Source organism: Hydra vulgaris, chromosome 03 (assembly GCF_038396675.1).
Source record: "Hydra vulgaris chromosome 03, alternate assembly HydraT2T_AEP".
NCBI lineage: Eukaryota > Metazoa > Cnidaria > Hydrozoa > Anthoathecata > Hydridae > Hydra > Hydra vulgaris.
In genome coordinates, this window is record NC_088922.1 from 4060162 (window position 1) to 4204340 (window position 144179).

Below are 144179 nucleotides of genomic sequence, written 5' to 3' on the forward strand. Positions count from 1 at the left end.
TGATTTTTCTTTGGACGTTTTCTTGCTGTTGTTCGTTTTACTGTATCACCTATTGCATCACAAGAAGATTTGCCATGACTGGTTGCAAAAAATATCCATTCAGCTTTCAATAATAAATCTTCTGAGTGATGGCATAGATTTTGAAAATTTTTATACTGTCCTCCACATCCATCAGAAAAGTAATACAAGTTGAAAATTAAAGAAGGGTTTCTTTGATATAATTACATAAAATATATTTGAAATCAAATTACCTTTCTTTTTTTTTTTATGCACTTTATAAACATTACAACAATTGCCATTTTTCTTTTCAAAAGTAGTGAAAATGGTGATTACAAATGCTGAATAGTTCTTCACAAACACGCAACTCAGATCTCCATAAAATGTTTTGACGAGTATCAGTGTCTAGGTCATGTAGTAAAAAAATCTCTTTATTTCTAGAATATGAGGTTTTACGGCATTCTGACTTCAAAACTTTACCAATATCACATGAAATTATTTTGATAATGAATTTAAAAATGTTATACTTGCAAATTTAAGAAATGCATAAGTATTAATTACATTATTTATGTAGAACTAATCGCAACATTTAAATTAGATGAATATGTCTGAATTCAGCAATTAAACTTTGATAATTGGAAAAGACAAGGAACCAAGGAACAAAAAGGAAACAAAAAATACATTGAAAAAACTTTCATAACTTGAGAACCACTTAGATTTAGATTTAGGTAGGAATTATCATTTTTTCCCAAAGTACTTTGGCGAAAATTGAAAAAAAATCAGAGAATTTAGGGTTGTATGGCCTGGTTGTTTTGAAATGGAATTACTCTTAGGAAAAGAAATGAAAATTGCACGTTTAATTCAGGAGCGGATCCACGATTTTTTGGTGTTTGAGTTAAATAACTTCCAGGTAAGTTCTATATTTGAATGTTCATACTTATGTCATTTAAAGATGTTTTGCAAAAATTTGCGCTGCAAAGAACTTGGGAACAAAAATACCCTAAAAATTAGAAATTGAAAACGTGGGGAAATTAATTTTTTGAAATATGAATTCTAATATCCTAAACTAGGTAGAAATTTCTTTAAGGTAATAAAATTTCATTGAAAAATAATGATTTGTTTAGAAATCATACCTAATTAAACAACCCCCCTCGTTTTTAGGGGGTTGTAGACTTTACATGGTTATACCTTCTGAATGCCAAATGATTTTTTGACAAAATTTTAAAAATATGTACAATTTTTAGTCTTATTTAAGTAAGTAATTTTTCTGTTTGGAAAAATCAATCCCCTTCACGTTTGGGCGGATGATTTCTACTTTTTAGGGTATTTTTGTTCCCAGGCTCTTCGCAGCGCAATTTTTTTGCAAACATCCTTAAATGTCATAAGTATGAACATTCAAAGGTTTGGAGTATAGAACTTAGCTGGAAGTTATTTAACTCAAACACCAAAAAATCGTGGTCCGCCCGTGCAATTATATATATATTTTTAGTACAAAAGTAAAATATTTACAAAACTATGTATTTGGCATAAATGATTTTTTCACACAATGTTCTTCAAACATACAATGACCTAATTTGAAATTTTAGGCTTAAAAAATTTGCCGCACACCTAAAAATTTTACAGTGGCAGGTGTCCATTATTTTAACATTTATATTTGATATTTAGGTACTTTTTAATTATAAAATGAGTTTTTTATTTATATATTTAAATTCCTCACCTTGAGATTATCTACGTCACTTATTTTTAGAATTCACACGTTTAAAGGCTTGGTTTTATAAAAAGAAATGTAAAATTAAAAATGGCGGAAAATGACCAAATCAATAATAGTAGCTAAAATTAAAACAACCATTACTCACGAACCGTTGGGAGTTAGACCTTGAAATTTTGGGATTTATCTTATTTTATAATGTACTAACTATGGTAAAATTATAAAAAAAATCCAAAGACATAGGGTTGCATGGCCTGGTTGTTTTGACATGGAATTACTCAGTGGGGATTTAGAAAAAAAATATTTGTGCGCTATACTTGTTTATGTTTCGATGTTTAGAAAAATTAAATGATCAAGCGTTTTGCAGTAGAAATTTTATAATAACAATTTGTATCAAATATTTTTAAAATTTAATCTCATTAGAAAAAAATAAAAGTTTTCATTAAGATTAAGTCAAAGATTACTAACAAAATTAATAAACTCATAAACAAATATTTTGGATCACTGTTTTCTCTGGTTTATGCATTATCAAAAATCTTCCTAAAATACCGTCTACCGCTTGTTCATCATGAACCTGTTTGTGTAACACCATCTTCTACATTCGAATCCTAATCGTCTGATTTCGATTGATTCGTATCCTGATCGTCTGATCTCGTAACCTGATTTATAACCGCAAAAAACGAAGGTAAATTATTTAGCATTTTAAATGTACATTCATAAATCAAAATTGGAATTACACAGAACAACTTTACATATAGATTTTCTGAATGGAAGTTTCTGAAATATCATGCACCATCCATGTTTATCTTTGACATTAAAAAATTAACGTTGCGACATAACATATGCAGTGGTTTTTACCAGCTCTGATTCACCAATATTCTTTAGCAAATGTAACTAAATTAAGTTAAAATGCATCTAAAATAAAAAAATAAATATTTAGTTATTAAACCTCTTGATTATTGCTAAGATGAATAACTACTGTTACACAATCATAGTAGCGTTTACAAAATGAGTTTAAACTGTTTATAAAACTTACGAAAAAAGATCTTGCAGTAGGACTTTCATAACGAGAGACCAGCAACTCATATTTTTTAACCTTGTCAATGTCGTCATCAATAATTTCTAAAACATCGAAGTCTATTGATTTGTTGGCATTTAAGAAGGTAGATTGTCGTTCAAAGAACTTTTTAACTTTTATGAATTAAAATGGCGCACCTGACATTCGTTTATTATTTATTTATCAGTCGTTTTGCTTTCTGTTGCTATAAGGAAGCGTAACTTGAAAATACATTTAAGTCTAATTTATTTATTTAGCCAATAAAAAATAATTTTTTAATAAGTTTTTTATTTCATTATAATTATGTCTATGTAAACCACGTGACTTAAGCTGTTATGTGAGTCTTCTGACCAATGGCTATATTCCTACATTATAGTACAATAAACGGTTATTAAACGTCGGTCAAACGTTTAGAATAACGACTTATATTAGTCAATATTGTAAACGTTTGATCGACGTTTAATAAACGTATATATTAAAAAACCTAAAGCGTCGGTTTTAAATCTATAAATGTTTACGTTTAATTAAGGTTGAATAAGGGTTTACAATATTGACTAATGTAGGTCAATATTCTAAACGTTAGATCGACGTTTAGTAAACATATACAGGTTGGGGCAAAAGTCCCGCTATCATTTTGATTGCCCATAACTTTGTTCAAAGAAAAGAAAAGTAAGTTTGGTCTTCATAAAAAGTTTATTTAGTCTTTACATTTTTTTTCGTTATGATTGGAAAATTATATCAGTTAAATGGTAACCGTTATTCGCTATGCAACTCTCGGCTCTTTTAAAGGCATTTTTCATGACATCCTGTAACATTTCAGGGTGAATTTTTTCAATTTCATGACGAATATTGTCTTTAAGATGTTGAATCGTTTGGGTCTTATTCACATAAACTTTTGATTTTAAAAAACCCCATAAGAAAAAGTCTGGTACTGTTAAATCCGGAGAACTAGCTGGCCACGCTAAATCGCCATTTCGCGAAATTAGTCTTCGTGGAAAAACGTCATTCGATAATTGAATTGTTGAACGGGCTGTGTGTGCTGTGGCCCCATCTTGCTGAAACCACATGTCCTCGAGTCCTTGCTCTTCCATTTCAGGCACAAGAAAATTTCGAATCATGTCTTGGTACCGTTCAGCAATAACAGTCACTTTAGCACCTTGTTCATTTTCAAAAAAATTGGGACCAATGATGTTTCCAGCATGAATACCACACCATACAGTTGTTTTTTGTGAATGCAACGATGTATCATGAATTAATTGAGATCTCAATTGGGGAACAACGAACTCGAGTTCGTTGTTCCCCAAAACCGACTGTTCTGTTTATTGACATGGACATCGAGAAGAAAATGGGCTTCATCGCTCATTATCAATTTGGACGAAAAATTGATCAAGATCTCTCAGTAGCAATTTATGGACTAATTAAATTTTGTACGGGAGCATTTTCAAATCAGTTTTCAAGTTGCAGAAATGTGTAACTGGGAACCACGTCTCCAAATTGATGTTTCTGGAGACTCTGCAACACTTTTGCGCACCAGAGCCACATTTTCAGCGTTACAAGACGTCCGTTACCTTCCAGAATGATGTCTGTCTGCTGTCGTACCGTACCGTCGAAAATTGGCATGTAATCGATAAATTATAGTTTTGTTGGGCACTGGACGATTAGGATATTTTTTATGCCATTTCATCTGACTAGCAATAATGGAACGATCACTTTCGACAAATATTGTCACTATTTCTGCTCGTTCTTGTGACGTATATTTATCCATTATAAAACTAGAGCGTCTACACAACACAATGCTTAAAACGAAACTGATCTAAACGTCACATAAACAAGATGGCGCGCTATCAAAATGGTAGCGGGACTTTTGCCCCACCCTGTTTAAAAAAGTTTAAAATATACATTTCAAATCAAGCGTCGATTTTTAGTCAATAATAGGTTGCTAAACATTTTATCCCTTTTCGATCGATTTTGACTAAATATTGACCTATTTTGAACCAATCTGTGTTTACTGGGATTAATCAATATTAATGATTTAGGCCTTTATTGTTATGATGGTTTAATAGCAATCCATTAAATATCTGGTCCACAGCTTGATAAAATTATAAAAAAAAAATTATAAATATTTTTTTAAAGTATCGGTTTTAAATAAAAATAAGTATAGATCCAGTAAACACACAAACGTCTATTAAACGTCAAAACAACGTTTCGACAAAACGTTCAGACTTGGTCAGTTATCCGTTTAGAATGAAATCCAGATTAACGTTTAGAACAAACGTCCATAAAACGTCTATATTCAAACGTATTTTAGACGTCTTTATTATAGGATTATTATACATGTATAAAGCGTTTAGATTTTGTCTAATTTACGTTTAAATCTTGTCTAATTAACGCATATAAAGCGTTTAGATTTAGCCAAAGTTAGCGTATATTAAATTTTTAGATCTTGTCTAATAGTTTCTGTGATTTAGTTAACGTAATTTCAATTTATAATTATATTTAACTAATATGAATTAAAATTACGTTCTCACCTTTTAACTTGATATAAGTAATAAGAGCTATATAGGTCTTGAAATTTATAAATAAGATATAGTTATAAAAGACTATTATTTTTTGGTTTTATTTTTTATATTTTTTATAACTATTATAATATGTTTAAAAACTTTTACACTATACTACTATATGGTGGGGATTTAGAGATAAAATGTTTATGCACTATACTTGTTTATGTTTCGATAATTTAAAAAAATCAAATGATCAAGCTTTTTGCAGTGGAAATTTAATAGTAACAATTTCCATCAAATATTTTTTAAATTTAATCTCATCAGCAGAAAACAAAAGTTTTCATTATGATTAAGTCAAAGTTTACTAACAAAATTAATAAACTCATGCACAAATATTTTGGATTACTGTTTTCTCTGGTTTATGCATTGTCAAAAATCTTCCTAGAATATCGTCTACTGCTTGTTCATCTTGCACTTGTTTGTGCAACATCATCTTCTACATTCGTATCCTGTCTGATTTCATAAAATGATTTGTAACCGCAAAAACTAGGGTAAAAGAGTTAGCATTTTAAATGTAAATTCATAAATCAAAATTAGAATTACACAGAACAACTTTACATGTAAAGGATTTTCTGAATGAAAGTTTCCGAAATTTTCTGTGCCAACCATGTTTATTTTTGACATTAAAAAATTAGTAACGTCGCGACATAACATATGCAGTCGTTTTTACCATCTCTGTTAAACTGTTTATAAAACTTACGAAAAAAGTTCTTGCAGCAAAACTTTCATAACGAGAGACCAGCAACTCATATTTTTTAACTGTGTCAATGTTGCCATCAAAAATTTCTAAAACATCGGAGTCCATTGATTTGTTGGGATTTAGCATTTGTTCTTTATTATATACTTTTGTTCATATTCTTTTTTTGACCTTATCCTTGTATATTTCTTCAGATTTGTGTTATTACGTGTGAATGAGACCGAATATTTGTGAGAAGCATAACAGCGCGAAAATTTTTCACAAAATTACGTATTAGCGTATTTTTATAACAAATGTATTCTTGGTTTGTATGTACTGAACTATACCACTAGATAAGTTTAGACATATCACGATCTCATGAGGTTTTTTGTTTCTTTTTTGTTTCTATCTAGTTTTCTTGATCTGATGTTGCTAAGTTAGTTTGTTGTGGTTTGCACTATACAGTGTTCAGTAACGTTCGTTAGGTCATTTTGTCATTAATACTGTTTTTAAACGTTACGTTTTTCAGTAGTTATAAGCTATCAGTAAAAAATCGCATTTATTGTCTCATCTGTTTATTTTTTCCCTATTCTCTGCCTACTGATTATATGTCTGTATTTTTTTATCTCTGGCTAATCATTTTTAATTTATCTGAGTCTGTTTTGTTTGATAGCTTTTGTCTCTACTTATCAGGCGAGATTTATATTTCTCATACTATTGGAGTCACCACATTTTCTACCATACCTTTTACTAACTACTTTTATACTAACGACAAACATTCTTAGTTTCGATGTTTATGAGTGATATTTACTTATTATATTTATAAGACACATTTCAGCCATAAAAGAAACGGTTAGTTACTCATAATTATTAATTTCTATTTTCTATTTGCTTTGTGTTATTTCTATACATTAAAATTGTTTATTTTTATACATACGCATACATGCATGTGTACACGTTTGTCTTTTCTAATGTAAGTGTACATGATATTTAAATGTATTAACATATTTGCGTATATTCACACCACGCGCATCCCTTACCACCCTCATGAGATCTCTAAGAATGTTGGAGCTGTATTAAAAACTGGGATAGAGATTGGGATTTTTGGCTTTTGTAGTGTAGTCCTGTTATATTGCAATATTGACTAGCATGACGTAGAGTGCAGGCGGTGAGATCTGTTGCAAGGACACGCCACTGACCAGTGGCGTTAGTGCAGGTCTCGGGCTCTCCGAAACGTCATTGGTGATCGCAGTGCATTTCTGAGGAGGGGGATCACCATTATCCACTACTTAATTCTGATTGGTTACCATGGCACCAACATTTTTTTACCTCTTACACCCACGTATTATAGCGCTTTGTGAGCTTTATATTATGAATTTGTTACATTAACGACGTTTATATACTTTTATCTCACACAGGTGATTATCAGTTTTCAGTTTGTTATTTAGAGTTTAGACCATATATAGTAGCACATTTACTAGCCTATTTTTTCTTTTTATATTGCTCGTACTTATATTTTTTATCATTTTACTTTATATTTTGTTATCTACTTATTTTATTGTTTTTGTATGGTGCAATAATTTTAGCCATGGTTGTCTTTAATGAACCAGCGGATCTATACTGACTTGTTTAGTCATAGACTAAACATTGTTTCATCATTTGTTTAGGATGACTAGAGCGAGAGTTATTGTTCACCTAATCCCTGAGACCTAAAATTTTATTCCTCCTGCAGAATAGTCTTTACATTCATTTATGATTCTCACTCAATGACATCATCTACAATCTACTTCTATTTTCACATCTCCCAGGTCTACGTGACTGGACGGCTCCGTTGGTCACTTTTTGCGACCATTGTGTCGCATTAACAAATAAATCAAAATTGGAATTACACAGAACAACTTTACATGTAAAGGATTTTCTAAAACATCGCCATCAAAAATTTCGCCATCAAAAATTTCTAAAACATCGGAGTCCATTGATTTGTTGGCATTTAGCAAAGTAGATTGTCGCGATAAGAGCTTTTTAACTTCCATGAATTAAAATGGCGCACCCGAAACTCGTTTATTATTTATTTATCAGTCGTCTTGTTTTTAGTTGTTGTAAGGAAGTGAATCTTGAAAACGCATTTAAGTCTAACTTAATTATTTAGCCAATAAAAAATAATTCTTTATAAGTTTTTTTTTTCGTTTTAATTATGCCTATTTAAACCGCGTGACTTATGGCTGTTATGTGAGTCTTCTGACCAATGTATAGTATAATAATATATAATTATAGTATAATAAACGTTTATTAAACACCGATCAAACATTTAGAATAACGACTTATATTAGTCAATATTGTAAAAGTTTGATCGACGTTTAATAAACATATATATTAAAAGATTTAAAGCGTATACGCTTTAAATCTTTTAATATATATGTTTAATTAAGGTCGAATGAAGGTTTATATTGACTAACGTAAGTCGATATTCTAAACGTTAGATCGACGTTTGGTAAACGTATATATAAAAATATTTAAAACATACATTTTAAATCAAGCGTCGATTTTTAGTCAATAATAAGTCGCTAAACGTTTTATCCTTTTTTCGACCGATTTCGACTAAATATTGACTAATTCTAAACCAATCTGTGTTTACTGGGGATATAAAAATTGTGAATTTTTTTGACGTCACATTTAACCTCTCTGAAAATGCTTATAAGCTTTTCAAAAAACCAAATGATGAATTATTGTATATTAATATTAAATCAAATCATCCACCCCAAATTCTAAAAAAAAACCCCAATTTCAATTAATACCAGGCTGAACCAAAACTCCTCTGATGAAAATGTATTCAATCCCTCTAAACGAATTTTCAAAGATGTCCTTAAAAAAATGGATTTTAAAATTTTGAACATAATTTGACCCTGAAAAAAAGAATACAAAAAAGCGAAATAGAACTAGAAATATAATATAGCAAATACGTTTTCACTAACATGGGAAAAGTGTATTCAAAATTTATCGATAAACACTTCCAACCCTCTAATATATTAAATAATATATTTAATCGAGATACAATTAAAGTTAGCTAAAGTTGCAATTAAAGTAGCCCCCCTTTAGTTTCCGTTTCAACCCCCTAACTATCTTGACCTTCCTACACCACTGTATATAACATATTAACGGGTACGAACTTTATCGACAAAAACTTCCATAAAAGGTATGAAAATGTTGCTTGAAATATCTAGCAGTATTTAACTTTTATGTTTTATGTATGATACAAGAAAAAATTTCTCTCCTACAAACTATAACAACAATTTTGTAATAAATATCAATGATAACTTATTTAAAAGCAAGTATGAACGCTTAGATACAAATATATCAATTATAACTTATTTAAAAGCAAGTATGAACGCTTAGATACAAATATATCAATTATAACTTATTTAAAAGCAAGTATGAACGCTTAGATACAAATATATCAATTATAACTTATTTAAAAGCAAGTATGAACGCTTAGATACAAATATATCAATTATAACTTATTTAAAAGCAAGTATGAACGCTTAGATACAAATATATCAATTATAACTTATTTAAAAGCAAGTATGAACGCTTAGATACAAATATATCAATTATAACTTATTTAAAAGCAAGTATGAACGCTTAGATACAAATATATCAATTATAACTTATTTAAAAGCAAGTATGAACGCTTAGATACAAATATATCAATTATAACTTATTTAAAAGCAAGTATGAACGCTTAGATACAAATATATCAATTATAACTTATTTAAAAGCAAGTATGAACGCTTAGATACAAATATATCAATTATAACTTATTTAAAAGCAAGTATGAACGCTTAGATACAAATATATCAATTATAACTTATTTAAAAGCAAGTATGAACGCTTAGATACAAATATATCAATTATAACTTATTTAAAAGCAAGTATGAACGCTTAGATACAAATATATCAATTATAACTTATTTAAAAGCAAGTATGAACGCTTAGATACAAATATATCAATTATAACTTATTTAAAAGCAAGTATGAACGCTTAGATACAAATATATCAATTATAACTTATTTAAAAGCAAGTATGAACGCTTAGATACAAATATAGTTTAGCGTATAAAAGACTAAAAAAATAAAACACATATCAATAAGGATTCAAATGTAAATTTGTTAAGTTCGTTAAAATTTTAAATAAATAAAAATTTTAAAGTTGAGAATCGTTTGTATTCTAAATTATTGCGCTCAGTCAAAGTCATCATTTTAAACTTCAGTTTTTTGTTTTGCTAATTAACGTCATAAATTTTTTTTATTATTATTTCCTTAAATATTACTATAGTATTTAAAACACTTTCATTATTTTATTAAGATTTCCATAAAAATATTTCAATCAAGTATTATAATAATATGATCCATTTTTAAACAACGTTTAATTTTTCACATCAGTTGTGCCAAGAGAGCTTTTCGATTTTGTAAAGCTGAGAGTTCTTTTAAATTTTCTTTCGCCAAAAGAACTTTGTGTATTTCTTACTTCCATTTTTTTCTTTCTATAATCTTCTGAACTTCTAACAACACCTGTTGTTTTTGGTAGGCTAGGTAATAAAGAATCATTTTTAAAGTTTAAATTCGAAAAAGATTTTGGAGTTGATTTTGCTCTTTTGTTTAAAAGAGTGACGCGTTCATATATATTTTTTTCTTTTTTCGATTTTCCTTCAGGTTCATCAATAGAAAATCGTTTAATCAGTTGCGGTCTTTTAAACTATTTTTAAGGTTTATTTCTAACTTTAAGAACAACTTGCGATTTGCATCCAATGTTTCTTTTACATGATCTAAAAATACTTGACACTCCAGATCGATTCGAACTTGCAGAGTTTAAACGTCCTGGAACATAAGGTTTTTGATTTAGAGTTTGATTAACTGGAGCAATCTCAAAAATATTACTTTCACTTTCGGCTGATACCGGTCGTTTACGGCAAATTTTTCGAATAGGTTTATTTATTTTAGTTGATGCTGAAGTTAAGTTAGTAAGATTTACACCGTGAACAATCCACTGGTTCAAATAATAATCGCGATCGAATACAGGAATCTGTTTAACAATGTCCTGTAAAATATTTTCGTTCTCAACAGCACAAAGTTCTAAAAAACTATTGTATTCATTGCTGCTATGGTTTTCTTCATTGTACGATAAAAAGCCAGATTCAATACTTACTTTTCTATTTTTCGCTACAGACTTTACTTGCGTATCAAGTTTCATATCGTTTGTATCGTTTTTATCGTTATTGCAGTTTTTTTCTTTTCGTAGTTTTAAATCTTGATGATTTTCTATAACGCACTTCAAATGTTGTTTCACTGGATTTATAACTGTAGGTAACAAACTTGTTTTTAAAGCCAATTTTACTTCTTCTTCAATAGGTGGGAGCTTTAGTTTAGTTTCTATTAAATCTAATTCATCAACAATACCTGGGTCAAGTAATTCAACTGTTTTCTCGTTTTCTGCATTTTCGTATTGTAAATTAATATCTACTTTATCGTTATCAAACAGTAATTCTTCTTCCTTGTTGACTTTATTAAACAACCAACTTTTTTTTTGTTCGCTTGTCATTAACTTTGCATTTTCTTTTTGCCATACGTCTAGAACATTTTGTCTGACACTTACCCGTTTAATTCTTTTCTCAGCTTCAGTTATTTTCAACGTAACTGGTTTTGATTTTTCTTGATCATCATGGTTCTCATATTCATCTACAATACAAACTTCACTTCCAACTAGACTTTGATTAAAATTGTATTTTGACGGTGATGCTTTGTTCACTTCGTTGACTGAAAATATAATTCTATTGTTGTGACATTGTAAAATTTTATCTGTAAAATCTTCTCCATTAATTATATCATCAACAATATTTTTCATAAACATAAGTTGACTTGATGTTGCTCTTAATTTTTTAGATTTGTGTCTATTATTTGCTATATTAACGAGAGTTTTTTTTTCGCGTTGTAGTCGTTTTTTCGTCTGTGTGCATTTGTAGACCCATTTTTTTCAAAAATATATTTGGAAAAATAATATTTTGGCAACTGATATTGAAAAAATATACTGTTTAATTTTTGTTTGATTTTTTCCGTCGAGACTTTTAAGAAATAAAGTGATTCTGCAAAAGCATCTCGCACAAGGCATGCGCAAACATAATCCTCATAATGTAAAAATGATACGGCGTTATTGATTTCGCTGGTGACAATAAACTCTGAAATTTTATTTAAACGCTCGTTAATTATGCTTTTTTTTCTTGTATATATTTCATATTACCAACAATCCAATAAAATCTCAAGGTTAAACTTAACAGCTTCTGTTTTTTGTTTATTTTCTACATCGATAACTAATTTATAACACATCTCTTGTATTAAACACTTAGCAAAGTAAGGCACACGTCTTTGTTCCTTTGCTAATTCAACTTTGTCGATCGCTCCTAACGTTTTATTAAATATGATATCTATAATAGTGTCATTTGTTTTATTTCTTGCTTGGATGTATGCCATTTTAGCTTTATAAGATGGGATATCGTTATCAGGCCCTGAATCTGTTTCTTCGGCATTGTTTTCGTTGTGCAAACGATTGTAGATTAAATTTTTTTTCCTATGAGGATAATAAAAATGTAACTTTATTTTTTTTTTTTCTGTTTGAATAATGGTTTTGGATATTTTTTCTTGTTGAGTTTTTTCTATAATTAAAGTGTTTTCTTTTTTTTTCACAGTGAAAATTGCACATTTTCATACTTTTGCAGATTTATTTCGTAAACAAGAGGCGTCTGCGTACACGGGAATAAATTTTACAACTGAATATTTTTATTAATAAAAACTTCTAAATTTGTTTCTGCAGTTTCTGCAAATCTTAAGTCATCTTTATTTTTTCGAATTGATTTTTTTCTCTTTTCTAATCTTGGCTTAACTGGTATTAGAAACTTTGGATTTTTGTCTTCACAGGAATCGCTACCAATATCACTCTCACGAGTAGAGGAAGAACCTGATGATAAATATCTCGTATAAAAATCTACTTCCTAAACAAGACAAAGTTCAAAACTATGATTCGAAAATGAAAATAACTCATGGTGTCTAAAACTAAAGATATACTGATGAAAATACAAGAAAAAAAAAGTAAAACTTAATAAAGATTAAAACTTAATAAAACAATAAGAATGTATTGTGCTAGAACAAATTTAATTTTTTTGACATTTTGAGCTGTCTAAATTAAGCTAAAAAAACTTATAAATATTTTTCTTTATTTAATTTTTGCAGTTAACAACTTTGTTTTTTAATAAAGCATAACGGTATCATCAACAAGTTACCAAAACATTATTCTTTAGACATCGATATGTAATTTAAAGAAATTTGTATTAAATTACAATGATAAGTAGTTTAATAAGAACTGTAATAAAATAAAAAAGAAGTACAACCAGCTTAAACAACCAGCTACTTGGATTAAACAACCAGCTACTTGGCTTAAACAACCAGCTACTTGGTTTAAACAACCAGCTACTTGGCTTAAACAACCAGCTACTTGGTTTAAACAACTAGCTACTTGGCTTAAACAACCAGCTACTTGGCTTAAACAACCAGCTACTTGGTTTAAACAACCAGCTACTTGGATTAAACAACCAGCTACTTGGCTTAAACAACCAGCTACTTGGCTTAAACAACCAGCTACTTGGCTTAAACAACCAGCTACTTGGCTTAAACAACCAGCTACTTGGCTTAAACAACCAGCTACTTGGCTTAAACAACCAGCTACTTGGCTTAAACAACCAGCTACTTGGATTAAACAACCAGCTACTTGGCTTAAACAACCAGCTACTTGGATTAAACAACCAGCTACTTGGATTAAACAACCAGCTACTTGGATTAAACAACCAGCTACTTGGCTTAAACAACCAGCTACTTGGATTAAACAACCAACTACTTGGATTAAAAATATGGCTTTTACTATTCCAAAAAAGCGACTATATTTTTATACAAAAGAAAAGTTAACTGTAAAGTGTTTTTCTTATGTTAGACAAAACTTTATAAAAGAGAATATTTAATACAAAGTAACATAATAATTTTTACTTAAAACATTCTTTTTTAATAATTGTATGCGACCCATGAAGCTAAAACAGGTCTTTTCAATGTAGTCTGTTGAAATTCTGTTCTATGCTTTACCCAGGGATGTCCTCGATGTCTCAATATTGGGATGAGGTTTGCTGCAGGCATCAGTTTGAAGTTTTACCCATATTAGTCTAGTGGCAATATTCTATTTATCAATAGCATTTATGCATATTTTTTTGAATATGCATTTTTTGTTTAAACTGTGAGAAAACCTTTTTAAACTGGCTCTAAGAAGCCATTGCTCTAAACTACTTTTATATGGCTTTTTTTTTTAAATGTATTTTTTTAAAAGTTTTATAATTGTATATTGTAATACCCCTAGCATTACACTACTCAGATACTGTTTTAATGCAAATATGTTTTCTATAAGTTCTGCGAAGATTTACATGATAATTCAACGAAAAATTTCTGTATATTTTCTTGTTGATAATTTATCAAAACGAACAAACATACTGATTAAACATAAAAATTAATATAACATTTAAAAAGTTTTAAGCTTTAAAGCTTTTGTCTGAAATATTAAATTAAAATAAAAATTACATATAATACTTTTATTTCTTTTACAGTGGGTTAATCTTAAACTTAATATAATTTCAACTATTTTTAACTACTTACAAAGTTGTTGTCATACTTATCAATGTAATCCTCGAATACTTCAAATGTATCCTGATTTGCTAATTTAAATACTAAAGGTTTATAAACTTTTTTGCAAACCGAATTATGTTTTAGATGGTCTTCATCTTCAGATTTTATAGATTCATACTCTGTGCTTTCTGAGTCTTCACTATCTTTTGAAAGCTTTTTTCTAATTTTTTTTTTTTTCAAAAAATCTTGCAGTTTATACGTCCAATTTTCAGAATGGGAGAAGTCTTTTTCTAAATATATAATGAAGAAAAAATTAATTAAAAAGTGTCTAAAAATTAAGTTTATAATTAAATTTTGTTATGTTTTACAGAATAGTGCAATCAATGAAAATCTTGATCTAGTTGACGATCTTAGTTAAGGTTAACCGATAATTTTTGATGTCGATAGCCATTATGATGTCAGCCCCGGTGTTAATACTACTAGTACCCTAGGCAAGATTTCTACGCCCACTAGCAACCATTTAAATCCATAAGAAATTAACACAAAGTTTATAATGAAACGACTATTTTTTAAAAGAAATAAAAAAAAAAATTAAGTAAGCATTGGTTAAATAGTTTAGAGGGAAAAAAAATTCTGAGTTTTGTATGACTGCTATAAAAATATCGTTCAGACCATAAGCTGTCGAAGAGTTTAAGCAAGAAAAACCAGTTGCAAAAGTTTTGATGAAAAAAAAATCTTTTTCTATTTAAAGTTTTTCATACACTCAGCTATAGATCTTAGTTTAGAAAACTGATATATAAAGGTGTTATAAAAGATTATTAAAAGTGTGGAGACTTCATTCTAAATATAAATCTACATGGATTAGATTTGTAGGCATGTAGACGAGTATAAACAGCATCGAGAACGACTCTCTAGCTACTTTTAATGGAAAAAGAGTTAAATTTAACTTTTTATATGCTTCTATAAAAAAGATAAAAAAAATAATAATAAAGATAATAAAAAGTGATAATCTTTTTAATTTTTATAAAACAAACTTTCTTGAATAAAAATTTTTTTATGTAACGTGCATCTAAAATTTTTAAAAAGACCACCTAAAGTTTAACCATTTAAATGGGCAAAGACCAAGTTTAACCATTTACCCCATTTATTATGACTCATAGCACTATGTTCGGATTTTAAAAAACTCTTTTATGGCATCATGGCATTTTTAGCAAAGTTAAAAAAAGTTTTGCCCAAAATTTGCAAAGTACAGGGATTGAAAACGTGATTTAGAGTCTTGAGACAAAGTTATAAAAAAAGCTACAAAGAGAGAAAACTTAAAAATGGTTTGCTAACTAATAAATTGGGTACTTTTATATAAATACAATCTTTAAACAAATACAAAAAATGGCGGGAATATAGTGGCCAATCCAATATTTGATAGTTAAAAAAAAATATTGAAAAAACTTACCATTTTTTAAAGCTTCGTCTGCAGAATCGATGTTTTCCATTTCTTCGTCAGTTTTTATATCATCAAGAGAGGAGAGCAGTTCTAGACCAAAATTTTCTTCATCTGATTCTCTTTCTTTTCTTCTTAAACAATTTGTCGAAAGAATTTCTCTTAAGCCTTCTGAATCTATTTCTTCTTCGGTATCTACATATGTTTATTTAAAGTTTTATGCAATGTTTCATGTCTCACAACAATGTTGCATTTCATATGTTGTACGAAAATTTTACTACACAATTGTTGTTTTTGCTTATTTAAATTTTGAAACAATTAAAAAAAAAATTTGTTTATAAAATAAATATAGCCAACTCTGCATTAATTTAGACGTTATAAGTTGAATGTAAAAACTGCAACTTTTTGGCAAAGTTTGAGGATTTTTTAATAAAACACACTGAAAAAGACTGTTTATAATGGAGCAAAGACTTAATTTATACATTGTTAATGCAATCATTCTATTGTTAATGCAACCATTGTAAACGCAGTGTGTATACAAACACGTGACATTGGTATTAGTTATCTTATAGCTCTATATGCATGTATAGAATTTTAAAAATAAATTTTGGAATGAATAAAAATAAGTAAAATTCAAAGTTGAGTAAAAGATCATACCCTTGTAATCAATTTTAATGTAAACCATTTGAATTTTTATTTTAAATTTAAGTTAAAACTTGGGATATATATTTTTACAAAGATTGTTTTATTTAAGTATTGGAAAACTAAAAGGCTTAATTAAAATGAATTTGGCTAAGGCTAGATTAAACTTAGAGCATAGACAAGTGACATACTTCTGTCTAAATAAAAATGTACTCTACTTGAGGAAAAACCAGAATTGCTTTTTCCTCAAGTAGAGTACATTTTTGTGGGTCATAGATTTAATATATAACAAACTCTCGTCAATCTGCACTGCTTCAATTTGGAGGTTTTAAATTGATCTAAAAGGTGCTCAAGATGTTTCAAAAGATAACAATACTTTACATGCGCATGAGATGTATTCCATTAAAAACAAAATAAAAAGCGTTACTTTTTGGAACTTATACACTTTTTAAAATAATCACTTTGCAGAAGAAATCTTAACTCAGTGGTAGGTCCTGTTTTTTTTGGTGTTTTAGATACTAACTTTAAAACATAGAGTAAACTCCAAACATTTGTATTTTTATACTTGTGTCAAAATAAGGAAGTACTGTAAAAATAACTGATTGGAGTCTTGGAACAAAAATAAATTTTTCCTCCTGCTCTGAAGGTGAGAGAAACAAGTTAATAAATTTTTTTTCACTAATCTCAACTAAAATCATATTAATTTAAAAATTTCAAATTTTATTTAAAAATCTTTAAGCATTCAAGAATTATGGCATTATTAAATTTGTGACCCCCTCAAATTGAGGGGTGTTGAAACTTTGAATGGTCGTTATTTTTGATTGCTAAGAAATATTTGCTAGAAATTTGAAATTTCTTATTGAAAATGAGTTTAGTTGAGAATAGTAAAAAAAATTTGTTAACTTGTTGCTCTCACGTTTGGGGCAGAGGGGTAAAATCTTTGGGTTTCTTTGTTCCCAGGTTCCAATCGTCCCAATATTTTGCAAAACAGCTTTGTTTGACATGATATATTTTTGATATAATTGATATAAATAATTGATATAAATGTTTGGAGTTTACCTTATTCTAGAAGTTAACTTTCTCAAAAGTCTCTGCATAAAGGTGTCTGCATAAAGGTTATTCGAAAATTTACTTTACATTTAGGTATTAAAACTTAAAAAATTTGCTAAAGATTCATCAAAGAACCCCCAGTACTGGGTCAAAATAAGCTTAACAAGATATAGGTTTCATAAAGAAAACCGGAATATAGTTTGTTTTTTCTAAATAAAGACGTAAGATATAATAAGTTAGAGAAGCTCTAAAAGATTTCTATATGTGGGCAGGATTGGAAAGTCTTTTTTTTCAAAAATGACCTTTATTGACTAATATGAAATACAAAAAAAAAAAAAAAAAAATTTAGAAGAGGGCAATAATACCTAACTTGCTACCTATAAAGACCTTTAGTTTTAGGTAAAGATATTGCATATGGAATATTAAATTTTTTGTTATAGCCATTAAAACTTGTGTCACAAAAGTAACCTATCGTTCCTTCCGTGACACAAGTTTTAAATACCTGTAACTAAAAATTTAGAATTCTACAAACAATGTCTTTTCTCAAAACTAAATAGATAATTGTAGGTAGTTTGTTAGGTATTTTCGCCCTCTTCTAAACTTTTTTTTTTTTTTTTTGACTTTCCAAATTAGATTACAAAAGTTATTTCTTTTAAAAAACAAGACTTTTTAATCCTAGTTTAGTTTGGAAATCAATTCTTTACCATCTGGAGTTTGTTCAACGTGTAAAATTCATTAAAAAAAGGTTAAACAAAAGTTTGTCAATTAATGCTGGTTTATTGATAACACATGAAAATATAAATATATATAAACGTATATAAACTAACTTAATTATTATTATTATTATTATTATTATTATTATGTATTTCGCCGATAAGAAAATTTTACAAGTTTATGCAATACAAATATATAAATACATGGCTGGGGCAAAAAGAAGACAAGTTCTGTCTTATCACCAAGCCCCTTTAAATAAAAATGTCAATAATAAAAATACAAAACAAAGTAACTCGTAAAATAAACGTTAAACAAAACGTTGCGTTAAAATAAAATAACGATAAATAAAAACTAAAAAACATTTTACGCTATATTACAGTGTAATATATCCAAAAGTATACGAAGATTTGTTAATTAATTACTTTAATTAAGTTATTTTTTTCCTAACTGGTTTTAGATTTTTAAACCTTTTGAATTTAAATCATAAAATAACAGATAATACACGAATAACAAACAAGCAAACAAAAAAAAAACAACATTTTTTAAAAACATTTTTAGTATCATAATGTGTCTTTTATATATGTAAAGTTTTTTATATCAGATAAAAAACAACGTCATAATATACAAATTGAACTGTATATAGAATATATATTTAAACCATATTTATAAAGAAATAGACAAACGTGATTACTCCTAATCAAAGGCTTCAGAAAAATTTCAATTCGTTGTCATTTATTAAAAGCTTTTGCTTAAGTTTATTTTTAAATTGTTTAATAGAAGATATAGTTTTTTACTCATTATTTAATAGCATGTTCCATAGTTTAGGACCTCTGTTAGCAATTGAGAACTTAGTAACAGAGTAATAGGTTTTAGGTTGAACATAATTGTTTTCTGAAAATCGTGTTGGGTATAGATGATATATTTTTTCCTAAAAAGAGTTAAATAAAATAGGTGCTATTTTTTTATTAACTTTGAACATAAAAATAAGAATTTGGTAAAGATTTAGTTGAAATACGTTGAGAATATTAAATTTAATGAATAGAGGTTTAGTGTGTGAGAAACGATCTACATTTCCAATAATTCTTAAAGCATGCTTTTGTTTAATTAATAGTTTATTTATTTTAGTTACGTTAGTGCCACACCAGGCAACGTTTGCACAACTTAGGTAGCTATGAATAAATGAAAAATAAATGTATTTTAAACAGGTTTGATTTAATAACTGCTTAGCTTTGTAAAGTAGACCAATATTTTTCGAAATTTTATTTTGAATTATATTTATGTGCTCCTTCCAACTCACATTTTCATCAATAACAACACCAAGAAATAACAATGAACGCTCTCTTATTATACAAGAGTTATTTACAACTAAAATTGGAAGATTTAATGCGATGAGTCTCTTTTCATGAAGACGATGGAAGAAAGTATATTTTGTTTTTTTTATGTTTATGGATAAATTATTTGCTTTAATCCATTCACTTAGTTTTGCAAGCTCTTTGTTTACTGTTTCAAATAAAGAATTAATATCCTTATCAGAATAAAATAAGTTGGTGTCGTCTACAAATAGGATTGAATTTAAGATACTAGAAAATTTATTTAAGTCATTTATATAAATGAGGAATAAAAGGGGCCCTAAAATTGATCCTTGTGGGACGCCGCAGGAAATTGTCGCTAAATCCGTTTTACTATCATTAAACGAGATGTACTGTTTCCTGTTTGCTAGATAACTTTTAAACCATGCTAAGTTAAAACTTATGATACCATAATTTTTAAGTTTGTGCAGGAGAATATTATGATCCACCGTATCAAAAGCTTTACTTAGATCAATAAAGACGCCTAAAGTAAATTTGTTTTCATCAAAAGCTTTAAATATTTCGTGTACTAGATGAATGATTGCATGATCGGTTGAATGGCCAGATTTGAACCCAAATTGTTTATCGTAAAGAATTTTATTATTAGTTAAAATAGAAAACAGTCTGTTATACATAACACGTTCTAAAATCTTGGAAAAGCAGGTAAGAATTGAGATTGGTCTGTAGTTTGAGACATCAGAAAGATCACCTGTTTTATAGATTGGTGTAACCTTTGCACATTTTAAGTTTTCAGGAAAAACTCCGTGTTTTAAAGATAAATTAAAAATATGTAAAAGTGGTATTTTTATAAAACTTATTGATTTAATAATAACAATACTACTGACATCATCAGCACCCGAACTTTTATTAGGTTTTAGTAAAGAAACTGAGTTTAATAATTCATCTTCTTTAAGTTTATGATTAGACATGACAGATTTATTTAAAATATCAGATAATACGAATTCTCTCAATACTAAACAATTTATTTAAAATTTTTTCTCAAATGATAGGCACCAGCATCATCAGCATATAGTATAATATAATTACAAAAATTGTTATAGTTACAATTTTTGTAGTTATATTATGTTATATGCTGATGATGCCAGTGCCTATAATCCGGCGAAAATTTCAAATAAACTATTTCGTATTGAGAGAATTCGTATCATCTGATGTTTTAAATTAGTTTATGTATATATACTCTCGTACAAGATGTCAACATTTAAATCATATAAACGTATATAAAATACTATATTAAACAATTTTAGAATGAAGGGTATATTTCTCAAAACATAGAAAATTTGTGGAAGATTTGAAGAAGATTACTACCGAAACTAGGTAGATTAAAGGATACTGGTCTATGCGTATGTCTTATTGAAGAGTAGCCATCGAAAAATTCTTTCTGAATTTATTGAGGATTTTAGTAATAATCCTGGGTCCTCAGACGTTAATAATGCATTTTTTTGCCGAGATTGCTGCCAAAGGGTAGGTAAGGGTATCAAAACCCTTGCATAAGTTCTGCAATAGTTCAAAATCTACATGAGCTCGTTCTTTCTCAAGACTCAAAAATCTTCAAGTTATTTCCTCTGTACTAAAAGATATGTATAAAACATTTTAGTACAGTAAAAGATATGTATAAAACATCTGGGAATAAATAATTAACTGTAGCAACAGGTAAATGTGTATTTATATTTTTCTATCTATATTTATTACTAATTTTATAAAATACGTTTATATTGAAGTCAAATATTAGTGAATAGAACATTTGTCATAGGAAATATATTTTTTGTAGGTGGTAAAGTTTTTCATGTTATTCTCTACTCTGAAGATGTGCATAAACCTATTTTAGAAATATCTTCAGATACATTATTTATTATAAAAAAAAAAAAATGAACCTTACCATGTCAGAAATGAATTATATAATAACTACATGATACGTAAAGATTTGGATCGTGGAGGTAACAGTAATGTACATAAACTTAATTTTGCATATATTTATATTACTTATATATTTATAAATTATTCTCGTATTTTTTGCTAGGTATCAAACTTAATGCCTCAAAAAGTATTAAGGACAAATCTTTCCAATTAAGTCAAGATTATGAAGTAGTTTCATACAGTTTTTAACAAACATACAACAATGGAAACTGCAAGGTTTTAGATACAATTCAGAAAGATGTTGTATTTGTTCCCGAACCGTGGGAACTAATAAATAAAATTTGTGAACACAGAAAACTTAATCCCTACAATTGCTTTATAAGAGTTCGTATCAGTATTGATGGGGGTCAAGGTACACTGAAAGTCATAATGAACATCTTTAACCCAGAAGACCTACAATCAGAGAAAAGAAATATGATAAATATAGGGGTTAATACAGTTCTTATTTTGGGTTTCGTACGTGGAGTACATGAAAGTTATTATAATTTGGAGAGGCTTATTAAATTACTTAAGCTGAATGAGCTAAAATGCACAGTAGCAGCTGACCTAAAGCTCATTAATTGTTTACTGGGCATATCTGTAAGTTAAACATTAATTACTTTGTGTAAATGAACAATAATTTATAAAAAGTGATTTAATTTTTAATTTAATATTTATAGTCTTTTTTAAAATTAACACTTGAAAGCACACGAGGGAAAGTATGCTTGCTGTTACTATGAAGTAGAAGAAGACGACAAAAATGGAAAGTTGAAGACTTTTCAAAGTTTGACTAATTGGTATCAGAAATTTATTGAAGATGGTGAAATTTATACCATGCCTACCATGCCTAATTAAGGAGTCTGGAGAAATTTTTGTAATCGATGTAGTTCTGCCTTCTGAACTACATTTGTTTGAACATATTGTTACACAAATAACAGATGTTCTAATGGCTGAAGACTCAACTAAAAAGTTCTTAACTAGTAAAACTGTAATGAGACACGTTTACAATGGAGGAGGATTTGATGGACCTAACTGTCAAAAAGTTCTTTCTTATTTGGATGAACTTATAACTATAACTCTTCTCCTGATGATACCTTGAACCAGGGCTTTAAGGAAATTGAAAAAGGGTATGTAATTAGTTAAATCTTTTTCACCTATAGTTTATTTTACATTTATCAGTTTTTAAAAACATAATTTCTTTAAGCTTGTTCATCTTAGTGACAGAAGGATGTTTTGGAATGTAGCTTTCTCTTGACTTCAGCAGAGATACTCAGGAATTTGTCGCAGAAATGTGCAACTTGCATCAGTATCTAATAGAATACACAACACACAAGGTTTGCCTAGGTTGGAAATTTCACATCATACAGTCACACCTCATCGTGTTTCTTAAAAGAAAAAACAAACCCTTGGGAATTTTCACTGAGCAAAGATGTGAAACTTTTCACAAAAATATTAACAAGACAATGAAAAGGTTCGCAGCTTCGGAGCTGATAAAAAGGCCATGGAGAAAAGCTTCGTAAAATGGCCGTAATCTACTATAGTATGAGGATGTGAATAATTTAATATATAGTAAAAAAACTTTGTACTGTTGAAAATATAAGAAGTACTCATGAAAAAAAATGTTAGCAAAAATTAATGCTTTGTATTTGTCTCTTCCTAGAGATATTCTAAGTGTTTAGATAGTTGAGACAGGTGCGGATTCAGCATTTTTTAGTGTTTGAGAAAGCTAACTTCTAGAAATATAGTAAACTCCAAACATTTATATGTTTATGTCAAATAAAGATGTTTTAAAAATAAAAAAAAAGTTAACAAATTTATTTTTTTAAGTATTCTTAACTAAAATCATTTTCAATAAAAAATTTCAAATTTCGTGCAATGATTTTTTAGCGTTCAAAAATGACGACCATTCAAAGTTTTAACACCCCTCTATTTGAGGGGGTTAAAAATTTAATATTGCCATAATTCTTGAACGCCTAAAGATTTACATAAAATTTAAAATTTTTAAATCAATATAATTTTAGTTGAGATTAGTGAAAAAATAATAATTTATTAACTTGTTGCTCTCAAATTCAGAGCAGGAGGAAAGATTTAAAGGGCTTTTTTGTTCCAATCATTTCAGGCTCCAATCATTCAGATATTTTTACAAAAGGTCCTTATTTTGACACAAGTATAAACATATAAATTTTTGGAGTTTACTCTATGTTTTAAAGTTAGTATCTAAAACACAAAAAAAAGGCAGGATCTGCCACTGAGTTAACATTACTTCTACAAAGTGATTAATTAAAAAAACGTATTCCAAAAAGTAACGCTTTTTATTTTGTTTTCAATGGAATACATCTCATGCACATGTAAAGTATTGTTATCTTTCGAAACATTTTGAGTACCTTTTAGGTCAACTTAAAACGAAGCAGTGTCTGGCATTGGTGGCACTTGTGTTAAAAGTTTGTGTTTAAAGAAAGTATAATTAATAAATTTGCTATTTGTATTTTGAGTGTATCTTTAAGTTTGATATAAAATCACTTAGTTAGTTTGTAATGTTAAACATTTTATTAAATGATTTGAGTAATAGTAAAATTAGATAAAGAATGGGAAAAAGTTTGTTTTAAAAAAAATGGGAGGAATAAATACTGTAGATCGATCATTGCTTTAGTATCCATTTTGCAGGCTTAAACTATATACACGGAGCCATAAAAATCTAGATCTGTCAAAATTTGTTGCATCATTATGTTGCGTCATTATGTTGCGTCATTAGAGTTGCGTCATTAGGGTGGAAATCAATGGTAGTCATAGGCCTTAATAAATATTGATAAACATTTTTAACTTTGAGTATTCAGGAGACTATAAAAGCTTCAAGCACAGTGGCGTCAAAAAAGTAAAAACTTTGGCCACGTGGCACGCAGAGTTAATAGCAACTACAATTGAATATTTCAGATTTTTTTTTTTTTAATTATATATTTCGTCGTTAATAGTATTTACAATAACAATGCTCATGAATAAAAAACAATATATGACAGGGGCAAAAAGAAGACTATAGTTGCCTTATTACTAAGCCCCGTAATAAATATACCGTAAATTACAATGCCAATAAAAACCGTAAAAGTTACATATGCTATAAATTATTTTTTATTATTAACGCTTAAGTTTACTTTACTTACTAAAAAGACCAACAATAAAGAAGAAAAAACAAACAAACAAAAAAAAAAAAAAAAAAAAAAAAAAAGACAAAACAAAAAAAAAATAAAATAAACAGAAACAAGACTAGAGACAAGATTATTTATCATATTTATGTATTAGAATAGACAATCTAAGTAATAAACAATTATTAATACTAAATCATTAATAATAGTACTCTCATTCTAAACGCTTCAGAAGAAATTTAGTTCATTGTCGTTTAGTAAAAGATTTTGCTTAAGTTTAGTTTTAAATTGATTAAGCGAAGAAAGTGGTTTAAGATCATTATTTAAAAGTGTATTCCAGAGTTTAGGTCCTCGGTTTGTGATTAAGTATTTAGTGGCAGAATAGTAGGTTTTGGATTGAGTATAGTTATTATTTGAAAATCTTGTGCTGTATATGTGATTTATTTTTTTAAATAAAGAGTTGAATAAATATGGTGCCATTTTTTTATCAAGTTTGAACATAAATATAAGAACATGATAGAGATTTAAATTATAAACATTTAGAATATTAAGTTTACTAAAAAGTATTTTTGAATGAGAGAAGCGATTTTCATTTGTAATAATACTAATGGCGTGTTTTTGTTTACATAGAAGTTTACTTAGCTTTGTAACATTGGTGCTGCACCAAGCAATGTTAGCATAGTTTAGGTAACAGTGTATAAATGAAAAGTATATGTATTTAAGACAAGATTGGTTTAAGACCTGTTTAGCTTTATACAGTATGCCAATATTTTTAGAAACCTTATTCTCAACAACACTTATATGTTCTCTCCATGTAACATTTTCATCGAGTATTACGCCCAAAAACTTTGACGATATTTCCTTTTTTATTATATTTTTATCAATAAAAAGATTTGGAAGTTTAAGTGAAATATTTTCTTTTTTATGAACACGATGGAATAATGTGTATTTAGTTTTAGTAATGTTTAAAGATAATTTATTGGCTTTAAACTATTAGGTTAGGTTATCAAGTTCTTTGTTAACTGTTAAAAATAAAATATTAATGTCTTCATGAGAATAAAACAAATTCGTATCATCGGCGAATAAAGTTGTGTTTAAAATATTAGAAAATTTATATAAGTCATTGACATAAATTAGAAACAAAAGGGGCCCTAGAACTGATCCCTGGGGAACACCGCATGTAATAATCATATTATCCGTTTTACCACCATCGTAAGAAATATATTGCTTCCTATTAGACAAGTAACTTTTAAACCACGCCAAGTTAGAATTTTTGATGCCATAGAACTCGAGTTTGGACAAAAGAATTAAATGATCGACAGTATCAAAGGCTTTACTTAGATCTATGAAAACACCTAAAGTATATTTTTTTTCATTGAAACCTTTAAATATATCGTGGACAAGATGTAAGATTGCGTGATCAGTAGAATGACCAGATTTAAAACCAAATTGTTTATTGTACAAAATATTATTTTGGATTAAGAAAGAATAGAGTCTATTATACATAATTCGTTCAAGAACTTTTGAAATACATGTAAGAACAGAGATCGGCCTATAATTAGTAACGTCACTAGGATCGCCTGATTTGAAAATAGGGACCACCCTAGCAATTTTTATTTTTTCTGGAAAAACTCCCTCTTTTAAAGATAAGTTGAAGATACACAAAAGCGGGATTGTAATCAGTTTTATTGAATTTATAATGATGATAAAATTAAACTAAGATTTTATATGGCAGCAGAATTTACTAAAATATATCATTTAACTTTACGTATAAGTATATTATATACAAATAAAATTCATTTGAATTATTTTTAGGTGGAAATTTTTCCTGCCGCTATTGTAAAGAAACGAAAGAGGAACCTACAGGTCAGTTAAAAACATTTCAAACTCAGTTAATTTCCCTAAGATCTAATGTTAGATCATTATACACTCGAGCACCAGTTTAAGAATCGGCACATTTTATGATATAAAAAGTTTACTAAAAATTACTTGTTGAGTAAAGTAGTAACTTGATATATAGGAAATAACATTGAGTAAAATAGTAATGGGTATGATGGACCTAATTGTCTTAAAGTTCTGTCTTGTTTGAATAAACTTAAACATGTCACATTATACACATATTAAAACTTGCATTAAAACATTGATAAATTTAGAGTAGGTAGTAATGGCTCCGCAGATTATACCTTAAGGATTGAAATATAAACTATCGGTTTACTACTCTTTATTACTGGTAAAATAAATTAATCTGTTACAAAAAAAAATCTGGTATAAAAAAAAATTTTAAATATTTTTATTTTTTTTAATATAATATGCACAAAATTGAATATGATGTCTTGTACAAAAAAAAAAAACTAAAATTGAGTGAGATTAAAATATAGCTATAATTCTTAAAGCATTGTTTTATTATTATCTATTTCTAAATATTCAATGGTTCTCGGACCAATTTCCTATTTTAGTAGGAGTGTGACGTTTAGTGCGGTCGTCAATATAAGAAACTTAACTTGTGGATGCCTATGCTATATTGGGATGAAAGTCTATTAAGGATGAAATTTAGTATAGAAAGCAACTACTTATTAATTTTAGATAATAATTACAACATATGTTGAAAAACATATTGATAATAATTTGTTTAATTTTTGCTTTTAAACCTCTAAGGGCTGTTTTGGAATGAAGCTATCGCCTAATATTAGAAAATACACCAAAGAGTTTGTGGAAGAAAATTTGCTCAAAACTTAAAAAACTGTTTAATAAATCATACATATTTTTTTTTTTTTTTCGTAAGTTTTTGTTTACATTTGACGTAATATATATAAATTACATATTTTTTTCAAATACAAACAAGGCTTCTAAAAGAAGATCAAATGATCTTATCGTCAGAAGCCTTTTACAAAACAGAGTACATAAAGTATTATAAAAACGCCTTTTTACAATAAGAGAACGTAAAAAATTAACATAAAAATATTAAAATAGTACTTAGATAAATAGAAACAAATTGTCAACAAGTATAAAACAAAGATTGAACATACATTTCAAAATTATTATATATCATAAGACAAATTAAAAATATTCTAAGATATTTTCAATTTAGAGAATGAGATCTTTTAATTTAATTTTAAAAACAGAATAAGTTAGGGGTAAGCCGAAGTTAGGCAAAATAATTTTTTTCCAGAGATGAGCTGCACGATAAGTGATACAGAATTGATTGAACTTTGTTCGACAGAGTGGTTTATTTAAATAGTTATTATTCCTCATGTTAAACTTGCTTAGAGGTTTCAAAATAAAAAGGTCTTTAAAAATTAAAGGAGATAAATCATACTTCCACATATAAACAAAAGATAAACTTTTATATACGTTTAGTTTATAAACATTGAGGATTTTCATTTGATTGAAAAATATTGAGGAATTTGAGAACCGATCCGCAAAATTAATTACACGGATCGCATGTTTCTGACGGCGATGGAGACATTGTAACTTGCTTTGATCAGTACTACCCCAGGCAATAATTCCATAACTTATATAACTATGAATAAAAGAATAATAAAGTTTAGTTAAATTATTTTTATCTAAATGAGTACGCGCCTTATATAGAATTCCAATACTTTTTGAAACTTTCGAGCAGACATAGTTAATATGATGTTTCCATGTGATGTTCTCGTCAATGAAAACCCCCAGGTATTTAGTTACAGAACCTCTTTTTATTTCATTATGGTCAATAAAAATTTTTGGTAAATTTTGGGGTAGAGAACGTTTTTTGGAGAGCGGGTGGAAAAAAATCCATTTTGTTTTGTTTACATTTAATGTTAATTTGTTACTTTTAAACCATTTAGATATGTTTTGAAGTTCTTTGTTCATAACGGAGAATAGTAGGTAGATGTCACTGTTAGATAGAAATAAGTTTATGTCATCAGCAAACATAATACTTAGAAGATTTGATGCTTTATGCAAGTCGTTGATATATATTAAGAACAAAAGAGGGCCTAAGATGGAACCTTGCAGAATACCACAGGAAACATTTAAAAACTGTGTATGATTAAGATCATTACAAGAAACAAATTGTTTTCTGTTGGATAAATAACTTTGAAACCATTTACTAACTCTTTCATTTATTCCGTAATAATTAAGTTTATAAAGTAAAATATCATGATCCACAGTATCAAATGCTTTTGAAAGATCGATAAAAATTCCTAATGTAAATTGAGATTTTTCAAAAGAATTGGAAATCTCACGTACCAACTGAATAATTGCATGCTCGGTTGAGTTATTCTTCTTAAAGCCAAACTGATTGTTGTATAATAAATTATTTAAACTAAAATAATTAAATACTCTATTGAACATGATTCTTTCTAGTATTTTTGAAAATATAGATAAGATAGAAATAGGCCGGTAATTACTAATGTCAGATTTGTCACCACCTTTAAATAGTGGAATAACTTTAGCAATTTTCAATTGATCAGGAAAGACTCCTTGTTCGATTGATGATTTAAAGACTTTAAAAAGAATATATTTTAATTGTTCATAGCAATCTATAATTATGTTACCATTGATTTCGTCCGGTCCAACTGCTTTATTTTTTTTTAGTGTTTTGAAGGCTTTTTCGAACTCATCAAATAGTAACTCTTTAGATAACTCATCCGAGTGAATGCAATTATCCATCGGTACTAGAAAATCTTTAAATGATGTTTCAGTGTTAGGAATTAATTTAGATAGTTTAGGGCCAATTTCAACAAAGAATTTGTTAAATTCGTGAGCTATTGTTTGAGAATTAATTATATTATTGTTATCTACTTTGATCATGTGTGGCAGGGAACCTGAGCACGGTTTTGATTTACCGATACTTTTTTTTATTATTTCCCAGGAGCGTTTACAAGTATTTTTGGCTTTATTGAGAATTTTAGAATAGTAATGTTTTTTTAAGTTTTTTCGAACTTTTTCAAAAAGTTTTTTGTAGTCTTTGTATATTTTCTCATTGGCGAATGATTTGTTTTTTAGATATTTTATGTATAATTTCTGCTTAACTTTTGATGATTTTTTTAAACCTTTGGTAATCCAGGGAGAATTAATGTTTTTTTGATTTAATGTTTTTTCATGTAAAGGAAAATTGGCATCATAAACTGAGTAAAATGTATTAAAAAAATCATCGTAAATTTTGTTTGCGTTATCACTAAAGTCGATGTTCTTCCAATGAAGTAATGATAATTGTGTTTTAAATTGCTCAACATTTTTTTGGTTAAAGTTGCGTAATTTAACTTTTATGTTAGTTTTGGTCATAATTTTAGAGTTGTTTATGATAAAAAAGATAGGGAAATGGTCAGATATGTCTGTTTTTAAAATACCTTTATTTAAGTCACTGTTAAAAATATCAGTTGTTAGAATGTTATCAATTAGAGTAGCCGATTTAGGAGTTACTCTGGTAGGGCGATTTATTAAAGGAATGGCTCCCATTTCGTACACAAAAACATAAACAAAAAAATCAACAACGTCAGAACTTAATAAAACACACGGAAAAAAAATTGACGAAAATGGTTGTCACATGTTCAAGTATGAGGGTCTAAATAGTTAACAGTGGAAAAATTCACCATTAAAATAAGAACATGATTTAGTTACATTATTATTAATCAATAACAGTTTTAAATCTTTGATCTGTTTGCCAATTTTACTTTTATGTAAAGATGTCAATTAAGACTAACTATTTTATGTTGACAAATCAAAAATTTTTTTATGAAACATAAACATTTATCAAAGTTACATTTAGTATTGTATAAATTAATGCGTTTGCAATAAATATTCATATACTACACATGCCATCGTGTACACCCTGTATATGCACCATTATAAATATCCTTATGCAGGGTGTTTCATTAAAACGTCGCAAAATCTTCCTAGATGATGCGGTTTTTATTTTGTTTTAAGAAGGATCCTTATCAACCTGACATACTAATTAGCTAAATATTTTTTCATTAACATGAAATTCAACTTATAATGCCTAAATTGATGCAGCGCCAAGTAATTCTATAACCATAAAATAAAAATGTTTAATAGGTAATAATATTACCTGAAAATGCATCATCCTCTATAGGAGACTCGGTTTCTTCTGATTTTTGTTCGTTTTCACCATTTTCATTTACTGAAAATGATTAATAGAGGAAACATTAAATGAATATTTTTTGAATTAAAAATGCCCGCATAACAGTCAATTATCTTAACAATAGTTAATTGATATACAAGTATAAATGTAATTTACAGATGAACATTTCCATTTCTGCGAGTGATTTTTTTTATTTTCTTTGTTTTTACAATTAGAAATGGGACTTAAAATAAAATGCAATTATAATATATACTATTATAACTACTTTAGAGAACAATTATAAGAAAAATATTTTATCATATTTTAGGCCGCTTGGTTAAATAATTTAAATATTTATACTTTCATCATTATATATTTTTTGTGATTTAATGTCGCAAAGGTTTAAAAAATGGTTTTCTAAACGCTATAATCCAGCTAGAAATATTTGATGACTACTATTTCTTATTGAAAATATATTAAATATGATTTGTAGAGACACGATATTTAACTTGAAATTTTCACAAGCAAATTATTTTTATAAAACTAAAGGCCGTTTTCCACAAGAGAAAATATTCGCGCGAAGTGAACTTTTTTGTCGATATGCATGCGCAGATAAAACATTTCTGGTAATTATGCTGATGCAGCGAAAAAAAGACACGTTGTTTTTAAAGTGGCAAAGAAACAAAATTTTTAACCTGGCGTTCTTATTGATTTTCTATGAACTCACTCTGAATATTGGCAAGCATTAGTAAATTCATCAAATTAAGAGCAAGACTTAAATCGAGAATTTGCAAATGTAAATTTGCACACTGTCAGTTCGAAAGTTAAACTTCATAAAAAGGTTTATCTTCAAGTGGCCACACGAAGATAAACATTTTTGTGAATAATCCTTAATGGAGTTAAACCTGCTGTTCGTTCTTGCAGTAACAGTTTTTTAACAGAATTGTTCATATCAGAGTTTAGCATTTATTTTCATAAGCATTTATTAACAAAATGATATCACATCTTACATACAAAGACAGAAATGTGAAAATTAATGCACGAAAGAAATTTTCCCATGCTTTAAAGTAGAAAGTATGCTAAAAAAGTAATAATTGCTTTTAGTTAAGCATACAGCGTAAACTTATTGCTGCCATTTTTATTGTTGACAACGAAAAAGAAGTGGCGCAGAAGAAAGTAAATGGAAATCGAAACAGATCACAGTGGGCCAGAATTGTCTAAAAATGGCAAAATTATTTATGGGTTAAATATAAACATATGATACATGTTTATAAAGGTTTTTGGGGCTAAGGATTTAATTTTTGAGTACTATTTTCAAATCTGGCCATTTTTGGTCTCCAGGAGATTTAACAATTGTACAGGTAGGTGTGGTCATGGGTTATCAAGATTTGTTTTAGTGATTTTTATTTATTTTATATATTTAATTTCTTTGATATTGTGAACATAAACAAATAATGTTCAATAAAGTTGAACTTTATTATAATAATCAAGGTGATGACATACATCATACATTTGTACATCAAGACCCCATAGCCTCCTCAGATTGATTGGATTCTTTGACTTTTTCCTGACTCCTTCTTATTCTGTACACCTTAGTAACGTAGCTGCAAAACATTTTTATCAAAAGATCATAATTTGTTTGAGGCCTAGAGAATTTCATTGTGTAGTGCTCTCTGTTGTTTTAGCTTAAAACATTAACTCCAAACATTTAGATGTTTATACTTATGTCAAATAATGATACTTTGAAAAAATTTCGATTATTGGAGGCTGGGAACTAATAAGCTCCTAAATTTCGTTAACCTTCTCTCCCCCCTCCTCCCCCACACAACCCACCCCAAACGCGAGGGCAACTAGTTGATAAAATATTTTTATACTATTCTCAACTAGACTTATATTCATTGATAAATTTTAAGTTTCATAGTATTATCGCTCAGCGTTCAAAAATTATGACCTCATAAAATTAAAATCACCCTCAATATGAGGGGGTTGCAAATTTTATATGGTCATTGTTTTTGAACGCTGAGAGATAATACTATGAAACTTAAAATTTATCGATGAATATAGTCTAGTTAAGAATAGTACAAAAAATATTTTATCAACTTGTTGCCCTCACGTTTGGGGTGAGAAAGGGATGAAATTTTTGAGTTTATTTATTCCCAGCCTCTAAACCCATATTTTTTCCTTCTCTTTCACAAAATGTTCCATAACTTTTCAAAATCAAAATTAAAAGTACTATTTAAAAAAGGTTTTAACAGATTTGAATGATTAAAATTGTTCTTTTTGCGTCTTCTTCAGTTTTTAAAGCAAAACCTACAATTGGATATCATTTATAATAAAAAGCCTAGCATCTATTGCGCTCAGCTGAGCTCAGAAAATTTGGTTGTAAATTTTTATCCATATATGAGAGGGTAATTTAAAGTAGATGACATGTGCGGCCTTCTGCAGTGTTTTTCGGCTTGTGTAAAAATAAGTGTTGAAAAAATGTTGCATATTTTAAGAGGTTTTATTGAAAAACACTTTGAAAAAAATCAAGCATAAAAAATAAATTTTTATATTTCTTCTTCTTATTTTAATATATGATGTCCATGGGCATAAACATGGGCATAAACACTTCTTCTTATTTTAATATATGATGTCCATGGGCATTAAGAAATTGTAAAATTGTCTTGGTTTCCTCATACTTCATTTTTTTATGATTTTTCCCACTTTCACCAATATTTGAAAAACAAAATATTGCTATTTTTGTAGTAAAATTGATAAACTGAGCTCAAAAAGTAGAAAAAAAATTATACCAGTTTTAGAGTGCTGGGGGTCTCTAGATTACATTTAAAAAAATAAATTACGCCATAATAAAAGTTGGTTTTGAAGGGTTTTGCTCACCTCTGGCCCACTGTGCGGCGTTTCGTCATTGTGAAAAAATTTGCTTTTTTCACAATGACGAAACGCCGAGATTTGAAGAAACATTCAAGATTTCATTCATTTACTTTATAGACACAATGTTTATCGAAATTGCACAATTTTATTTTATTTTAAAAATACAAATGTTATCAGCATTTACAGCTTCTGATGTCAGATTATTCCAGATATTTACAACTCGTTGAGAAAAACAATATTTGCGAATGTCGAGTTGACATTGTTGCTTTCAAATCCTAAAAGTATGACCACGGGTATAATTATTATTGTTAATTTCAAAAAACAAGTTTTTATCTATGCAAACCAAATTATGCATAATTTTGAAACATATGACTAAATCATGTTTTAAACGTCTGAGTTCCAGAGAAGCCAAACCAAGCATCTGTAAACGGCTAGAATAGCTTAAACAACTAATACTAGCAATTTTTTTTGTGAATCGTTTTTGAATATTTTCAATAGATTTAATTAACATAGTTTGGTGTGGCGACCAAACTGGAGAGCAATATTCAATAATTGGTCTTATATAAGTGGTAAATGCACGTGCTAATATAATGGGATTGCGAGTTTTAAAGCATTTTAAGATTAGGTATGCTCTAGTATTTGCTACATGAATGACTCTAGCAATGTGTTTTTTGTAGTTTTGGCGGGAGTCCATAATTACTTCAAGATCTTTTGGGTTAGATGACCTATCTAGAATACAATCACTTGTAATTACAAAAACTTGTAATTAAAACTAATATTATGCAACGAAGAAAGTGCTATATTGTGTGCAAAACGTTTCTTGCTGGCAATTGGCAATTGCCAAGTATCCGAACAAATAATTATTCTATCAAGAGCAACAGTTAAATCGTGGCTATGATTCATATCGCGATACGAACTGTATAACTTTAAATCGTCAGCAAAAAGTTTTATTGTACATTTGAGATAGTTTACTACAGATGATAAGTCATTTATAGATAATAAGAACAAAGTTGGTCCTAGCACACTACCCTGAGGTACACCACTTACAATTCGAATCGGATCTGATAAAGCACTACTAATCTTGATCTGTTGAGATCTGTCTGTGAGAAATGCTTTTAAAGTGATCCACTTTAAAAGGTTACCACGAATATTGTATAATGAAAGTTTAAATATTAATTTTGAATGAGATACGGAATCAAACGCCTTTCGGAAGTCGATATATATAACATCTGTAATCAGATGATTGTCAAGTGCGGTACTCCAATCGTTAGTAGATTCTAAAAGATTCGTACATGTAGAACGTTTATTGAGGAAACCGTGCTGACTAGGAGATATTATGTTATATTTATTTAGATATTCAACAATATGTGAGTTGATAATTTTTTCCATGATTCGACAACAAGTACAAGTTGAAGAGATGGGTCTATAGTTGTTAGGATCAGATGTAGCTCCGTTTTTAAAAATTGGGGAGACGAAAGCTTTGCGCCATTGATTAGGTAAAGCGTTTGATGTAAAACTAGCCTCAAAAATATATGAAAGAGGAAAACATAAAACATTAGCTAAATTTTTAAGAATTGCATTAGGTAGACCATCAGGACCGAAAGAGGTACTTGGATTAATTCCCATTAGGGTTTTATACACTGACTCCACGGAAAAATGAACCGTGTCAATACTTATTGGTTCATTAACATAAGTGGCAATATTAGGCAAATAGCAATTATCGTCTGTAAAAATCACTTAAAGTGATTATTAAACACGTTAGCAATTTCTATATTACTGGAAGTGACCTTTTCATTGTTATTTTTGTCTATTAGATGGTGGTGCTTATTAGGGATATTCATTTTATTATTAACATATTTATAAAACTTGCTAGTATTATTTCCCTCTACTAGGTTTAATTCAATTTTCGATTGGTAATTAGATAAGGTTAATTTGCAATTCCTGGCGTACTGTTTGTAAGCTGATTTGTTATAAATAGTTTTATTATTTGTCCATCTTTTCCATAATAATACTTTGCGGCTTAAGATTTTTTTAATGTATTTTGGATAGTGATTACTTGTTTTGTTATAATACTTTTTCCTAATAGGTACAAATTCATTAACACCAGTACCAAAAAGCCTTAGAAAAATGCTCAAGTAATCCTCAATTGTACAGGCACAAGAAAACTCGAAATCCCAATTTATTTTTGATAAATATAACTCAAGGCTCTAAAAATCAGCATTAGAAAAGTTGTAGAAAGATTCTGGTTTATTTTCACACTGGTTGAAATTGTTCGTATTTATAGAAAATTGGACTGTGTTATGGTCACTAGTGCTAAAAGGACACTCAACAGATATATCACTTATAAGAGAACTGTTATTCGAAAAAACAAGATCAAGAAAATTCATATTGCGCGTGGGTTCTTTAACAAATTGGTGCAAACCGAGTTCGTTTACCAAATTTAAGAATATACTATGACACTTTTCGTTTGGTGAGACATAGCTAGGCCAATCCATTTTAGGCAAGTTGAAGTCACCAACAATAATAATCTGCGAAACTGAGTAACACAAATTATAAATAATTGAAATCATCAATTCAAGATAAGCAACATCTGTTATTGTATAGAAAGGTGGACGATAGCAAGTTATTAGACGGAGTTTCTGAGATCCAAAAATCATATCAACACAGATGATATTAATATCAGTATCTGTTTGCTTAATCTGTACTTGTTCTACTTAAATGTCATTTCTACAGTAAATTGCGACTCCTCCGCCAATTTTAATACGGTTTTTGCGATAAATTGAGTAATCTTTAGAACATAAAATAGCGTTAGAAAGTTTATTATTGAAAAATGTCTCACACACACAGATTACAGCCGGTTTTGTAGCCTCGGCATATAAATAAAACTCATGAAGTTTATTGGCAAGGCTCCTTGCGTTAAAAAGATGAAAAGAAAATTTTTATTTGAATTTTTTTGTAAAGAAAAGCTGTCATTGTTATTGAAATTAATTTGTTTGTTAGCAATATTTTTTCGACTTATTTTTTCATTTTTAACTTTTTTGCTTATTTGATAAATCGAGTTATTTTTGGACGAAAATTTATTATTAATTGACATATAGTTAAAACCAACAGAAGTTAATGATTCGTAACAGTTCAGATTTGATTTCCTGTTATTTAAAATTAATTGCTACATGACGATTTTAACAACTCTGTCGTTACGAATTCCACAATAATAAACCAAAGGTTGCGCATTTTCTAAATTTAGTTTGTATGCACTCATCTCTTAATAATTTGGCATTATACTTTCGGCTTCAGTTAAGTCAGGGTTGATAAATACATTGCTAAACCTGCTTGAACTTTTTAAGATTTTCGCAGCTTTTAAAATAGAATTTCGTTCTTTTTTATTATTAAGGACGGTGGCTCTTTTTCAGATTTAGACTTAAGCTTTATAATTTGTTAAGTTTCAATATTTGAGTTGATTGAACTAAACATGTCTAGGATTTATTTTTTATCTTCCTCTTTAGCACTTGTAGTATCCAAAACTTTTGATGCAGTTATGCCAAAAATTATTACGTTGTTTTCCCTTTTCTCCCTTTCTTTTGTTTCGGCAGCAACAGCATTCATAATATGCAATTGCTCAACTGACTTTTTTAATGGTGCACTGCCACTAACAACGTTTGCCCAAGATGTTGAGGTTGGTGCGCTTGAAGACTTAACATTTTCTAAAGCTTTAATTCTTTCTAACAACAGAGAATTGCAATTTTTTAGCTCATCGATTGTCTTGTTTAATGCTCCAATTATTTTATCTTGCTCGGCTTTATAAGTATTAAACTCAGTTGACTGAACATTTACTATTATTATTTGCTTTAACTTGATTGAACTTTTTTTTCTTATAATAATTTCGTAGATAAAATCGTACGCAAATACACGTCTTGTCACTGTAAAAGCGGAAGCGGAAAAAAAAATAGCATGGGCTAATTAACATAAAACACAAATAATTAAATTACAAAGTTTGCGAAACTATGCTTGTAAAGCAATTCATTATCTTAGTAGAATGATGATCCGACTTGTGTTTAAACAGTTTCCATGACTTTTATCCTTATAAAACTAAAAGCCGGTTTTCAAAGTTGTTAACTGTTTAAGTACAACATTTAATATTAGAATATGCTCCTGAAATCATGTCCTGAAACTCAAAGACCTAAGAAATTGAGGTTTTTTGATCCATATTAAAATTAGCCGCTGCATCATATACTTGACATTTTAATTGACAGTTAACTGTCAATTAAAATTGACTTCAATTAATAGTTACTTCAAATTTGAAGTAATAACTTAAACAATTTTCAATTAAGCCTAACCCAATTTTACAAGTATTTATTTCATTGGCTTTTTATGCATTATTTTTAAACCAACATTTTACTCCTACTGAGAAAAATGCAGATTATTTGTCTTGTTTTTAGTGATAAGTATGTATGTATATATATATATATATATATATATATATATATATATATATATATATATATATATATATATATATATATATATATATATATATATATATATATATATATATATATATATATATATATATATCAGAGGCGTAGAACGAATTTTTTGGTGTTCGAGATAGGTAACTTCCAGACATGGAGCAAACTCCAAACATTTATATGTTTATACTTATGTCAAATAATGAGGGTTTGCAAAAAATTGCGACGATTGGAGGCTGGGAACAAAAAAGCCCCAAAATTTTCGCCCCCCCTGCCCCAAACGTGAGAGCAACAAGTTGATGAAGTATTTTTTGTACTATTCTTAACTAGACTTATATTCATCGATAAATTTTAATATATATATATATATATATATATATATATATATATATATATATATATATATATATATATATATATATATATATATATATATAGATGGCATTATGCATAGAATTGTTAAGTGATGTGATTTTACAGGGCATTTTGAATAAATAGAAGACTAGTAACAATTAATTTGACTCGTAACATTTTAAACGATTAGCAGACTCGTAGCAATTTATCGTACACTTACCTGGTTAACCTGTTTATTCATACTAGGTTTTAACCATTCTATAAACATACATTTTTTAAGTTTTGTCTCAAATTTGTTAGATGCCGAATTTAACACAGAAAAACGCTTATCATTTCTAAAATTATAAGTAAACGATGAGTGTTTTCCTGTGTTAGATTCGCCATCTAACAAATTTGAGCTAAAACTTAAAGAAAGTATGTTTACAGAATGGTTAAAACCTGTTATGAATAAACAGGTTAACTATGTACAAATGACACTTTCTGTTTAGCAGCTATTTTTTACACATATTTCGTATCTTTTTAACCTATTCTTTTGATATATATATATATGTATATATATATATATATATATATATGTATATATATATATATATATATATATATATATATATATATATATATACATATACATATATATATATATATATATATATATATATATATATATATATATATATATATATATATATATATATATATATATATATATACATATATTTATATATATATATATATATATATACATATATATGTATAAATATATATATATATATATATATATATATATATATATAAATATATGTATATATATATATATATATATATATATATATATATATATATATATATATATATATATATATATATACATATATATATCAAAAGAATAGGTTAAAAAGATACGCAATATGTGTAAAAAATAGCTGCTAAACAGAAAGTGTCATTTGTACATAGTTAACCTGTTTATTCATAACAGGTTTTAACCATTCTGTAAACATACTTTCTTTATATATTATACATATATTATACATATATTATATTATACATATATTATATATTATACATATATTATATGTATATATATATATATATATATATATATATTACTTGCATATAGTATACTAAAACAGAATCTAATATAATAAGATAAGAAATAAATACCTCGATATCTGCGGCTACAATAGGGTGCTCAAATTTTTTTTTAGTTTCACTAACGTTTGATATTTTTGATCCCACAGTTGATATATTTCTTATATGTTCTCGGTCACATCTTTTACGTCTTCTTAACTTATCATAAAAATCTTTCTTATTACTATATCGATTGATCAAAAAGCCCAAGAAGAAATCAAGACTGATAAGAAGGAGTAAAAAAAGCTTTAGAATTTAAAAGTTCTTATGACTGTTCAAATCAAAATGTAACTTAAAAACATTTTTCTATTGACAACGCTATGGAAATGTTTATTGAAAACTAATTTGCCATAATTTATAAAAATGCTTAAAAATTTACATTGTAGTTATTTATATTCAACAAATTTTAAAAAGACATTTTTCACAAGTAAAAATTTTACAAACTATATCCAAGTAAATCTGAAGTTAATTGGCTTTTCTAAAAAAATTAAATTAAAATTAAAGAGCTTATGAATCTGATATTAAATTATTATTAACTATAATTTTAGCCTAATTTCTTGATAATATCTAAATTTAGAAATGTTAAAAACGACGAATAAGAAGGAATTAATAAATGATTTAAAATTAGGAATGATAATCAATAAGTGCGAACTTTTTTTTTTTACAATTTACTCTGTTGTGTTATTAAATAAATATTTATAAATTTTATTATTAGTTTAGTATGACTTCTTACTAGATTTATATAAAATTTTGTTTCCACGCAACCTGTCTAATATGGTTTTTAGATAAAATATACTAGAATCTAAAATGTTAATTTTTAATTGAATTTGTTGTTACTGTAGAGATTTGAATAGGGTTATATTTATTTCAAGACATACGAAGCTTAAACAACCAAAACACTGAAAATGTGGCGCCCTTGAAAAAATCTATATTGCACTCAAAAAAAAGTATGGCGCCCTAAGCTATTCTCACTTTGTAATTCATAAAATAATTCTAGAAAAATATTGGGGTTCCTAACTAACAATAATAATAAACTGAGTTGATAAATAGAGAATCAGGTAGTTATAATTTTGTAAAAATGTTAAGGAATCTTAACTCTTTAAGTGGACAAACCTTTCAAAATTATAAAATTTTTGGAAACTTTTTTTTCCCGGCTGATTTGAGAATAAAAATATCGAGGAATTAAATGGTGTAAACCTTATTGAAAAATCCCCTTACTTTATAAAATAAATGTCATTTTTGATTATAAACGTGTTTTTTTTTACCGAGCAACGTCCCTGCTTACGGGAAAGCTGTCCATAAAGTTCATTCTGGTCCCCTTTTTATACTTTTTTTTTTCAGTTGCGTAAGTGCTTTCTAGTCTCTCTAAAGTCGTGTTTCAAAACTTTATATTTGAAAAAATTTTGAGTTCTTTGTTGTAAATCAACTTGGTAAGATGTTTATCTGCACAAGTAAAAATAAACGGACAATTATAAGATTTAAGCTCATATTGTAATTTTATTCTGTTATTTAAGATTTATATGATACTAGGACAACTTACCATTTTTGGTTGCAATTAATGGAAGAAGAAAAAAATTAGCATGTATGAAAAGTATAAAACGACATTACAAAAGAAAGAGACTGCAAAGATAAAAAACTAATGAAGTTTAGTAGAAAGAATATGTATGAGGATGATTACCATGTTTAAAAACTAATAATAATATACACTTTTTATATTATGATGTTTTTTGTATTACTATTGTTTGTTTAATATTATATATTTATAAACCTTTTTAAGAACGGTTTATGAACGGTTTTTGAACCTCCTCAAAAATCGGAAAGTGTTCTACTTATAAATATGTATACAATCAGCAGACAGCTTTTTCTAAATATTATTTAAACAGAAGAAATTTTAAAAAACGTTTATCGTTTTAGTGCTAAAAATGATTTCTAAAATTAAACACGTCTATCACCTGACAGAAAGATTGTTAGCAAAAAATGTCTGCTAATTGCATAGATACTTCTTTCTACTATAAGTAGAGAAAAAATCAGCTCAAAATCAGCAATAAAATTAGATTAAAATATTATTCTGATTAACTGCAATCTTTGCTAGGAATAGGCAGTTGTTTTTACTTTTTTTCCTTAGATATAGCGTTACCATTTTTTTTTTTTTTTTTATATATTATTTTTTTTCTTATTTATATTATTTTTTTTCTAAAATTTGACAACAGGTGCAATATTTTATGATAAATCTTCCGTTCTACATGCTTTTATTTAAAGTATGTTTCAGCAACTTTGATATTGTTTTTTCTTTCTTTAGTCTTGAAAATAAATCTTTGAAAGGTTTTCCCCCTGACGTTATATCTTATATTTAATTTTTAATGTATGCAATGATCGTCTGCTTTTATCTTATATTTAATTTTTAATATATGCAAAAATCGTCTGTTTTCATTTTTTATTTAATTTTTAATATATGCAACGATCGTCTGCTTTTATCTTTTATTGAATTTTAAATATATGCAATAATCGTCTGCTTTTATCTTTTATTTTATATTTGCTGCGATTATCTAATTTTAGGTGTTTTTCTAAACAATTCTTGTAAGTTACTGCTTGATCACTGAAAAAGAGATACTCGTCTATGATAACCGCCGCTTTGGTTGCTGCTGGTTTTTGCATTTTTTTTTTCCTGCTTTTTAACTCTTCGTCCGGTATCACTTATGCAATTATTTTAGCATTATTACTGGTGCTAGCCAAACCTCTCAAATTTATTTTTTTTACTTTTTCAATTTTCATATTTTTTACTTTTTGACTTTAATTGTACTTTAGAAATGGTTGCCACCGTGGTTTAAAAAAATGGTTGTCACCGTAATTTTAAAAATGGTTGCCACCGTAATTTTAAAATATGGTTGCCACCGTATTTTTAAAAAATGGTGGACACCGTATTCTTTATCGAAGATTCAGAAGCTGATAATAATTGAATTAAATTCAAAACAAGGTTTTAACAACTAATGTTTTCTGACTTCATATTTTCAGTTCTATTAGTTTTTAGTGTCTAGTAGTTTTTAGTGAGTCTCCTCTAGTAGTTCTAGCAGTTTTTAATATCTTCTTTTTAGTTCTAATACTTTTTAATGAGTCTTCTCTGAGGCAGCTTATATAAAAAAATAAATTAATGAAAAAATCTGTCATTTTTTCAAATGAAAACCTTTGAAATTATTATTACTTTGTGTAAAAGTTACCCGAAAAGAATTTTTAATGTGGGCTATATACGGCGGTTAAATATAAGCTTAGCACTCACGTTTATGAGACTCTTCTTGTTAGGTAGTTTAAAATTTCTGGTGAATAATATATATGTATCTACTGCATCAATCAATTATGATACAACAGATGTTATGATGTGATTTTTTGACACGACTTTTTTTGGTAGAATTTCAATTTTCTTATGTTTATGTTTTTTAATACACTTTTCGTTGTTCATATAATAAGATAATAAAATTACCAAAAAAAGTTTGCATAATAAAAAAGATGAATAAAAACAGGCATGGGCATACAGATAGCTGCATTCATCATCATTTTTTTTGTCATAGCCTACGTGAGTATAATTAAAAATATTATATTTGTTCTCTGTTATAAAATAAAGAAGCATTCATGTACATCTCCGTTATAAATAAAAGCTTTTGTGTACTTTAAATTGACACTTTAGCTTCCACAAATAGCAGAAAACAAGATAACTAGTAGTTCATTAAAATTTTAAGAGTAGCCCTTTTGTTTCGGAATTTATTTTTACAATTTATACAAGCGCAAAATTCTGGCTCTGAACCAAAAGCTTTAAGGGTCAATTCCACAGAATTTTTCTAATTAACCTTACTTTCAATGTCTTTCTTACAGCTATCTCTTTTTTTTTAATTTTGTTTAGGTGCCCTAAGAGGTCCTTACGGTCTTATTACAGAGCACCGCGGATGATCATTTAGTTGGAAGTTCGCGCCACCTTCCTAACCGATGTCGCAAAAATTGCCCAGAGGTGGGGTTTGAACCACGGATCCTTTGTTTCTGAAGCAAATGCGCTATCTAAATATTTAAAAATCAAATAACTATTCTCATAAGTTCAGCTAGTTCTTTGCATTCAGAAATAAAAGCTTTTAGTTTTGAACAACCAAACCTCTCTGGTACATCATACTTCAACAGAAGCATTTTCAAGATACGTTTCTTTCGTTCAGTACATAAATCATCACTTCCTAAAGCCAGCGCTACTAAGTGAAAAGTTAAATACAAGGTATATCTTTCAAAGCTCTTAAGTAAAGCTTGCCCACTTTGCTATTAATCTTCATTATAGTATAGGAAGATTTAATAGCAAATAGATCATTAGATGAAACCAAGCCACATAACAGTTGGCACATGAAGCACATGAAAGTGTAAACTTTGGTTCTTTAGTCATGATGTGTTTGATGCTGAATCATGATGAATTTATAGAGTCATAATATATTAAAAACAAAATATAGTGTAAGCGTGGATGGAATTAACCCTAATGTTGTAAAATTGGTTTCTGATATTATTGAGAAACCTCTTTTTACAATTTTTAATCATTCTTTTTAAAATGGCATCTTTCCTTACTAATTAAAATTAGCAAAAATAATTCCGATACATAAAAGCAGTGATGACTCGATAAAATCAAACTACAGACCAATATCCATACTTTGATAATTTTCCAAAATCCCTAAGTGTATTATGTATAACAGACTGTACAATTACCTTGAAAGAAATAACGTTCTTTGTCATAAACAGTTTGGTTTTCGAAAAAATCACTCCATTGAACATGCAATAATTAATTTTGCCAACCAAATTTTAAATGGTTTTGAAAACAGTTGTTATATACAGGGAATTTTCTTTGATCTGTTAAAGCCATCTGGTACTCTCAACAACAAGATTCTACTCTGCAAACAACGCAATTACGGAATAATTCACTCTAACTTAAAATGGCCGCAATGTTATCCAGAAAATTGCAAACAAGGAGTAAATGATTTAACATGTGCACGGTTTGAAACAATAAGTTGCGGTGTTCCACAGGGATCAATACTTGGATCTTTTTGGTTCTTAATTTATGCGAACAATATTTTTTTTTCTTCAAAACACTCAACAATATCGTTTTTGCACAGGGCACTAATGTTTTCTTTTCAGGTTTAGATTTAAAAAATATTTTTCATTTTGTAAACAGAGCTAACATATCTTATTTATCGCAAAAAAACTTTGATTGAATACTGACAAAAAGAAATAACTTTGTTTACTAAACCGTCTAAATTCGAGAACCTTTCACTTAAATTACCTGAACTAACAATTAACAATACTAAATTAAATAGAGTTTTTACTTGGAATTTTTCAAATTCTTGGAATATTCTATTAATATAATTCAGAAAATTTGATGAATATTTAAATAATGTAAACTATTTGCTTATACATAGTTACATTAACTATTGTAATATTGCTTGGGCAAGTAATCATTAATTTTCCATAAAAATATTTATAATAAACAAAAGCAAGCAAGTTAATTAGTTTTGGGAGCAGATAGGTACGAAAGTCCCAAGCCGTTACTCAAGGGAATTCTCTCAATGTTTATGAACTAAATATCTTTTACTTTACTTAATGAAATAATTTCATAACATTTTTATGAAATAAATAACATAATTTTTTGCCTCATATCAGAACGTTCATACTTTCATATTTTATCAACTGCTTATTTGGTATTTTAAGATCAGCATTTTGGCTTTTGTCTTTCATATTTAACACTTCAGAGATATCATTTAATGAGCTAATTTCTTTTACCTATTCATCGATTTGATCATCAGTCAATTTTAGATTTGTATTTATTTTATATATATATATATATATATATATATATATATATATATATATATATATATATATATATATATATATATATATATATATATATATATATATATATATATATATATATATATATATATATATATATATATATATATATATATATATATGTATATATATATATGGGGTCCATAAAGGACGTCATTCAGAATTTAAATACTAACCAGAAGTAGAAGTTTATTGGCTCTCTTCCATGGAGATTTTCATTGAACATAAAGAACTATATTACTCCAAAAATATTTGCGCAAGAGAGCCAACATTCTCCTACTTTTTACCATTAGTTAAACTTAACGTGACGTCCCAATGGGGGTACACTTCACTGCGTGTATAATTATTAAACATTCTTGTAATATCTTTTAATGATATATTCGTTTATCATAGTTTCAAGTTGATAGCATATTTAAAAAAATATTTATTCTAACTAAATTTTAAAAAAGGCACATGTCACACATTTCCACTTTTAAGATAAATGAAATTTTGTTTTTAAAAGTCTGAAAGTTTCCTCTGTATGCCTTTTCTTTGGGTATTTCTGTAGCATTACATAGGCCTTTTTTGGGTTGAATTTTACTATTTTGCTAACCTTCAGGCTTATGTTTATTTAGTAGAAGATGTAACTCTAATAATTAGAAAATGTGACAAGTGCCCTTTTTACCCAGTGGTCTTCAAATATTACTTGTGCAATGGAAATAACCAATTAATAATCTTTCATTTTTAAATTCGTTTAATTCAACCAATAAAATATTTTTGTGTTATTTACCACAAAAAAAATTTATCACAGTATTTAATACAATTACAACATCTTACTAAAATTTTATGTAGGTTTACCGTAAAAAGATTGCAATGAAGATGGGCAATGCTTAGTTTCTTGAACTCATGCGTTGGTTCAAATGGATTTGTTTAAACGCTATTATTCTGAACAGTTAAGTAAAAATAAAAATGAAACGCAAAAGATCTGGAACATAATTAAAGAAGTAATTTAAAAATAAATCTTGATCGTATAAGCCTTCCAATCAATCTTAAATTAAATAATGAACTTATTACAGATAAATATTTAATTGCAGAACAATTTAACCAGTACTTTGTTAATGTAGGTTTTAACTTAGCATCAAAAATAGAAAACAAAAAAGTAAAGATCGAATCTTTTTTAAATTCTAATAATACCAATGTAATGGACAACAATGAACTTACGGAAAGAGAACTGTTGGATGCAATCTTTTTGTTAAAAAAAAATTAGGATATGATAATATTAATAGTTGCGTCATTATAAAATCAATAAAATATATAACTATTCCACTATTGCACATTTTTAATCTATCTTTAAACAAGGCGTTTGTCCTGAAAAACTCAAAATTGCAAAAGTTGTACCAATTCTCTAATCTGGTGATGTTTCAAACGTTGTAAACTATAGGCCGATCTCAATTCTTCCTTGTTTCTCAAAAATACTAGAAAGAATAATGTACAATAGACTTTATTCCTTTCTAAATAGTAATAACATTCTTTACAAAAAACCATGCTATTATTCACCTTATTCATGACATGCTTAAAGCGTTTGATGAAAAAAAATATACAGTTGGAGTTTTTATAGATCTCAGCAAAGCGTTTGACACAGTTGATCATAACATTCTTCTAGCTAAACTAAAACGTTATGGCATAACAAACTCAAACATTGGTTGGTTTAAAAGTTACTGAAAAATAGAAAACAATATATATATCGTATAACGAAGGAAAATCAAAATATACGACAGTCACATGCGGTGTTCCTCAAGGATCAATACTTGGACCACTACTCTTTCTTGATTATATAAACGACTTACATAGGTTTTCTAATATTTTAACTTCAATTTTGTTCGCCGATGACACAAACTTGTTTTACTCTAATAGTAACATCGACTTCTGGTTCAAGTCGAATAAACTATCCTTAAATATAGTTAAAACCAAATACACTCTTTTTCATAGACTCCACGAAAAAAAACTATTCCATTAAAACTTCCTTACCTTTGTATTGATAACTCTATTATAAAAAAGAGCACTCGTACGCGTTCTTAGGAGTATTTCTAGATGAAAATCTTTTATGGCGTGAACACATAAGTTTAATAGAAAACAAAATATAAAAAAAATTGACTAATTATATAAAGCTAAAAGGTTTTTAGACCAAAACTGTTTAAAAAACATATACTTTTCTTTATTCACAGCTACCTTAACTATGGAAACATTGCTTGGTGCAGCACCAACGCAACCAAGATAAAAAAACTACTCAGTAGACAAAAACATGCTATACGAATTATTTCAAACGTAAACAGTTTAACGCTCTCAAAAGGTTTATTTAATAAACTAAATATACTTAATGTTTATCAACTAAACACTTATCAGATACATAATTTTATGTATAAAATTGATAATAAAATGACACCTCTAATATTTAATACCTTTTTTAATAAAATAAGTCATGTTTACTCTACTTGTAGGTACGTGCGTATTTGGGTTTTTACGGCACCGATTTTAAAGACAAAAACTTTGACCTTTTTTTTCACAGCGTGCTCGAAGTCGGTGTGGTAAAGATGTATTTATTTGTATTTTTTTTTAGAATTTTATATCAGCTTAGGCTTTATTAAAAAAGTAGAATGATATATCTTGAATAAATTATGGTTTTTTTTTACGTATAATAAATTTTTCAGTTTTTTTATTGCTATTTAAAATTTCGTTTCTGTTCTGGAACTGCATTGATATTGAAGGCATGTTGGTACATATTTGAAATTTTTCAGTCAACTGTATAAATCAATTTTCTATGTGCCTGCCAAATTTCATTAAAAAAAATTCATGACCACATACTGTTTTTTTCGACCTAGTAGAGGTTCCATTTCCACCTCTTTTAGTGTTACTGTTATACTTTATTAAACTGTTTCTGCTACTGTTACTGTTACTTTTTGTTATAAATTCTGTTGTTTTTTTACAGTTACCAGTGATTTTTATTCGGTTTTAAAATTTCGTTTCTGTTCCGGAGGTGCATTAATATTGAAGGAATGTTGGTATATATTTGAAATTTTCAGTCAACTGTATAGATCTATTTTCTATGTGCCTGCCAAATTTCATTAAAAAATATTACTGACCTCATACCCTATTAATCCGCAAAGTGGAGGTATGTATTTCCACGTCCGTTTTTTTATTCATAATAATGATATATTTTATTAGAACTCTTATAGAAACTTTTTTTTTTAAGAGCCTTTTACTACTAAGAATATTTGGGTTTTCTTTTTTTATAATTGTTAAATTATTTACACAAAAACTAACAATTATAATCAATTAAGGTGGTTATATAATAATTTTTTTTTTTGATTGCTAACTCTTTTCACACACCAAAATTAGTTTAAAGGCAAAATTCTGCAAAATAAAATTTAAAATGCTGAAATTAAAATTATATGACACTTTTTTATGATGGTTCTGCATAAAAATCATTAAAAACAAAAACAGCATTTTCTCAGTTTATTTCCATACCCATAATTTACCACATAGTCACCTTAAGCTATTATAGCTTAGCTATATATGATATATAAAAATTAAACATATATTTAAAAAATGTTTATAGATTAATGGTGATTTTTTAAATTATTTAATTATGATTTATAGCCGACCCAATTAAATAGTAGTATTATTATTGTTGAATTTAATTTAGTGCATCATGGGACCTCACAAGAAAACAAATCTATTTTATAGTAAAGCTAAAACTTATTTAGTTTGTAATTTTCCAATACCAGCTCATTTAAATATTGACTGTAGAAATGGACATGTACTGCATACATTTGCAACCAACAACGATTCATATGAAGTAACTGTAGAACTAATCGGTAAGTATTTTAACATCAAAATTTGTATAAGTCGGACTCTGCAACTAGTTAGAACATCAAAAGTCTTTGTAAACCATTTTTCACGAAATTCGAAACCATTTGTTGACATCTGCAATATGCTCTTTGCATACCAAATAACAACATCTGCTGTGACACAAACATCACAATCAATCGCAACCTCATTTGACATTGCGACGTGTTCTTCATTTTCTTCTCAACAAATCATTGTTTCATCTGTATCAAATAGTGATCACTTACCTCATTTATCTCGCCCTACTCTAAAAACCTCTTCTCATGAGCCACTGTCTAGTTTGAGAGCTGACCAGTTGAGTCCCAGAAAAAAGGTCATAAGAAAGAAATTAACCATGTTGGTAAACGAAATGGCAATTAAGAAGAGAAAGCATAAAGAAAGTATTAAAGGTTTAAGAGATAAGGTAAAGGCTAGACCATAGAGATTTAAATATCTAAATCAAGTTATTACTCGTAAGGAAAAGACAATTTTTCAACTTAGAAAAAATTAAAAGAAAAGTTTTTAAATTTACAGTTACAAAAACTTCAAAATCAAATTTTTTGTTTGAAATAACAGTTGACATTCACGCAAAGCAAGTTTTCTTATCAAAAGGTAATGTTAAGCCAACAACTTGCTGAAAAAGATTATGCAATTCTTGTACTGCAAAATGACATACTGATTTTACAGGAAGAGTTGGAGGAAATTCAGCAAGTAACACAAACCACCAAAAATGAAAAATGCTACTCAGCAGATATTAGGAGACTTATATATAACATGCTTGTGTGCCAAGTTACTACACAAAGTGTGCCATCTCTGCTCCGTAAAATTGGGGAACATACTGGCTATCGATTTAGTCAAATTCCACATCGTACAACTGTAGAAAAAATGATGCGCGAGCTTGGTGCGCTTTGAGACTTACAGGCTGCTGAGATTTTACAACAAAAGATCTGACACTTGGTTTTGATGCAATAACCCAGGAGGGTGTTCATGTAAATGCTGTACACTTGACAACCGAATCAGTATGTATGGTTGTAGCTATTGATAAAATTCCTGAAGGTACAGTTTATGACTATCAGAGTAATATTTCAAAGTCTATTGATAATCTTGCTAAGTTATATAGTGATTTCTATCAGCTCAAATATACTGACGTAAGAAGCACTATTATTAACAAATACAATGAGTGATAGAGTTGCAACAAACCATGCAATAATCACAAAGTTAAACCATGCTTGGCAGAAATCATTAAATGAACTAAAGTGTCACCTTCACCCCTTGGACACAATGACCAGCTCCTGTAAGTCTTCAGTTAAAGCATTAGAGACTTCAAGGGTTTTGTAGCGTTTATATATTGTTTACGTTCACACTTAATTATGATAAAAGGTTTTGAAAACAGGTTTTACGGAGTTTCCAAATCAGCTATGTTTATTAGTAAATTAGTGGAAACTTTGATTCTTAAATAAAATGCTGAACTTATAAAAAATATTTATATTTTCATAACAAATTATATATTATATTATATAATTATATATTATATATCAAATTATATATTATTATAGTACATAAACTTTTAAACCTTACTGTGGTTATACTCACTCTGGTTGTACAATGTCAAACCTTACCGTTGTTGTACAATGTCCAACATTACTGTGGTTGTACAATGTCAAGCTTTACTGTGGCTGTACTTACTGTGGTTATACAATGTCAAACCTCTCTGTTGTTGTACAGTATCAAACCTTACTGTGGTTGTGCAATGTCAAAATTTTAAGAAGCCACAATATTATACAAAACATAATTCACATCTCATATCCGATTTTCAGTTTTCATTATAATAGTAAGTTCAACGTTAGTTACAATAGTATTGTAGATTTAGCCAGTGCATAGCATTGAACATAATAACTATCGCAATGTTTTTGATCCATTATGAAACATCGTTTGATTTTTTGCATCAATCGTGCTAAGAGAGCTTTTCGATTTTGTAAAGCTGAGAGTGCTTTTAGTTTTTGTTTCGCTGAGAGAACTTTGTGTATTTCTTATTACAATTTTTTTCTTTCTATAGTCTTCTGAACTTCGAACAACACTTGTTATTTTTGGAATGCTTGGAAACAAACAATCATTTTTATAGTTTAAATTCGAAAAAGATTTTGGTGTTGATTTTGCTCTTTTATTTAAAAGAGTGACTTGTTCATTTATATTTTTTTCTTTTTGTTTTTCGATTAATCTTTTTGATATTCCTTCAGGTTCAGCAATAGAAAATCTTTTATTAGGTTCTGGTCTTTTGGGTAAATTGTTTTTAAGGTTTATTTCTAGCTTTAAAAACAACTCGCGATTTGCTTCCAGAGCTTCTTTTATATGACCTAAAAATATTATTAGGTAAAATTATTAATTTTTATAACATATAATTTAAGATTACTATTTTATTATATAATTTTTATTTTTTCTTTACAAAGAGCCTGCAATACAATTGTATTATATATTCATATTATAAGCCTTATGATGCACTGTAGGCTTATTAAGTCATATTTATATCATCATTATAAGTGAAATAATCATATTAAAAATATAATTATTTGACTTGTACCAAAAAAATATTTGAACATGTAGTTTAAAATAACGATAAATAGTACATTTTTGTTTATACTATTTATAGAATATATTATACTATGGTATTTAAAATAAAGACTAAATATATTAAAATTTATATCGGAAAAAATTTTTTATACTTTTGTTCGAATGATTCTTCCATGCACTTTTTGCAATATCTAATTGCTTTCTTTTTAACTCCAAAAGCGAGGCTTTGCTTTGTTTTTCTTCGTCAAACGTCTTTTTTTTGTTCATTGCTTCAATATAAATATTTTTCATTTTTTTTACTTCTTCATCTGAGTCAACTGAATCGGGAGTTAGTGGACGATGTCGAAGTGGTTTCCACGGCGTCATTATTCGCTCAATTTCCACATCACTTTCATTGTGTTTTATTTCGCCTTCAAACTGATTATCATTAGTTTCCGAAGGGCGTAAAAGCTTAACCTCCACTTCATCATCATTTTTATTTGAATAACTCAGTAACGTTTTGCTAAAGTTTTTAAGTATTTCTTCTTTTTCTTCGTTGAGTAATAACAGCTTTTCGTTTACATAAAGTTCAGAACCTTCAATATTTACTCCTTTTAATATAGCTTCATATTGCTCCAAATGCTGTTTATCTTGCTTTCTTTTGAGGTAAAAATCCCATGCAGCAGCACTATTTTCCTTTTTTTCTTCGTATAATTTTTCTGGAACAAAAAACTCAATTTTGGTGTTAATTTGCTTCTTATTTAATTGTGGATCGCTATTGGTTGTTACTTCGCTATCGCTTATATAATATGCAACAGCGCTCATGCTTGTTGAACGACCGGAATAGCACCTACTTGACACTCCCGATCGATTCGAACTTGCCGAGTTTAAACGTCCTGGAACATGAGGTTTTTGATTTAGAGTTTGATTAACTGAAGCAATCTCAAAAATATTACTTTCACTTTCGGCTGATACTGGTCGTTTATGGTAAACTTTGCGAGAAAATTGATTTTGAGTAGATTGAATATTCTTAGTTGATTCCGAAGATAAGTTAGTAAGGTTTACACCGTGAACAATCCACTGGTTTAAATAAAAATCACGATCGAATACAGGAATCTGTTTAACAATATCCTGTAAATTATTCTCGTTCTCAACATCACAATGTTCTAAAAAACTATTGAATTCGTTGTTGCTATGGTTTTCGTCATTGTACGATAAAAAGCCAGATTCAATACTTACTTTTCTATTTTTTTCTATAAGTTTTACTGCCGTATCAGGTTGTATTTCTTTTACATCGTTTTCATTGTTGTTATAATTTTTTTCGAGGTTATTTAATTCAAGTTTTGAACCTACTTGATTTTCTATAACGCACTTTAATCTTTGTTTCACTGGATTTATAACTGTAGGTAACAAACTTGTTTTTAAAGCCAATTTTACTTCTTGTTCAATAGGTGGAAGCTCTAGTTTGCTTTCTATTAAATCTGATTCATCAATTATATCTGGATCTAGTAACTCAACTGTTTTCTCCTCGTGTTTTTCATTTTCATAAAGTATATTGACATCTATTTCATCGTTGATAAATGATTGCTCTTCTTCGTAGTTGACTTTATTAAACAACAAACTTTTTCTCCTTTCCATTGTCTTTAACTTTACATTTTCCCTTTGCCATATGTCAAGCACACTTAATCTGACCTTTACGCGTCTAAATTTTTCTGCAACTTCACTTGTTTTTAATGTCACTGGTTCAACTTTTTCTCGATCATCTTGGTTCTCATATTCATCTACAATACAAACTTTATTTCCAACTAGGCTTTGGTTAAAGCTGTAATCTGAAGCAGATGCTTTATTTATCTCGTTAACTGGAAATATGATTTTATTGTTGTGGCGTTGTAAAATTTTATCTAAAAAATCTTTTCCATTAATTATATCATCAAGGATATTTTTCATAAACTTAAATCGACTTGATGTTTTTCTGGATTTTTTAGATTCGTATCTATTATTTGCTACCTTAACAGGAGCTTTTTGTTCACGTTGGAGTCGTCTTTTTCGTAAAAGTACATTTGCAAATCCATTTTTTTCAAAATCATATTTTGGTAAATGATATTGAAAGAAGATACTATTTAATTTTTGTTTGATTTTTTTCGTCGGGACTTTTAAGAAATGAAATGATTCCGCAAATGCATCTCGCACAAGGCACGCGCAAACATAATCCTCATAATGTAAAAATGATACGGCGTTATTGATTTCACCGGTGACAATAAGCTCTGAAATTTCATTTAAACGCTTGTTAATTATGCTTTTTTTTCTTAAATTTATTTCGTATTCCCAACGGTCAAATAAAATCTCAAGGTTAAATTTAACAGCTTCTGTTTTTTGTTTATTTTCTAGATCGTTAACTAATTTATAACATATCTCTTGTATTAAATACTTGGCAAAGTAAGGCACACGTTTTCGTTCTTTAGCTAATTCAATTTTGTCAATTGCTCTGAATGTCTGATTCAATATGACTTCTATGATAGTGCCAGTTGTTTTGTTTCTTACCCTGGTGTATGCCATTTTAGCTTTATAAGATGGGATATCGTTATCAGGCCCTGAATCTGTTTCTTCAATGCTGTTCTCGTTGTGCAAACGATTATAGATTAAATTTCTTTTCTTTCGAGAATAATAAAAGCGTAACTTTTTTTCTTTTATTTTTCCCGTTTGAATAATGGCTTTGGAGTTTTTTTCATGTTGAGGTTTTCCTTTAACTAAAATTTTTTTTTTTCTTTCACAGTGTTTTGGAAATTGTACATTTTCATACTTCTGCAAATTTATTTCGTAAACAAGAGGCGTTTGCGTAAACGGAAAAAAGTTCTGCAACAACTCGATATTTCTTTTATTATTAACGTCCAACGTATCTTTTTTAAAATTGTTTGCATGCCTTACATCGACATCTTTTTTTTTTCGTAAAGATTTTTTTCTCTTTTCTAATCTTGGCTTAACTGGTATTAGAGTGAACTTTGGATTTTCAGTTTCACAGGATTCGTTACTAATATCACTCTCACAAGTAGAGGAAGAAGCTGATGATAAATATCGCGTGTAAAAATCTTCTTCCTAAATAAGACAAAAGTCAAAACTATGAATCAAAATAAAACGACTCAAAGTGTCTAAAACCTAATATATACCTATAAAAATACAAGAAAAAAAAGAAACAAAAACTTTTTTTATAGTATTGTACTTTAACAGGGGTGGCCAGACTTTTTAGAAAACCGGCATAAAAATGTTAAAAAACAATTTTGCGGGCAAAAAATATTTATTTCTACAAAAATATATGTGATTGTTAGCTATTATATTCATTTGTATCAAAGCAATATAATTATATGTAGTGTTGAACCTGACCGTCTGAAACTAGTTTTTCAATGTCTGAGTTGATTTTTGAGGTATATAGAAGTATCAGATTATAAAAATGGTGTCAGTCAGAGTTGACCTATGCTTGCGTTTTATATAATTCATTGTAAAAATGTTTTTTCACAAACGTAGGTGGAGCCAAAATTTACAGAAAAATCTGAAATATCATTGAGCTCAGGAAAGTCACTTTTTTGAAACAAATTTCCAGAACGATTTCTAATCAGTTAGAAATAGGTGATATACACAGTTTGCTTTCAAATCATCAGACATTCAAATCAGTGGTTTTGAATTTCTGTGATTTCCAATTGCAATTTTGGTGTATAGTTGCAAATATCATTATCTAATATAGTGAATGGATTGATAAAGAACAAAATATTCTTAGTTTCAGTTTTAAAATCTGCAAAGCGAGTTTCAAATGCTTTTTAAAGTTTCAAAATGGCAGCTTTGTACTTTTGAAACGCAACACAGATAATCATACTTTCAATATAATAATTTTCAAATGTTGAAAATTGATAAAGATTTTTCAATGATAAATTGTCTGTAAGTAATTTTAACTTGGCCAAATTTCCCCAAATAGTTTTAACTTGGCCTTAACAGCATTAGCTTGGTTAAATTATGTTTAAATTATGTTATAATTAGGTTAAATAAAATGTTTTCACCTTGCAAGTTTGTGTTTAAGATATTTAGGTAATTTGTAATTTAGGTAAATATCCACTTAAAATGCAAGGTCACATAATCAGTCTTTGTTTTTAAAAAAGCCGCATTCTTATGGTAACTTGTTTTTTGGTTCCAAAAATTGTAACACTTCATTTTTAATTCAAAAAACTTGGTTTATGTTTTATTTGCCTTTTAATAACAGAACAATTTAATAAGAGTTCTCCGTGTTAATTTGTTTCATTTTAAAAAATGAACAAAATTCTCGTCTATGAAGTTCTCTTGCTCTTATTTTGTAAACAAATGTAAAGCAGTTTTAATGACATGGCCAAATTCCATATCTTTTGTGCACAGCGCTTTTTGGTGAATAATGCAATGGTATTTAAAACGTTTAATTTGCAAATATTTTTCACGAATAGAAACACACCCACTGTGTTTCCCAACCGTTTTCATTAAAAAGTCATAACGTGAGTCGTAACAAAACATTTTTTTGCTTTATCAAGAAAATTTTTGTTTCAATTCACGTGATGGCTGAGTTTTGTTGCTGTAAGGTCATATTAACCATAAAAATTCTTTCGAAACGGACAAACATTTCAATCAACAATAAAAACAAAGTATAAATAAAATACATAAAAACGTTGAAAACACATGTTTGGTCCAATAATTGTAAAAATATGTCCTTATAAGATATACTTATTGTGTATTAATAAACAAAATTTATGGATAAAAGAATACCATAGTGACAACTATACAAATTTAAGTTAACGATTTTGTCTGAAATATAAAAGCATATTAATTTTTTTCACTACTTACAAAATTGTTGTCGTACTCATCAATGTAATCCTCAAATATTTCAAATTCCTGATTTGCAAAATTGAATACTAATGGTTTATAAACTTTTTTGCGAGCCGAATCATCTTTTATATGCTCTTCATCTCCAGATTTTATAGATTCATACTCTGTGCTTTCTGAATCCTCACTATCTTTAGGAAGTTTTTTCCTAATTTTTGTTTTTTTAAAATAGTCCTCAGGTTCAAATGTCCAATCTTCAATATGTGGCAACTCAACTTCTTCTAAATATAAAATGAAAAAACAATTAGTAAAAAAAAATTCTTCAAATAAAGTTTCAAATCAAATGTATCTTTATTTCACAGAATAATGAAATGCAATCAGAGAAGCTCGTGATTAATTTTAAAAGGTTATCATGTGACTTTTTTCTTAAAACTTTGTTACATGTATCGATATGAAAAATACGACAAAAATTTGAAAAATTGCAATAACACCAACAGTTTCCAAGACTCCAAACTTTTTTGCTCATCAAAATTGGTAATTATCTGAGACTCTTTTACAATGGCATTAAAAGAAACCCCATCACCCCATGCAAAAAGTGTACATAGTTTATTTTATGTAGATGCACTTTCCTATACTATATATATATACTGTATAGTATTTTATCAACGAAATTTTATCAACGTTTGCGAGTAGACCTTTAGGATTTTTTCTTAATTTTAGATTAAATTTTTATGATATGTTTGTTTGAACATTTCTTTCAGGGTTAAAATATTCAATATAACTTTATCTTTTTTTTAAAAAAAAAAAAATGTTTCTCATATTAGTATAGATCGAATTAAGTTTCACTCTTGTAACTGTGACACTCAACAACACACTGAGTGTCGTATAAAATGATAACCTTTTTAAAAATGGTTATAATTCAATAATAAATACAAAATGATGACTAATCGAAAAATCATATTATTTTAACTAAGTTATAAAGTAAATATAAGACACACTTTAGGATTACATTAAATCATAAAATACATTTAAAAAATTCAGATATTCTTTAAAAAGAAATTTATTTATAACTAGTTTTTTAGTTTATTACTTATATTACATGCCCTATTTAAAAAATATTTTTCTAACTTTTTAAAAGAATTTTGAATTAAATAACTTTTTAAAATTAAATAACCTTTCTAAGCCAAATCTCTCAGTCGAGAAATTAAATAAGCCAAATCTCTCATTCGATGTATGTGTACTCCACGGCGCCTATCCCTACATAAGTCGATGGACGTATACTCTGCGTGTTAGTTATTAAATAATTTTGAAATGTCTTTGAGTAAAATATCTAGTTATTGTTATCGCATGCTAATAACATGTTCTAAATTTTATTTTAATTTAATCAAACTGTAAAGCAAACATAGACATTACCTTTGCAATTTATAATTGTTCATTTTTTAATTTGTCAATCAAACACCCCCTCCCCCTTTCACCATCACATTGTAGATAATTACGTGCGTGATTTAATTATAACTTTTCTCTGAACTACCTGCTGAATTAACTTGATTTAAGATTTCAGAGATAACCAACAATTTAAGAGATAATCAAAAATTTTAAAGACAATCAACAATTTAAGAAATAATCAACAATAGATAAGATAATCAACAATTTAAGAGATAACAAACAGTTTAAGAGATAACCAACAACTTTAACAGACGATCAATAACTTAAGAGATAATTAAAAGTTACAGAGATAATCAATAATTAAAGAGATAATCAACAATTTTAAGAAGCGATCGATAATTTAAGAGATAATCAAAAGTTATAGAGATAATCAACAATTAAAAAGATAATCAACAATTTAAAAGGCAATCAACAATTGAAGAGATAACCAACAATTTATAGGTAATAAACAATTTAAGAGATGATCAACAGTTTAGGAGATAATCAACAGTTTAGGGGATAATCAAAAATTTCAAGAAGTAATCAACAATATTAAAAAAGATAATCAACAATTAAAGAGTTACAGTTTAAGATAATCAGCAATTTGAGAGTTATTAACAATTGATTTTTTTGAATATTGTTTCCCAGGAAAAAAGTTATATAGAATTTCTATAAACTTTTGAAACATATGCTCTATAGAAATTCCATAGAACTCTATAAAATTTTTATAGAATGTCTAATAATTTCTATAGAAATTGCTATAAAACATTATTTTCTATAAAATAAAAAGTAGAAAAAAAAGTTTCATTGGAATTTCTATAGAAATTACCAGAGACTCTATAGAAATTTTATAGAATTCTATAGAATTTCTATAGACCATATGTTCCAAAAGTTTATAGAAATTCTATAAAACTTTTTTCCCTGGGTTTGAAGAGATTAAGTTTAGCGTTTTAAATACTACACTAGTGCAATCTTTTCTCCTAAGATCGAAAAAACTATCAAAGTATGTTAATTAATTTAAAACGTTAATTAAAATAAAATAACCAGTCCAAAAAAAAGTAAAATGAAAATGTCGACATTCGTTTTGATTAAGAGATACTGATGAAGCTACTGATTAGAAGATACTGATTAAGAGATACTGATGAAGGACATAACTTTGATAAATTCAATCTTTTTTCATTTGTAATCATTGAGTCAATAAAAATGCAATTAAAAGAAAGATTTTTTTTTCTAAAAAATATAACAATAAACTTTAATTTTCTGACTGGCAGAGCGTTTTTTTATTTGTAATTGTTGGTATACGAAAATCTCGAAATTTCTGCGCGGCGTTTTTCTTTATCTACTTTAAAATTGTGTTGCAAGAACGTCTTTTTTTTGTGGCATTGCTTTTAAGGATTATTTAACATTATAGATATTTTTTAAACAGTATAACAGTTTCTTTTTTCTAATTTTTTATTTAGTTTTTTAGTTTTTTTTTAAATTTATTTTTGTTCCATAGTATTCGTGATTACATAATAAAGATTCATTAGGATTTTATATTTATATACATATAAATATAAAAAATCGCAAACATAAATAATAAACAAACTTCTGTAATACGAACTGTAAGAAGAACGCGCCTGCCAAATTTTATTGAAAAATAATGCTGCAGATATCTTATTTTTGACGCTAAATAAGATTTTGACTATTCAGATTTTCTCACTTTTGACGTGGGCACTATGGGAGAGGTAATTTGAATTTTTTAAAACAATATGACAAAATAAAAACAGTATTACTTATAGTAAATAGAACTATAATAAATGCATTTAAATAAATAACATGTAAATAATGCCGTCATTTCAAGGAGAACGTAAAAGTTTAATACTAACTTATTTCAACTATTTAAACTTTGAAATGTTGTGTTGCTTCATTTGTTATTTTCACGAGTACATTAATTTAATTAGATATTAAAGTCAGGGTTAAACTAATCAGGAATGTTGGGGGAAGGAAGTTACCCCCCACATCCCGGGCCCCTGCCATGTCAAAAGGTTCTGGGCCCCACTATAAATCAAGATGGACAGGTAAAACACACAAAACTTCAAATTAATAAAACTATTTATTGTTTATATGCATCAATTTTGCAAAGAAAATACAATAAATATGAGAGTTATTTCTACGATTAAAATATGAAGTGTTGAATAAAATATAGAAAGACATCGTAAAGCAGCCTTATACTTTTATTTATTTATATATTTACAAGACTAAAAATTGATTTGTTTAAAAAAAAAACATTAAATTTTGTGCTTTTATTGAGTCATGCGCATATATTAAGCCCAGGGCCTTGGAGAGGATAAAAATGTGCGGGTGCAAAATTATTTTTGGGCTCCCAAAGACGATTATTTTATTAAGAAAAAAATAAAAGAACGTAATAATAACTATAATAATAAGCACTTTCAATAAGCCAGTGATTCCCAACCATAAGAAGCTAGTGCTTCCCAAACATAAGAAGCCAGTGCTTCCCAACCATAAGAAGCCAGTGCTTCCCAACCATAAAAAGTCAATGCTTCCCAACTATAAGAAGCCAGTGCTTCCCAACCATAAGAAGCCAGTGCTTCCCAATCAGAGAGGCTCAGAAATATTTAATGGGGCTGGAAATTTTTTTATTTTAAAATAATATTTCATAGTAAATCAATAGTGTTGATCTCCACCTTTTGAAAAAATTGAGTTATTGATTATGTCATGTACTTGAAAATAATGTTTTTCTACTATATTAAAACATAAGTTATAATCAAAAAAAGTTTCGGAGAAAACATTAGTAATAAAAATCTTTTTATTAGCCGTCTCCTAAAGTTTTTATTTTTTTAAATCGTTTTATCTCAAAACTCGAAAATGTGGAGGTAAAACAAGAAAATTATAACCTCGCAAATTGGAGTTTTGCTTTAAATACGGTAAAATGTTTTAATCTAAAAAATTTCTCATTTTTCACGAAAAAAAAATAATTTGGAAATTTTTAATATATATAATTTAAAAAGATTTGTAGTATAATAAAATAAAATATATAACATTATATTATAAAACTAAAATCTTTGATTTTCAATTTTGGCTTAATGTTCTTTAAACAATAAAATACAAATCGGTTACTATAACCGTAAATCCATTTTAGCATGACAATAATGTGCAGAATTTAAAGTGGTTCGACGCTGCAATATAGAATTACTAGTTTTTTTCAAAGCTTGCATATAGATTTATTTTTTTAAACGTGTCAAATAAATTGATGAATGGGGTCCATGCTAGAAATTTCTAATTTAGATTTTTTTTGTTATAATTTATAGAAATTATAACAAAAAAAACTGTGATTAAGGGTTTAAATTATTTTTGCTAAATTTTTGGCTACCATAAGGGCCTCATCTATGTATCCCCAGGCTCCCCAGTGCCAGTTTGACCCTGACAATAATCCTAGTAACTAAGTAACATTTAGCTTCATCTCAAATTAATTTTAAAGTTTTGTTATTATACGAATATACTTCAAAATTCAAAATATATTTATATTATATATAATATAAGAATATTTTTAGTTTTGTTATACTATATTAATATACTTTTTTGTTATATTATATTATTATACTATCTGAGTTTTATTATACTATAGTATAATAAATAGTTGTTTATGGTTTTACTTGACAACAACAAAGCAAACAGCATTAGTGAATCTATTATAAATAGGTTTTTATGAAAGATAATGAATAAAGTATCTTTTTTGTTTTGCAAATATGCAACAACTTTTTTTAGTAAGAAAAATGTTTTAAGTTTACCATTTCTCTTATTTCATCGTTTAGATAAAAATTCTCATTAGTGACTAATTTTCCGTTTCTAGTTATTTTAGAAATTATTAGCTAATTTTTTTAACTCCTAATATTCTAAAAAAAAGGTAGAAATAACCTTGAGGGTTTATCATATATCCTACCTTTAAGCGTATATCACATACTCTACATTTTAAGGTAGAAAATTATACATTTACGGTAAAACATTATACCCTTAAGGTAGCAAAATATACCATATGTGACTATTTTTGGTATACTTTTTTACCTTAAAGATTAATGGATTTTTATCGGGGAAAAAAAAGGTATTTCAACTACACTATAAAACATGACAAAAAAAAATTTCTTCTAAAAACAAAACCAAAAGCGCAGACTTAGGTGTAACAGTTTCATCCGATATAAAATGTAACCTTCCGGTCTAAGCTGCTACATGTAAAGCAAAAAGAATCTTATCAGAAAGCACAAAAAAAATTGCTTTTCTTATCTTAACACTGAAAGCAGAAATACAGATTTCTGATTAGATCATTAAATTACCAATGACCTAAAAAATTTTTAAAGACGAGTGACAAAATTAGCACCTGAACGAAAACATATAAGTTCCCAGCGGGCACAGAATGTCCACTGGACGTCTTGAGAACCTCCTACGGACTTGTGACGTCGTATAGACGTCTCGCGGACATATGTGTTTACTGGGTTATACTGGGTTATACTGTTGACAAAGTTGGGACAAACCTGGAAACGAGACATATAAGAGCTAATTTCATTAAATTGTACAAGATAACAACTAGGGAAATATATTATGGTGTAACGAAATTTGTAAAACTTCTTTCCAAAGTCGAAGAGGTCATTTACTAAAATTTGAAAGGGAATTTGGAAAAAATAATTCTGAGACAACTTTTCTACAAACGAAAAGATACCTCATTGGAATGCATTACTAGGAAAAATAGTATCTGCAAAGACGATAAATTCTTTTAAAGCTAGACTAGATAAATATTTTTTAACGGCTGTTAAAGTATAAATTTTAAACTTTATGCTATGCGACGATAGTCGTTGCAGCAGTTTATATTACTATTAATATTAGTATCAAAGGTATAACTTTCTACCTTATAGGGGCAGAATATGTGATTTACCCTAAAGATTGAAATTTATAATTTTGCTAAATGTGTATCATGTCTCATCTTCCTAACACATCAGTGATTTGTCTTTGAATAGTAAATACTCACGTTACACTGATGAAAATGTAAAAAGCAACATTAACCTCAAGGGAAAAACAACTAAAAAATCACAGTGGGTACGGTAAGTTTTTAAAACGTATTTTGGAAGTTTTTATTATGTTTAAACCTAATAAAAACGTCCGCAGAGCATTATAAAACGTACCGTACCCACTGGGATGGACCACTGGGATGGGTTAACTTAAATATCTACTCAGTTAACTAACGTTTCCAGAGAACACCAAAACAAAATTGCATTAGTGGAAAACAAAATTAAACAGCATGTCATATAAATTAAAAATTTTCAAGGAAAGCGTTAAAAAAATGGAAATTAAATGTAAATGCGTTTAGAGAATTTAAAGACAAAAGAAAACTTGCAAGCATATTAATACGGTTGGATCAACTGCAACTTTAAAGCTATAAAAAAACACATTAGAAAATAAACACAAAACGAAGGTACAGAAAATAATTATCAAATATAAAGCTAGTGTTACAGTTAATAAAAAAGTTGTTGCTTGGAAACTTGGAGAATTATATGTTACAGGTGGAGAAAGCAAAGTTTTCATACATAATGAGATTTAAAAGACTTATCTGTTTAACATGCGATTGACAATTCATAACATGTAGTTAAATGATGTCCAAACAATTAGCATTTCATTTGTAATAAGGGAAATTGGGAAGTAAACGGTTGATGCTTTCACTAATATTTCCAATAATTTAAATACAAACGATCCGAAATCTGTTAAGAGACAAAACTTTTGTTTGAAAGTTAAGAAGCTGTTTTATTAATACATCATAAAGTAAACGAAATCAGTGTTTAAAAAAGTTCAATGATAAAGTTTGTTCACAAACTTGGAGTTGATAAAAGATTAGGAGTTAAGCTCTATCATTAAATCAACAGATGATTTTTATATGTTGATTTAATGAAAATCTATTTTCTTTATCAACAGAATTTGATCTGGTATTTTCTTTATTAAAAGCTTGATTCTCAAGTTTTAATTCTGGTCTTGCTTTTGTATATACTTTTTTAAACAACATTATAAGGAAAAAAACTCCTGACAAACAGGAAAAAAATTGAAATAAGTTTCAATTAATGAAAAAAAAGTTATGGAAAATACGCCGTCCTGTTTTTTTTTAAGATTATATTAAACTAAATGAAAACGGTAGCAAAATTTAAAGTTATTAAACCAGATAAGTATAAATAAATTACAATCCGATATTAATAATATTATCAAACAGTCTTCATAATTGTAAATGAAATTCAATTAAGTAAAATGTAAAATATATCCACTTTGGTTTAATGTGTAACCCAGTGGGCCTAAGTTTAATGTATAACTCCAGCGGACGTCTGTACAACATCTTATGACGTCACAAGCTGTACAACATCCGTAAGACGTCCAACAAACACTCTTCGTCCGTTGGGACTGTACTTGTGTATACATATACACAATTACACTGCCTCGTAAACTAATTATATGTAACAAATACAACATAATATACTGACGGTTTAAAATATGAAACAGGTTTAAAAAAACCCATATTAATATAGTGAAATAAGAAAATTAATTTAAATTTAAAAATTAAAAATGTTTTGAAAATGGGCCACGATAACGATAACGGTGTATGTTCGCCCTGGCGATATGACCTAAGAAAACATAAATGTATCGATAACCTTATACGACCTTTCTTAATGGATTAACTAAATATATTATTTTTTCAATATTGTGTGTATATTTTTTTATTTTCAATTATATTTTTCAATATTATTTGCATATCTCTTCTTTTTCTTACGGTCATTTATTAAATATGTATACTAAACAACTTTTCCGTAAACACGGTTGCATTTTTACCACGGCTTAAAAAAATGCATTTTGCACAACTCTAATACTCGCATACAACACAAATACTCGCATTAAATACAAAATAGAAGTATTGAAAATCTTAAGGAAGTTGGAAGAAAATTTAAACGAAGAGAGTTACAACAATAATGAGTGAAACAACACCAAAGACGAATTATTAATGAGTTCTTACTTTATATTTTTATTTTATGTAAATATAGTCGAAAAATATCTGAAATTATTGTCATTTCAAAACTTGATAATTTAAAAAAATATTAGGAAAGTTTACCATTATTTATAGCTTCATCTGCAGATTTTATGTTTTCCATTTCTTCGTCTGTTTTTATATCATCCAGAGAAGAAAGCAGATCTTGGCTGAAATTTTCTTCATCTGATTCTTGTTTTCTTCTTTGCAATTCTCTTAAGCCTTCTGAATCTATTTCTGCTTCGGTAGCTACAAATATTTATTATATATCACAGCAATGTTTCATCTTACACAACAATATTAAATGTCTTACAACAGTATCGCGTGTTACATGTTGTGCAACTATTTTGTTGTACCACTGTTGCTTTTACGAATTTATATCAAAAAAATTCTATTTCTAAAAAAAATTGATTGCCAAGTAATGCAATAACCATAAAATAAAAATGTTTAAAACATAATTACCAGAAGATTCTGATAAGTCTTGCTCAACTGGAGACTCATTTTCTTCTGATTCTTGTTCGTCTTCACTTCTTTCATTTACTATAAAATGATTATAGAAAACTAATTGAATAAAGATTTTTTTCTTTGAAAATGTCTTCATATCTGTCAATCATCTTGTAAATCGCTTATTGAAAAGGTGAATTATGGTAAAGTTATAATTGACTGTTAATGAATATTCGATTGACAGATACAAGATTTTTCTGATTTTAATTTCATCTAAATATTATTCTAAACAAACATACCAGACATTTCTGCATAAATCCTAGCAAGATCGGGATCACTAACAACCAAAGGAGACGAATCTTTTCTTCTTTTACTTGGCTCATAAGTTATCTCCTCTTCCTCATCACTGACCTCTGGCTAACAAAATACATATATCATGCAATACTACTCCATAATACATATATCATACAATACTATTCCATAATAGAGAGCTTTATTTTAAAATATGAATTGGAGAGCGAACTTAATAGTTCATAAAATATTTTAATTATACCCATATTAAAAATATAAACTTAAAAAAATCATAAATAAAATTAAGTTAAGGACCAAGAATGTCTTATTTTGAATCTTGCTTAGTTTTATCTTGCTTTGATGTTATTTTATTGAAAAAAAATAATTTGAGATAAACTACCTATTGATATTGAAGACCTGAGTTATATATACTTACTCACGCAATAGTTGCGTGTGCGTAACAGCATTGCATGAGCAAGAAGTGAAGAGATTTTTAACTTTTTGAAACAGATTAGTTGAAGTTCCTTTTATATTTTATTTAATAAATACTTTTACCTTTCCTGCGATTAATTTTCTTAGTAACTTTGAAATATCTTTTAAAGAACTTGAGGTTCAAATGATATCATTAAAAACATCCTTTTTTAAATATTTTTTTCTTGATCAAATCAAGATAGCTAGAGTAATCCCAATATTTAAAGAAAATATATTTAAAGAAAATATATTTAAAAAAAATATATTTAAAGAAAATGTATTTAAAGAAAATATATTTAAAGAAAATATATTTAAAGAAAATATATTTCAAGAATATATATCTAAAGAATATATATTTAAAGAAAATATATTTAAAGAAAATATATTTAAAGAAAATATATTTAAAGAAAATATATTTAAAGAAAATATATTTAAAGAAAATATATTTAAAGAAAATATATTTAAAGAATATATATTTAAAGAATATATATTTAAAGAAAATATATTTAAAGAAAAAAAACTAGCAAATCTTAACCATTATCTCTCGATATTAATTCTCTCCGCTTTTTTAAAAAACCTCAAAAAGTACTTAATTTCACAGAATATATAACTACTTATTTATAAAAAAAAAATCTATAACAACAGCCAATATAAATTCAAAAGAAATAGTTCTGCTGAACACGCATTATTTTTTTCATTATAATTATTTATTTTTAAATGATATGTTTTTAAAAAAAAAGTTTTACAGTTTAGATCCGTACTAAAATAATCCTAGAAACTTTTTTCTTGGTAATTTATAATTATGTTATTGGTTCATTCTTAGAGATTACTGATTTTTATTGTCTATCCCCACGTCTATCTCACTCCCCCCCCCCCCTATAGCGTGACGTAATTTATGGACCACCCTAAGGAGAAATTTTTAGGGGTCGTGCATAAATTACGTCACGTTTTAGGTAGGAGGGGGAGGGTTGACGGTTTTGTGACGATTTGTTTTTTTTTTTTATTAATTTAAATCTAGAGAAGACTTTCTTTTAATTAAAAGAGTATCTGATCAAACCAAAACCCTCAGTTGATGTATTTAAATGTTAATTGTAAAATCAACTACGCTTAAATATTACTTAATTGATATTAAATATTACTTAGTTCTCCGTTAACGGAGTAGCTATAGGCTGTTAACGGACTGTTACAGCCTATGCGCAATGCACGTTCTGCACTTTGTCTTTATATGGTAAAAACTTTATTTAGTTGGTGCACAAAAATGTGCAGCAATAAAAAAACAACCTTTGTGCACTAATTAAAAAAAATAATTACGATCCGGAGAGACGAACCTGGAACCCTCGGTTTACTAGACTCGTCCACGCTAACGCTAATGTTTATAGAAAATCGTAGTTATAAAATAACATTTTTGCGTATATAATATATTATTATGTATTATTATGTTTTATATATTATATATAAAATATTTTGCATGCATTATATATTGGAAGAATAGTTTTTTAAAGTTGGTATCATGTTTAGGATAGCGATATTAATTTATACAATTTTACACGAAACTATTGGAGTGAAAAAAAACATTAAACAGACTGAAACGTACTAATTAAAAAACTCAAAAAGGCTCAGAAAATTATAGACATTATATTTAAAATGGTTTTGTATTTTGGAAAATTTTGAACTTCCTCCCCCCCCCCCCTCTCTTAAGAAGACAAAAAAATTTTTTAGGTGGGAGTACAAAATTGTTGCGTAACATTAAGGGAGGTCAATAAAGTGTTACGGATGCGTTACGAGAGAGGAAGGGGGGGGGGAGGGGTCAAAAAATATCAAAACGTAATTTATGGACAACCCCCTAACACCCGGCAATAAATTACAAGTAAAATAAATTATGATAAAATAGTCACCAATTAAATAAAAATCAGCTAAAACATGGCTCTCGCATTAAAATATTTAATAATAAAATATTTATAAATTTATTATAAATAGTAAAATATTTGTTTACATTTTTTTTAAATGTATCAATAAGGCGGAATTAAGCTGTTATTGTGATTATTTCAACAGCTAAAATTTGGGTTTAAAAGTTTGAACATTATGGCTATTGACAGTTTTGAAAGTGGCTAAAGGAGTATTTGAAGATTATTCATGGCTAAGGAAACAAAATGATACAACTTTCTTTGATCTCACAGAGTTGGAACCCTAAATTAAAGGTCTTAACCTACACTCTTAAAAATGGCAGAAATTTTTACCTAAGGCTAGGATATGCATTTTAGGGTATAATTTTTATCTTTCTAAGATAGAAAATTACACTTCATATAACCATTTTTTATTCAATTTTCTACCTTTTGCGTATAACTTTCTACAATTTAGAAAATTATACCTTACTAAGTATAATCACATATCCTATCCTAAGGTAAAAATTTCTGACTTAGAAGGGTTGAATTTCTACCTAATTGACATAAAACAATTTTTCCGTCACAGGTAACTGTAATTTAAAGAGCAAGTAAAATAGGGCAATCTAGAAATAAAACATCGCTTTGTGAAGCCAGCAAAAAATTAATCTATAATAAATGAAAAATTGTTAGAATACTTATGAGAAACTTTATTAAAATATGATTGAAATTTTACTGGAGATGATCCGCAATTTACTTTAGATATAAATATTATCACTTGGTGAATATTAAGTTTATAAATTTTTAGGACTCTGAGATAACGAAAAAGAGATTTGCAATTTGCGCTTCTTTTCGTCCCATATATTATCCAGAGAGCATGTTTTTCATTACTATAGTTTTTTGTTAGTTTTGTGTTATAAGTACTACCTCAGGTTACAATAAGTACTACCTCAGGTTACAATAAGTACTACCTTGTGTTATAGTAAGTACCACCTCATGTTACAATAAGTACTTCCTCAGGTTACAAATAGTACCTCAGGTAATGTTGCAATAACAAATATAGCTGTGTATAAACGAAAAACATTTTTCAACGATATTCTATTTATAGCTCATTGAAATTTTTATAATTTTTGTTACTAATTTTGTTTTAATAAGTTTTACATTTCAAATATTTTTCATAGAAATTTTGTTTTTTTCTTTAAGATTTTAGTATTCCTTTGGTCATCCATGGAGATAGAAATAGATCAGATATTATTAATTTTGTTTTAGTAGAAAATGCCTTATCATATATTTTACAAAATTGGTTCAGGAATAAATCATTAACACTATTTACCTCTTACGACTGTCATATAAGATTCGAATCAATATAATCATTTAATAAAGTTGTAAATTGGCATATAGAACTTTCATTGGTTTATCTCATGAATACTGTAGTTTTAAGTGGAGAATTACTACGAGTTATCAGTTATTAGGTATATTGGAAAATGATCAGTTAAATCAGTCTTTATCATACCTGTCTAAAAACGGCTTTTATGAAAGTTATTATTTACTACATTATTTAGTAATGTCAATGAGCATTTAGGTACTCTTGATGCTTTGTTAATAGTTGACATAAGGTTATATTCGAGAAGAGTATGAATAAAAGATTTCACTTCTCTATTTAAAGCATGATTGAGCAAGTCAATTTTTATTAGTCTTATTAGCTGCGGATGCTCTGAACATTAATCGCTAACTCAAAACAAAGATTTAAAGATTTGTATTTTTTTCCATTTACTAAAATTTACTAAAATAAAACAATAATATAAAGAATAAGTATGCGTATGGATGTATAAGTATCTGCAAATATATTTATCCTTGCTAATTTTGGAGGTGAATTATCCTGTAGCAGTGGTATGTCGTTTTTGTCAGCAGAAGTGTAAATGCACTAACGTTGGTAACTTGGCTTCACGCACAGCAACACTGTTGTTTGGCTCTTTACTTTCCTGTTTTTTAAGTGCTCCAAGAAGAATTATTGGTTTTATCACAAAGCACCCAAGAGGAGGAGCATTTAGCAAGAAAATTCACGCCTCTTTCCTTACTAATATCGTTTATTCAGCTAGAGCCGGCGTCAACAATCTGGAAGTTTACTTGGAAGTACCCCAGTACAATCATATTTTATAATTCGACAAATTCAGACTTATGGTTGATATGATTGATGCAAACACCATAACAGAAAAAAATTCCATTAAAAAAAAATTCCAATAGCTTCAACGGGTTTTTCTCTGAGAAGTCTGATGGTCTTTTTCAAGTGTTCTTATTTTTATTCTATTTAAACGATATCTTCATTTGTATTTTTTTTTAAAATTAGTGTCTGCATATTAAATATTATAATCAAGAACAAAAAAAAGTTTTTTTCATATTTTGTCTTAGGTGCCTCAAGAAGACCTAACGGTCTTTAGTGAGCTAAACTCGTCTTTGCGGGCTTTGGTAAAATGGCTTCTATATGGCAACTAGCCGGAGGAGGATAAACCACAATACCATTACATATACGTATATAAATGCATATATATGCGTGTTACGTTAATTATGTCAAATGGTATAAGTAATAGCAGCTCCTATTGAGTTAACTTGATATTGAACATAAATTTCCCATTTGAACATCTGGTGCAATATCAGTCCGCTTTCTCTACGCTATCTTTCTTTCTCGACTTCTTCTGACTTTCACACTATTTCACTTACTCTTGGTCTGTGAAGCAGGTTATGATGCACTTTAGTGAGCTAAACTTGTCTTCCCAGGTCTTGGTATTTAGCCTCTATATAGCAATTAGCCGGAGAAGGATAAACCACAATACCGATTGTATATGCGTATAAATATATAATATATAATGTGTATATAAATGTATAATTAATTAAAAAACAAAAAACTTGTTTCCGATAAAAGTTAAATATAACGTTGTGAAAACGTAAAATATAACGTTAAATCAACTTAAAATACAAAGTTTTGTCAACGTAAAATACAACGTTGAATCAACGTAAAATATTTTTCAATGCCAACTTCAAATATAACGATTGGAAAAAAAGAAAAGGTTTAGATACAAATGATTGTTTTGCTTATGCAAAGTCACTGCAACATCATCCTTATTTACAAAAATAATTAATAAACAAAAAATAAAAATAATTATTGAATAACCATTTTTTGCATACTAATTTTAGATAATCTAGTATTTCATATCTTAAAGCTTTATTTATGGACTAAAAAAGTTTTGGTTTTTCTCAAGAATAGAATTACCATATATATAATACATAATGTACAGTATAAAATTGGTTAATAATAATTACCTCGCCATCTGAAGCTACAACAGGAAGCTCAAACTCCTCTTCTGTTCCACTATCATTAGACTTTTTTGACTCCATTTTTCTTACGTTTTTTTTAGTTATATAACTCTCTTTGAATCTTCCTTAAACCTAAGATATATTATTATTCTGAAAATAATTTTATATTAAATAACAAATCTTGATTTTTATATCATTTTTACGCTTACTATATCAATGAATCAAAAAAGAAGAGAAGAGGGTAAAAAAATTGTAGTTCAAATCAAAATCAAAACTTAACGCAAAAAATTTTATTGAAAATGTTTTATTGAAAACTAACTTGCTACAAATTAATAAAATTCATATTTAGAAATTTATTTTAGATATGTTTGTATATATATATATATATATATATATATATATATATATATATATATATATATATATATATATATATATATATATATATATATATATATATATATATATATGTATATATATATATATATATATGTATATATATATATATATATATATATATATATATATATATATATATATATATATATATATATATATATAGCAAAACATATATATTTGTGAGCAAAACAGATATATTATACTATATCGAAATAAAAGTGAAGTAAAATAAGAAATAAAAGTAGATCAATAAAAATAAATCAGAACTATAATAAAATCATGAAGTATTTTGTAAAACAATATTTCATAAAATATTTTGCTTTATTAAATTTTTATTAAATATAGATTTATGTTGATTTTTTGTTGTTATCTTAATTTAGATGTGTTAAGTATGACGAATGAATAGGAATGAATGAATAAATGATTTAAAATAATGAATACCAATCCATGGGCGTGAATTATTTTTTTACAATTTACTCTGTTGTGTTATTAAATACATGTTTTATTTAAAAGCTTTTAATTAGTTCTATATAACTTGAATTATATATGATTTATATAAATTTTGTTCCCATGGCAATGCTTTTGATATGTGTTTAGGAATAAATAATACTACAATCCTAGATGTTCATTTTTCAATTATTTATTTTTAGTTACTGTAGAAATTTTAATGGTGTTATTTTTATGTTAAGACAAGCAAAACATAAACATAAAAGTTATTGAATAATATAATGCACCCTATGTTTGGCCAACGTGGTATGCTAGTTGGGGCCCTAAAAGATAGCTGGGGCCCTAAAAGATAATCTTGGTACTAATAAAAGATAATGAAGAAGTTATAATTCTGGAAAAAGGATTCTTGACTCGTTTACCATTAAAATAAATACAAAGTTTAGTCTAAAATTTGCAATAACTTTTTCCTCCTAACTATACACCATAACTATCTACTTTTACATAACTATTACCATATTTATTTACTTTTAGGTATTTCTTTTAGTACAATTCCTGATTACTATTCGACCGCTAAAGATATATACGTCTACGATGAATGCCACTTATGAGATGTGATAATAGGGGCAAAAAAAATATATAGGAAAATGTTCCACCCAATTGTCTTATTTTAAAAAAACATTATGAAATGATAAAAAAAACTTTCAAAACGTTTTTTTTTTAAAGACAATGGGGCGAGACATTTTTAAATAAGTTTTTTTTTGCCTCTATTATTACATCTCATCACATCACTCTGAATGTTACAGTTTGTTTAAATTTCTAAATTTTTAAATTTTTCTGTAATTATCTTTTTACTATATTCTGCTTTATTCACTTTATCCGTTTATCCACTTTTCTTAGCTGGTGACTGGTGCTCACATTTTAAATCTTTTTTTTTTAAATTTAGGCAAGACTCGGAAAATTTTTTCTAGTTTCATTCAGAAACCTTGTTTAAACCTAGTATCATATATGGATCGTTAAGCGATAACCCAAGCAGCACAACACGTTGGCCCAACGTAGGGGCAACGTTGACCCAAAAATTCTAACGTTGCTCTTTCGTTGACCTAACGCTGTGTGCTGCTCAAGAAACTAGCCTAAACAACAAAGTTGAAAAAATAAGTCTATACTAAAAAATGATTTATGTTAATATTGTTAACCGGAATATTTCGAACGATCTTGGAAAAATAAAATTCTTTGGAAAGAATATTGACAGGAACTAAATTATTTTGTAACGAAAATATTAAAGTATTTAAAATTGAAAAACTACTTTTAGCAAGTAGATCTTCCAAAATTTTGGAATATTGGAATTAAAAAAAAAACCCCTTGTTAATTACGAAATTACCTTTGCAGTCTGTTACGAGGATTTGTTTGCTAAATGGCTAGAATTATGAAAATGAAACATTTTTATATACCAAAATGTTTGTAATGAAATCTTATTTTATTACACTTTATTATTTGAAGTAACAATAAAAATAAAATTTTATTTCGAAACGAAAACATTCAAAACAGTAACTTGCGAAATAGTCACTTAACGAAGAAAACTTATATAACGCGATATAATAAATATATTTAAATATGTTTTAAAAATTAATTAAACTAACTAAGTAACTAAATTCAAGTTATTTAGTGGTATTTCTAAGTGTCAATTGCATATTCATGAATATGAACAAATGTGGCCAGGGACAAAATGCGGAAATACGGAAAATTTCTCCTAAACTATATAAAAGGGACGGATTAAGCTGGATTTTAGGGGTCTTCAGATATCCACTCAAATTTGACCAGAAAATTTATTTTTCTAGTAAAATACAACTATATTTGTTTTACAAAATATAGTGAAAACTAAACAATTTGTGAAATATATTTGATTTTTTATTTAACTTGTTTATTCAGAAATCAATAATATTTATAACAATATTTATAACAATTTTAGTCCATGAACAATAAAATGTTTATAATACATTAATGAAGAGGTGCAGTACTAGGTACCTCCATGCTGACAAATATTGGACACACAATGTGTCTATACTTATACTCTTAGTGCGTCGAATCGACTTTTAAATGCGCCGGTTGAAAAGGAGTTAACAACGCCTGATGGTAAAACATTTTATGCGTTGACTACGCAATTTTTGAGAACTTTTCTCTTTTGACACAGTTCTTGACTAACGGTTTAGCAAGTCTTAAGCTATTGCCACGAAAGTTATACTGGAAAAGCGTTTACGCGTAGACTTGAGGCACAACAAATTCAATTTTCTCAACACCAATCTTATATTGCTGAATTAAATTATTTCTAACTCGTCTATCTTCTGAATTGGTTAGGCCTAGAATTGTAAGCCTTTCTTCATATGATTTACGTTTGATGTATGTGATCAGCTTCGTTGCACGCTTTTGAATGCTTTTGGGAGCTTTGATGTCTCCCTTCCGATGTGGCGACCAAGATTGGATAACGAATTCAAGGTGTAGTCTAACATACGATTTGTAAAGGACTTTCCAAAGTATGAGACCTCTGCCTTTGGATGATTTCTTAAGCTGACCAAGTATTTGGTTTGCACTTGCAGCCGCTGCTTCAAGTTGATGCTTGACTTTTAAGTCTTCTGAGAAAAGAACACCTAGATCTCGTTCAACTGAAGTCGTACCCAGTTCTTGTCCTTGTCTTTAATTACATAACTTAATTACATAACTTTAATTACATAGCTTTACATAACTTGTTCCTAATTACATAACTTAAAGCTGTAATATATATATATATATATATATATATATATATATATATATATATATATATATAATATATATATATATATATATATATATCACGGGCTTCTATAATTACAGGCCTTGATAACGCGCAATAAAGTTGTTTAACTGAAGACCGACTTCTAATACTGTGTTTACATTTTCATCTTTTAACATTTGACGTAAGTTTGCGTTCGCGCTCTTTTAATAAATCTTTTTAAATTCGATTAGTTTATTAATTAGATAGCGCAACTTCAAGAGTTTAACATTGAAAGGTTCAAAACGTTAACGCTGTAAGATAATCATTATTTATTATTATTTTTTTATTCAACCAAAAATTGAAAAATTACAAGTTTTTTATAGTTTATCAAAATTAGGTTAGGTGTCACTCATATAGTTAAAAACTAGTCATTGGAGTGACACCTAAATAAAATTAACAAAAAAAAAGTTAACAGCAATAAAATAAATAAAAGCATGCGTAAATTAAATTAATTTAAAAAAAAAAAAGACAAAAAATAATAAATAATAAGACAAATATGAAAACACTCAATAAAAAGAAATAAAAACAAACTTTGCACAAACGAAAACGCAAAACACAATAACTTATGTTATCTTTGGCAAAAAAAGAAAGGTGTAGAAAATGCGGTAAAATAGCAAAACAGAGAACAACAATAAAAATAATTAGCTACAAATGCACAAATAATAACACACTTTTCGTAAACAAAAAGGCAAACACATAAACTACAAAATAAAGGCAAAAACTACAAAACGAAAATGCAAACACAAAAACTTCTAAAAAATAAAATAAAATAAAAAAGTAATAATAATTCGTTTAATCTTTTTATTTTTGCCGAAAAAAAGAAGGTGTAAAAAAATTGGTAGCGATTTTTTTTACCTTTTAATTAGTTCTTTCTATTATCATTTCGAAAATAAGAATAATATTGTCGAACTAACGTTAAGATATTTTAATTAATAAATTTTTTAATAATTAAAATGCCTTTAAAATAATGCGTACCTCTTTGCAAGTCGATCTATTAATCAACTACAACAAAAATATGAATTTATAAATTCCCGAAGAATTCAGAAAAGAGAAAAAGATGGAGTAAAGCTATCCCAAGAACTGGTTTTATTGTTTTTAACTATACAGAAGTATGTTGACTGCATTGGCCAGATGATGCACCTTTTGAAAGCAAATATAGGAAGCAACAGCCTTTAAACCCACCATCTCTTTTTATAAATATTCCGCCTAGTTGTTTACCTACACCAGCAAGTAAAGTTAGAAAAACTGTAACTTCAAGGGGTTTTTGAAACTTTTGCCAGATGAGTTTAATGATTTTCTAGAAGAGGATTAACTTATATTTAATAATATTCAATCTTTGTTAAGTGATAATAACAATGTTATTGTTTTCCAGCTTAATGAAAAAAATTTACACATACAATCAGAAATGTACAAACTTGGTGTTCCATTATTTATTTTAGAAATTTTTGATGATTATTCATTTGTAGCTAACCATAATGGCACAACTTGTAATACTTCATCTTTAACTGTAAACAAATTAAAGTTAATAAAAATAAAATCAGGTTTATTTAAAGCAGGTAAATTTTTAAAAAACAAAGAAAGTTTGCATCAGTCAAATATTCGAGCACCTTAATGCTATGAGAAAGTTTAATGTAGGTGAAGTTTTATATACTCCAGATATTATATGTAGAACATATGAGTATTTTGCTATGCGACGAAGTTTATATGATCGTTTGTGTATTGACTACAAGTTGCCAAGTTTACAGACTTTAACACGATTGACTTCAAAACTAAGCTCAATAGAGGACCTAAATTTCGTAAATAATATTTTTATTTAGATCCATTGAAAAGAACTTCCATACTTCTAATTGACGAGGTTTATGTCAAAGCTTCATTAATTTACCAAAGAAGTGCTTTGTTTAATCATACAGTAAAACTACCCTGAAAAGTTAAAACAGTTTTATCATTTATGATTAAATGTCTTTTTGGAGGTCCAGAATTTATATTTAGAGTCAAGTGAGAAAACAGTTGGAGTGGTAAAAATGTTCCTTAGACTTTTTAAAAATTGGAACCACATATGCTATTTTCCAGCAGGTAGCAAAATAAGATTCAGTCAGGCACTTATTAAATGATTTATAAAAAGAAAAGGAAAATCTGAAGAAAAAAAAGTATAAATATCAGTGTTATTATCTCAATTATACATTGTTTAGTGCAACACCAAAAAACAAAAGAAAAAAAATTTCAACAAACAAAAACTTGGAATGAGAATAATGTCTGATACACATTGTTTCTCACATTTCGGATGTTTCTCACATTTCGCGTGTCTCTCGCATTTCGCGCGTCTCTCACATTTTGTGGGTCCCTCATATTCAATGCTTAATAATATAAATATTTTGAATCTTTATTTAATAAACACTTATTAAAACCTAGTTTTTATGTACAAAATAAGTAACAAAAAATTCTCATATATCTTAATAATAAATCAATAAAGAAGCACAAGAGTTTAATCAGGTTCTCAAACATGGAATAATATAAGTAATAAGTAATAGTAATAATAATAATAATAATAATAATAATAATAATAATAATAATAATAATAATAACAATAATAATAATAAAATTAATACCTATACAAAATAAAATCAGTTAATCTAGTTAAATTAAGTTAAGTAAAGTTAAATGAAAAAAAGTCAAATAAAGTTGAATGAAAAAAATAAATGATATACACATAGAGAACTTCTTCTAGAGTTATATTCATTCCTTTTGTATGCAAAGATTTTTTTTTTTTAAATCTTTAATTCTTTATTTTAAACATAATTTGTTTGAAAGTTTATAAATTAAATTTGAAATAGTCGATTTTCTTAATCACTGCAAAAACTTATTTAAACATTTCTTTTTTAGTTGCACTTCTTGTTCATGAATGATTTAAATTAATTCCGAAAAATACTGTTGTTATATTATTATAATTTTTATGTTTATTAGCATGTGTGTATGTGTAAAATGTGATGTTACAATGAAACTTAATACTTCAAGAAAAATGGTATTTAAGTCTTAGAAATTCTAAATTTTAAATTTTTATTTTTATCACCTAAATATAATATTATTATAAAATAAATATTCTTCTTATTTTAGCGGAGCCATAAATACCAAATTTTCAGAAAAATAATTTTCTTACTCGAAAATATAATCTAAAGTTACGATTTTTTTACGTTTTACTCAATTCAGTAACTGCGACTTATGCGAAAAAATTTTCGGCATACTGTTAATATAAAAGAAAAACACTTCCGCAATTCAAATCTAAATTAAATTATTATTTAGTACATACGGATTTTAATATCGTAGATATTGTCTGTCTCTTTTAGAAGTTATTAAACTTAAATTAGTACCATAAATTTAAAAATTTAGATCATTTAAAAAAACAATAAAATCAATTAATATCAGGAATTTCAATATCTTTATCAGACATTTTTATTAAAAATATTTATTCTAGAAGTTACCTGCAAAATAGTTATTGTTTTACATTTATTTAATTTAATTATGCAGTTTGGAAACTTATATTTACGTTATTTATAACAGTTTAATATACTTTATGAATACATTTTATTTATTTTAATTTTGAATAAAGATTCAAAACGGGAAAATTTGTCATTTTTATTATTTTATTTTTTTTTTTTTTTTTAATTTTGAAATTTTTCTTTTCCTATTTGTTTCTCAACATCTTACAATTGAAGGGCTTATTGTGAAACAATGACAAGCCACAAAAACAAATATTTGAGAAAAATGACTTTTAAGTTTTATTTAAATCTATAAAATCAGTGCTTACCTATTATTCTCTCAAATTTATACATCATAAAAATACTAATGGATATTATATATTGGACAAAAAAAATAAATAAAAATTGCTTATACTATTTATGATTACAAAAATGATAATAACTCATTTTTGAAAAAAGTGTGGCTTGTCATTGTTTCACAATAAGCCCTTCAATTGATTTTTTTTTAATGTTGTTTATTATAAGGCTAATTTATGCTCCAGCATTATTTATGCCTTTTACTTGCTCCAGCCATTCATTTTGTTTTATATTTTTGTACATTGTAAATATTTTAAACGGCGAAATAAACTAAACTAAACTAATTTTGTATTTTTTTAAGTTTATTTTTAAATATACATTTTTTCTTTATTCAGAAACAAATTTCGGAATTATGATGGCATTTATTTCTTCAATTCTTACACTTGAATACTTGTTAATTCTTCGAACTTCTCGCTTCATAAGCGATTGGTTTCAAGTTCGATCTACACCACGTCCCTGGTAGTCCTGCACTTAACTTAATTCTCCGCGCAGCGGCCTTGTTTGTGAAGGTTCGTGTTTCGGAGTTATAGATTTTATAGAGGTCATAACCACAATTAAGTAGCCTCCTCGTCTGTAATGTCCTTCTCAGCCTTGTGGAAGTGAATTTACAATTTTAAAAAATTCCAGTATATTAAGGGCTTGGCGATAAGACAAACTTTTCTTTTTCTTGCACCGGCTATTTATGCTAGTAATACAATATTCATAGATTTTACTTAGAAATTTACAAAGTGAGAAACAAAGCAAAAAAGAAACGTAGAAAAATAAAAAAAAGTTTTCATTTTCTCAAATAAGGGTAATGTGTCAAAAAAAGTTTATTTTTCACCCTCATAAATACATCAATGATCAATTAGAGACTTATATTTAGTATAAATACCATCAAAAACGAGGTTTAACAGAAACATGTAACTCCGTATCCAATAAACCCTTTTTCTAGTCTGCAGTCTTTAAGTTTTCTTTTGTATTATCTAACGTTTTATTAATTAGATTTTCTAATCTGCGTCTGATAATTTTTTCAGAAAAATTAATTTTAAATTGATTTTCGTTAAATTGAAGAATAAAACTGTTTATACACAATTGTAGAACTAACTTTTCTTCAAAGAAACATTCCTTAACACTTTCCTTTGCTTACTTAAATCAAAAAAACCGTTAAACGAGGAGTTTTTTTGCCAAGTTGATACATGACAAAAGTGTATACCTGTGACATCCGTTTTTGCCTCACTTGCAAGATTCTTGATATTTTCTATAGCAGAAGTTTTATATGTATTATCAGCTTATTCCTAATATTTAAAAAGACAGGATCCAATATTGCGGCATATTCATACACCGTGCAAATATTTTAATTGATGTGTGACTTACACTGAATTTATAAGTTTTTGCAGAAGTACTAAAAAGTAATTTCTACACAAGTAAACAATTTTATTAAAAAAACCTTTTCTATTATCCAAACTATATATATATATATATATATATATATATATATATATATATATATATATATATATATATATATATACATATATATATATATATATATATATATATATATATATATATATATATATATGTATATATATTGAAAGTTTGTTTATTAAACGTTTTAAATTTTCCTGAAACTCGGAAATGCTTGTAATGTGACACGATGTTGCAAGCTATTTATTTGGACCTATTTCAGATTCGAGACGTAAAACAAATGTGGTAGTCATAAAATGTCAGCTTAAACGGTTCGTAACAGTGCAATTAGTTGATAAACAATGTAATTAGTCGCGAAAATAACGACATTAGTCGCAAATTTTTAATTAAAAATTAAGCAATTTTGCTAGAAATGTTATGTTGCAAAATAAGTGACATTTTTTTAATGGAAAATCAAACAGTATTTAAATGGATGTTTGTGTAGAATAAATATAGCTAAGAAAGATATTCTCGTGCTACCAAAATATATAAAAGGCAAATATGAATCATTATCACAAAGTAAGTTAAACATAATTTTATATTTTAGTAACAATGTATAATAGAATATTAATATAATACATATAATAATATGATACATATTTATTTCCAAGCAATACTCAGCTTAATGTTCTTTTTTAAAAATTAAAAAGAAAAATTTTTCATTTAAGTCTATTAAAAACCAATTTAAGTATTAATTTTTAGTATGGTAATTTTTAAATTTTTAGTTTGAATTTTACTTTTTTTTAATAAAAAGGTTATAATACAACCAACTTTCTTTAAACTCTTTCTTAAATGCGGAACTATGCAAAAATGTCAGTAAGAGCCAGAAATTAGAATCTTAAAGATATACATATATTTTGTGAACTATAACTTTAAATTTAGTGTAGTTTTATGTAATTTAATGTAATTACTTTCAGTTAAAGGTTTAAACCTTTCAATTATTTTAGTTTGTTATTAATTATCATTTTTTTAAAGGGAATAATTTTATTCTTCATTTATTTTGTATCACTGGTGAATGGTTTGTCACTATACAACAGCACTAATTATAGCTCCATACAAGTTCAGCCAAGCTTTTATGTTTTTCCAACGATTGCCAACTCAACTATTTATGAAAACAACGTTTTTCAAGAAACAACTGATTCATTAGTAACTATTACAACAAGTAATACACCTAAACAACTCTCGCAAATTTTTACTATTAACAAATTACCTACTTTAAGCGCAGCAAAATTACCGATAATAAACTCAAATGAAGTTTCTTCAACATTACAAGAAGAAAGTTCTGATATAAGATCAATTGTTTTACTGAACAATGCTACATTAAAAAACGATAGCTTAATCAATTATCAAGTTTTACCAACTGAGAGGACAACAAATACTATTTTTGACACTTCCGTCAATACTATCTTATTAAGAAATACAAATATGTCTATTTTTCAAGTTTCAAAAGCTACGATTTTTTCATTATCTGATAAAAATACTCCAAACCGCAACTACTTTAGGGTTTATTCTAAATCAATTACAAAATCAAAAACTACAAAACAATACGTGGTTAACATCCCTGTTTCTGAACCTCAAACATTATTAGCAATAACGACTGCAACAGTATTGTCATCAGTTATACCACCGTCATTTGTATTTCCGACATCAATAGCTTCTGTTAACTACAACTTGAACTTTAAAGAACATTTTGTAGTTTGTCAACCAGAAGAAAACGTTTGTTTAAACAAAGGAATCTGTTATAAGTCACCTAATTTCAGATTTTGCAGGTGAATATTTGTTTTTCCTTTGCGGTTGTGTTTATTTGTCGTTTTCTTGTTTTGTATTTACTAGTTGTTGTAAGTTATCTGGTTAAATGTCTGTAAATATTTCTGCAATGTTGTGACTAATATTTTATACTTAAAGTATGTTAGTGACATGCCAAGTTTATGTAAGCGACGTGTTAAGAATACTTTACTTTTTTGAAAAAACAACACTTTTTTTTTTAAATAGTTTAGATTTTTACTACATCGAATTATGTCAACCTATTTATATTTTTATAATTAAAAATTTTCTTGAGTAGTTTTGCTGTTATTAATATTTTTTTAGATGCAATGGAGACTATATTGGATCTCTGTGTGAAACCAAAGCAGTTAGCGGTGAGAATTCATATAAATTAATAATACACTCAGTAAATACAAGACGTTTTTAATACGTGTAAAAAACGTTTTATAGGTGTTTTTTTTACTTTTTTTCGACGTTTATAGGGTAATTTTTTTATTATTAATTTGCAATTGCTATAATAAAACAGTTTTTTTTAAGGTATTGACAGCGTTGTAGTTTGGTTAGGAACTATCTGTGGGGGATTACTTCTTCTTCTTATCATTAGCACTTACTTTGTTCATATGAAACTAAAGTAATTATTTTTTGAATATTTGTTTATTATTATTATAGTTTTTATTTTATTTTAACTTTAAATTTATTATTATTTATCTTTTAAAGAAAAAAAGTAAAAATATTGTTTTAATTAATAGAATAATTTTTTTTTAATAGCAAAGGAAATAAAGAAAAAAAAAAACTCGAAGATGAGCTTCAGTCGGTTAAAAAACAACATGTTAAGTTGATTGCTGAGTCAAAAAACAGAAGACGGTTTTCATCAAGCGAATGTAGCTTTTACACAACTGATTATTACGAACCTAAACCTTATAAAAAGATACCATCAGTTGCAAGTTTACAAACTAGCAATGAACTTAATGTTAAATGCAAACAAGAAAACCTTATTTTAAATGACGTAATTGATGAGGAGGATGATATTAAGCAATCTGCTGTTGAAAAATGTACGAATTTAAAACAAGAAGACATTGGGGAAAATAATTGCACTGCAGAACTTGTGGCCAACACAAACGTAAAAGCTTCTGACCTACCGCCTATGACTTCTTTTTCAAATCTTCCATCAATTAGAGCACAAAGTGAAACAGATTTAAACATGCGTGAGATAAATAACAGGTACGATGACAAAAATAACTCAAAGCATAACTTTAAGTATGATGCTAAACAAAAAAACTTTGCGTACCAACATTACAGCAAAAGTTTAGAAATGTTAAACACTGACAGAATGAATTCGTTATCAAAACAATTTCTAAAATACAGAAGCAACGACGAAAACATATTTATAGGTAATTTGACGTCAAAAACCAATGAAGTAATTGATGCAGATGACATTTTCAAAAATAGAGTAATATTAGAAACCTTAAACAAAAGAAAACGCAAAGGAATATGGGCTCAACAACAAGAAAGAAAAAAGGATTATTGTATTTATTAAGTTTTTAGTAATTAAACAATTTTTTATTAATTAAAAAATGATGCTGTATATACTTTTATAATCCATTTTAAATAATAAATAAATAAAAAACTTTTAAAAGTCAAATAATAAATAAACAAAACTTTTAAAAGTCAAAAAATGCTTTTTAAATTAAAATTGCTTATTTTATTTTTTATTTCTTGCAATCAAGAAATTAAAGTGAGAGTTATAAATCTAGATTCAAAAATAAAAATAAAAACAAAAAATAAAAATAAAAATAGCGAAAAAATTAAAGATAAGAAAACAAAAAAGTGCCAAATTTAAGAGGGTATATTTTCACACCCTCCATACACTCAACAAGAAAAGTTATATTTATATAATATATTTTATTGACGTGTTTTGTAACGTTATATACATTACATTATGTATAATATAAATATTTTCTAACATTGCATACATTACATTATATATAATATAAATATTTTCTGCTATTTTGCATGTTCTACTTATACTTACAAATCGTTCTAACCTCCTAGGAGGTTATATAGGATCTTGTATAGGATCAAAGAACCGATACCGAAACTGAAATTTCGGTATCGGTTCAAATTAAAATTTCGGCCAAAACCTATACCAAAACAGAATTTCGGTCGATCACTATATACAAATATAAATATCAAAAACATAAGGTCCAAAATATACGATGTAAATAAAATTATTGCATACTATATTTTTAATACAAATACTATATTTTTTTATTTAAATAGTTGCATACAACTCCGAGACATAATTAAAATAAATATCAAATACAACAATATAACAACGTGAACGTAAAAAATAATCCGAGAAATACATCTCTCTCTCTCTCTCTCTCTCTCTCTCTCTCTCTCTCTCTCTCTCTCTATATATATATATATATATATATATATATTTTTTAATTAATATTATTTGCCGTATATTAAAATTTACAATGAAATAAATCGTGTTAATAAATAAGAGAGCTGGAGCAAGCAGAAGACATAAACTATCTTATCATCGAGCCCCATTTACTTTGAAAAAATCGTCAGTTTATATACAAAAAAGAAAAGTAGCTAAGTACATAATAAGAATTTTAAACACCTTAGTTACAATATAAATATTATTATAATATAAATATTAGTGTTGAAATATAACGCAATATATCAAAGATTAACAACAATATAAAAGTATTAAAGTTTTTTAACAACAAAAAATAAAATAAAAATAAAACTGCAACAAAAGAGAAGTAGTGTCAATAAATATTTTTTTAGATAATTTATACTCCTATTATTTATGGGTTTATTTTAAAAGAGATATTTTAAATCAAAGTCATTTTGTAATAAGAGACTCTTAGATTCTTTCCTGAATTGTTCCAAAGAGATGTTTTGAATATTTTTTTTTTGTAATAAATTGTGAAAAGTGTTTCCATAGAAACGGTTCACGTTGTTGGATTTGGTGAGAACTTAGTTTTAAATTAGTTTTTGGTTCAATAAAGTTGTTAATTGAAAATTTAGTAGGATACTTGTGAGAGATTTCACTAAAATAAGACTGAAATACAATAGGAGAAAGCCCGTGTTTTATTTTAAACATGAACTGTAGAACTTGGTGTATATTAGGTTTATAGATACTTAGGGCACCAAGTTTCCTTAAAAGAGGTTCGCAATGAAAAGTTCTGTGTGCACCAAATACAATCCTGTATGCGTGTTTTTGCTTACTTTAAAGTTTTTTTAATTTACTATAATTAGTACTACCCCATACAATATTACAGTAAGAGATAAAACTATGAATAAATGAAAAGTATATTTTTTTCAATGAAGCAGCGTTAAGATATGGTTTAGTTCTATATAATATGGAAATATTTATTGAGATTTTATTTTCTATGTATCTTATATGTAGTTTCCATATTCTTCCAATTAAAATAAAAAATACAATAAATAAAAATGAATCTGTTAGTTTTTAGAGATGTTTTTGATGTGTTTCACTATATGTATATTAACCGCATTTCAAAATATTGTTTTTGTATAAATATGATAAAAACGAAATTTGTATAAAATTGATAAAAAGAATTACTTGTTTGTAGTTATAGGAAGCTCGCAGAAGGCTGAAGTCAGTCTTGTCATCGAGTACCTATTTTCTAGACGTGTAATACACATAAAAAATCAGTTGCATACGTAGTATATATATTTGTGTTATATACCTTATTAATAATAGTATTGTTATTATTATTATTATTTTTTTATCAATTTCTGGTTTAAGTTAAGTTACATTTTTTTTTTCTTTTTATTAGGGGTGTTTTTTTTTTTATTTTTATATTTAAATTTTTAATTAGAATTTTAAAAAATTCCTTATAGTTATTTAATCATTAATTTGTTCATTATTAATTTTATCTTAATTAATAATTATTGTAGATTTTAGCTTTATTTTCAGAGAGTGTTCGTTATTTAAATTTATTAGTGATTCGTTTCTAAAAATTAGTTTGTTAAATAAATAGAAGGCCCGTACGCAGGAGGGGTGCGTACGCCCCCCCCCCCCCCGAATTTTCAAAAGGTCCACATTTTATATAATATTAAATTTTTTATAGGAAAAATTGCACCTTTAAACTGCATACATCATACGTTTTTCGTTTTATATTGATTAGATTTTTCTATTCTATGGTACTATACACTTTTGACGTCGCTAAGTCTTGTCGTTATGAACACAATAATGTCTTCGTTAACGCTCGTACGATTTTTCTTGACAACAACTTTGCGTTTCGCGTTTGCTTATTACCGCAACCAGGTGCTATCGTAGATTAATTAATTTGTTTTCTTTAAGTTCTCTTTATATATTACACTTTTAATAATATACGTTTTGATTACCACATCAATTATTTCTCATCCAATATAGTAAGATGTCCTCTTTTTATTTATTCCGTATATTTTCATTGTTTATTATTGCAAATATTGTTTATTATTATGTATGTTATTGTTGGACACAATGATAACTAATATTTTATGTTGCTTTAAATTGTTTTTTACGTTATTGTGTATGATATATATATCCTGTACATCCACATTTTAACTAAAATTACTAGTGTTGCACAAATTTTTATCTGATAATAAAATGTTTCAATAAAAAAACAGAGTAAAGCTTACTTTTTAAAATAATATATTGATCAATATCCGTGGACTTCTATGCATTTTTGAACACGACGGTTTACACTGTCAATTAATCACTTAAAACAATCGCAACCTCTAAATCATCTAAATGTTTTAGTTTTTTTTTTCTACTGCTTTTTTTTTTAACCCACACACATTTTCAATGGGGTTTAGATCCGATGAATCAGCGGGCCAAAAAGAAACTTTCCATTTATGTTTTGTAAACCACTCAGAAATTGATTTTGAAGTGTGGCACGTCGCCCAACTCTAAAAAATCTTTTCGCTGGGAAAATATTTTTTAGAGTTGGCTCAGCTTCAGAAAGTATTTCTTTGTATTTTTCACTTTTCACAGTGCCTTTGATTATAAGCAATGATGTTTTACATTTGGAACAAATCGCCCCCCCCCCCAAACCATGAGGCTGTTTGAACTTTGGTTTACCGATTATCGGTCGTTTTTTTTGCCCATCGACCTTCTCGAGTTCGAAATAACTCGAAACGACTCTCGTCACTAAATACCCATTGGTTCCATCTTGTTTTTAGGTGTTCTTCACACTATTTTACCCTATTTTCTTGTTGAACAGGAGTCATTAGGGGTTGATTTTTGGGAACAAAACTGAAGTACCCACTTTGGTTAAGATAACGAGTTATGGTTCTAGAAGCAACCTTGGGACTGTCTTTTTTGATTAATTCAATTTGAATATCTCGGGCGGATTGTGTGTCATCTTTTTGAGCAAATTGAATCAATCGTTAATGGTCCTTTAAATTAGGTTTTCTTGGTCTACCACTTCCTTTCTTTCTCTCCAAAGTCATTCCTTCCCTCATTTTCTTTAAAAAACTTGCTACTGTTGCCTTAGGTAACAAAACATTCTAAGCAGATCTCGAACATCGTCAACGAAGAAATAACCTTCGTTTTGAAGGAACTGTAGAAAACGACTTTGAAAGCTGGAATGACTCGGAAAAAAAAATTAAACTGTTAGAAAATGAACTTAATGTAAAAGGAGTAGTCATCGAAAGAGCTCATAGAACAGGGAAATTAGATTAAAAAAAACCAAGAACAAGTGCAAACAAACTAAAAGAATTGGAAATTAACGAAGATTATTCAATCGAAACTGCGGCAATTCGAAAAAAACTTTTTGAAGAAAGTAAAAGTCATAGAATTAAAGGTAAATATTCTATTGTCATTTAAGATAAGTTAATTGTCAAAGAATTTAGAAATAAAATTTTTGTTAAATAATTTTTTTTTTTACGATTATAATATTTTTTGATTTTTATTAATTTTTCTTTGTTATAATACTCTTATTTAAAATGGCTGAGGATTCAGCTTTAAAAAACTTTAAATTTAATTCATTACTAACTAAAAAATCAACACTTTTTAAAAAAGAATCTAATCTTGATATTACCCTCCTAACTAATCCTGATATAAAAATGATCTAATAAAAATATAAACCCGTTATACTATAATGTAACTTCAAAAAATATCATTGAAAGAATGGGGAACGACTCGTTCTCGATTCTTCATGTTAATATTAGAAGTCTTCAAAAAATTTTGGTTCTTTAATACAATTTTAATACAAAATTAATATTAATTTTCAAATTATTTGTCTCAAAAATGGTAAACAATTATAATTACCATTTACCAAACTACAAAGTGATTCACCAAATTAGATCATCAGGTAAGGTAGGCGTGAGATTGTATATTTTAATTAAAAAACCTTTTTATTAAAAGTCAAATTTAAGTTCAACCATTAATGATTTTAAGTCATTGTGTATTGAACTAGTTAATATAACCCCAAAAAACATCGTCCATGCTCTATACAGACCACCAAATGGGTCAATTAAAGTGTTTGAAGATCACAGTAAAAGTGTAATTAAAAATAATTTAGTTTTAAAAAAAATCTGTTTATCTGGTTGGTAACTTGAATCTCAATGTTTTAGATAATGACACAAATAAAAACATTAGACAATTTTTCAATGTAATCTATGAAAAAAGTTACATTTCTATCATCAATAAACGTACGCGCATAACTAGAAAAAGAAAACTTCAATAGATCAAATTATCACCAATAATTTCTTAATATAAAAATAAAAATAGAAATATTTAAAACAGATATCTCTGATCATTTTCCCATATTCATTATTTCACAAAAATGTAATAAAAATGATATTCAAAAAAATAAAAAAATAACAACAAGAATAATAAACGACTCCTTAGTTAAACAATTTCATAACCTTTTATCATGTTTTAACTGGGATAGCCTATTCCTGAATCAAAACTCTGATAAAGCCTACGATATATTCATATCAGAGTATTATAAATATTATGACAAAGCATTTCCAGATGTTTCAAAATTGGTTATGACAAAAACGCTATTAAACCTTTGGATTACTAAGAGTATTCTTAAATCTTCTAAAAAAAAAATAACGATTATATAACAAATTTCTTTAAAAAAAAACCATTCGTAATGAAACTAACTATAAAAACTACAAACGACTCTTTGAGTCAGCTGTAAAAAAATCAAAAAAATATTATTATTCAGATCAATTAAAAAAGCACTCGAATGATCCTCAAAGTACTTGGCGTATTATTAAGGAAGTCATTGGTAAAAATAATTCATACAGAAATACTATTCCAAATAGGGCTGCTAGTTTGAACATGTTCAAGTTCGAACGTTCGAACTTTTGGCAAAAATTTCAACGTTCAAGTTTGAACTTTTTTCTCCTAATAGTTTGAACTTTAAAATTTTAAAAAATGATGTCTTTTCATTAATTTTTGTAATACAAGCTGAAATATAAGTAAAATTTATAAAGATATGAATAATTTTGTTTTGTGTTTTTGTTTGTCTAGAAACTCTAAAAATATAATCAAAGTTACATCACCTGTAGAGCCATCACATTTAAGGTAGGATCGGTTTTTTCCTTTTAAAAAGTAGTTAAACAGTGGCTGGCACTTTTTCATAACTTGACCACTGTTTATTTACGTTTGAAATTAAAATTCTAAAGAGTTTTAAATTCAAAAAAAAATGGCTACTCAGTGTTAACGCATCTAGAAGATCTGGAGTTTAGGAGTATTTTCATTTTTTTTCAAAAAGCTGCAACGAGCAAAATGTGCATCAACACGCACTAATACAAGACACTTAAAAGTAAACACAAAAAAGAGGTTCTCAAATGTAATAACATCAATAAAAATTAAATTAATAAAATAATAGTTTCGTACATAAAAATGATATATTTGTTAAACCCAGTTGTTTTAAGTCAAGGTAATCAGTTTGAGAACAAAATAAAAAGAAATAATATAGATAATTTTGCAAATTAATCTTATTCAAATATTATTCCAGCTTAGAGTGATGGACTCGATATTAATAAAAAAGCCAAAAATAGTAACAATATTAGATATTATAACAAAGAATTGACTCTAGCAAAAGAACTGAAAATATTTTATTAAAATATATGATTTTCAAATGGTATGATCTCGTGAAAGGAGTCTCTAGCCTTGGATTGTTTTCGCATAGAAAAAGAAACTGGTTGCAGGATAATACCTAACATTTACTTTTTGCAAACATATAAGTCTTTATAAATAAATTAACAGTTTTGTGTTTTACTTGTAACCTTTTGTTTTCAATTTTATATAAATAAAAACTATTAAAAAAATTTCGAAAAAGTTCGAACTTTTTTCCTAAATAGTTCGAATGTGTTCGAGTTCGAAATTATTTAAAAAAGTTCAAGTTTCCAGCCCTAATTCCAAAATTATTCAAATTTAATAATAACTACGTTTTGAAGAAACAACTAGTGACTGAAATACTTAATGAATTTTCTGTAAATGTTGGTCATTCATTAGCATCAAAAATTGAATCCTCACAAACCAGCTTTGATGCATACTCGGTTTCTAAATTCTCATTATCTTGAAGAGGACCACAATTGTGGAAATCATTTCTCGCAAAGGAGATTAAAACGATAAACTCTTTTCAACATTTTAAATGCGTTGTTAAACAACAGTTACTTGACCTCAACATTACTGAAACAATCTCTTATTTTTAAATAATCACAGGTCTATCACAGGAGGAGCCGCGGAGGAGCATTTAATCGCGAAGCTAAACCTTTTCTAAAAAAATCTCAAAAAAATTATATTTTGCTTTTATTTACAGTTATTTGTCTTACAAGTCAGTACAAAACTAAAGAAACTCTAGAAAAAAAATTCGTGCAGAATAGAGTTTGGAGCCAACAGAAATGTTCCTTGCAAACCACTTCTTTAAATGTTTAAATGTGTTAAACTCTATAACACCAAGTTATATTTTTCATGTTAAAAAAAAAATGTAATTGCCTCCAAATTATTTTTTAGTTTAGTAAAATTAACCATAAGTACTTAACAAGGTTTTCAGATAACAACTTTGTTATTCCAAAATATAATTTAAAAATAACTTTCTATACAATTAATTACCGGGGACCTTATCTATGGAAAAAATATATTGTCATCAAAAAAAGAAAATAGGCATTTCCAAAAACTCACACATGGAAACTCGTATATATCTTGTCTGTCATTTTCATAATAATAAAACTGGCGATTATTATTATTATTTTTTTAATATTGTATTTATTTTGCCGTTTGCTGTTTAACAAAAATAATCAACATACATATATACAAGAAAGAAAAAATATGTCCGTAGAACGAAGGAGACCATAACTGACTTCAGGAAACAAACCAGCATTATTTCTTCAAAATCTCTCCTCGATACCTTAATATTTATAAGGACCGGAAAACAAAAAATTATTTTCTAGTATCAACTTCTAAAATAAAATTCTTCGTCAGGATTAGCAAGAGAATTGAAATCAGAAGACATGGGTTAGGTGAACTTTTATTAAGTAGTCCGAAATAAAATTCTTGTTTATTTTATATTTTTGCCTACCTACTACTGCGCATGCGCTTAAATTGTAAACATTTGCAACCTGTCTATTGTCAACAATAATAAGATTTTTTTTTCAACATCTTTACTTCCAACAAAGCGCCAAGCAACGTCTATTAGAGTTTATAAATATAGAAAAATTTTGTTGCGATAACAAGTAGCTGAGAAAAATTGAATTTTATCTGAGCTAAAGTTCACCAGCCACTGAAAGCCCCATTCCGCTGCAGAGGTGAGATCCTTTTCAAACTCAAATGTTCCCTCTAAGCAATCAGAGGGTGTTGGCTTCTTATCAAGATAAAAATAAAGTTTGTATTATCAGCAAACATTGCCACCTTAAATGTGTGATATTCTGGCAGATAGTTAATGTAAATTTAAAAAAGTATAGGGTCAGGAAAAAAAACCATGAGTAATCTCTAAAGTTAAAGAAAATGAAGAAGAGTGCTGTCCATTGTAGACAACTTTTATTCTACGATTGGTAAGAAAGGATTCAATATTCAAAAGATGGTACCCGATACATACCAAGAAGAGAACTTATAGAGAAGACTATCATGTTAAACTTTACCAAAGGCTTTAGAAATGTCGAGAGAGAAACCTTAATCTCTTCACACATATCTAAAGCACAATAAAACCTATCAGTTATTAACGTTAGCAAATCAGCAGTAGAACGAGAAGATCGAAATCCAAGTTGATTATCAAAAAGAAAGTTATTAGATTCAAGATAGGAGATTAAGTGTTATTTAATTAAAGACTCAAAAACCTTGCTTATGATAGGAAGAATACTAATGGGAGGGTAGTTAGACGAGTCAGATTGCTCTCCAAAATTTTTGAAAACAAGGTTAACCAAACCAGATTTTAAGCAGGCTGTAAAGCAAAACTTTGATAAACACATGTTAAATAGTATTGAAAGTATAGACGACAGCTCCGGAGAACACTTCTTCAAGGCTAAAACAGGTATGTTGTCCGGACCACAAGTTGTAGAAGAGTCTAAGCAGGATAGTATTTTAAATGTAGAAGCTGAAAATGAAGTGATAAAAATTTCAAGCAATGGATCAAACTTGTTTGATGGCTATATCAAGTAGGATGTGATTAGTAGAATCAAGAGATGAGATTAATGAAAGTTCTTAGAAAACAATTTAGCTTTGTTTTAAGATAAGGTAATAAAATCAGAACAATGCAAGAAAGGTAGAATAACGCATTTGACCTTATTATAGACACTGTTAAAGATTCTTCAATAGTCTCTGGACCCTAATTTTTGAAAGACGAAAGATTTCAACACAAGGGTAATCGCGGAAAACATCACGGAAGTAGTCCAATTCAGGTAGTTGTTGAAGGTGCAATGATCGGGAGATTATGATGATGAAGAAAAAGGAGATAATATTTTTAGAGAGATCAAGTGATTAGAAGCACCTAATGGCGAAGGTAGAGAAAATGATCATTGACTAGGATTAGAAACAAGGCACAAGCCGAGTAGAGACGGTAAATGATATGGGTTGTCTGGAAAGCGAGTTGGAAAGTTGGCTATTTGTTATTAAGATTGAGAAAGGCAAAGATTGTGGTTTTTAACGTCTGCTGACTCACTGACACTAGAACTAAGCCATTCAGTGATGAGCATTAAAGTCACCAACAACAATGATATTGGCTGAAAGAATGTATCTAAAAGAGTGCAGTCTTAAAAAGAAGGAGAGCGATATAGACAAAGAGAAAAGCAATAGAGTGAAGTGGTGCTAAACAAAAATACATAAATGAATAGTCTGTGGATTCAAACGTAGTTTCTTGACAAATAGGTGAACTCTTACGAATGTAAATTCCCAGGCCAAGCATTTAACTATTGGAGTCTTTACAATCAGACAGCTGAACTCAAATTAGTCTCACAGAGAGTAGTCAAGTAGGTCTGGTGAACTTCGCCAAAGATAAGTCTCAACAGAGGAAAAGTTACTTTGAATACCACGAGTATTAGTGAATTATAGCGATTGTTTTTAGTTTTTGAAATTTTAATCATTTTTTAAATTGGCTACAGAACTTGAGTCGAAGCACAGATAGTACTCAGTATACAATCTAACAGTCCAAGAAATTTCTTAAATACTATTAATAAACCCTTAGGTGTAACAAAGGGCTCCAAATGTGGCCTCGACGATGCACACCAAAAGTGCAAACAGGGACACTATCCATGCGTAACACGGCACTGTTAGTACTCTGATATTTTACAGCTGTTAATGGAATCAGCTTCTCTGAGAGCTACTACAGAGTTCAAGAAACCTAACAACCAGTTGGCCTCAGAACCATAAAACTGAGTTTTAAAGCTGTATTCTCATCAGGAGATAATAGAATGAGTTGCCTAGTCATAAAACAGAGACACAAGTAAAACCTACGCAATGAGTCAAAAAAATCCAACATTAAACACCCTAAACTGGAAACAATGTATTTAAATACATATATGCAAGGCTATTAGATGAAGAAGGGGTGCAAAGCTAGTCAACAGATAGAATCTGTTTACACCTCAAGTCTTTGCCTAAAAGACCTTTTACTAGATAGTAGCTGGTTGCAGTTAACATCTGCCCAAGATGCGTATTTTTATCGAGACACTATCTCTAGCCTTTACTAAATCTGTTTCTCGTAGACTTTGTTTAAAAAAGCAAACCCTACAAGAACCTTTATCTAAAAAAGATTATATATTATTAAGATATACAATATCTTATAAATGTTTTCGCCAGCCATGAAAATAAGTAGCCATAGCCAACCGTTACAATCATAGTTAGTTAATTGATTTAAATCTTTAAATTAGTTTATGTCGAATTTTTGGCATATAATTCTATCATATCACTTAGCAATCGTTTCGTAATATAGTATTTGGTTTAACCATGGAGTTCCATGATATAAATTAGTCTTGTGTTAAAATACCGTAAGTCTTATTTTCGAATACTTAATTTAAGCGCTATAAAAAAAAGTCTCTTGCAATCTGAACAGTAGTCATCATTTATCATAAAAAAAAGAAAAATTGTCATCTGCGCAATTTAAATTTTAAAATGAAAAAAAATAATCATTCTGAAGGTCAGAACTATTATTATTATATATATGTATATATATATATAATATATATATATATATATATATATATATATATATATATATATATATATATATATATATATATATTATATATATATATATATATATATATATATATATATACAACTTGCTTGCTCAAGGTTCTGAGATGGATTCCTACTAATGGATGAACCTACTGATGGTGAAACATAATGTTGAAGACAACAAAAATTAGATAAATGTTTTTACTAATTAATTATTGCTCTGTTCTTTAAGAACATTGACCACTTCGTTTGTAGAATACACTAACATAATTTATAAATATATATATATATATATATATATATATATATATATATATATATATATATAATATATATATATATATATATATATATATATTACATTACCGCACATATACGGAATTATTTTCCGTTATTTGTACGGAAACTACCCATTTAACAAAATTGAATGGAAATTTGTCTTCTTTTAAAATAAATTTTGAAACACGGAAATTTCCGTTGAAAAAGATTTTATTACGGAAGCCAAAGTAAAATTTAGCATACGAACTTGTCATAATAAAAAGCAATTTTAGATTTTTTGGCTAGCGTGTTCTTTAAATATAACCAATTCTAGTGTATGTGTGTGTATATATATATATATATATATATATATATATATATATATATATATATATATATATATATATATATATATATATATATATATATATATATATATATATATATATATATATATATATATATATATATATATATATATATATATATGTATATATATATATATATATATATATATATATATATATATATATATATATATATATATATATATATATATATATATATATATACAGCGGTGGCCAAAAATTAAAGACCACTCATTTTTTAGTTGGTTTCTTAATCTTTAAATTAAAATTAAGAAGATTCTTATTGAAATATTAAATTTTTTTTTAAAATAATATTTTGTTTATTAAAACATACGGATTAAAGTGGTATAATTTTTTAAATCTAATTCTAATTAAATAGCGAATAACTTATTAAAAAACTGATGAGTACTTATAAATCTTCTTTAAATAAATTGGATAATATTTAACGACCACTTTCAAATCTTTAATTTGCACTTATTAAAAATAATAATCCATTATTTTTTTTAACTGTCTTAATTGCTTATTACGTTGGCTATAAAATAAAATGTCGAAACCTGAGTTTCGATATCAAATAAACATTTATTTTTTGAATTGAAATAAGGATATAAAAATATTGCAAAAATGCGTGCAAAGATCGAAGAAAAAGACAGACACGCGGCTCTTGTATTAAAAGAAGAAGGCTATAGCATCAGACAAATAGCAGAAAAGCTCGGAAGGTCTCACTCTTGCATTATTAACATAATTCAACGATACAAAGAGACCCGGTCAATTAATGATCGTCATAGGACTGGACGCAATAAAATTTCAAATGACCGTGATGTTCGCTCGTTAGTGAGATTAATGAAAGAAAACAGACAAGCATCATCTACAGACTTTTCTACAAAATGGACACTGTCAAATGGTCTGAAAGCAAGCCCTAGAACTGTGCGAAGGGTCCTCCACAATTTAAATTATTCAGTGGTTCAATAGGCATTTGGGCCTGTATGAGTGTCTGTGGAGTTGGCGTTTTTCATTTATTCGATGGTAGACTCAACAAAGAAGGTACATCAAAATTTTGGAAAACTCGCTTATTCCTAGCATTGATTTATGGCAGTTGCAAGATGGATTTATTTTCCAGCAAGATAATGCGCCGTGTCATAAAGCGCATGTTGTTAGCGATTGGTTCAATTCTAATAAAATTCAAGTGCTTCCATGGCCTGCCAATAGTCCAGACTTGAATCCAATAGAGAATTTATGGTCGTGGCTTGATCACAAGCTTGGTAAAAAACAACTTTACAATTTGGAAAATTTGAAATCTTCTATCTCTCATCATTTGAAAAATGTGCCTGATGAAGTAATCAAAACTTTAATGAATTCAATGCGAAAACGAGTACATGAGTACTTGAAAACGAATGGAGGAACAACACGTTTCTAAATTTTTTTATTGCTTTTTGAAATATTTTTGAAACTGGTCTTAAAATTTTTTCCAATTTTTTTTCCCATTTATATTTTTTACTAGTCAGTTTTTTAATTTTTTAACATTATTTGGTAAAAAAAATATAAATTCTTTTATAATAAATATAAAATACAATAAAAGTTCTTTCTAAAAATGTTTTTCTTTTTTTGATACCTTTTTCCAAAATAAAATTATACTAAGGTTAAAAATAAATTTTGAAAAAAAAATGAGTGGTCTTTAATTTTTGGCCACCGCTGTATATATATATATATATATATATATATATATATATATATATATATATATATATATATATATATATATATATATATATATATATATATATATATATATATATATATACAGCGGTGGCCAAAAATTAAAGACCACTCATCTTTTAACTGATGATGGCTATGACATAGTTGAAACATGTATTTATAAAATAAAAGATTTTAACAAAAATTTAAAAAATTGACTTATTTATTAGAATATTTACTCATTTTTTGCTGAAGAGAAACTTTGAAAATATACATATATATATATATATATATATATATATATATATATATATATATATATATACATATATATATATATATATATATGTATATATATATATATACATATACATATATATATATATATATATATATATATATATATATATATATATATATATATATATATATATATACAGCGGTGGCCAAAAATTAAAGACATATATATATATATATATATATATCTATATATATATATATATATATATATATATATATATGTATGTATATATATATATATATATATATATATATATATATATATATATATATATATATATATATATATATATATATATATATATATGTATATTTCCAAAGTTTCTCTTCAGCAAAAAATGAGTAAATATTCTAATAAATAAGTCAATTTTTTAAGTTTTTGTTAAAATCTTTTATTTAATAAATACATGTTTCGACTATGTCATAGCCATCATCAGTTAAAAGATATTAAAATGGTTATGTAATAACCATTTTAATATCTTTTAACTGATGATGGCTATTTTAAAAGACAGTTAAAAGATATTAAAATGGTAGATTTTATGGTTACAATAAAAATGCAATTAAATAATGTAATAAATATTTTAAATAGATAACAGAGCCGGTAATGTTATAAGGAACAAGGTTGAAATTTCCATTTTTACATGGTTTATTTGTTTATTAATAGTGGGTTTTTCTCACTCTATGTACACGCTTTCTTTGAGTTTTAATATAAATTTTTTGGAGGCCGAATCCAAAATTAAAAAATTAGCATGATTAAAACTATTGAAAACAGATTTCATTTAAATGAATATGTTTATAAATGTGTAAGTTTTTATCCCTTTTTTGGAGCTCGATTATTCATGTCTTTAAATGGCGAGTAGTTTCGCCAATATATCGCCAGATATAGTTATTTTAAAACTAACTATACCTGGCGATATAGTTAGTTTTAAAATAACTATATCTGGCGATAAAGGAAATGGCGTGGCTATTCTAGGTAAAGAAATTTATGACAACGGTCTCTATAAAATCATTAATGATCCATCTAAGTTTAAAAAACTTAAAAAAGATGTCACTATCACTAGAGAAACACAACTTCAAAACTTTTTAAGGACACTCAAGAAAAAAGGTTTCTTTGATGAATCCAATTATAATAAAATTTACCCTTGAGGCTCTCATCCAGCCCGTATCTATGATCTTCCAAAATTATATAAGATGATTTCCTCTGACGATAATATAAGTTTCAGACCTATCGTATCATCCATTGGTACTTATAACTATCAATTAGCTAAATTTCTTAGAGAACTAACATCTCCACTAATACTATTGGAACATTGCACTAAAGATTCATTCACTTTTTCTAAAGAAATAACCCAAGCTAGCCTTCATAAACATTTCTTCGTATCTTACGATGTTACAAGTTTATTCACCAATATTCCACTACAAGAAACAATATGTATTGCCGTCAATAGCATTATAAATAGTAAAGTTAATCTTAAAATTAGTAAAAGTGATCAAAAAAAACTCTTTTGCAATTTTGCAGCACCTAAAACTAATTTTTTCTTCAAAGGACATTTATGACCAAATTGATGACCAAATTATTGACCAAATGAAATTTATGACCAAATTGATGTTGCTATGGGTTCTCCCTTAGCATCTGTTCTTGCTAATCTTTTCATGAGAAATTTTGAAGATAAATGGCTCAAATCATATAACGGAGAAAAACCAGCTTTTTATAAACGGTATGTAGATGACATTTTTGCTGCTTTCATTTCCGAAAATCACGCCGATTTGTTTTAGGAGTAAATCAATAATAAACATAATTCTATTACTTTTACAACGGAAAAAGAAATTCAATTTAAAATATCATTTTTGGACCTAACTCTAAATAAAACAAACAATTCCACAATTACCACTGTTTTTCATAAGAAAACTTTCTCGGGACTCTACACAAACTTTTTTAGTTTTACTTCATTTTCATACAAAGTTAGTCTGGAGAAATGTTTAGTCGATAGAGCTTATAAAATAAACAACACTAGTCTCGGTCTTAGTCATGATATTAACGATCTTTTTAAAGTTCTCAAACACAACTTGTACCCGTCTAGGTTGATTAAGAAAATCCATAGCTCTTATATTAACAACACCAATATCGACATTTCATCTCGTTCGGAAAACCTACAAAATTATCAATATTTTAAACTTCCTTATATTGGAAAAATATCTGATTTTACTAAACAAAGACTAAACGCAATCATTAAAAGATATTGTAAATCAGTCACCGTAGGATTGGTTTTTACTTCTTTTAAAAATTTTCAAAATTTTTTTCCCTTTCCTACAGACTTTAATTCATTCGCTGTCTATAAATTTGAATGCGTAGGCTGTAAATATTGGCGAAACGACTCGCCATTTAAAAACACGAATAATCGAGCACCAAAAAAGGGATAAAAACTCACACATTTATAAACATATGTATTCAAATGAAAGCTTTTTAAATAGTTTTAATCATGCTAATTTTTAAATTTTGGATTCGGCCTTCAACAAATTTATATTAAAACTCAAAGAACAGTACATAGTAGGAATGCGTGAAATTTAATTTTACGTTATATTGGTGAAGTTCAATTTTACACTTGTCCGCGTTCTTTGTATTTATCCTTAACTTTTTCAAGTGTAATTTTTTTTTTTTATATTGGTATCTTAAACGTTTGTATTTTAAATCATGTTAAGTAATGAACAGAACAAAACAAAAAAAACTTTTTTAAGCCGAAATTTGCTTAAAATAGTGTTTCCGAATTTTTCATGAAGCGCCAAGGTCCTCTGCCTTAATCATATAACTATCCTCTGCCTTAATCATATAACAATCCTCTGCCTTAATCATATAACTATCCTCTGCCTTAATCATATAACTAAACTTGTTGATGGTTTAAGAATAAGTATAGTTGTTTTTTATAATCTTCATATTTCAATTAATAATTTCAGTATAAAATACATTTAAGTATTTACAAATAAATAACATTTAAGACAAGCTGAAAAAGTTGATCAAAAAGGAACACAAATTTATCATCGAAGTAAGAGTTTGTTCTCGACAATTTCTAAAACGTCAACAAGAAAAGTATTTTTCTTTTAGTTCTGAAAATTTTAGGAAATTTTATATATTGGAATATATGCTAAAATCGTTGGCAATTTTGGTAGTAGATTCACTTTTTCTGAAAAAAATTAACGCAGTAAATATGCCGTGAAATTTTTTGATTCTGGTGTCACATGACAATTGAACTAGTTTTTAATTGGACTTTTTTAACTCTGTATCCATCCGGTCGGACTCACGTGACTATATTGCAACACCAAAACTAACCATATTGAATTGGGGGAAAACAAACGATTCTTTTATACGCGAACTAATTTTTAAAAAGCACTATGTCCTACAATTACTTTGAAACTTTATCAAAAGAAGCAGCGGAAAGATATCAACGAAAAATAAATATTTTAGGTGGTTTTACTTTATTTTTACATACTCTCTGTTTAAATAAAATAATGCATTAATTGCTGTTTAAATATAATTTTGGTTATTTTACGAATAAGTAAATGTCCATACAAGTTTACAGCATATTCTTAGAGTGAAGATCCAAGTCAGTGGTCTTCTTTGAGCTATCACAAACTTTATCACTATCTGATTAAAACTCCACGTAAGGGATTCTTATCTAATTTATATTTTAAAATTTTTATTATTTCAGTATTTCAGTAATGTTAGTAACATTAATTGCTAACATTTCAAAAACTGTTTGTTTTCTTTGCTTTGTAAAATACATTATGGATGTATTTACATGGATATATATTATAATATGCTTTATATTATATATTATGGGAAAAAAATAATGTATATACAAAATGCATATACATTTTTATCAATGTTATTGTTTTTTAGGTATCTATTCTCCAGAAGCAATGGAAAACTATAAGACATTAGAGGCTTGGAAATTCTTTCAAGATGACTGGGTCCAAACTATTGTTCATTTGAAAGTATCTCAGGATATAATTATCTTGAAATGTGAGGTTCGACCTTCATATAGGACCACATCTCCTAACCATAAACCTTGGGTTGCTCTTGACTCTCTTGGTAATGTTTTAAGTGCTCACTGTGACTGTATGGCTGGGTATGTCTCTTTTATATAAAATTAGTAAAAATAAAATTCAAAAATTCAATTATAGTTTTATAGTTTTTATTTATTGCTGCAATGCTATATAAAATTGAAGCCGCTGTTCGTATTGGAATGACATCGAGCACACCAACTGACTTGCCTTGTCAATGGAACCAAAATTTTACAAAAAATATTGTTGGCTCCCCAGTTTCTCAAATCAACTTATACACTGATGCTGCAAAAGAAAAGCTTTCTAAAAAGAGAATGAGAAAAATGCCTATTTCTCCAACACCTCAAGAAAAAAATGATTTTTTATCAGAAATACAATCTGTGCAGCCCAAAACTGCTGCTTCATTTGTTTAAAGATTTTGATAAGGAATTTATTCAAATGGAATCTGTTTTCATACCAAAATTACCAACATCTATAAGACAATTTTTTAATGAAAATTATAAATCATTTGATAATGAGCAACTGATATCTTATTTTGATGAGAAAAAAAAACAAATAAGTTTGACTTCTGGCGTTATAGTTTATGTTGAAAAAGCAACACGAAATCAAGTGCTATGTGATTCTTGGTTTAGAGTAAGAGTTGGTCGAATAACTGGCTCCACTTTGCATCAAGTTTTTCATGCTAGAATTGAAATGCCACCTGTTTCATTAATTTTAAATATTTGTGCAGAGAAAAATATACAGATTAAAAATCCTGCAATAAATTGGGGAAGAGTAAATGAAATAAATGCATTGACTTTATATAAACAGATTCATTCTGACTCAAATGCAATAAGTAATTCAAAACCACTGTCAGATATTTTTATTCATCAAAATTTGAGAGTTGAAAGAATAGGACTTTGTATTGACTTTGAAAAACCATGGTGTGCAGCATCTCCTGATGGTGCTGTTTATTGTACTTGTTGTGGACATGGAGCTTTAGAAATTAAATGTCCTTTTAGTTTAAAAGACAAGTCATTAAAAGAGGTCATAATTAAAGATGCTTTTTGTGTTGGTGTAAACATGAATGGAAACTACTTTTTAAAAAAAAAACACCAATATTTTTTCCAGGTTCAACTTGAAATAAGAGTTACTGGAGTCAGTTACTGTAACTTTATGGTGTGGACAAGAGAAATAGAATCAGAAAGAAAATTACTCCCCTCTACATCAAATAATCCTATAAATAAAGATATACTTTTTTGTATTTGTAAATCTAAAAGTTTTCAAAGTGATGATACAATGGTTGGTTGTGATTCATGCGATAAATGGTTTCATCTTAAATGTTTATCTTTGAAATCACCACCTAAATCTACTGTATGGTATTGCAGTGACTGCAAATACAAAAAAAAGATCCTAAACACAAAAAAAGTAATTTATGTATTTTTAATTTTTAAATAGAATTATTAGTTTTTTAAACTATGTATTACATTATGGAATTTCTTTTTAGCCTTTTATACAATAATGGTGTACAGTTAAGAAATCAAAAAAATATTGGCTTGGTCACTTAAAAGAATATGTATCATCTTCGTGAATTAAAAAATAAATGTGGCTATTTTCATAGCCACATTTTTTTAAAAGCATATTAAGGCATACGCTTTAAACTGATGCAGTCATAAATAAAATACTAATAGACAATTAAGTTGTTGCCTTTGATATAAAAAACCCTTGTCTGTCAAAAAGAGGATATTCTTTGATGAAGGCATTGACTATAAAAGTCATAACAACCTTGGATTAAGCTAGGTTGTAGGGTACACGTCCGATACTTACTGGTGCTTATTAAAAGGGTAATAAGGATTTTTACTCAAGATCTAACAAACAAGAGCGGGAGGGTGGTTTTTTAAATGAACTCTCAATTCCTTGTTTTATGGTTTTGTTTTTTTAAACAGTACACTAAAAGGTTGTTGTTTTTTATATCAGTGTCTTGATAATTTTTATTACTTTTAAGGCCTGATTACACTAAGAGTTAAAAAATCGTAACCCCTCTCTCTCTTTTTTTTTTTTTTATTATCATTTTTTGAAAATAATAATAAACGGGGAAGAAAATAAAATAAATAAGAGGGTATGGAGTAGAGAGCTCCATGGGGTTGGGTTTCACGGGAATCCCGCGGGGATGGGTTCAGTTTCTGCGGGATTCCCATGGGGATGGGTTGTGAAATTGCGGGAACCCCGCGGGTATGGAATGTATTTTTCAAAATATTAGTTAAAATGAAGGATCAAATTTTTATTTATTTTCACAAAAAATTTGTTTGTCTAATCTCATTATAACATAACAGTAAAAGTAATTCAAATTGTTAAGTGCTTTTTTGTCATAGTGATTGATTGATCTTCAGCCATATTGAGTATTTCAGCCATGTTGACTTTTATTAAATAAATTGATTGGATATTGTTATTAATTATTATATATATTATCAAGGTGGTACTAGCCCAAGAAATTTCAAAAGTGTATAGTTTTACTATGTTTATAAGTTGTTGAGTGACAGAAAATCTTGAAAATCTGTTTCATTTTATTTCTTTTCTGTGTATTTTTAAATAAAACAAATTCTTTTGACTATATTTTGAGAAATTTTTTTATAAGCTATTAAACTCTATTAATTAAACTCTTAACTATATTTTAATAAATATTTTATGCTATTTCATGGGAAGGGCCAATAAATGTTTGCGGGGATGGGTGGGGATGGAAGAAAATGCTTGTGGGGATGGGTGGGGATGGTTTTGATTTCTGCGGGGATGGGTGGGGATGGAACAAAGTCCTGTCCCCATGCAGCTCTCTAGTATGGAGGGCTTAATGCATTTTCAAAGAGTAGTGAGGTCGTAAAACTGTTACGAAGGTTGTGAAGAAAACCAACCAAGCGGAACGCTTGAGTTTAATGAAGCATATAACGTTGGCATAAACGCCAAGAAATAATGTTTACAAAACAAACTTGTTTACGAACTGGGACGCGTCTAGCGTCCAACAAATATATAAAAGGGATGTAGATAGATAGTTATAGAGTAGAGAGTCAGAAGTTGTTAGGAAGGAAATAGAGATTGAGATAGAAATAGATGGAAGTTATATAGTGGTGTTTGAGGAACAATCATATTGTATTATTATTGTTATTATATGTAAATGTTGTATTAATATTATATTCTCAACCGATATCAAGTTCGTAGTTATCGTTTATAGATATATGTTATATATTAAATATGAGTTACCGAGTAACACCTTTGGAGTTTACCGCGTAACAAAGCGAACTGAATATTTTAATCTAACTTTATATATAACTAAAAGGTAGCTTCAGTTTAGTACAGAAGATTTTCTAGAAATTTTACCCAATTTTTCTGATTTTTTAACGGGAATCTGAATTCCCTTACTTTTCTCTAAACCGACAGACATCCTGCATTTTTTCCTTTAAACGTGTACGTTTTTGACACGGTAGAGAATTATTCTCAATTAAAAACCTCCCATTTTTAAAATTATAACCTACTTACAATAGTTCCTTGTAATCTTTAAGAGAAAACCAAAGAAAATTACCTGCAATGCTGGAACTACCTAGGAGCCACTCATAAAATGTGTAAGCATGTATGGGGATAGGGGTTACCCAAGAGCGTACTGGTGTGTACAGCAAACGGTGTTCAAGATGGCAAGTATGTACGCGGTTTGACTATCACTTATTAATGTTTTATTAAATTTTCATTCCATCTGTTAAGACCTGCTTGTTTTTTGGTTATGCACAGAAAAACTTAAAATTTTTTATTTTCTTATATATATATATATATATATATATATATATATATATATATATATATATATATATTGAAATAGCATATAAGAAAAAACTATAGAATATATATATTTTTTGTTACTAATAATAATCCATTAAACTTGTAAAAAATTATCTATGCCAAGTAATAGCCGTTTAATATATAATATATAATATTTAATATATAATATATAATATATAAAATAGCCGTTTAAAAAATAACTAAGATAAAAAGTGAGTTTTGTCGTAAACGATACTTTCCCCAAGGTTTGTCAGAGCAGCGCATACGGTTACTATTTTGTCACAATTAGAAAGAGTAAGTGACGTAGCTTCGTCATACATGTTTTTAATTGTTCGCAGTGGCAAAGTACCTTGAAGAATTGTGTAGCGATTTTTTAATAGTCTAATATAATAGTGATATATTACGAGATTTTTCTACATCTGAAGCAGAAAGTTGAGCTTTACCTTTCGTAAAAGCTGGGTTTATCAACAAAGTGCAGCTTCCAGCAGCAAAATCATCTTGCAATGTAAAACCTTTACCTGCTAAAATTTGATCACCTAGCATATGGTACTTGCTAGATGCAAATTCTGATTCTCGTAAAATTTAATTATCTGAAGCTCTACCTCCGTAGCACTTTGAAATAAAATTGATGGCTCCAAGAGGTGTACATGATATAAGACATTTTATTGTGCAATGTTTTTTATATTTGCTGAAAAAAGGTGCTCTTGCCATAAGGGATGATGGCGATTCCACAAAAACCTCAAAACAATCAATAATCGACGTTAATCTTGGAAATTTGTTCTTGAAAACTGGAGGAATTGTGTTATAAATATGATCCCTATCTTGCATTTTTATTAAATACTTTAATTTAACATACATTATATCAATCCATTTCCAAAAATTATCTAATGCAGTAGTTTTTTTAAAACCAAACATAAACGATAACATATCAATGTTAATGTTGTGTCTCAACTTTACTAAGCAGAATACTATTTGATCTGCCGAATCCAATATTTTAAGCAAATTTTCATCAGTTCCTTTGCACAGGAAACACAGCAGCTTTTCTAATACTGGTAGACTAAGACCTGTAACCATAGTGCACTATCAGGTTGTGATCGAATTTTATTTATTCCCAGATTTCAATTATTAAATTTTAGGGACATTAACTTTGACATGAATAAATCCCTTTCTAGGCGAAGATTATTTATTTCACAGTAGAGTTGTTGTCTCTCAGATCTAGTTACAGAACTTACGCCATCAATATCTGCATACAAATTGAAAAGACTCTCAGAGGAATTTTTCCTCAACTGACAATCGGTGTCAATAAGAACACTTGTTTCTAAAAAATAGAAGAAAAAAGTATTAGTATTTACTTTTTACAAACATTTTATATAAAGACTAAGATATAATTGAAGCTAAGATAAATACTTTTTCCGTAACTCTCATTGGAATCTTCAGTACTTAAAGGAATAGGAAATTCTAAAAAAAAAAAAAACATTGTATTTATAAGGAATTTCTGAAAAAAGTAAAAAAAATATATGAATTGGTCATTTGAGAAACACTTCATATCCAAAATAAAAAAACTTTTCAGAAATCAAAAAAAACCTAGCTGATCCATAATCTAATATTTTTTGAATTTTTTTGTATGTTTCTTACAGGGGTGACTAAGTGGAGATGATTTGTTTTATGCATATTGGATGTGTCTAGCCTTCGCAAACAATTTAATGTCGAAATTAATTTTGGCCAAAAATTGACATGAGGTGTTTCTCAAAAGATTCATATATATTTAAAAAGAAAAAAAATCAATACCTTGCTAAAAATATCATTAGAGCATTGTTCTAAATTACTCTTATTAAGAGTAGAAAACCAAAATTCTAAAAAGAAAAATCAAACTTTTTTAAATATGTAAGTACATGTATATAGATTTGAATATAATAACCAATCCCTGTTTAAAACCTTTGCTAAAACAATGTTCAAAAGTATTTTATTTGCATTTAGGGTGATAAGTTTTGAAAAATATTAACACAAAATGTTTATAAATGAGTTTTAAAATTGTGCAAAATAAAATAAATAAAAAATTATTTGAAAAAAAAATTTTCAATTTAAGATTGAAATTTTCAACTTAAGATTAAGAACCTTTAGATTTAAAAAAAAAATTCGTTATTCATTGGAAAATAAATTCTTGAGAATAATTTTTTATTAATTTACAATAAACATTACCAATGCAAAATACAAAAATTAGCTAATTTTTAATTTTATAGTAATTGTATGCTCTACTCATATCTATTATAAAACTATTAGTAAAGCATTGTTTATAATAACTCTTTAAGGTATAGAAACACTAAAACCTGGGAAAGAAAAATCAAAATTTTAAGGAAATAAAAGAATATATACATCTGAATACAATAATCAATACCTTCTGTAAGACTTTTGCTAGAGCATTGTTTTAAAAGATTTTCGTTACATGTAGAACTACTTAAACTTTTGCTGGAACTTTGTTCTAATTGTTCCTTATTTGATGTAGAAGGACAAAATTCTATATAAAAAAAATAATGTTTTTAAAAAATCATTATTATTTACCGTGTTTTTTTTAAACATAAAACATGAAGTTAAAATTAAAATCAAAACATTGTTTCTTTAAAATTAAAAACAATACCTTGTTTTTCTTGCTAGAACATTGTTCTAAAAAACTTTCTGTGTATGCAGAATCACTGATTTCTGAAAAATTGAATAAAATATTTTCAAAGTATTTTTTATTCATTTACATTACAGGTACAACACATTGTCATTCATTTAAAATATCAATAAAATTAACTAATTTACTTCATTATTAAATATTAATGACCTTTACTACATAAGCTCTTTTTTTCAATTATAAAATCAACTTCTTCTATGTTAGATTCATCAAAAAGTTTTAGTTTCTTACGTGCAGGAACAACCAAATCTGTTTAAAAAAAAACTATCAAAAACAAAACTATAACAGAATTTCAAAATAACAAATGAGAGTATTACTAAAAATGATTTGATATATAAAAATAATTTTTACTTTGTCTATTTGTTCTTCTATTGACTCTATTAATTCTACTAATGTTAATTTTTCTTTGTGGGGAACTTAGTTTTTCAGTATCAAAGATTGAAGGAATTGAGTCTGGATGTTTTTCAAAAAGTTCTCTTTTACCTAAACAATTGTAAATATTGTGGTATAAAAAGTACTGATATTTGTATAAGTATTTATCAAAATTTATTTAAGATGCAAAGTAAAAGTAACCCACCATTATAAAATGTGCCGAACAAACATAAACATTAGAAGACTTAGAAGACTTTGCTTCCTACATGCATTATTATCTGCAGCACGATTTATCGCATTTAGCCACTTTCTTCGAAGTACTTCATCTTGAGGAAGACTATAAAACTTAAGTTCATGATTTTTTTTAATATTGTTAGTGCAACCAACAATACAACAACTTTTTGGCATTTTTAAAAAAAAGTACTCAACAAACCGCTATGGATTTTTTAGTTTGTTTTCCCCCTAATAAAGGTGGTTAATTTTAAAAAAAAAAAACTTTTTAAACGGTGCGACGTCACGCCGACTAGATGAATAGGTTTAGAAGAATATATATTATTTAAAATTAATACATTTTATAGCACTGCTGTTCATGTGAATTCAAAAAAAAGTTTTCCTGTTACATTTTCTAAAACTGGGCTTACAAAGCAGTATTTAATAGATAATTTTAGATTTCCCCCAGATAATAATGAAAATAAATGCTACAATAGACATATTTTGTTATTGTATATTTTGTTATTGTATATGTTATTGTATATACAACAATCCAAGTCGACTTAAAAAACTGCCAAAGGCATTTATAAAGATATTGATTTTTATCCAACTCATAGCCAGATACATAATTTGGTCAAGAAATACAAAAAAGTGTACAACCTTAAGTCATCTAACAAAAGAAAACTTGAAGAGTTATGCAAAATCGTTTTTAAAAGTAATGAACCATCAACAGTGGCAAAAAGTAGTTAATGTGAATCATCTAATTTACTTTCAGCACCTATTCAAATAAAACAGCATAAACCTTCTACTTCTGTTTTGTATCAAAAAGCAATTAAAGAACTGGATTGTAACATTAGTTCTAAAAATCAATTGTTGAAAAAGAGATTATTCTTTATGTATAAATATAATGCAAAAATGATATCCAATCATAAAGATGAACTAACTAACCTAAAAGCAAGATTTAAAGCAGATCTTTATGTAATCAAAAGATTAAATCAAACATTTAAAAGAAAAAACTTAACTATTTCAATTTTAAGGCAAAAATTATCTGAAGTTTCATCAAAAAGTTTGATACTAAAAGAAATTAAATGTTTAAAAAAACATATAAAGATAATGAAGCTTAAAAAGAAAGAAAAACGAAATGACTGGAGTTATACCAATTTGGTTAAAGATAACCGGATAAAAGGGTCTAGAACATGAAAATATGAACTTGCTATTCAAATTGGATAAGTTAAAGGATTCTGCTAATGAACATTTGCCATTCAAAAAAGATAAAAAAACATTTACATGGCAGCTACAATTAATGATATATGATGCCATCGTTAACCAGGTACTAACAAAATGTATTTCAATTTTGTTTCCAAAAATTTTTAAACATTTAGGCATTGCACATATAGAAAATTTCCCACATTGTAGCACAGTTAAAGAGATGGTTCGTGAATTAGGTATAATCAGTGACCTTCATGCTGCTGAAGTTGCGATTTGTACAATCTTACTTTTGGGTTTGATACAACAACCCAAGAAGGATTACATATAAACTCCATTCATTTTACAATCAAAACACAGTGTCATGTTATAGCAATAGATCAGTTGTCAGGTGGTACTGCACACGATTATCAAACTCATGTTGTATCTTCAATAGATCAACTTGCCTTTTTGTATTCTGATTTCCATAATTGTGACTATCAAAAGAGCCGCTCAAAAATTATTCAAAACATTACAAACACTGTGACTGACTGTGTTGCCGCTAATCATGCAACTGTTCAGCTAATAAATTCTTCAAAGTTTTAAATGAACTTAATTGTCACTTACACCCTGTTGAAACAACATCCAGCTCTTGCAGGCCTGCATTAAAAATGATTGAAACACATAATGAAGTGCTGTTTGGTAAAGATTATATCGCTGGTAATATACTTTTACAAATGAATAAGATGCGATACAAAGATGGTAAAGGAGATCCTAAAGGTTTTAAAATCTTTTTAGATGAGATGAAACTTCCCAAAGGACTCATTCCTTTTTCATTTTCATTTTCAAAAATGCACTCTGTTCACTCGTTACAGAGTGAACAGAGTGCATTTTTTGTTTCATATATGTGGTATATTAATCCAGCACTACAACTTATTTATTAAATTTTTAAGTACCAGTACAGTTTCATCTGGAAGGCTACAAAGTAGTTTAAGAATAGACTTTATTAATAAAACAGCTAAAAAGAAATGTGCGTCTAAGGGCTATTGGGAAAGACTTTAACAGGACCATGGATGACATTATTTTATCAGTCTACTATTGGAAGTTTAAGTCATATTAAAGGGATAAAATTGGTTAAAGATGTTTTAAAAAATCTTTATCATGTTAACGACAATCCTATATTGTTATTTAGCACAAAAGATTTGTTCTGAAAAATAATTTAAAATGATAAGATCTTTGAAGAAATAGCTTTCGTGTGCCCAAAAGACAAAGAAGTTGAACAAATGGTTGTATGTTGTTTATCAGCATACAACCATTTATTTATTATTTCTGTTTTAGAAAGACAGTATAAAAGATATTTTAATTTAGAGCTATCAGAACAACTTATAAAAGAGACACAGACAGCTAGGCTTCATAATATTCATGCAGAAGAAGTCATGGCTATGTTCAGTGCTGCTAAACATTGTGCTCCTACCTCTACTATATGTTTTTTGTCATCAAAATTAGGAGCAATAAAAAATAATGTAAGTGATTACATTGACCAAGTAGATAAAGATGAAAAAATGAAAGTTGTCTACTGGGCAATAAACAAAGCCAGAAAAAAGAGAGTTAAATAAAATAAATATTTATGACAAAAAGCTTGAAATGATTGGTCGTAACATGTTAAAGATGAAAAAAAAAGAGGATATAAGCTGAAAAACAATGGCTCTTCAAATTCAAAACCTTAGTTTGTCAAATATTTCAACAAAATTTCAAGAACTAGAGTCTAAGCAATTATCAGACCTCTCCAATATGCTATTAGATACAGTAGTTAGTAGAAACATTTTCCATTTATAGCTTAATTCAGAAATGCAAGAAGAAGTTCTTTATTTTGGTAAACTTGAAAAAATGAAGGTAAAAAATGTTAAAAATGTAAAATGCCAATGTAATGGTAAAAATGTAAAATGGTAAAAATGTAAAAATGTAAAATGGCAAATGAAGGTAAAAATGGCAAATTTATGTTGTAGCATACTGGAAAGATAATGAGTCCTATGATAATAATGCAGTGAATTATGACATTTCAAAATACGAATTTGCTGCTGATATAATCTATGGAGACCTTATGTTATCCTGAAAACTAAGCATTGGTTAATATTTAAAAAAAGGTTTTTTCATAGCCACATATCTTTTAAAAAACATTATGCGGCTTTGAAGTTTTTGTAGTTTTAACTTTTATGAAATAAATGAATATAAATATCAGTTTGCGTTTATGCTTTTACTACCTACCACACACCAACCAACCCCCCTACCACCTATATACACCCCTAAATATACCCATAAATCTTTGCTACCCAGAGACAGTTGATTCTTTCACTTTCTATTAATCACTAATTTATCAACAAATAAATTGTGAATCTCATTAATTTATGTTGTTAATTACAAAAAACTCATCCACTTTTGGGTGGGTGACAGTGTCAGAGGCAACCCCCCTGCCCCGAATCATTTGTATTTACCCCAACTACTTACAAAATATTTCTTATTTTTTTTTCAGCTTTCAATTAATGCCAAATTTATGTAAATTAGATCATTTTTAAGGAAGTTATGATTAATTTAAGTTGATAACTACAAATTGCAGTCCAAAAATTATTCAACTTTCCCTATAAAAAATTTTGTGCTTAAAAACTCATAACTTTCTTAAATGACATCAAAAAATAAAAAATTTGGTGTCATTTTTTTAGTTATTAAGAACTACTTCTAATGATATCTTTGATTTTAATACCACAGGCTTTTGATTTTTTTTTACCAAATACCTATACAAAGAGTGGGGAAAACCCACTATTAATAAACAAATGAACCATGTAAAAATGACAATTTTAATCTAGTTTTTTTAACATTACTGGTTCTTATATCTTTCTAAAATTTGTTACATTATTTAAATGCATTTTTATTGTATTTTTTTATTACAAGGTCTCTATTAATTCAACTTAATTTTACTAATTTGATTTAACCATATTAATATATTTTAACTGATGATGGCTATGGTAAAGTTGAAACATGTATTTATAAAATAAATGATTTTAACAAAAATTAAAAAAATTGACTTATTTATTAGAATATTTATAAGAATATTCATTTTGTGCTGAAGAGAAACTTTGGAAAGTTTTAATAACCACCATTAATAGAGTTAAAAATGTGGCAAGAATTAAAAGAAAAGTTGATTTAAATGGCAAAAAAGCTGAACGTTGACATTGACCATTAAAGCTAAATTTATGTCAAATTTTTTAGATGAAAAGCTTATTAATAAAATGACAAACCACCAATTATTTCTCAGTTATCTAGAAAGTTTAAGATATCAAGAAAGTCAATTAAATGTTACATTGATAAAATATTTAATTTTAAAAAAGTTTCAAAAGGATGTGTACATGCATTATCAACTTGAGCCATCAAGAGAAGGTTTACAAGATCAAAAAATCTTTACGGATTGTGATCAATGTGATAATAGCTGATCGTTATAAAACTTTCTTGTTACGTTTATAAAATTCTTGTCATAATATTATTAAAGTTAATTGATGTAATTTATTAGTCAAGTCATTGGCTATTTTTGTATATAATTACGCCCTCGAAAATTTTTGTTTCTGTATAAAAGTTGTAAATAGAATTTAATAGAAAGAGTCAAAAAATAAAAGTAAAACAAAGTTGTCGTAATAACAAGCTATTTCGGCAGTATGGCATCTGTGGCGAAAATGATTTTAAAATTTGATGGATCTGGAGATGTTGTAGTGTGGCTGAATAAGATCAAACTGGTGGGAGAGCTGCAAAATATGGGCAATCTTTCATTGATCATTCCGCTGTTTCTTGAAGGCAGTGCGTTCGCATTATATGAGCAATTTGGGTAGAGCCAAAAAACCACCGCTGCGGACATTGAAAAAGCTCTACTAGATGCATTTGCAGTTGATGGTTTTCAAGCTTACGAGCAGTTTTTTAACATGTTAAAAAACCATCCGCTACTGATTTTAACTGCTACAACTGTGGCAAGCCTGGACATGTTGCCTGAATCTGTTTTTTGAAGAAACAAATTGTTAATGATGGAATAAAATGCTTTAGATGTGGAGAATCTGGACACATTGCAAGATTTTGTTCGTTGCATCAGGGAAACTCAAATGGGGAATTGCGAGCGCCAGCTGTTTCCCTAAACAACTAACTGTGCTTCCAATATGCACTGTGCAAGTGAACTCCTTTGCTGGAAAAGCACTGGTTGACAGCGGATGTACTTGAACTATTATTTCAAATAACATGGCTCAGAAAGCCGGTGTTCGTATCAGAAGAAATGAAATAATGGTGTTGGCTGTTAATGGAGAATTTGTGAAAACGGAGGGAGAAGCTACAGTAACATTGATTATTGAAGGAAAAAAGCTCAAAACATCAGTAATGATTCTGACAAGTGTTTTTCACGGTATTGATGCTATTTTTGGTATGGATGTCATAATCGCTATGGAGGAGTGCATTTGTACAATGGAAAATTGAATTTTGTTTTGTTTCAATTCATGCAGAGAAACAAGCTGTTGGTATAAAGGACAAGGATTTTGATGGTTATTTTGATGGTACAAAGTGGACTGCTAAATATAAATGGAAACAAGGTCAACCACAACTGAGAAATTCTGTCACACAGTACACGGTAAAACTCCAGTTGTTTCATCAGTTTAATGACGAGACGGACTTATGGGTAAAAAATGGCTGGTTAAAACCATGCAACAAATAAGAAAAAAGTACAAAAGGGATTGTCCTGTTAATGGTCAAGGAAGTCTACAAAGAAGAAAAATATTATCTTACACGTCTTGGTTTTGGGTTAAATTCTGCCCCAAAAATAATGTCTTCAGTCTTAGACAGTGTGTTGAATCTTAATGCAGGTATTAGTGAAGCAACTGACCACTACATTGATGACATATTTGTTAATTTGGAAAAGACCTCAGTTGAAAAGGTGGTAAATCATTTAGCGTGTTATGGATTGGTAACAAAAGAGCCGGTGCAATGTGATTCTGCACGAGTGTTGGGTTTGCAACTGTTTAGAAATGAAAAAAAGGAGCTTTGTTGGAAACATGGAAACATCATTCCAAAGTCACAAGAGGTCAAAACTGAAAAAGTAACACGACGGAAACTTTTTTCAATATGTGGACACTTATTAGGTCACTATCCTGTTGGAGGGTGGCTTAGAATTGCCTGCAGTTTTATAAAACTTCATAGTCAAGGAAATACTTGGGATGATCTAATCGGAGATCAAGCTCAGTCATGGTTAATCGAAATATTGCGCCGATTAGAAGTTTGTGATTCTGTGAGAGGGAAATGGAATGCTATAGGGATTCAAAATGGAGCAACATTGTGGTATGATGCTAGCAGCATGGCAATAAGGGTTGCTATAGAATCATTGGCGTAATAATTGAGGATGCAGCCTGGCTTCGAAGTATAAATGATGCTATGCATATTGCTATTGCTGAATCAGATGCTGTGGTGCGTGGGATTAACCTAGCTGCTAAGTGGGATATAAAGAATTTGTCAGAATTCACTGATTCAGTAACAGTTCATGGATGGCTAAAAAGTATGCTGACTGAAATTCATAGGATTCGATCAAATGCATTATCAGAAATGCTTATTAAAAGAAGACTTTCTCTATTGCAAGACCAAATAAAAGAATATAATATAAACATCACGTTAAAATAGGTCCCGTCCTCCAAAACCAAAGCTGACGTGTTGACAAGAGTTCCAAAGGCTTGGTTAAATGAGCTTTCACGAAGATGTACTAAAGAGCTATGTGGAGTAAGTATTGCTAAAGAAATTCGTAATTGTCACTCAAAGCATTATTTTGGCGTTAATCGGACAATGTTTACAGTGCAACGAAGACTTCCGCACGTATTAAGAAAAGATGTTGAAGAATGTGTTCGCAAATGTTGTAAATGTAATTCAATTGATCCAGCGCCAATAAAATGGGAAAATGGAGTGCTAGATGTAACAGACACATGGTATCAAATTGCTTGTGATGTGACTCACTATAAAGGGTCGCCATATTTAACAATGATTGACTGTGGACCAAGTCAGTTTGCAATTTGGAGAAAGTTGTCTCGCGAAGATACCAAAAATATAGTAAGTCAATTGGAATCCGTATTTAGGGAGCATGGCCCACTGCAAGAACTGGTAATGGATAATGGAGCGGTGTTTAAATCTAGTGAATTTTCAAATATATGTGAAAAATGGTGTGTGAAAAAGAAGTATAGATGTGCATATAGACCATCAGGAAATGGGATTGTGGAGCGTAACCACCGCACAGTAAAACGAACAGCTGCGAGGGCACAAATATGTCTGTTAGTAGCGGTATTTTGGTACAATGCAACACCAACGGTGGGAACAAACGAGGAATCTGCACCTGCTTCTCAAAAAATAAGTACGTTTGGCGTCTATCAATTCACTGAAACTCAGGAAAGATCACCACAAGTTATGAAAACTTATAGAATTGGAGAAAAAGTTTATGTTCGCCCCGCTGATACAAAGTACACTTCAGTTTGGAAAATTGGCACTGTAACTGACATACTCACAAACACAAATATTGAAATTGATGGTGTACCAAGACATGTGCGAGACGTGAGAATAGCTCCTGCCTCAAATTCTTCAAACACTTCAAGTAAAATTGTTGACAGTGATGAAAGTGATTTAGAAGATTTAGACATTTTTGCTGCACGAGAGGAAGGAACTGAAGAAATAGTTGTTGATGCTGAGGAGGAAGCTGACGGGAGAGAAATCGTTGATAATTTATTACCAGTAATCAGACGATCAACCAGAGAAAGGAGCAAGCCGACATATTTAAATGACTATGTTACTTAAGAACTTCAGTTCTTGGGGTGATGTGATAATAGCTGATCGTTATAAAACTTTATTGTTACGTTTATAAAATTCTTGTCATAATATTATTAAAGTTAATTGATGTAGTTTATTAGTCAAGTCATAAGCTATTTTTGTATATAATTACGCCCTCGAGAATTTTTGTTTCTGTATAAAAGTTGTAAAAAGAATTTATTAAAAAAAGTCAAAAAATAAAAGTAAAACAAAGTTGTCGTAATAACAACGTTTTTTAAATGGCAAAAAAGCTAAACGTTGACATCGACCATTAAAGCTTAATTTATGTCAAATTTTTCAGATGAAAAGCTTATTAATAAAATGACAAACCACCAATTATTTCTCAGTTATCTAGAAAGTTTAAGATATCAAGAAAGTCAATTAAATGTTACATTGATAAAATATTTAATTTTAAAAAAGTTTCAAAAGGATGTGTACATGCATTATCAACTTGAGCAATCGAGAGAAGGTTTACAAGATCAAAAAATCTTTATGGATTTATTAAGAAAAGCTGGACAAAAATCATTACAACTGATGAAAAACTATTCTACCTTACTGATTGTGATCAAAAATATTTACATAAATATCAAAAACCACTGAGGCCTATTATTGGAAAATTTTCCAAGATCCATCATGTTATGGGTTACAAGGTTTATTCAATAATATAAAAGATATATGGAGGAACATCCTTCAAGAACTTAAAACTTAAGCATTGATGTTCAGGTCTAAACATTGTAAACTTCTCTATGATAACAAAGGTCATCAAATTGAACATGTAAAAAAAAAAATTAGGAATAAAAAAAATATGCTTTTTTAATATGTTTCCATTTCAATGTCACGTGGCTGTATATATATTATTATAAATGTCTATTATAAAATGTTTGTATCATTTTTGTGTTCACATTTGTTTACATTTAGATAAGAAAACACTCAAAGGTGTAAAAGTTAAAAAGTTAGTTATAAGTATTATAATTAATCATTAAGTTCATTATTTATATTTAGAACAAGAAGAAAATAAAAGTATATTTTTTTCAAAATTATAAAACTGTTTTATACTTTTTAAATATATTTTATTATAGGCTTTTGAAGAAGATATTCTCCACAAAAAAAAAAAATGAATTCAAGGTATTGTACTTTGGTTTTTAATAATTTTTAACTTGAGCATGAACAAAAAAATAACTTTTTTTTTTACTTTTGATAAAAAGTATTTCATTGATTTTATATTTATTTTTTTAGTGATGACAATCAAACTGATAAATAAAAATTATTTTATTCATAAATTATTAATTTTCTGTTATATTATAGTTATGTTTTATAACTTTTTTTAGTTTGCTAAAGGTTGTACCTAAGTATGTATCTTTATTAATAAATTTGATTTTTGAAATGGTTTTATATTAAATAAAAATAATAATTTGATAAATTAAGTTTTCATTATAGAACAGAAAAGAAAATTTGGGTTTTGTTGTTAAATTGTTGATTTAGTAATTAATTATTGGAGTTTGATTTTAAAGAAGTTGTAAAGATTTTTATTTATTTAATAATATAAAAAATCTAATTTTAAATTTGGGAGTAATTGCATATGGCGCCATCAATGGCATAAACAAGAAATTTGGTTATCACCATTACATTGACAAACAAACTGAGATTGGTTACATTGCACTTTAAAACCTCTGTTTGTGTCATACTTTAATTTAAGTTTTTATTTCTTTTAGGTATTTATTGCTCAAAAGAGTTTTTAACTTTATCAAGAGTTGTTTGTTGTTTGGCCTTAGTTAAATCACTCATATTGAGTAACAACTTTAAAGTAACCATTGTACATAATGAGTGTTTTTGAGTAACCAGTGCACATAACGAGTGTTTTTTATATTTTATTACTTTGTTAAATATTAAAATCTTTCTTTACTCAAAAACTTTTTGTTTTTTTGTTGTTTTTTTTAGATTTAAAGTTGACTCGAAATGGAAAAAAAAAAAAGACTGTATTTTGGTGTATTTGGATTGATTTACTTATATTTATATTTATTATTTACCCATTATATATTACTTACGGTACCGTAAGTATAATATAATGGGTAAGTAATATATAATACCGTAATTTTGGGTAACTTTGCACAACCGTGGGTAACATTGCACAACTAAAGTCAAAGATATTTTATTCTCTAGCAGTTAAAAATTTTAACTATAACTGCAAAGCACTTTTGAAGTCAGCTGTTTATTCTAGTTTTAATACAAAAATAGTGTAAAAAAGTCATTTTAACGAGTTTTCTTTCTACGCAAGTAATTTTACTTAAACATAGAAAAAAGTCACGAAAATAATTTCTTGCAACTTTTATCTGTTAAGCAGATCAAAATTAGACCCTAAGGTAAATAAACAGCATAACATGCTTATCATAATATTAATTTGAATTATTTATGTTTTAATGCGATTGTCAGTATAGGTGAAGAAAAATTACTAAATTTTGTAAATAAATTACTATTTCGGACTAAACTGGGATAACTTTGCACAATGGGCAAAATTACCACAACTGTCTTTAATCATCTAAAAACAATACTTTTTAAAACTTGAAGTAAATTTTATATATAAGCATAATTATTACATATATTTTTATTGTTTTTATTAACATTTTTTGCTTATTCTTAAATATCACTCATGTTTTTTCCAGATGTCAAGTTGCCCGAAAATATAAAGACTATACAAATAATGACCTATCCAAATGTCTTGAAGAGGTAAAATGTAAAAAGCTGATACAAAAGCAAGCTGCTGCTAAATATGGCATCAGTCGAAGAACAATTTGTTATAAATTAAAAGGAAAACACAACTTTAAACCTGGTAAGCTATACTTCTTTTCCAAATTTGAGGAGGCTGCTTTTGTGAAGTGTACTATTCAATTGAGTGATTTTGGATTTCCAATTAGTAAAGAAGATTTACGTCATATTATGAATAATTATCTAATTAGTTCAGGAAAAAAATAAAAAGAGTTTAAAATCTTTCCTGGGCCTGAACTAGTTAACTCATTTTTACAAAGACATCCACAACTTACAAGTAAATTTGTGCCAAACTTAAAAAAATCTCGAGCAATGGTTAATGAAAAAATTTTAAAGGAATATATTCAGCAATTATCAAAAACTGTACAAAATGTACTTCCAAGCAACATATATAATTACGATGAAACAAATTTGACTGATGATCCAGGTTCAAAAAAATGCTTGGTAAAGAGAGGTAATAAATACCCAGCAAATATAAGAATTCTAAGACAAGTATTTCTATTATGATATCAGGTAATGCTGCAGGCAAAGTTCTATCACCGTTTGTAGTTTATAAAGCTGTAAATCTGTGGTCATCTTGGTGTGAAGGAGGTCCTAAAAGAGTCAGATACTTTAACACTAAAAGTGGTTGGTTTGATGGAGCAGCTTTTGAAGAGTGGTTTTTTTCTATAGTTTTACCTTCTTTAAAAAAAAAATTAGGATATAAAGTTTTGTTAGGCGATAACTTATCCTCTCATATCTCTCCAAAAGTAATTAATGCCTGTGAAAAAAATGAAATACTATTTGTTTGCCTGCCACCTAATAACACGCATATAACTCAACCTCTAGATGTGGCTTTCTTTAAACCTTTAAAAACAGCTTGGCGTAGAATTATTACAGAGTACAAAGTTTCTCCTGTTGGCTGCACAAAAGCATCTCTTGAAAAACAACATTTTCCAGAACTTTTAAACAATTTATTTATTGCTATAAAACCAAATCAGGCTAACAACTTAAAATCAGGTTTTAGAAAGTGTGGTATTTATCCAGTAAATGTCAATCAACTTCTCACACAATTTAGAGAGAGAGAATCGTACGATAAAGAATTTTTAGAAGACAGCTTTAAGATTTTTTTACAAGAAGAATATAAACCCTTGCAGTCTTCAGAAACCGAAAAACGAAAAAAAAAGCTTTCTATTCCTGCAGGGAAAAGTGTTGGCACAGCAGATTTAGAAAAGTTTAGTAACAGTTTTGATATTGGCTCAAAGCTTGCAAAGAAAACAAAACTGAATGAAAAAACGAAGAGCATAAAGTCAAAAGTTCAATCTGAAGAAGCTCCGAAAGAGTGCCATGATCACAGTTCTAGCTCAAAATCATTGAGTAGCATTGAAAATAAACTTGTAAACAGATATAATAAGAATGAGAAATCAAGCTCAGAAAATTTGAAACATGTAAACTTTTTCTTTGACAAATTACAAATGCCAAGGAAAACAGTGCTTATGTGAAGCCAATGGTAATAATATTAAATGCTTGTTTGACACACAAGAAAGTTTTTATGAATGGGACAGTACTTGTTTCACATTAAGAAGCCTCAAAAAATAACCAAGACCAGAGAACTTTACATAGTACCTCTATTAGACTTTTATTTCTGTTGAAGTTTGTTTATTTAGCTTTTATTTTTTATTTTAAAGATATATAATTGCTTACATTAAAAGAAATTTGGTGTTTTTAGTTTTTAATGTGGCTATGTTTCTTTTATCATGTTAAACTTTTTATTAACCAAAACAATGGTAAATCTGATTTTTATTTTTATTCGTCATTAAACTCTTGTTAAAATTTCCTTTAAACAGTATAATAAAAAGAGTTTAAATAGCAAAATTCATATAAACTGAAAAAATTTTTTCAAATTTTATAAGGCTGTGCAAAGTTATCCAAAACCCCGGTTAACTTAAAACATAATTTAGACATCCATAAAAAATCCTTCTTAAGGTGGCACACAACTGAAAAAAAGCAAGTTTTTTGAAAAAAATCAATTTTTAGATTTTTGGGTATTTTGATTCTATAACCATTCCTTGAACATATAAAAAGAAATTAGTCTCAAAAATGATATAAAAGTTGATTTAATATCATTTTAGTAGATGACACTTGAAAATAAATTCCCTAACAACGCCTTAGCAACCATCAGTCATAGGAGTTTTTCTGAATTCAAAACAGTAAAACACCATCACAAACTTGGTTTTAATTTGTTATACGCAGACTCTTGTTAGTTTTCAGTTTTAAAAGTCATAATTCAAAATTTTATTTACGAACAAGAGTGTTTTTAATCTGTTAATGTTAGTCTTTTATACTGTAACTTTTCTCTCATTTTATACCAAATAATTTAAAAATTGATTTCAATTTGGTTGGAATAAAGTTGTTTTTAAATGAATAAACAAGGAAATAAAACTAAACAAAATTTATCAAGAAGGATAAAACGAAAATGGAATGGTGTTGTTGGAAATAAAAAATCATCTTCTTCTTACATCTTATCATCGACGATGACATCGTCCACAACTCAAGCAGCAAGTAGCTGTTCTAGTGAAAGGAAAATCAAACCCAACTACTCGAATACATTTGATTCTGGAAAAGATAACTATTTTGTTTTTATTAATTTTTCAATTCTTAAAGAACTTATAGCTAAAACTGCATGCAACAACTGCTTTCAGCCATTACTTTTAACAGATGTTGATTCCAGTAGAAAAGGATTTGCACATTTGTTTAAATTAAAATGTGAACACTGTGATTATGTTAAAAGATTTAATTCATCAAACAAATCAATAAATGCTAAATTTGATGCAGTAACAGCTAACTCACCATATGATGTTAATATTTGTGCAATAATAGCTTTTCAAGAAGTAGGCTGTGGTTATGGAGCTATAAAAACATTTTCATCTTGCATGAACTTAAAATGTATATCTGAAAATGGATTTCAAAAATTAAACAAAACTATTATGGTAGCTTATAAAAGTGCTTCAGAGAAAAGTATGTTATTAGCGACTAAGGACTCTAAAAAAGTTGACATTGCTCAGGATATACCATGTGTAAGAGTTTCAATTGATGGTACATGGCAGAAACGCGGTCACAATTCATTGCACGGTGTAGTTACTGCGATTTCTGGGGATAAATGCATTGATATTGAAGTTTTGTCTAAGTACTGCATGGGCTGTAAAATGTGGAACAGTAAAAAAGGAACTCCAGAATATCAGTGTTGGATAATTGATCATCAATGTGAAATAAATCACAAATCTTGGTCTGGAAGTATGGAGTCTGCAGGAGCAGTAACAATTTTTAATCGCTCGGTTAAAAAAAATAATCTAATTTATAAAGAGTTTCTAGGTGATGGAGACACTTCTTCATTCAAAGATGTCAAAAACTCAAACCCTTACCAGGATTTTGACATCACTCCAATAAAACTTGAATGTGTAGGTCATGTGCAAAAAAGATTGGGTACACGACTTAGAAATTTAGTCAAAGCACACAAAGGCACTAAAACACCTTTATCAGGTAGAGGTAACCTAACAGAAAAATGTATAAATTCTATGCAAAACTATTATGGCATGGCCATTCGTCAAAATGTCAACAACTTGTATGCTATGAAAAAGGCAGTTTATGCTATTTTATTTCATTTTACCAACTTTGAAAACCAGCAAATGCAACATCAGTTTTGCCCAAGAGGATTGGCAAGTTGGTGCAAATATTGGGCTCTAAATAATACAAATTACAAATCAAAATCATGTATACCTATCTGGATTAAGAATCTTATTTTACCAATCATCAAGGATCTTCAGGCTGATGATCTTCTAATTAAATGTTTGCATGGAACGACGCAAAATGCCAATGAAGCATTAAATTCTATTATATGGTCTCGCGTACCAAAGCACACATTTGTTAGTAAGTCTACAATTGAAATGGGAACATACTCAGCAGTGCTGCATTATAATGATGGTGCTAATGGTGTATTAGAAGTTTTAAAATACTTTGGCTTGAGTGGAATTGTTACATTAGCTTCGTCAAGTAAAGTTGACAAAACCAGAATTCGACATATGAAGTCAAAGTCAACGGATAAAAGTAAAATGCAGAGAAAAAAAATAAGAGCAGTTAAAAAAGGTTTCATAGACGATCAGCAAATAAAAGAAACAACTGATAGTTACATCTCTGGTGGATTTTGATAATTTTTATGTTGTTATATATTTTTTTCTTATTTTTGCTTTTTTCTCAATATGTATTTTTTTAAACTTTGAAACGCATTTTCTAATTAACAAAACAGAATTACATAATACAATTTTCAGGATTTGTTTATCATAATATAATACTTCATTTAACCCTCAGAATTTTCATAAAAAGTTATAGAAAGTGAAATATTGATGTTTATAGTGCTGAATTTATTGATATTTCATATATATATATTAGGTGATTTTGTTAGAAATGCAATATTTCATGAAATAATTTAAATTATAAAAATTCCCACGGTCAAACAGGGTGAAATATGATTAGGAAGCTATGTTCAAAATTTTAGTTTCAGTAGTTGAGGCAAAATTAAGTTATTAGGTTTTGAAGATTTACTAAAAACACATGTTTTACAACCCATTTTTGGCCATTATGGATAATAAAATTAATTAAAAAAAAAAATTATCTGTTTTTTATTTTATTTTAATATAAAATAATTGTCATTAAAAAAAAAAAAATCAAAATTTTGATTATTTACAAAAAAACTTGTTTTCAGTTGTGTGCCACCTTAAATGGTTAAAAAAATAAATTCTAATAATAACAGTTTTTGAGTTGTCCAAAGAAAATTTTTGGCAAGTTTTTATAAATATTAGAGATGTTTTAAGCCAATTTTTAGAAACACAAAGCAAAAAATTTTAACTTTTTGCGCAAAGTTACCCAAAGTTACGGTACCGAAAGTTTACACATTACATTTGTAAACTTACGGATTGGCCCAACATGCGTTTTACTGCCAACAGTCATATATCGATTTTTTGCTGGCATGCGGCAAAGGTCCAATATATGCTACACTGTCGGAAATAACTTTATGCAACATACCGCATCGGCCAAGTGCATGGTTTACTGGCGGCAAATTGTGTCGATTTAGTGATGGCATTTACTATTGGCCCGGCATATGCAAGTCTGACGGCAGAGTATTTGTTTTACTGCCATCAGTTGAATATATCGGGCCGATACCAAACGCCAACAGTAAAACAGAATTTATAAACCAAAAGCATGGTAAATGGTATATCCCAACAATACTTTATTTTATTTACAGAAACTAAATGGCTAATAGTGGTAAGTCTTATTCTACAAATAGAAGAATTCTTGAAAAGGTTGCTACACGCCTTACAAATATATTCGATAATTCACAAAGTAATGATATTTTGAGTGAATTTAACAAAATGTACAGCTGTTGCATGTTGTCAAATCAATACCTGTGATACTAATCTGGATACCAATGATATACGTCTGCCTAATATTTCCTCCAACATTACTGGATTACAAAGTTATATAAACACCGAATACAACTTTGTTGATATTGCCGATTTTTCATCGCAATCAGACTTAAATTCTCTTTCAAGTTCTGATAATGAAAGCGAAGATTTTTTTTTTTGCAAGAGAAGATTGTCTATCATCAGATCTTGGTCAATGGGCACTAGATAACAATATTAATAGTTTAACTTTAAAACATTTTTTAAATAAATTGCATCCTCTTCATCCCAATTTGCCAAAAGATCCTAGAACTTTACTACACACTAAACCAGTTAGTAACATTGTTTTGTGTTCTAGTGGGGGCTAATATTATCATTTTGGCTTGAAAAAATCAATTCTTTATCAGATTAACACTGGAAATATTAAACTTACTGAACAACATACGCTTCTCCAAACAAAAGTTCATATCAATGAAATATCTATATACAAAAGGTCAAACTTTCAATTCTGGCCAATATCAGGGATATTATGTGAATCAAAATGTAAATTACCATTTATCATTGGACTTTATGCAGGACCTCGTAAACCACAAAATATTGATGAATACATGAATGATTTTGTGAATGAGTTTTTACAACTTCAAAACATTGGATTTAACGTAAATGAAAAACATGTAAAGGTCATCATTCATTGTGTTCTATGTGATGCTCCTGCACGAGCCTTTGTTAAATGTATCAAAATGCATAGTGGATATCATTCATGTGAAAGATGTAGCCAACGGGGTGTTTATGAATTTCATAAAATAATATTGCCAGTAAATAATGCTCCATTAAAGACTGATGCTGCATTTAATGAACACATAGATGAAGATCATCACACAAGAGATGTTCCATCACCATTACAAAAACTTAACCTAGGTTTAGTTAGTTAATTTCCTCTTGACTACATCCATCTGATTTGCCTTGGTGTTGTTTGAAGATTGGTTTTGTCCTGGCTTTCAGGTAATTTCAAATGTCGTTTGCCTGTTGCAACTGTTCAAAAGCTTTCAAGTGCATTAATTAGTTTGCGAATTTGTATACCTAATGAATTTCAGAGAAAGCCTTGTTCCTTAGATGAAATTAGGCGATGGAAAGCTACAGAGTTTAGACAATTTCTTATTTATACTGGACCTGTTGTATTAAAACAGTTTCTTGATCCTGCTCTCTATAATCATTTCATGTGACTTTCGGTTGCCATATTTTGTCTATGTCATCCAACTTTATGCAGGGAATATTGTGCATATGCTGATAGCTTGCTAAAATATTTTGTTAAACATTCTCAGTTGTTATATGGACGCCAGTTTCTTGTGTACAACGTGTATTCTCTAATTCATTTAGCCTCAGACGTTGAAAAGTATGGCCCATTGGACACAATTAGTTGTTTTCCTTTTGAAAATAGTTTACACAAGTTAAAGAAATTGGTACGTTCATCTCGTCTTCCTCTACAGCAAGTTATCAACAGACTCACAGAAAGAAATAATAGTTATACACAGCCAATTTGTAATGATTTTCCTATTTGTAAAAGACTACACTCCAATGGTCCTATTCCTGAAAAATACAATTTTGTTGAAGTTAAACAGTATATGGTGTTTCATACTAGCTCATTTAAGGTCTCTATCTCTAAGTCGTGCGGTAGTTATATTAATATTAACAATATTTGTGGAAAAGTTATGAATCTTATACAAGTAGATAAAGAGTTTTTTTGTTGTCTTCAATGGTTTTTGTGACTTATCTACCTTTTTTGAATATCCACTTCCTTCTAGCAATATTAGAATTTACAAAGCTACTAAGTTATCAAACACTATAAGTGTTGCTCTGCTTTTCAGTGTAAAAAAATGTATATGCCTAACAAGTGGTTGTAATTATATTCTTGTACCTTTTTTACATAATTAAATAAAAAGCTTTGTATTTAGTTTTACTATATAAATTACTAAGATTTGTATATTCCACATTAGTATATATTGTGCACATTCAATTTTGTTTACTTTTTTTTAAATAAATTTTTCATAGACTTTTTTTATATGTATTTAAAAAAACAAACATATATTTAAATATTATATTAGGATACAAATATGTTTTTTATATTTACCAATATATAAGCGTTTTTTTTTTATATTTGTATTCAATTATATTCAAGATTAATGTATAATTATTAAAATTAACGTTAGTTAAAATATATAAAAATGTTTAATGAAAAATAGGGATAGATGAAGTAAATTAGACAGAGATAAAACACTTTTTAACTAATGTACACTTGTGTACAATGGTACTTTAAAGAAGTATATATATATATATAATATTTGCTAAAAATAACTTGTTTAAATTTTCATACGAACGGAATATAAACTGCAACATTACTTTTATTTACGGAAACTATCCGACAGCTAAGTTGCTGCAACCTTTACGTTGTTTAACGGGAAAAACTTGTATAATTTAAACGGAAGTATCCGTTTATTTACAGAAAAGTTCCGGCAGCTGCGATGACTAAACTTCCCGTTGTTTAACGGAAAAAACCAATTGTATTTTAACTCTTTTGTTGCTTAAATAGGATTTAGTCATCTTCATCATCTTCACATCTTCAGCATTTAGTACTTCATCTTCAAATACTCCAAATATTCTTTTATTTAGATAAAATGCAAAACTTTTAGCTGCAACATAGAAAGTAACAGAATACAAAAATTTTCTCATGCATTTTGAAGAATACAGGGAAGAGAAAAGAAAAGAGGGTTTAAGTTTCTAAAATGTTCAACAATAAAGTAATGTTTCCTAAAAAATATAAGCTCCATATAAGTTAAACTGAAGCGACAAAACATTTCACCGATTATCGATTAAAATAAAAAAATTAAAGTAAGAAAAAATAATAATAATAATAAATAAATAGCTTTCGAGGAATATTGAGGAAAATGACAAAGCCTATTTTATTTTATATATGAAAAAGCAATAAGTTTGTAAAATATCAACTACAAAAAAGGTCAAGATATAATTCTCTATAAATATATAAGATATTGATTTTGATATTTATTTTCTAAATATTAGCTTTCGATTAGTTGGAACTTTGTCATTCTGATGCAAGAAAACGATTAAAATTTTATTAAACGTGCACTTTTACGTGAACTATATGAACACGTAAGCGCAAGTTTGTAATGTTTGCTCAAGCTAATTATTATATATAAATATTATATAAGTTTATTAAGCTTATATAATAAAGACTTATAAGTTTAATTCATTTTAAAATTTTCTTTTCTGCAACAAAAGTTTTAAGTTGGATAATCTGTCATCTGTCTGAAATCTAATATATATTGGCTAATCGAAACCTATTCAAACCAACTCAGAAATTCATCAAGAAGCACCTCGATGAGCCACATTGTTTGTTTACCAGAAAAGGTTGATATTTTTGTGGGGATTATGTTTTAGTGTTTCTGAAGAAAAAATTATGTAAATTATGTAAAAATATTTTTTCCTTGGTTGGGGGTAAGCACCAAAACCAGACTCTGTTAAACATTTATGTTTGTGCTTGCTATTTTCAAAACTGTATCGAGTAATCCCTTAAAAGAACCGTTAAAAAAAAAAAAACGTCATCGACCACAAAATCTTTTGTGTTAACGATTTCTTTCATTTTTTGAAAATTAATTGTTAACTCTATAAGGTTTTGAAATCGATTTATATAATGTAAATGGACTTTCGAAATCAATTCTTATAATAAACTAATAAATAATTGTTTATATTATAAAGTAAATACTTATATTTTTTTTATAAATATTTGAATTAAAAAATGTTAAGTATATATAGCACCATATATTTTCAAAAATAATCTTTTAAACAAACGATTTTGTTAAGTAAACTGCTCTCCAATTACAAATTTTAAACAATCGTTTAGTGGTCAAAAAAATTGCGGAGGAGTACTTTAAAAAAGAAACTACTTCGTAGTAATAATGCCGTAAAAGCTGTTTTGAAAATGTTTTTAACAAAGATGTAATAATTAAAAACGCATTAGAAGACGACATGGATGTGACTTTAAACAAATTGTTTTCAGAAGCTCTTTCTAACGGTTTGGAGCAAAGCGATATTGAAGACGCTATAAACAAACGAAGAATTTTGGTTCCAAAATATTCAAAAAATCCCCGTAGACCAATATATATTGGAATCATATTAGTTTTGATTGCAGTTTTATTCGGCGCTCAGTTACCTAAAAATGAGTATTCATCGCCATGGCAGTATGCTACAGAAATCTTTAAAAGTTACATATTTTCATGGGATAGCAGCTGCTTAATTGGTTTCAGCGGAATGACTATCGAAATTGTTAGACCGCTAGAAGACTGTAGTTTTTGCAAAGACTTAAAAGAAGTAAGTGATAAGTGCAAATTTTTTTTTACTATAAATACATTTCAAAACCTTCTGTATGAGATTATTTTGAATTTAAACCTATCGGATGTTGCACAATAAGCGCAAGGGTGTCTGTTAAGATAAACGCAAATCAGACTGCAAACAAATACAAAAACAAAACAAAAGTTTTACGTTTTTTTAGAAAATTCGTATTGCGGACATTTTTTATTTTTTATTTTTGCAATAAGTTTGCAGCCAAACATTTGAAGCGGCTTCAAAACTAAACATTAGAAGCGTCTTCTAAAGCGCCTTGTAAACTTACTACAAAAATAAAAAAGTATAACAAAATGCAGGCCCGTAGCAACGGGGGTGGGGGCAGCAGAGATATTTGCCCATCCAATAATTTTTAAATAAATAATTTTAAAGAAAATGACTGAAAAAATGACAAAAAAAAAAAAAAGGTCCTTAAAACAATTTTGGGGTGGTACTGCTCTCCCCCCCCCCCCCCAATTATAATTTTTGTTCCTTCGGGCCTGAAATGAGTCTCATTTTACGTTTAATTGATAAAACTAAAATTAGGGGTGGCTGTAAGTTCATTTTGTAATTGGCTTAATTAACTTCAACCATTAGAATAAAGTAATTTCAACTTTTTAACATTTCAAGGCATTTAAATTATTTTTTAAGAAAATATTATACTCTATATATTTATATTATGCAGTTATACTTAAAATTCAAAATTCAAAAATATAAAAAAGTTCTAATTCTTTTAAACTAATAGTCAAGACTTTTTTTAAGTAGATATATCATTGAATATTATAAAATAATAAGTTGTTGATAATAATCTTCAAATAACAGTATACAACCGCAACAATTTTAGTGTTTTTGATTCCTATCACATGCGGATTCTTTTAAAGCTATCACATGTTAATGTTTTAGATTAAAAATTGCCTTGATTAACAAACAATTTGAGTTTTGTAACTTTTAGATAAGTTCTAAACTCTAAACCTTAATTCATAATAATGTCGAATGAGAATGATTTATCAAAAATTGCGCTAGCTAGAACCTAAGAACAAAAATGATTGCTCCTTTTTTACAGAAAAAAAAAAGGAAACAAAAAGAAACAAAATAACAACGTTATTTTGTTTCTTTTTGTTTCCTTGTTTTTTCTGTAAAAAAGAAACAAAATAATAACGTGTTGGGCAGCGGTTAACTCGTATACATCAAATAAAAATGATTAGATAACAATGTTGTTTTATGTGACTTGTTATTAATAATAATTATAATAACAACAATAGCTATAATAACAATAACAATAATAATAATAAAAAAGAATAGTAATAATAATAATAATAAGAAGAATTGGAATACTAAATAATAACAATCATTAACATTTATCATTAACTATTTTATTAATTCCTTATAAATTTATAACTAATAAAAAAAATTTTATAACGTAAAACAAAAGTTTAAAAAACCAAACGAAACTCCAAATCATTACAAGTACTTCGTATCTCATTTTAGTGAGAGTGCTCATTCGATGTTGTTTCTCAAAAACTAAGAAAACAATAACAAAACGTAGAATATTATAGACGTAGAATTATTGCTATAACTATTGCTATATAAACGTAGAATATCTATTGCTAGCAAACATTGCATATCATGTAAAAAAGAATTATTTACAAAATATTGCAAAAAAGTCTAGCAATGCTAATTATTATGTTTGTATCTTTTCGTGTAAGTACCCAGCAAACTCGCCATGCTCGGCCTATGCATGACCCACCATCGGCGTAATTACTGGACCACTATCGGCCGACAAGTATGGTCCAATCCAAGTCTTGCTCACCGTTTAAGGCACGGTCCATGCATGGCAGCCGTTTTTCGAACGGCGTTTAGCCGATGCTTTGCCATTGCCTTTTTTTATGCTACTTTTGGTTCATTTTGTTTGTTTTTAACATTTATTGCTACTTTGATAAATAACCAATACTTTTATCAACGCGAGACTTCAACTCAGAGACTTTTGGGAGACAAATGCAAGATTTTAACTTTAAGATTTTAAAGTAAAACAAGAAAGAAAAAGGTGAGGCGGGGTGATGTTTGCCTGCCTAAAAAAGTCGCATGGGTGATATAAAATGGAATGTGGGATATTTTAAACTATAAATACACAGTTATTTTAGCAACATGCTTTATATTACCAAATATTTTTATTTCAATAAAATTGCCTTGCAATACAATACATATAAAAGTTTAAGGTTAGCGAACGTTTAAACTTCTACCATCATTTCAATTTGATGCTTGCATGAACAAACGTTTGGTACTTTTTGATATCAATATTTTTCTGCCTGTCAAGCTGATAGATTTAGCAATTAAAAGAAGCCACCCAAAAATAGCCAAACGTGAAGAAATCGTAAAATAAGTAGAAAATTGTAACCAAAATAGCTAAAAGTAAAGTAGTTGTAAAATAAACTATAAAAGTTAGAAATAAGATTAAATAAGAAGTAATAGATTTATCTCTTCTACATTAATTAAGCAATAGATACTTTTATAAGGAATAAAAACAAAACAAACAAAAAAAAAGAAGTATGAAAAATAAAAAAATAAAAAAAAACAAAAAACTCATTAAGTATATATATATATATATATATATATATATATATATATATATATATATATATATATATATATATATATATATATATATATATATATACAGTTGATGAGTTTTTTTGTTGTTGCTTTCTTTTCTTTTATATATCAATTTTTATATCAATGAAGTTGATTTAACAGTCATTTAAACAGTTTTTCACCTAATTTCTAATAATAAATATATTAAGGCACTAAACTTATATTAAAAAGTAGTAATATATTTATATATTATAACTTATCTATAGATTAAAAAATTAATTTACTCACAATAGTGTTATCTTCATTTTAACTTCTTATATTATTAGTTTTCATCATTCTTGATTACATTGTTAAGCTAACGTCATTATTCAATTTAATTCTAGCAATTAACTCAATCACATTGCTTTTTTGTATGTAAAAAATTTTAAAAAACAGAACAAATGATAATAATGATGATGAGAACAATTATGATTTTACACTTATTGGTATAATTAAAAGGAAATGTTTAATCTACATATGATTTAAACCCAGTCACGCTAAATGAAGTCAGGTCAAACTTGTAAAATAAGTATAAAATTGTAACCAAAACAAATAAAAACAAGTGAAGTAAACGAAGGAATAAAATATAAAATAAACTGTAAAAATGAGTATAAACTATAAAAATTAGTAATAAAAATTACTATAAAATATATAACTATAAAAAGAGTATATAACTATAAAATCCAATACTTTATAATGCTTGACTTATACAATAAAAACATAGTAACAATAAAGACATTATATTTCAAGAAAAATATGTAAAATATCAAAGAAAAGTTAGAACAAATTAAAAAACCATCAAGTATTTTTAGCTTACACTTTTAAGGCACGTTTTGCACAACCACCATTTCTGTCAGGAGCTTGCATTAGTCATTGCTTTATGGACCTCTCAATATCTGTATTACATGCTCCTTTTTCATGTTTTTGAACTGCAACTGTTAAATTTAGAACAAGGTATTTAGATGTGATCACTTAATTACCATAAAATAATTGTCAATTAATTTACTTACTGTTGATTATGCCAGAAATTTGTTTTAACTACAAGGGAGCGCTGCTACATCGACTATCTTATAGCCTGCTGCTACAAGGAAGTGCAGCAACATCGACTGAGGGTTTGGTTGGGGCAGACAGTCTATTAAATAATAATAATAAAAAAAAAAGTATAAAAAAATATTCCTTATGATTATATTAAAAAGTCACCACTTTGAGCAAGTCTCACAACAAGCGAAAAAATAAAATTAATTTATGCCGCTTAACTGCAGATTTACCCATTTATATAAGTAAATGATATAAATATCTATCTATCTATATATATAATTATGATATAAATATATATCTATATATATTATAATAATATCATATTTATGTATTTATGTATATAAATAATTATGTAAATACTTAAATATAATTATACGTGATAATTTAAAATAAATAATATAAAGTATGAATGATTTGAGATCCTTAAATCATACTATTAGTATAAAATTAACAAGTCATTGGTTATACTTTGTTGAAATATAACATTTGCTGAATGTTATAATTTATGACAATATTCATTATGAAATAGTATAATCTATGATAGTATAATCTATATAATAAAGTATAACTTATGAAAATATATTACATAATATCATAATATTTTATTTTATTTTAAGAGTAAGTAAATGTATTTTGAGAATCCCAAATATGCTTTATAATATAAAGTATAAATGATTGGAGATCCTCAAAAAACATTTACTTACTTAAAATAAGTTTTTATTTTAATAGTAATACTTTTAAAATAAAATCAAATATTATGACATTATGTAATATACTGTCATAAGTTATATATATATATATATATATATAAATATATATATATATATATATATATATATATATATATATATATATATATATATATATATATATATATATATATATATATATATATTATATTATATAAAATAAATAATATTATATATAATAATAATAATAATATAAATAAAGTATAAATGATTTGGTACCTCAAAAAACATTTACTTACTTTAATAATAAAATCAAATATATATGCCACAACAATTCGTTTAGCTATAAAAGATTTCTTATCATTCATTATTGAATTCCAATAAAATTATAACAAATAGAAATCAATAAAAAGTAATATGGAAACTGACATTTGTTAAAAAGTTGAAGATTTTTATCTTTATTAATTTCTTAATTCTTTACTAACGCTTTAAAATTTTATTTCAAAATTCTTTATAAAAATAACACATGTGAAAACTTAATTTTTTTTTCAATTACACACATGGTTTAAGTCTGAAACAAGATCGGCATGATCGGCACAGACGGCCGATCGTAAAACGAACATAGCGAACCATTGGAATATGAACGGCATCACCGGCGCAGTGGTACTGGTCATCAGCCAATGAATCCCATGCATGGACCAAGCATGGGGAGTTTGCTGGGTAGAACGAAAGTATATCGCAACAACTGACACTAAGGTGTTCATAAAACTACCACTCCTATTTTACTTCTTGTTCAGTAATGATCGCATCACTTTGTAGAAATTGGTATAAAAATTGTTCTAAAAAAACGCACAACAACAACATTCAACAACAGCGTTATCAGTTTTGAAAGTTTCAAGATTTTTATAGAAAGATTTTTGAAAAAACGACTTTTTCAAAAAACTTTCGCCAACTAAACGCCAAATAAAATAAAGGTTGGAGTATGCCACTTTTTAAAAAATGATTATATCAAAAAAAATGAAATGTGAAAAAAATGAAGAATAAAGTTCCTGAGGTATTTGATGGATAAGGTTATTAACAGTAATAAAAGAAATATCAAAACATCTCCCGATTTTTATTGACTTAAGCAAAAGTCAATGTGTACTAATTTACTCTTACCTATACACGGTAGGGAAATGGGTATGAGTGAACTAAGCAAATAGTAGGAGTGATCCAAAACCTATTTTTAACTAAAAAATAAAGTGAAATATTGTTTTAAACTAAATAGATGAAAATTAGATAAGTAACAAATAATTTAAATCTCGTAGTTTAAGATCACTTTAGTTTACAACCACAATCGTTTTGTTCCAAATTAATATTCGTTTAGGTATTCCATATTTACCATATAATGTAGGTAATACTGGTATTAAATTTCTTGAGTTAATATCAAAATTTCACAAATTGTTCTTTAGAATTATTAAACTTATTCTATTTGAGGTTTTCAAATTCTTCGGTTGTTACACAAGTTGTGATAAAGATTCCCTATTCAGCAACTTTGCAGACTCTCATAATGCCTATCTTTGTGAAAAACAAAATATTTAGTAGTTTTATGAGAAAAAAATAAATGAATAAAAATAAAGTATTTATTGATGATTAAAATCTTTTTTTAGGGTTTTGCTCTGTAACAGTTTTGGTTTTATTAAAGCTGAAAAACCGGATTCTATTTGCAAATGTTAGTAAACTTGTAAGATAATCTTTTAATTTATCAAAAAATATATTGACATTAAAGATATTGAGTGATTTTGCCTCAAAAAACATCCTTCTGGTGTTCTAATAGATAAATCTGAATATGGTTTTCTAAAACTGTTCATTGATTAAATAACTGTCATTGATTTTTTGTGGAACGTTAACTTTATTTATAGTTGTCATCTATGACCTTAAAATCTATACACCAACATTCTTTTATGGGAAAGTCATAAATTATTTATGATCTAGTCAAAATATATTCTTTTAGTTGTCTTACTTGTCTGTTAAAACCTTTAATAGAATAGTTTAGAATCAGTCTTATTTTTTTAGCAACCTACGATTTTATTTTATAACATTAATTAGAAGCGACTTTACGGAGGGTGGGGATGTCAATTAGAGGCGGAGGTGATACCCAAAATACGGTAATTTTCAAGTTATAGTCGGTTTTTTGAAGAACATAGTCGGCTAGTTGAGTTGACTAGTCATGCTAGTCGTTTCAGTTGGGTGAATTTTAGTTTTAAGGAACTTTTTTTTTTAGAGCCAGCTATTTAAGAACTCATCTTCCCCTCCCACGGCGTTAATTTTTGTTCAAAAATCTCCCGATTGCCAATTTGCGCGTGTTTTCACACTTACAGTCATAGTAAATGGAAATGATGTGAAAATAACAGTTAAATTTTAATAAACCAATTAATATCAAAAGTTTTTGCGAGTGGTTTCTATCGGTACAGGCATTTTGCGCTAAACTTGAATTTTATTTATAATCAATCAATCAATCAATCAAAATTTATTGACAGGCTCAAGGCCCAATATAATAAATATACAATGGGTAAAATAAAGTGGATTAGAATAAAACTGAACTGAACAAGACTAACGCACTTGAATATAAACAAAACCAAAGAAAAAATAAAAAATAAAATAAAATAAAGATAAGAAATTAAAGTGTTACAAATTTAACTCAGCTCTCCATTTAAACATAAGTGGAGACTGCAAGAACCTGTCTGAGTTAACAAAAGCTTTTATGACGAGGTTCGCACTATTCTGCAGCAGTAACAGTGAGGAGTATTGTTGCCTGCGAATAACAACATTAAGTGAATGGGCACCATGTTTGACAAATAATTCACTTGCACTGTTCCATGGTGGCTTGTTTAATATCAAGCTGTAGTTTTTTCTCGTAATCAACAAATCAATAAACAGATAAATTAAATCAATAAACGATAATCTTTTCTCCTAACTAAAACTCTCTTATTTACAAATTTTTCCTCAATATATATACTCTATGCTTTGCCTAAAATATTCTTCAAAACACCGTCATAAATCACCGCAAAAACATATTTACAATTATTATTGGTAAAAACTATTAAAGCTATTAAATCTCTAACGTCATTAAATGTTCTAGAACTTTCCGGAATTACACTCCTCCTTGATCCTTACGGATCATCCAAATAGCAATCAAAGTATTTCGAAGGCATGCACCGTTCCCGACCACTCCGTCGCAAAAGCATGTCGATTTCTTGGGGTCTATCTTCAGCTTCGACATTTTCCTCATTCGTCTTTAATACATCTTTAACTTGCTCTCCTTGATTTTCAGCGTTCTCCAGACCAGTTTAAGTATTCATCTCTATTTCCACATCAGGGATAATGCAGGACTGAGTATCATTTCGAGTTCTAACGTGTTTCACATGACGCGGAATGCCGTTCACTTCTACGATTTGTTTCGACGCATTCCGAGTTATCGTAGCTGGTTGCCACTTTGTATAGCACCTCGCATTTGGTGGTTTCAGCCAGATTTTATCGCCGATTCGAAACCTCTTGTTCGTGACATTTTGCGCAGGAAGATTCTCTTTTCCCAATCCTTTCACAACAATGGTATAACTGTATATTTTGTCCATCGGACTTGCACCATTTTTGTCGGCTGAGACATTGTACCAATATAGTGCTTCCGGTATCGACATTTTCGATCGTTCTGCTATTCTCTTGATCGTACGGTGGTTTCTTTCTGCAATTCCATTTCCTTGAGGATAATAAGCGGCTCTAAATCTAATTTGTACTCCCCAACTATCAAGGAAACTCCTTATCTCTTTAGTTTTAAATGTCGGCTCATTGTCAGTCAATATTTTAGACGGTGCTCCACGTTCACAAAAAATAAGACGGAGTATTCGGACTATAGCAAGACTTCCGTATGAACTTGATAATTGTCGCCACAACGCGTATTTTGAAGGTCCGCAATCAATTAGACTCAAAAACTTGTCAGTGCCATAATGCGTGATGTCCATGGCCAATCTCTCCCAGTTTCCTTCAACATCCAATTTCCCTTTTTCCGACCGTATTGGCGCTGGATCTATTGACTGAGATGGTTCGCAACTTTTTATCACATTTCGAACATCGTTTTCAGTAGCAGTCGGAATTGCTTTACGAACAAAGTTTAACGTTCGATTCACTCCGAAATGTCCAGTTCTTTGGTGTATATCGGAAATAGATTCAGCCTTCGTAGCTACGATTCCCATGCAACTATTCCGACACTCTGGCACAGTCAGTTTGTTGAGCCATCTGCTGCAAACTCTTGTTAATGCGTCAGCCAAATTATCTTTAGAAGGAATGAGTTTTACCTCAACGCTAACATTTTATTCTTCAATTAGCTGTTGCAACACGCTCAGTCTTCTTCGAATCAGCATTTCACCCGTCGCTTTTGATCTCACCCTTGATTTTCCTGAAATGGCGTCAGAAACCCAGTGGAATACTGTCACGGAATCGGTAAAAACAGTCACTTTCTTCAGCTTCCACATCAGAGCCATATTCATTCCACGTATCACAGCGTCTAATTCTGCCATGTTTATATGAATATCAGACGTTTCTTTTCGCAGCCATGTTGCATCCTCCACAGTAGTTTCCCCAACTTGAATAAGAGCACCCATCGCTAAAGAACTGGCATCAACCCATACTTTTCCCTCATCACCACACACAGCCCAATCACCACAAGCAGGCTCGCAACGTTCCACCTCAGCAAATACTTCTTTAAGCACCCACTTAACGTTCTCATCACAAATTTCATCGTCCCAACCCTTCGTCAGACTGACAGCTTTCCTCTTCAAGAGACTACAAATTACTCGCAGCCAACCACACACGGGTAAATGTCCTACCAACTGTCCACAGATTGAAAACACAACTCTCCTGGTTAACTTTTGCGAGATAGCATCAACCCGATTCCCTCTGGACCACATCAGTTTGTTACCAACCTTGCGCACACACAATCCTAACACACGAACTCTATCATTACCAATCTGCTCACCTTCTTTACTTTCTAAACCATATACTAAAAAATGCCTCTTGACATAATCAAGACTCACGACACTTTCGTCTACGAAAATGTCGTCAACATAAGCGGACGTTCCACTCTTCACTAATTCGTCTTGATCAATGACGGCACTCACAACGGATTTCATGATCATTGGCGCAACGTTCAATCCGAAACCAAGTCGTGTCAAACAATACCTTTTATTTCGAAACACCACTGTTCGGAAGGGTCAAAGAGATTTATCAGTTTTTAGTTGAAGATAAGCCTTGCGTAAATCAATAATTGCTGGTTTGTTACCCATTCTTCTCCATTCTCTAAGCTTTTCGACACACACATCTGCATCTCTCGTGTATGTCTCAATGAAATCGTTAGCTTCTCTCCAGTCCAGAACAGGTCGGATTTTGTGGTCTTTATTTCTCTGAATGACAGCCATTAAAGGAATCTGCCCTTTGGGCGGCCCCAATTCATTTTCGTCATACTCTAACAGCCATCTCCGATAAATCTAATCCTGTAGTTCGTTTTCATAGTCTGCTCTAGCGTGTTGTGGAATTCCGTAATGTGCCACTTTATTACGCAATCGGTCGGGGCTTTCTCCATCTCTTCATTTCCATTTGACTCTCCATTCAACACCATTAAAAACTGCTTCATGATCTTTCTTTTTTATTTCGATTTTCTTAACTTTGTCCTTGTTCAAAGCCGATGCTCCTTAGTAACTCAATCCGAACTTCGCTTTTCCCAAAGGAGAAATGGATACTCCTCCTAGTAATTTAATGGAACTCATTCCGAGCATCATATCAACTCCAAACGGTTGGAAGTCCACTAAAATAACTTCATCACGTGCTTTAATGCCATCAACCTCAAGAATCACGACCGCTGACCCAGTGCACTGATGAACTTTTCCTTCAAACGTTACTACCTTTTGAGAGTTTGAGTACCTACATTTACTTTTGGGCAGGAATTTTTTATTCAAAATCGTCTTCGAACCTGTGTCCACTAAAGCTGTCGCAACCATACCGTTAACTTTTAAACGAATAACAGATAATGCGCTCACTCCACCGTTGTTCAGGAGCGAGGTAGCGCAGATTCTTCGCTCCTGCAATCGTTTCCCTGCAGCTTCCAGCATTTCGATGCAATGTGTCCTTCCTCACCACATTTAAAACATCTAACAGTCTTCGGTGACAAGTTCTTCGCAAGCAAACAATTCTTTGCAATGTGATTCAAACCTTTGCAGTTGTAACACACTAACGCGGTTTTTGTAGCATGGCGTCTAGATACAGCGCCAACAGCGTCACTGTCAATCATATTTGCACAGTTCAAAGCAGCTCTCACTCTGGGTAACATTATATCAATCGGGTCCATTACGGCTCGAAATCTTGATGATAAAACTTCTGGCAAACCCACAACAAACGCCAAATGCACAGACTCCTCTGATAATTTAGCAAGATAGGCTAATCGTCTTAAATCAGCAAAAAACACGTCGGCTTTTTCTCCGTCATATAATTTTCGTTTTGTAAACAGTTCATATGCAGTATAGGCATCTACAGAAAACGCCGCTAATAACACACGCTCGACTTCTACAACATCTTTTTTATCTTCCGCGGTTAAAGCTGCTTATGCAGTGTACGACTGCATAAGCAGCTTCTCTGAGAAGAATCGGAAAAAGTAGTTCAAGCTTTAAGTTCTGAATTTCAGCAATCACTTTCGTTCGTTGAATCCAAACAGCAGCATCCGAAGTGCCATCATACGTTTCAAACATATTAAATAATCTCATACTTGGTTCCATGCCCGGTTAGCTTGTAGTTTTTTCTCGTAATCAACAAATCAGTAAACGATAATCTTTTCTCCTAACTAAAACTCTCTTATTTACAAATTTTTCCTCAATATATATACTCTATGCTTTTCCTAAAATATCCTTCAAAACACCGTCATAAATCACCGCAAAAACATATTTACAATTATTATTGGTAAAAACTATTAAAGCTATTAAATCTCTAACGTCATTAAATGTTCTAGAACTTTCCGGAATTACACAAGCGAAGTGCATTATTATATGCTACACATAGGCGATGGAATGTGTCTTTTTTCCAAAGATACCACAGCTGACATCCTTAGATTGGGCTGCAAAAGGCATTAAATAACATAATCTTTGTTTGTATTTGTGTAGAGCTAAACTTTCTACGGATGAGGTTAGCTTTAGCATACATAGAGCGCACGTGTTTTAAAATATCTTTGTCATCCTGCATATCGTTTGAGATCAAGTGACCCAGGTATTTATATTGACTAGTGTATGTGAGAAACATGCCAGATAATGTGAAATTAGGGCTATTTATAAGGGGTTTATAAATTTCAAAAAACATTATTTGAGACTTAATATTGTTAATAAACTAAATCATGTTTCACAGCATAACTGGAGCATAAATCAATTAAGATCTGGAGACCTTTGGCTAAGGGTGCAAACAGGACAATATCATCAGCATAAAAAAGATGTTTAACAAGAGAAGGACCCAAGCAACAGCCTACGGTAGTTTTATTGAGTAAAACACTAAGATCTTTAATATATATATTAAATAGAAGAGGAGACAGTACACCTCCTTGTCGCACTCCATTACTGATATTAAATGTTTTGGATAATATTCCACCCCAAAGGATATGAGCTGTTTGACCAACATACCAGACAATGACTAAGCGTAAAGTTACACCAGAGAAAATTTTAGATAGTTTTGTAAATAGTGTATCAAAGCGAACTCTATCAAAGGCTTTACTAATGTCAATAAATGCCACATGCACATTTGAGCCATAAGATAGGTAAAAATTTAAAATGTCTTTTAAAATAAGAACTGGCATAAAAGTGCTATGGTTTTTCTTATATCTGAATTGGTTGGTAGTCCCAGTGAAACTTTCATTAATGCGTGAGACAAAAATATGTTCCAAAATTTTGGAGAAAATTGTCACCAAAGCAATTGGACGATAATTAGCAGAATTGGAGATGTCACCATTCTTATCTTTAACCACAGGAGAAATAACAGAGTGTGAAGCACCAATAGGCATGTATCCATGGCAAAACATGGAGGAAAAACACAAAGAAAAAATATTAAAGTAATTTGGGCTAGCATAGAGATAATGCTCCAACTGAAGTCCAAAATGGTCAAATGCTTTTCCACAGGACATACAATTTATGATAGATTGGACTTCATCAGGAGTGACAAATAGGCATCATCTATAAGAAGATTACAGTGTTTTACTATAAAGTTGTCATTTATATTGCATGTTGGCTTGACTGAGTTGAACAGGGTGGAATAGTTATTATACCACATGTGGCATACATTATCAGGACCTAAGGCAGAGTCAATAGAAGGTGGAAGACTACATTTATCGTTGCGAATAGAAGTCACGATAGACCAGAAACTGGTATAGTTCTTATTTGCTAAACTGATTGCCAGCTTTACTGCTTTTATAGTATCTTCTTTTTTTTTGATGAAACGAATGGCATACTTATATGAGGCTCTTGAATTTTTAAAAAGATTGAAGATTGGGCCAAATTTTGGTTTATTATAGCTACGCCATAAGCAGAATGCATCTTTAGCAGCCTTATGAGCATCTTTTACATAATCTGCCCAACCTGTCATAGGTTGTTTTCTATTTAAACTTGATTTAGAATAATTAAGACACTAAGATGAAGATTGAGTAAGACATTCATTCAGAATATTGTGCAGGTGGTTAATCTGCTTAACATGCTCATGTGAGTTACAATGTACATTATTACAGTTAATTACTTCAAACTGACCCCTGTTAATTGAAGACACTAAGTTAGACGCAGTGGAAGAATACTCCTTTATCATAATGGTCGACAAAGCATTAAAATTTATTTTAGGAGATCCTATCGAAGTAGGGTGAGCAGTATAGAAAGAAGATTTTAAACGAGATATCAAACGCTAAAGGTAAATGATCAGATGAACTAGTTGCCTGAATTGTTTCGAAGTTATTAACATTGCATAGAGAACTTTGGGAGACAAGGCAGTAATCAATCCAAGAAAAAGCGTCCCATGCTTCACTAACAAAGGTAAAGGAATCATGTGGAAGACAGATATCAGCTGTAACAAGATGTTCATATGTACAAAAATCAACTAGGAGACTACTACATGGAGACCGAAATCATGGATCACAATTAAAGTCACCAGAAATAACAAATTTACCATTTATTGAAATGATAAATTGAAATATACTTTCAGCTCTTATTTCATATTGAAATAAGAGCTGAAAGACTACCAAGGCATTCAAGATACTCATATGAATCACAAGGCATGTAGAAATTGATAATTGTGAACTTATCAGAAAAGTTATTTACAAGTTGGATAGCAACAGACCATGAATTATCCGTAGTAACAACTCGAGTTCTGCAGAAGACAGAATCACAACACAGGGTAGCAACACCACCAAACGGTCTGCCACGAATAAAACCTGCTGAAGAATCAGATAGAGACACTCCAAAGCCAAAAAAACCAGGTACAATGTTGTTCAAGAAACTAAGTTCAGTATTGAGTAACCAAATCTCTTGGAGACAGATGATATCATATGTTGCAGAAAAGAGTACTAATTCGTGTGTAGAACTTTGTACACCACAACAAATAAAGCTACAAATCCTTAATGCCATTTTCAAAGAAATGACGCACAAGCGCATTTTCTGGCCATTTGCTACAGTCGTAGAGCCTGACAGCATCTCCAGCAGAGACAGATACTTTAAAGGAAGAGTGATATTTACTTGTGACAATTTTTAAGCAAGTGGCTTTAGTTTTAAATGTTATGTTGATAAATTCAGCTAATCCTTCAGCAGAGGCAGTTGGCGATAAACGAGAGACAAATATTGAAGTAGTTTTAAAGCAATCACACAAAGAAAGTGGTTTTAACATACATAAATTGTTTAGAATTTTTCCAGAACCAATGAGCACTTTTTGCTTTCGCTTTTTCTTTAGATAAGTAAGAGTTTGGAAATCAACAGGGTAAAATACTGGTTGAGAGGTCTCATAAGATAAAGGATGACCAGATAAATGAAAATCGTTACCTCAGTTATAAGCATAATCAACAAATACGTGCGCATCAGTAATTGAGACCTTTGATATCGAATGTAGCTCAATTTTGTTAGTTGAATTAGATGAAGAATTAACTCGAGTTTGAGGATTGAGTTTCAAGGATGGTTGATTTTACATTAGTAGTTGGAAGGAATGGTCAGTCATTGACAGGAAGTTGGGTCTGCTCGTCATAA

General features: G+C 28.3%; 6 protein-coding genes and 1 long non-coding RNA gene across 7 annotated transcripts in view; 3 read left to right on the top strand and 4 right to left on the bottom strand.

Moving 5' to 3' along the window:
* Positions 1 to 10334: 10334 nt before the first annotated feature.
* LOC136077879 (uncharacterized) lies at positions 10335 to 40063 on the bottom strand. The gene is made up of 4 exons (XM_065792102.1): positions 39872 to 40063; positions 31005 to 31076; positions 16159 to 16341; positions 10335 to 13005 (listed from the first exon to the last, which is right to left on the bottom strand). The coding sequence occupies exon 4, from the start codon at positions 11902 to 11904 to the stop codon at positions 10759 to 10761; it is 1146 nt and encodes a 381-aa protein (XP_065648174.1). The 5' UTR covers positions 11905 to 13005; positions 16159 to 16341; positions 31005 to 31076; positions 39872 to 40063; the 3' UTR covers positions 10335 to 10758.
* Positions 40064 to 51330: 11267 nt separating this feature from the next.
* On the bottom strand, positions 51331 to 71973 carry LOC101240025 (uncharacterized). The gene is made up of 7 exons (XM_065792104.1): positions 71828 to 71973; positions 66167 to 66284; positions 65886 to 65963; positions 65508 to 65672; positions 56969 to 57228; positions 52288 to 55207; positions 51331 to 51921 (listed from the first exon to the last, which is right to left on the bottom strand). The coding sequence occupies exons 1-7, from the start codon at positions 71900 to 71902 to the stop codon at positions 51464 to 51466; spliced, it is 4074 nt and encodes a 1357-aa protein (XP_065648176.1). The 5' UTR covers positions 71903 to 71973; the 3' UTR covers positions 51331 to 51463.
* A 28370-nt stretch (positions 71974 to 100343) lies between these two features.
* On the top strand, positions 100344 to 103434 carry LOC136077623 (uncharacterized). The gene is made up of 4 exons (XM_065791889.1): positions 100344 to 101252; positions 101379 to 101448; positions 101688 to 103258; positions 103338 to 103434. The coding sequence occupies exons 3-4, from the start codon at positions 102206 to 102208 to the stop codon at positions 103350 to 103352; spliced, it is 1068 nt and encodes a 355-aa protein (XP_065647961.1). The 5' UTR covers positions 100344 to 101252; positions 101379 to 101448; positions 101688 to 102205; the 3' UTR covers positions 103353 to 103434.
* A 2800-nt stretch (positions 103435 to 106234) lies between these two features.
* LOC136078400 (uncharacterized) lies at positions 106235 to 106726 on the bottom strand. Its single transcript, XM_065794171.1, has one exon. It carries the CDS (start codon positions 106724 to 106726, stop codon positions 106235 to 106237), a length of 492 nt encoding a protein of 163 aa, XP_065650243.1.
* Positions 106727 to 118068: 11342 nt separating this feature from the next.
* LOC136078401 (uncharacterized) lies at positions 118069 to 121198 on the top strand. Its single transcript, XM_065794172.1, has 5 exons — positions 118069 to 118079; positions 118283 to 118303; positions 119615 to 119781; positions 119929 to 120171; positions 120231 to 121198. The coding sequence occupies exons 1-5, from the start codon at positions 118069 to 118071 to the stop codon at positions 121196 to 121198; spliced, it is 1410 nt and encodes a 469-aa protein (XP_065650244.1).
* A 7796-nt stretch (positions 121199 to 128994) lies between these two features.
* LOC100211992 (uncharacterized) overlaps positions 128995 to 144179 on the top strand; it is a 21724-nt gene continuing 6539 nt past the window's right edge. The window contains exon 1 of the mRNA XM_065792105.1: positions 128995 to 129535. Within this exon, the coding sequence (XP_065648177.1) occupies positions 129194 to 129535 (342 nt within the window). The 5' untranslated portion in view covers positions 128995 to 129193. The remainder of the gene's footprint in view (positions 129536 to 144179) is intronic.
* Positions 131697 to 134484, bottom strand: LOC136077624 (uncharacterized). The gene is made up of 4 exons (XR_010637129.1): positions 134202 to 134484; positions 133186 to 133307; positions 132993 to 133110; positions 131697 to 131950 (listed from the first exon to the last, which is right to left on the bottom strand). It is a non-coding gene; the product is annotated as an uncharacterized LOC136077624 (long non-coding RNA).

Excerpts from the sequence above, each read along its gene's own strand:
- LOC136077879 (XM_065792102.1), bottom strand. The coding sequence starts at position 11,904 with ATGTTTATGAAAAATATTGTTGATGATATAATTAATGGAGAAGATTTT.
- LOC101240025 (XM_065792104.1), bottom strand. The coding sequence starts at position 71,902 with ATGGAGTCAAAAAAGTCTAATGATAGTGGAACAGAAGAGGAGTTTGAG. Across the intron at positions 65,964-66,166 it reads GATTTATGCAGAAATGTCTG|TAAATGAAAGAAGTGAAGAC; the intron begins GTATGTTTGTTT and ends ATCATTTTATAG. Across the intron at positions 57,229-65,507 it reads AGATGAAGCTATAAATAATG|AAGAAGTTGAGTTGCCACAT; the intron begins GTAAACTTTCCT and ends TTTTATATTTAG.
- LOC136077623 (XM_065791889.1), top strand. The coding sequence starts at position 102,206 with ATGATTTTTTATCAGAAATACAATCTGTGCAGCCCAAAACTGCTGCTT.
- LOC136078400 (XM_065794171.1), bottom strand. The coding sequence starts at position 106,726 with ATGGTTACAGGTCTTAGTCTACCAGTATTAGAAAAGCTGCTGTGTTTC.
- LOC136078401 (XM_065794172.1), top strand. Across the intron at positions 118,304-119,614 it reads TTGCTAAAGGTTGTACCTAA|ATGTCAAGTTGCCCGAAAAT; the intron begins GTATGTATCTTT and ends TGTTTTTTCCAG. Across the intron at positions 119,782-119,928 it reads AAAACACAACTTTAAACCTG|AGTTTAAAATCTTTCCTGGG; the intron begins GTAAGCTATACT and ends AAAAATAAAAAG.